The sequence below is a fragment of the Lynx rufus genome, unplaced genomic scaffold (genome assembly GCF_022079265.1).
Source record: "Lynx rufus isolate CCGP_SWC_20201006 ecotype Redwood Valley unplaced genomic scaffold, mLynRuf1.p SCAF_18, whole genome shotgun sequence".
NCBI classification, from domain to species: domain Eukaryota; kingdom Metazoa; phylum Chordata; class Mammalia; order Carnivora; family Felidae; genus Lynx; species Lynx rufus.
In genome coordinates, this window is record NW_025814832.1 from 7,194,856 (window position 1) to 7,315,480 (window position 120,625).

Here is a 120,625-nt window from a genome sequence, read left to right on the forward strand (position 1 = left end):
GGATTAGCACATCTGTTTGAATTTAACAATGATGTCAGACTCTCCGACAGAAAATGAGCCTTGTTCATGGGTCTTTACATCTAGGGCTGACTACTCACCCCTACCCCTTTTCTGGTAACCATTGCATGTTTTTGCACGTAACTTTTAGGAAGTGTCCAAGAAGACGTTTGAAGAGCATTGGTTAATCTGCTCTTTCAAGAAACTTAGGTGTCTCGTAGAGAAGAGAAGGAGAGGTGGCTAGAGGATGCTTCTCTCAAAGATTTTATTTAATGAAAAACATTTTTTTGAACGTTTATTTATTTTTGAGAAAGAGAAGAGAAAGAGAGAGTGCGAGCGAGGGAAGGACAGAGAATGGGAGACACGGAATCCAAAGCAGGCTGCAGGCTCCGAGCTGTCAGCACAGAGCCTGACCCGGGGCTCGAATCCACGAACCGTGAGATCATGACCTGAGCCAAAGGCGGGCGTTTAACCTACTGAGCTACCCAGATGCCCCTTCAAAAATTTCATTTTTTAAGATGGAAAATTTGAGCATGTGTCTTTGGTATTGTGTCTATATTTCAGAAAAGACGGGAGTGGAGGAGCTGAGTTTACTACAAATGAGGAAACCATGGAACACAACCCAGGCAATAATATATCAACCAGGATAGGCAAAGTAATGCTGCCCCCACTAAATCTCAGTAAGCTTAACGTATGCCAAGTTTATTTTCCTCCTTTACTGCATGTTCTAGTATGGGTCTGCAGGGGGTCTGCTCGTCTTGGACACTCAGAGACCCAGGTCACCAATTGATGGCCTCATTTTCACAGTCAGGGCATTTGGCAGAAAGGGATACAATGACTTACTAGCTCTTTAAGCTGATGGAAAAGTAACAAGTACTCTGCATATTTCAAGTGGGCCAGAGAAGTGTTAATCCCACCAGGTGCTGGAAAGAGCTGGAAACTTCCATGAGTGGCCTAGTACATAGTTCTATTGACTACTACTTGTCATTTCCGGTACTGGAAATAGCCACAAACTTGTATTATCTTGTACCTACTTTGGGATCTGGCGAGATGGGGTGAGGTAAAATATGAGACACTGTTAGCTCATTTCAACAAACCAGAGAGATGGGGGTTCTGGTCTCTGGCACTCAATTATTGCCGTGTAAACCTGAAAGTTCCTTTGTGTTTGGGGGGGAGGATTTGATGCTCTTCCAGCTCCAACGTCTTCTTGTTGCAGTGAGCCTGGAACTGGAATAAGAGGAGCCAAGGAAGCGAGTAAGCCCAACCAAGGCCCAAGCGCGCTACCTCAAGAAAACAGGCTTTCTAGAATTTTGGTCCGGATGCCTGTTGGGTAATGTGCTTTCAGCCAGCAGGGAGCGGTACGGAGCCAGCGGCACAGTTCTGTATTGCAATAGCGATTGGAAAATCGCTAGGGGTCACTCAACTTTGAGCGTTAGAATCATCTCGGGGAGGTTTTCAAGAATACTGGCGCCGAGCTTCCCCCTAGACGATGAAATCAGACTCTTTGGGAGTGGAGCCCCAACATCGGTATTTTTAAAGAGCTCCCCGGCTATGTGCACCGGGTAGTCTTTAATTCTTTACTACTTGGAGGCTGGATGACATCCAGTGGGTGCATTCTCACAAACAAGTTCTTGAATCGAACCCTCTCTTTCTTCTCGCAAGAGTTGTCGGGGTTACGTTTTAACGGGCCGGGGTGGGGGTGGGGGGGGGTGGCGGGGCAGGCATCAAGCTAAAGGGTCTCTAGGACATCAGCGTTTCCTAGCGCTCGGGAGGAGCTGATCTCCACGCGCAGGTGGCTGTGACTCAGGCCAGCTCGGCCCTAGGGCGCCGCTCGCCGGGCGGGGGAGGGCCGAGGTCCGCTCTCAGCGGGACCGAAGTCAGGAAAAATGGGTGGACCCAGGCGGCGAGTGGAAGGTCGAGGGAGGAGCGGAAAGAGACGACGACGCGGGCGGGCGGTCCCCGACGCGGCCCCGACTTCCGCGGCCCGGCGTCTGGGGGCGGCCTGGTCACCATGGCGGGCCTGGACCCCGGCCTGGCCATCCCCGTGTGGCTGGCCGAGGACGACCTGGGCTGCATCATCTGTCAAGGGCTGCTCGCCTGGCCCGCCACGCTGCCCTGCGGCCACAGCTTCTGCCGCGACTGCCTGAAGGACCTGTGGGCCGCCGGCAGCCCCGGCCGCCGGCGCTCCTGCCCCACCTGCCGCGAGGGCGCCGCGCAGCCGCCGCAGCTGCGGAAGAACACGCTGCTGCAGGAGCTGGCCGACAAGTACAGCCGGGCGCTGCGCGAGCTGAGGGAGGCCCCCGGCGCCGCTCCCGCCCGGGGAGCCGCCGCCGGCGCCGCGCCCGAGCCCGCGCGCCCGCCCCCGCGCCGCGCCGCCCAGCTGTCGGTAGGGAGGCGGACCCGCGCCGCCGTCGCGCCCCTCGGCCCCGCGCGCGTGCCCGCGGCCCCCCGCTCTCCCCCCTGCCCCGGCCCGCCTGCTCTCACCCTGGGCCCTCCCGCTCTCGGGGCAGTTCGGACAAGTATACGCACGCTGGGAAAAAGCCGCCTCCTGACAGCCCGGCCGCTCTAGCTACTCCTCAGCACGTTGCCACTTCTTTCCAGTCTTTCCGCAGTCTGTCTCTTTGAACATTTTTATACGGGGTAAGATATAGCCCAAGACCGGTCCGCTTAACCATTTTTTAAAAATGTACAGTTCAGTGGCGTTAGTGATATCCACAGTGATGGGCAACTATCACTTTCTGTTTCCAGAATGTCAGCACCACAAACACTCTTGCACCCCTTAAGCAGTAACTTCTCATTCCATCTCCCTGCAATTCCTGGTAACGTCTGGTCTGTTTTTTTGTCTCTATCATTTGCCTACTCTAGGTATTTCATATACGTGGGATCGTATAATATTTGTCCCCTTGTGTCTGGCTCCTTCCACTTCCCGTAGTGTTTTCAGGGTTCCTTCATGTTGTAGCGTGCACCTGAATCTTACTCCTTTTTGTGGCTGAATAATATTCCATTGCGTGTATGTACCACATTTTGTTTATACATTTGTACACGGATGGCCGTTTGGATTGTTTCTACCTTCTGATTATTGTGAGTCGTGATGCACTGAACATTGGTGTCCAAGTAACCCAGCCCTTCTTCTCCGTTCTTTTGGGTAAATACCTAGGAGTGGACTTGCGGGTTTGTACGGGAATTCTGTTGAACTTACTGAGGAACACAGCCAAACCATTTTCTACAGCAGCAACAACATTTTACATTCTATTGGCAACATCCTGATTTTTCCACATCCTTGCCAACGTTTGTTGGCAAAATAACAACATTTGTTATTTTTCATTTTATTTTTATTCCCCTCTCCCTCCTGCCACTTTGTTTTTAGTATACCTTTCCTGTTAGGCATGAAGTCCTAGTGGGATCTGCATTTCCGGAATGATTAATGATGTTGACTGATCATCTTTTCATGGGCTTATTGCTAATTTATGTATCTTCGTTGGAGAAATGTTTATTCAGGTCCTTTGACTTTTTTTTTTTTTTTTTAATTGGGTTGTCTTTGGGCGCCTGGGTGGCTCAGTCAGTTAAGTGCTGGACTCGGTTAAAGCTCACATCAAGATCTCACAGTTTGTGAGTTCAAGCCTGGGGTCGGGCTCTGTGCTTACAGCTTGGGATTCTTTTTTTCTCCCTCTTTCTCTGCCCCTCCCCTGCTCACACACACACTCTGTCTCAAAATAAATAAATAACTTAAAAAAAATTGGGTTGTCTTTTTCTTGTGGAGTGTTAGCAATTCTTTATAAATTCTGGATATTAAGCCCTTATGAGGTATATGACTTGCAAATATATTCCCCCATCTCGTGGGTTGCCTTTTTACTTTCTTGCTAATGTCCCTTGATGCACAAACGTTTTAAGTTTTGCTGATGTCCAGTGTATCTATTTCTTCTTTTGTTGTTCTTGTTTCTGGTGTCGTATCTAAATCCACCACCAAATTCTGAGTTAACGAAGATTTATCCCCGTATATTCTCCTGAGAGTTTTATGGTAATAAGGCTTGTTTTGAGGTTGCTGACCCATTTTGAGTTCGTCTTTCTATATGGCATGAGGTAGGGGTCCAACTTCATTCTGTTGCATGTGAAAATCTAGCTGTCCCAATACCATTTGTTGAAGAAAGTGTTTTTCTCCATTGAGTGAACTTGGAACCCTCATAAAAAATCAGTTGGCCATAGATGAATGGGTTTATTGCTAGACTCCTAATTCTAGTCCATTGGGGTTTTTTGGGGGGCAGGGGAATCTATCCCTATGTCAGTACCACATTGTTTTGATTAATATAGTTTTGTAATAAATTTTGAAATCAGGAAGTGTAAGTCTGTCTGACCCTGTTCTTTTTCAAGATTGTTCTGGCTCTCCCTGCAATTCCATATGAATTTGAAAATTGATGTTATCATTCTGCAAACAAGGCTGTTGGAATTTTGAGAGGGATTGTGTTGAGTATGACATCTTTAACAATATTAAGCCTTCTTCCAAAAACATGGACTGTGTTTCCATTTATTTAGGTCTTCTTAACTTTCTTTCAGTGATGCTCTGTAGTTTTCAAAAATAGAAGTTATTTCATCTCCTTGGTTAAATATATTCCTAGGTATTTTCGTCCTTTTAGGTACTGTTATACATGCAGTTGGGTTCTTAATTTCTTTTTTTGCTGCAGGGGTATAAAAACACTATTTTTTGTGTGCTGATCTTGCGCCTTTCAATGTTGCTGAATTCGTTTACTAGCTCTAGTAGCTTTCTTGTGTATTTTATTTATAAGATCTTTAGGATTTTATTTATAAGATCATGTCATGTGAGTAGAGAGCATCTTTTCTTCTTTTCCAGTTGGGATGCCTTTTGTTTCTTTTTTTTTTTTTAATGTTTGTTTATTTTTGAGAGAGAGTGAGCGAGCACACAGGCGCATGCACAGGGGAGTGGCAGAGGGAGAGGGAGACAGAGAATCCCAAGCAGGCTCTGTACTGTCAGCTCACAGCTAGACATGGGGCTCAACCTCAAGAACTGTGAGATCATGACCTGAGCCGAAATCAAGAGCCAGATGCTTAACCCACTGAGCCACCCAGGCACCCGATAGATGCCTTTTATTTCTTGTCTAATTGCTCCGGCTAAAATTCCCAGTACAATGTCAGATAGCAGAGGTGCAATCAAGCATGCTTGTTTTGTTCCTGCTCTTAGAGCCTTAGTCCTGCTCTTAGTCTTTCACCATTGAGTGTGATGTTAGTTGTGGATTTCTCATAAATTCCCTTTATTATGTTGAGGAATTTCCTTTCTATTCCTGGTTTTCTGAGTGTTTTAATCATGAAAGGGTGTTGGATTTTGTCAAATGCCTTGTCTGCATCAAATGAAAAGATTATGTGGTTTTTATCCCTTCATTCTATTAATGTATAACACACTGGTTGTTTTTCTTAAGTTGTACCACTTTGCACTCCTGGGGTAAATTCCACTTGATCGTGGTGTATTATCCTTTTAATACGCCACTGGACTTAGTTTGCTAGTATTTTGTTAAGGGCTATTGGTCTGTGATTTTCTTGTGATGTGTTTGTCTAGCTTTGGCAACAGGGTCATGCTGGCCTCACTGAGGAGTTAGGAAGCGTTCCTTCCTCTTCTATGTTTTGGAAGACTTTGAGGACTCTTGTTAATTCTTCTTTAAGCATTTGGTAGAATTCACCAGTGAAGCCATCTGGTCCTAGATTTTTCTTTGTTGGGATTTTGATTACTGATTCAATCTCTTTATTTGTTATACCTCTGTTGACATTTTTCTGTTTATTTTTAAGTCAGTTTAGGTAATTTGTGTTTCTAGGAGTTTATCCATTTCATGTAAGTTATCTAATTTGTTGGCATAATAAGTTCATAATATTCCCTTGAATTTTATTCTGTAAGGTCAGTAGTAATGTCTCCACTTTGCTTTCTTTCTGATTTTGGTCATTTATGTTTCCTCTTTCTTTTTCTTTATCAGTCTAGCTAAAGATTAGTCAGTTTGTTGATTTTTTTCAAAGAACCAACTTTTGTTTCATTCATATCTCTATTGGTTTTACATTCTCCATTTTATTTATCTCCCATAATCTTTATTATTTCCTTCCTTCTGTTAGCTTTGGGTTTGGTTTGCCCTTTTTTCCCCCTGGTTCCTCAAGGTATAAATAAATGTAAGTGATTGATTTGAGATCCTTCTTCTTCTTTTTTTTTTTTTTTTAATTTTTTTTTCAACGTTTATTTATTTTTGGGACAGAGAGAGACAGCGCATGAACGGGGGAGGGGCAGAGAGAGAGGGAGACACAGAATCGGAAACAGGCTCCAGGCTCTGAGCCATCAGCCCAGAGCCTGACGCGGGGCTCGAACTCACGGACCGCGAGATCATGACCTGGCTGAAGTCGGACGCTTAACCGACTGCGCCACCCAGGCGCCCCTCCTTCTTCTTTTTTAATGCAGGAATTTACAGTTATAAATTTCCCTCTGAGCCTTTTCCAGAGTTCTGACATAATTGGTTTTGACAGTGTCTGTTCTGTGATGTTTCTATGTGGAGGGAACACAAGGTATATTTATATTTATATTTATATTTGTATTTATATTTATATTTATATTTATATTTATATTTATATTTATATTTATATTTATATTTATATTTATATTTATTTTATATGTTTACTTATATGTTTACTTATATGTTTATTTATTTTGAGAGAAAGCACGTGAGTGGAGAGGGACAGAGAGAGAGGGAGAGAGAATACCAAGCAGGCTCTGTGCTGTCAGTGCAGAGTCTGACGTGGGGCTCAATCTCATGACCATGAGATCATGACCTGAGCTGAAGTAAAGAATTGGACACTTAACTGACTGAGCCACCCAGGTGCCCCAGAGGGATGTCAGGCTTCTTGGAGATGCAGAAGGTCCTGGGTTAATTTCAGATTTTGAGGTTCCAACATGATTTAAAAAAGAAAAGTATCAGAACAAAGTTATAAAAACTGGTTTATTGACAGTTGGATGATGAACACTGTGTATTTCTGTGACTTGACATAGGACCCCTTGTGGAGGGAATGCAATTCCAGACTTCATCCTTTGAAGTCTGAGCCCATCCTGCCTCTGATGAGGGCCCCCAGGTCTTGAGGTTGTTCCAGAATGTTGGCTGCAGAACTTACTTCCACTCCCAGCCAGGCCGCTGAGCAAATCAAGGTCTTTAAGTGGGGTTGTTTAGCGCTCTAGTTTGAATGTTGCCTTAAATGTATAGGGCGTATGGGGTGCCTGGGTGGCTCAGTGAGTTAAGCGTCTCACTTCGGCTCAAATCATGATATCACGGTTCGTGGGTTCAATCCCCGCGTCGGGCTCTGCACTGACAGCTTGGAGCCTGGAGCCTGCTTCAGATTCTATGTCTCCCTCTCTCTCTGCCCCTCCCTTGCTTGTGCTCTGTCTCTCTCTCTCTCAAAAGTAAATAAACATTAAAAATTTTTAAAAATGTACAGGACATCAATAACCAAACAAAAGGAGCTTACATCTATGCATCACTTGAAAGTTTCCTCAATCCCTGCACAATGATCAGTTAGGTTGAGTCTCTGCACTGTTTAAGAGGAGAAGGAGGAAGGGTCACTTTTACTTTGAAAGGAGTGGTAAGGACACAGGATGATTCTGGTGACACTGGACCTTAAACCTCTCTAGTTTGATTCCTTCCACTGCCCCTGTCACCTTGCTGGCTGCACCCACCCTGCCAAATCTCCAGGCTCTCCATTTCCTCTCTGACCTCCTCTGCAGAATGACCCCTCTCGTCCCTTCACGCTTCACTCTCACCACCCCCCACCCCACTCCTGTGGATGGTCTCTGTTTCCCTGTTATGGCCACCAAATGATCAGTAGGCACGCAAAAGGTCTAGGAAGTGTATCTCCTTGTCCTCTGGACATCTACGTCACTTACTTGCCTGCTTCCTTTATCCGGTGTTTACAACTTCCCTGTCTGGAGCTGCTTCCCAGGTCCAGCTTTGTGTTCTTCTTTGTTCTTTTAAAGGCGGCGGCACAGAAGAGCATCACAGAAGCTGGGCATGAGCTGGAAGAGTTGGTGGAACAGCTTGTAGACCTTGTCAGGAGTCTTCAGAGTCAGACACACCTCCCGGAGCCCGGACCAGACAATGAAGGGAGCAACCAGAGCTTGGTAGGCACCCAGCCAGGAGGGGGAAAGTGTGTGCCGGGGGCGGGGCTAGGGACAGCTTCCAATTGGAGCAACATGAACGTGTTTGGAAGTTGAAGGATGCAGTAAGTCTTCATCTGTTACCATTTTCCTACTGTCAAACATGTTTGAGCAGAAGCGTGGAATGCTGGAGGCAAGGCGGGGGAGCTTCTGGTGGGTCAGGTTCCATCCTTAGCCCTGTACCTAACCAGCTCTGAGATCCCCAGTGACCTCTGTGCAAATCCTGCAGATAGTGTCGTCCTCATCTTCACTGACCTTTCAGCAGCCTTTGGCCACACCTTCATTCCTGAAGCTTCCTCAGCTTCTAGGACAGGATTGTTCTGACCTTCTGTTTTTCTCTGGCTGGCGTCTTCTCCGTCTGTCTTGCAGACTCACTCTCTTTTCCTCTCCTCAGCAATGAAGTGCCCAGATTCCTCAAGGCTGACTTGTACATCGCTTTTTCTTCCCCCTGCATGGTCTTTCCCACACCATGGCTTTAATTACCACCCTGTGAACACCCTAGCTCCAGCCTGGACCTTTCTCTGAGCTATGGTCTGGTATCTTCCTTCTCACCTTTTCCTCTTGGTATCTCAAAGGTACACTGTACTTAAAGTGCCCCAAACTGGGGTGCCTGGGTGGCTCAGTTGGTTAAGCACAGCACAGAGCCTGCTTCAGATCCTCTGTCCGCTTCTCTCTCTCTGCCCCTCCCCGCTTCAAAAATAAATAAATAAACTTATAAAAAAATGTCCCAAACTGTTTCCATCTCAATGACTGGGCCTGTTATATCCTTCTAAGTGCACAAGCCAGAAACCTGGGAATCCTGTCACCCCTTCCCTCACCAGCCTAAACATCCCTAGAATCTGTTGACTACTCTTGAGCTTTCTGGAGACATCTCTGATCAAAGCCTCTGATCATTTCTTGCCTGGATTGCCACAATAATTAATTACTCCACTCTGTTCACACTGGTCTGCTCTCCTCATGGTCCTCTCAAACACAAATCTGATTTACAACATCTCCAGCGCCATCTGTTTGTGGGGGATTAAGACTCAAATCCCAGCAGTCCTCACAGAACCAACAGGGCCCTGTGGGACTCCTGCCCTTGTCTGCCTCTCCTGTCTCCTTCCATCTGGGTCCCCTCACCCTCCTCACCCTGGGGCTCTTCAAGCTGTAGCCACCGTGGCCCACATCAGTACCCCCAGGGTGTCGTGCTTCTTCCCACCAGCAGGGTGCGCTCCATGGAATATTCTTCTTTCATCCTGCCACCTAGGTAATGCCTGTTCATCCTTCAGACCTAGCTAGATCATCACTTTCCGGGAGAAACCTTCACTGATTTCCTCGAACAAGTCTCCCTATTAGAGAGGCCCTTATGACTTCATTTGTAACAGTTATCACAAGTTGGAACTTGATAATGATTGGTGCCATAATTTATTGCTGTTTGTTCTCCCTCTTCCCCTACCCTGGACTCTAAGCTTCATTAGGGTAGAGACCTTGATGGCTTTTGTTCTTTTGTTCACTCTTGTATCCCCAGGCCTACCACAGTGCGGGACACATAGTTAGGTGTTCAACAAATGCTCATTGAAGGAGTGAATATACAGGTCTTCAGGGATGCAAGGTGTTGGGGGGAGAAAAGCCTGAGGGTCTGACTTTCCCCCTTGGCATTGCTGCTGGCTTGTATTCTGACCTTGGGCAAAAAGAGCTCTGGTATAAAAAAGCGCTCAAGTAGGGGCGCCTGGGTGGCTCAGTTGGTTAAGCGTCTGACTTCGGCTCAGGTCATGATCTCGTGGTTCATGGGCTCAAGCCCTTCATTGGACTCTATGTTGACAGCCCGGAGCCTGGAGCCTGCTTCGGATTCTGTGTCTCCCTCTTTCTCTGCCACTCCCCTGCTAATGCTCTGTCTCTGTCTCTGTCTCTCTCTCTCTGTCTCTCTCTCAAAAAAATAAATAAACATTAAAAAAAAGTGCTCAAGTGATGGGAAAATGCAGGTCGATAAAATTCACTGTGGCAATTTAGTTCACCTCCATGAGGTGTAACTGTAACTTCTTTTTGTATTTATTATTATTATTTTTTTTAATTTTATTTTTTACATTTACATCCAAATTAGCATATAGTGCAACAATGATTTCAGGAGTAGATTCCTTAATGCCCCCTACCCATTTAGCCCATCCCCCCTCCCACAACCCCTCCTGTAACCCTCAGTTTGTTCTCCATATTTATGAGTCTCTTCTGTTTTGTCCCCCTCCCTGTTTTTATATTATTTTCGATTTCTTTCCCTTATGTTCATCTGTTCTATGTCTTAAAGGCCTCATATGAGTGATGTAACTTCTTTTTTTAAATGGGAATAGCAAACCCACCTTGGAAGGTTGTTTTAAAAATTAGAAGTAAGCTGTGGAAAGTACTCAGTCCATTGGGCTGCTACTTTATGAGTGGTAAGAAGAGTGGGATATGCAAATAGGATATGCAAAGTTGGGAAGGAAAGTCAGGGACCAAAGGTGGGAAGGTGGGAGCAAATGGGAGGCTGTGTTGGGGAATGACAGGTTAAAGACAATCAGGGAGCATAGGTTAGAGGCCCGAGAGAGCTGGGAGGACCTGGATGGCGGCAACATGTCTATGCTGGCTCTTGAGAAGAGAGATGATATAATGGTAGCCTCTTGGAGAAGATTATTCTGGCCTCTGAAGCTTATCTTGGTGACTATCTGTATTATTTATTTTGTAAAGCCCCTATAGGATGGGCTTACAAATTTTAATACTTTTTTTGGTATTACTTAAGAAATCCATGTTTATTGTAGAAAATACTAGAAAATACGCAAGCAGTTTATTTTTTATTTAAAAAAGTTTTTTTTTCAACGTTTATTTATTTTTGGGACAGAGAGAGACAGAGCATGAACGGGGGAGGGGCAGAGAGAGAGGGAGACACAGAATCGGAAACAGGCTCCAGGCTCTGAGCCATCAGCCCAGAGCCTGACGCGGGGCTCAAACTCACGGAACGTGAGATTGTGACCTGGCTGAAGTCGGACGCTTAACCGACTGCGCCACCCAGGCGCCCCTACACAAGCAGTTTAAAGAAAGCAAATGAGGGGCGCCTGGGTGGCTCAGTCGATTAAGCGTCCGACTTCTGCTCAGGTCATGATCTCGTGGTTCGTGAGTTTGAGTCCCGTGTCAGGGTCTGTGCTGATGGCTCAGAGCCTAGAGCCTGTTTCAGATTCTATTTCTCCCTCTCTGTTTGCTTCTCCCCTATTCTTGCTCTCTCTCTCTCTCTCTCTCTCTCTCTCAAAAATAAATAAACATTAAAAAAATTTTTTTAAAACAAAGAAAATGAACATCACCCATAACCCCACCACCCAGAAATAACCACTCTTTAATATTTTTGCTGCCCTTTGTATTCTTCCAGATTCCTTTCAAGGCATGTGGTTTGAGGGCCTAATTATGTTTTTAAAAATTTGTGAGGGGGCACATAGAGAATTAGAGATGTCAGAATCAGAATATGCTATTTGATGCATACCTTAAGAGACTTGAATTAATTAATTTATTTTGGATGATTCATCAATAGTCTTTCCTTGGTTTCTTCAAAGCTCGTGACTCCCCACACACCCGAGAGAAAACTGCGAGACATTCTGCATGACTTAGAAGAAATCCGGGAAAAATTACGGGAAAACTTGACATGGAAAGAGGCCCTTGAAGAACAACCACAGGGTAAGGTGATTTTATTTTGTGGAGTATTAAATATGGAAGTTGGGGGAAATGACAGAGTGTTCCAGGGCTTTGTTTTTGGGGGATAGGATCCCAGAGCCCAGCTGTGTTATTCCTGTGGTGCTGTAAATGAGGAAAGAGTGGGCTGAGGTGTTTTTGTGGCTGGATATGTTTTTTGGATATGACTGGCGGTATGATGTAACACAGGCCTTTAAAAAATAGAAACTCATTTTCTGAGACCTATACATCCAGAACCTAGACCTGATTTTGCTAGCTTACTGCTCATCTGTGTTATCTACCTGAGGAGATTCAGAAATAGGCTGTTTTTTTGGGAGTCCGGGTGGGTCAGTCGTTTGAGTGACCAACTCTTGGTTTCAGCTCAGGTCATGCTGTCGCGCTCTGTCTCCCTCTCTCTCTGCCCCTCCTCTACTTGTGCTGTTTCTGTCTCTCTCAAAATAAATAAATAAACTTTTTTAAAAAATTAAAAAAAGGAAATAAGCTGCTTTTTATGTTTAACTATTAAATATCTTTGATAACAAAGCATACGATTTTGTAAATCGTCCTTGATAAGTTCTATTAACATATCATCTCTGGTGAGCGTGCTAATAATAAACAGTAAAAGCATAGAAAGGAACCTTTCTGTTTGACTTTGTACATTCTCTGTTGTAACCCTAGTCATGACTGAAGAACTGTTAGTTCACGCCTGTCCCTTAGACATTAGCTCTGGGCTCCCTCTCTTCTGCCTCCTGGTCTGGCCACTGCCAGCTTTATATGCTTTAGGGACATGTCTCTTATAACGACTTTTATATTCAAATGATCTTGCTCTGCTTAAAAAGTTATTTAAAAAAATTAAAAAAAATTTTTTTTAATGTTTATTTATTTTTGAGAGACAGAGAGAGAGCGTGAGTGGGGGAGGGGCCGAGAGAGAGAGAAAGACCCAGAATCTGAAGAGGCTCCAGGCTCTGAGCTGTGAGCACAGAGCCGGATGCGGGGCTCGAACTCACAAGCCTTGAGATCATGACGTGAGCTGAAGTCAGACGCTTAACCGACTGAGCCACCCAGGTGTCCCTAAAAAAATTTTTTTTAATGTTTATTTATTTTTATTTAAATTTTTTTTCAACGTTTATTTATTTTTGGGACAGAGAGAGACAGAGCATGAACGGGGGAGGGGCAGAGAGAGAGGGAGACACAGAATCGGAAACAGGCTCCAGGCTCCGAGCCATCAGCCCAGAGCCTGACGCGGGGCTGGAACTCCCGGACCGCGAGATCGTGACCTGGCTGAAGTCGGACGCTTAACCGACTGCGCCACCCAGGCACCCCAAATGTTTATTTATTTTTGAGAGAGAGAGAGCATAAGTGGGTGAGGGGCAGAGAGAGAGGGAGACACATAATCTGAAGCAGGCTCCAGGCTCTGAGCTGTCAGCACAGGGCCCAATGTGGGGCTTGAACCCACAAACCACGAGATCATGACCTGAGCCAAAGTCGGAAGCTTAACCTACCGAGCTACCCAGGCGCTCCAGAAAGTTATTTTGTATTTAGGTGGAGAAACATGATCCCTTGGGAGAAGTTTCTCAAGGGAACCAGTTAGAGCACACTTTATTAGTTGCTCCAAAAATTATCTGAGAAATAAGTGTCCTCTTGGCTCCTGTGCACCCCTAAGTTTAGATTAGGTTCCTTAATGATCTTATTTACTTACATAAATTTAAAATCAGAATTTTAGTAGTACCTGGCTGGCTCAGTCGGTGGAGCATGTGACTCGCTCTTCGGGTTGTGAGTTCAAAGCCCATGTTGGGTGTAGAGATTACTTAAAAATAAAATCTTAAAGTAATTAATTAAAATGTTTAAATTTTGGTGTCAAATTTAAAATTTTTAATTCAGCAATCAAAACAATATAAAAGCACACAGTGAAGGTCTGTTTCCCACCCTTGCCCAATTTGCCGATTGCAGTTTCAGTTAACTGCTTGTAGTAGTTTCTTGAGTGCCCATTCAGAATTTACTTACACAAAGTAACATTTTAAAGCACTTATGGCATTCGGTGGGGAGGTCATGGATATTCTGGGTGTCAGAGTGATGCCCTGAAACTGTATTAGCTAATTTATTTGATACATATGCATCTAACCCTTCCCATGTGCCTGGTACTATGCTTGGTGCTTGGAACATGAAGATGAACAAGGTCTCTACCAGTGTTAGAAATAAGTCCAACATCCCAATCAATGGAGGGACACGGAAACTCGGAGCATGGTGAAGCCAGGCTTTAATCAATGTTCTTGCAAGAGCAGGTGTCTGATGGACAGGCACACTCAGGGCAGTTACAGCAGACAATGTATCTCCTGACGTGCAGGTCCCTTCCCTGATTCCTCAGCACTCATTGGCTGAGTACTACAGAGGTTACAGCCTTACCCGGATGGCGCCTATGCCAATGTCAGGCAAAAAGTAGTCTGATTGGAACAAATGTACATTCCCTGAGGTGACGCAGAGACTTTCAGTCCCTCCTCCCTTTGTTCTTTGGTGCATGCTCATTGCAAAGCCTGCGAAAATAAGCCCATGAGATGGAGAGGGGAAGAAGAACCAGGACGTGAAGTGTCTAAGGGTTTGGGACTCCATGGTGTGTGTGTGGGGGGGGGGGGGTGTGGGGAGGGAGGTCATACATATTTCCAATAGGTTGTAAACCTATTTTAATGAGACAGCACAGCTTTTATTTGGTGTTTCTGAAAATGAATCATCTCCCTTACTTCTCACACCAGCAAGGAGCTTAAATCTTACCAGGGAAACAGGCAGTAAAAAAAACTCACCGTGAGAACATGGGGCTGAACATAAGGATGTGGGAAACATGGGGTGCCTGGGTGGCTCAGTCGGTTAAGCATCCAACTTCAGCTCAGGTCATGATCTCACAGTCTGTGAGTTTGAGCCTGGCGTCAGACTCTGTGCTGACAGCTCAGAGACTAGAGCCTGCTTCTGATTCTGTGTCTCTCTTTCTCTCTGCCCCTCCCCTGCTTGTGCTCTGTCTCTCTCTCTCTCAAAAATAAATAAACATTGAAAAAAGATTTTTTTTAATGATTTGGGAAACAAAGGTAACTTACAGCCCACTGACAAGTCCTTGAAACAAGCATAGTGACCTTCCTCTGGGAGTTCAGCTGCCTCCATGCTGACACTTTGCTAGGGGCAAAAGGCAGTCTTAGCTTAACATTATCCCAACCCTCCAGGAGCTTATAAGTCTACTTTAACATATGGGACATTTAACATTCCTTTGGAAACCTCCTTTATCTCTGTCCCCCCAATTATATGTTAGCAGTCATCCTCTAAGCATAAGGAGCATAATATACATCTGAAGGGTTTCATGACTGAGGTTTTACTAGACAGTAATAAATGACTTTTTCCTAACAACAGCTAGCCCCCTCAAGGTCCTGCAAACCTTGCTTCCAAAATTCCTTAGAGACTTACTCTATCCCTAACCCCCTCCCAACTTGAAGGTATATAGTCAGCCACCCCTCACAACCCACGTACAGCTCTTTCTGCCCACGGGTCCTGTCCCCGAGCTTTAATGAAACCACCTTTTTGCACTGAAAATGTCTCAAGAATTCTTTCTTGACCGTTCGCTCTGAACTCCACCATTTCCACATCAATACCTGAGCTAGATGTCCTGTCTGATTCAAGTCTGACACTACAAAAAATCTCTGTGCCCTGATCACGATGTTTGAATAATTCTATTTGCCTTTTTTTTTTGATAAGACTTTTTCCCCTTCCCAATGTTTTGATTCCTTAGTGGAACTCCAAGAAGGTCCATCTTCCTCTGCATGCCCACTGTCTGACCACAGTCACCCTGCCCCCACGAGGACCTCCCGGTTTGCTCAGTGTAAGTATGTAGTCTGCTTAAAACTTGGCTTTGGCCTGGGGCGCCTGGGTGGCTTGGTCGGTGGAGTGTCCGACTCTGACCTGATTTTGGCTCAGGTCACAATCTCAGGGTTGTGGGATCGAGCCCCGTGTTCTGTGTTGGGCTCTGTGCCCAGAGTGGAGCCTGCTTAGGATTCTCTCTCTCTCCACCCCTCTCCCCTACTTGGGCTCTCTCCCTCTCTTTCAAAAAAGAATTAAACAACACAAAACAAAACAAAACAAAACTTGGGGGTCTGCCAGTCCACCTCCCAGCTGCTGGGCCTGTTTTTGGCTCAAAGGGGAGCTGATTACAAATTCCAGGCTAAAGTGGGGAAATAAAAGTTAAGATGGGAAGGGGGGATTGTTACTAGAACCATGATAGAAGACTGCAAATTGACGTACCAGTTTTAATGCCAGTGTAAGTAAACTTTATCACACTCAAAGATACAAAGCCTCTGGGTGGCTCAGTCGGTTGGGCGTCCGACTTCGGCTCAGGTCATGATCTCGCCATTCTGGAGTTCGAGCCCCACGTTGGGCTTTGTGCTGACAGCTCAGACCCTGGAGCCTGCTTCTGATTCTGTGTCTCCTCCTCTCTCTCTGCCCCTTCCCAAATCACACTTTGTCTCTTTCTCTCTCTCTTTCTCAAAAATAAATAAACTTAAAGAAAAAAAAAAGCTACAAAGCTATATTTTGCTCTTAGGGTGAGAGCTAATCATATCCTTGTTCTTTTCCTCAGGGGCCGTCAGTCCGACCTTTGACCTTCGGAGCCACTGCTGTAGTCTGGAGGTGTCCGAGGACTGCCGGGTGGTGACTGTATCTCGCTGCCCGCAGACCCATCTCTGGAGCCACGAGAGGTTTGTGACCTGCCAGGTCTTATGTTCCCAGGCCTTTTCTTCAGGGCAGCAGTACTGGGAAGTAGACACTCAGCACTGCAACAACTGGGCAGTTGGGGTGGCCTCCTGGGGGATGAGGCGCAACCAGACCCTGGGAAGGACCGAAGACTCCTGGTGTGTAGAGTGGAAGGGGACTGGCCAGCTCTCTGCATGGCACATGGTCAAGGAAACCATCCTGGGCTCTGACAGACCTAAGGTGGTGGGCATCTGGCTGGACCTGGAAGAGGGCAAACTTGCCTTCTATTCGGTGGCCAATCAGGAGACACTTCTGTACCAGTGCCCCGTCTCTGCCTCCTCCCCTCTGCACCCTGCCTTCTGGCTGTATGGCTTAAATCCTGGAAACGCTCTGACTATAAGGCCAGTAAAGGTGTAAAGGTTCCCTGGGTCTTAAAACATGGTGATCTCCCGGTTTCTCCCTCTGATTTCAAGCAGCTGGCCACTTCCCAAAGATCCCACTTCCAGAGCTAATGGGTGAGCAGAAGAGGGCTAACTGTAGGCTTGGGACATTGAAACTGCACATTCCCCAGAAAGCATTGACCCTTGACTGGCTCCTGGGAGGTAACTCCTAAGCCCTTGGGATATCCTGCCTGATAAGAGTGTCTGTTTACCTGAGGGCCTCGGGCCAGGAGCTATCACCTTGACCTCTGGAGGGGCTGGAGACTCTGCCTGGGTGCCTGACCCCAGTAAAAGCCCTGGGCTCCAAGGCTGGGGTGAGCTTCCCTTTGTACATTGCCACACACTGTCGCTAACTGTCACTAGGAGAATTAACCTCGTCCTTGTGACTCCGCAGGGAGAGGATAGTTGATCTCTTGGCTCCTGCCCTGTGTGCTGTGCCTTTTACTACTGCTGATTTTAATCTGTATCCTTTCACTGTAATAAATTGTAACCAAGACTACAGTCACTTTGCTGAGTTCTCTGGGTGCTTCTAGTGAATCACTGAACCTGAGAGTGGTTTGAGGGACCCCCAAACTCAGGGCAGATTATTAGTTGCTGTGTAATACCATGGCCACGAATGCAGTGGTTTTAAACAACACACAGCACCTCACAGTTTCTGTGAGGAGTGAGGCACAGTTTCTGTGCCAGGAGTCAGGGCACTGTTGAGACAAGGCCTCTGCTTGGGGGTCTCACAAGCTGCAGTCAAGGTGTGACCCAGCACTGTGGTGTCATCTGAGGCTCAACTGGGGAAGGATCTCCTTCCAGACTTACATGGTGGTTGGCAATATTCAGTTCCTCTTGGGTTGTCAGACTGAGGTCCTCAGTTTCTTGCTGGCTGTTGGCTGGGGACCACCCTCAGTTCCTCACCCCTCACGTCCTCAAAGCCAACAAGGAACAGAAGATCTCCTAGCCAGATGGACTTTAAATCTTGTATAATATAATCACATACACATAATCACATACATCCTATTGCCTTTGCCTTATTCTGTTGGTTAAAAACAAGTTGCAAGTCCTGCCCACACTCGAGGGGAAGGGATTAAACAGGGCAGGAATACCAGGAGGTGGGGGGTCATAGGGGACACCTGACAGTCTGGCCAGCATAGGGTGTCATTTCATTCTTGATTTCCCCTATTTTTTTCCACGTTTATTTATTTTTGGGACAGAGAGAGACAGAGCATGAACGGGGGAGGGGCAGAGAGAGAGGGAGACACAGAATCGGAAACAGGCTCCAGGCTCCGAGCCATCAGCCCAGAGCCCGACGCGGGGCTCGAACTCACGGACCGCGAGATCGTGACCTGGCTGAAGTCGGACGCTTAACCGACTGCGCCACCCAGGCGCCCCATTGATTTCCCCTATTTTTAAAAGTCATTTTATTATATAACACAACAGATACAGAAAACCATAAAAGGGGTGCCTGGGTGGCTCAGTTGGTTAAGTGTCCTACTCTTGATTTCGGCTCAGGTCTTGATCTCACAGGTTCCTGAGTTCAAGCCCCACATTAGGCTCTGCACTGACAGTGTGCCTACTTGGGATTCTTTCTCTCTCTCTCTCTCTCTCTCTCTCTCTCTGCCCCTCACTCTCAAGGTAAATAAAAGAAAACTCCATAATACATGTGGAATATAACAAATTATTATAAACACCCTTATTAAGTACACTTTAGGTCAAGAAATAAAACCTTCCTACCCACCCCAGAAGCTCCTTCACGTGCCTTGTCCTGATCACACAGTCCTTCCTCTGCCTGAAAGGAATCTGACATTTACAGTAATCACTTCCTTAAATTTCTTTATAGTGTTAGCACCCAAATAAACATCCCTGGCCACAAGAGTCTTGCCCATTAAACAACAACAACAACAACAACAACAACAACAACAACAACAACCAGATGTGTCTTTTTCTTAACAGCTTTGTTGAGATATAATTTACATACTATAAAACTCACCTATTGAAAGTATACAAAGCGGGGTGTCTGGCTGGCTCAGTTGGAAGAGTGTGCAACTCTTGATCTTGGGGTTGTGAGTTCAAACCCCATGTTGGGTGTAGAGATTACTTAAATAAATAAATAAATAAATAAATAAATAAATAAAATAAATCTTAAAAAAAATAAAAAATAAAGTGTACAAATCAACCTTTACTGTGGAGTTGTGAAACTCTGATTGTATTTTAGCTTTAGAACATTTTCATCAGCCCCAGAAAGAACCCTCTTACCCATTAGCTGCTGATCCATCTGTCTTGTAGGTCTCTGAATCTACATATCTCCCTCTCCCTTTACTTTCCTTGTAATTCATCTGTAGGACCCCAAGCTGGACTAGCACCCATTTTGAAGATGTGGAAATTCAACTCTGCTGGACTGGGTTTAGCAGAAAGCCTCATTGCACAAACCAGCCAGGCAACCCTTGGCAGTGCATTTAAGCCCTTCTTTCTCCTGTACGATGGAAATAATAGTTATTTGCCCTTCCTTATCTTCCTCAAAGGGTTGCTGAAAAAATTAAAGTAGTAGGTGAGGAAATTAGAAAAATGCCAGGACAATGATAACCACAGCAACAATGACAGAATCATGGCAGCCTCTAATTCACCTTGGCCTCTCACATCTTGAGACTCACATTTAATTTACGTACATATCCTCGAAAACAGGGCCAAGCAAAATTCTTCTATATGTTCTATTAATTTGCTTTCTCACAAACCAGGGTTAGTGGTTTGTCCAGGGCCAGTCAGCTGACAGAACAGGGACCAGGCCGTTTCTCCCCTGTCAAGTCTCTAACCTCAACCCCTCTGATGAGGTCCTGTGCTGAGACCTGGCCTTCCAGTCTGATGGGACACAGCTAGCCCTAGGGCCACGAGGTGCTCTTTTTTTGTGGTTGGTGGTGGTGGTAATCCTCAGTATAGTGGCCTTGGGTTGTCTGAGCAAGGGACAGGGCCTCTCTCTTGGTGCCAGTTGACCATTAAAGGTCTTTCTGTTTTCACTTTCTGCATCACTCACCTTTTATCTTCTCACCCAGAGTCACTTTGATGTTTGCCCTTTAAAAGTACCAAGATTGTGGGGTGTAGCTCAAGTCATGATCTCATAGTTCATGAGTTTGAGCCCCCACATCTGGCTCTGTGCTCACAGCGGGGAGCCTGCTTTGTATCCTCTGTCTCCCTCTCTCTGCCCCAGCTCCCCCATCAAAAATAAACATTAAAAAATTTTTTTTGGGGGGGGGCGGCACCTGGGTGGCTCAGTTGGTTGAGCCTCCGACTCTTGACTTTGGCTCAGGTCATGAGCTTACGGTTCGTGAGTTTGAACCCCATGTTGGGCTCTGCACTGACAGTGTGGAGCCTGCTTGGGATTCTCTCTCTCTCCCTCTCTCTCTGTTCCTCCCCCCACTCACACTCTCTCTGACCTAAAATAAATAAACACTTAAAAAAAAAAGTAGAGAGGCACCTGGGTGACTTAGTCGGTTGAGCATCCAACTTCGGCTCAGGTCATAATCTCATGTCCCGTGAGTTCGAGCCCCACATCAGGCTCTCTGCTGACCGCTCAGAGCCTGGAGGCTGCTTTGGATTCTGTATCTTCCTCTCTCTCTGCCCCTCCCCTGCTCATACTCTGTACCCCCCTCTCTCTGTCTCTCTCTCTCACCCAAAAGTAAATAAACATTAAAAAAATTAAAAAAAAATTTTTTTTTCAACGTTTATTTATTTTTGGGACAGAGAGAGACAGAGCATGAATGGGGGAGGGGCAGAGAGAGAGGGAGACACAGAATCGGAAACAGGCTCCAGGCTCTGAGCCATCAGCCCAGAGCCTGATGCGGGGCTCGAACTCCCAGACCGGGAGATCGTGACCTGGCTGAAGTCGGACGCTTAACCGACTGCGCCACCCAGGCGCCCCTAAAAAATTTTTTTTAAGTTGAGAATAAAGGTTCGCACTCTACTTCTTTGCTTTTGTCTCAAGTTTTCTGTCAGCATAAACTTTCCAGGACACTGTGAAAAGTGGTGCCCTTCCTCAAACGAAACAAAACAAGAATCCTCCAGAATAGAAATAATGAAGCTGAAATGCCAGTGGCTGAAGGGCCTCTCACTTGGATCTATGCCACATGGGGGAAGGAATCATCCACACAGGGATCCACCTGGAAAGACTTCCTGTGGGGATGGAAAGGCTAATGGGCAGAGCACTGGGGACTCCTGTGGCAGCGTCTCACCTTCTCTGCAGGTGTTTCTCTCAAAAACTTACGTTTTCTTGTAGACTTGTCTCTTTTATTCTAGGGGTTAGGGAGAAGGCAGTAATGTCAGTGACAAGGGCCACCTCTATCTCTTCCTCTCTCTTCCCCTCCACTTCTCTCTCTCTCTCTCTCTCTCTCTCTCTCTCTCACACACACACACACACACACACACACACACACACACACACACTTCACCTGCTGGTGAGACACCTACTGGTGTGTCCGTTGTTGGGGTCCAGGGCTTTGGGTTCCTGGAAGAACCACCTACCAAGCAGGAAGCCGCCACCTTCTTAGGGTCACAGCAACCTCTAATACAATTATATCTATCTGTCTCTTTCTTTTCCTCCCTCAAATACTTTTTTTTCTGGAAAAGTTTAATTTGAAGACTTTATTTCCTAGCTGATTGCAGAAACAAACCACAAAATGCAACATGCTGTTCTTTGGAGGTACTTCAGGCTCTCTTGCTTTGGTCAAGGGAAAAATCCCTTCCCCAGGGGCACTTGAGGCTTTTGACAGGAAGGGAGAATCTTCCTTGGTATGTGCTTAGCTCCATCATCCCCCACTTCTGCCTGAGCCCTCAGCCCCAAACCCAAATTTATCTTCATTCGTAATTGCTCAAACCTTAATCACTGCAATGCGTATCTGGCTGGTTCAGTCAGTAAACCAGAGTGTGCAACTGACTCTTGATCTCGGGTTTGTGGGTTCGTGCCCCATGTTGGGTGTAGAGATTACTTAAAAATAAAATCTTACACACACACACACACACACACACACACACACACACCCTAATCACTGGGACGCCCGAGTGGCTCAGTTGATTAAGCCTCTAACTTTTGATTTTGGCTCAGGTCATGATCTCACCATTTGTGGGTTTGAGCCCTGCATCAGGCTCCATGCTGACAGTGTGGAGCCTGCTAGGGATTCTCCCTTTCTCTCTCTCTCTGCCCCTCCTCCATGCATCCCTGCGCACTCCCTCTCTCCTTCTCAAAACAAACATTAAAAAAACCCACCCTAATCATTACATGAGTGTTTGTCCTTCCAGAGGAGTGCAATCTTCTTTAATTATACTTAGGATTAGGCCAAAGATTTGTTTCAATTTGGGATTTGCCTTCCTAGCCAGCCATAGGCTTTCTTAGGACAGGGTTTCCCAAGCTTCAGCCTTTTATGTGCCACGATTCTTGTTACCCTTGCATTATCTCCTGCACCATTTTTTACTTAATATTTTTTCCTAAACCAACTCTCTGACCCCTCTCAGGTACATTCATTTCCAAAGGAAACCTTATAGTTGATCTTAGCCAAAAGGCCAAGAAGCGATTCAAAAGGAAACTTAAAAAGTTACGTAAATGGAAATCAGGGTCATGTGTCTTAAATAAAGGGGTAATCCTAAATATATGTTTCAAGGAAAACAAAACAAGGTGACTAGCCTGGTTCTGTCCTCTAGGGCTCTGATCCTGGGATTCGTCACTTGCTTGCGTGCTCTCTTGCAAGAGGAGATTATCACGTGTTACAGACTTCCTGAGGCTTTCATTTTGGCTTAATTAGGGTAGAAACCATAATAGAAAAGGGGAAAAACTTTCTGGCCACAGGGGTCATTGTTTCTAATGTCCCTGCACCATCTACAATGACCTCTTGTTCCACTACTTTGGGAAACCCAGTTCTAAGAGATTGGGCTAATGCGGTCTGGAAGACTATGTCTTCCTTCCCTGCCCAGTGAAATCTTTTTCACCTTTATATTTCAAAACAAATATGCCTTGGGGGAGAAAACCTTATGCCTTTGGTCAGGACACAATGTCTTGGAGTTACCATAGGATCTTTTCTTCACCACCTTCTGCACAGTTAGTCACCAAGTAGTGACATTGGATTCTGCCTTCTCAAATCATTCCAGCTCTGGCCCCTCCTTTTCCCTCGGCGTCTTCTCTGGCGCAGACTCTAATCGCTTCTCTCCCAGATTATTTTAATCCGAGCCCCTCTGTCTCTAGTCAGAACCCTCTTCCCATCTGTTCTCATTCTGCTAATTTGAGCTTCCCTGAAAACACAAATCAGAGGTTACTCCTCCATTGAAAACACCCCCAGCGCAGGGTGCCTGGGTGGTTCAGTCAGTTTAAGCGTTCGACTTCAGCTCAGGTCCTGATCTCATGGTTCATGAGCTCCAGCCCCACTTCAGGCTGTGTGCTGACAGCTCAGAGCCTGGAGCCTGCTTCGGAGTCTGAGTCTCCCTCTCCCCTGCTCACACTCTCTCTTTCTGTCTCTCAAAAATGAATAAACATAAAAATTTTTAAAAATAAATAAATAAATAAACTTAAGAAAAAGCGGACCCACTAGTACTAAGAGTGACCAGGAAGGCCACTCGGGCTAAAACCATGGTCATTTTCCTGGGAGCTCTCTGGGGATATTTGCATTTTTGCTGGGTTAAGGCATGGCGTTGCTTGGGAGATCATTTGTTAACAGTGCCCTGTAGGAAGAGCTGACGACGGGAGGAATGGGACACCATCACACGAGTCTTGTTGGTTTTGGCCAAGGAAGGAAAAGATTATGAGATGCCACCTATTTTGTGGAAGGGTTTGAAAGGTTTGGGTACCTGGAGAATGATTTGGAGGATTCTGGTGAGAAGAAAGAAGGGTGCCCAAAGATGAACTACCTGGTCCACCACTTGTCTCCCATAATAAATCAGTGATGTTCAGTACTTTGCCCCTAGCACCTAGCTCAGAGCCTCACACCTCCTGGAGACAATAACTACTTGTTAAATGACTGAATAAACATAATATCCTACATCAGTGCCTCCATGAAAGCATATTGCTATTCTTCTAAATATTTCTATTAATTTTATTTAAAAGATCTAATTATTGGGGCGCCTGGGTGGCTCAGTCGGTAAAGCATCTGACTTCGGCTCAGGTCATGATATCACAGTTTGTGAGTTCGAGTCCTGCGTCGGGCTCTGTGCTGACAGCTCAAAGCCTGGAGCCTGCTTCGGATTTTGTGTCTCCCTCTCTCTCTGCCCCTCCCCCACTCACGCTCTGTCTCTGTCTCTCGAAAATAAATAAATGTTAAAAAAATTTTTTTAAAGATCTAATTATTAAATTAACTTTGACATCGTACAAAAGATGATGGTACTAAAAATTAATTCATAATCGTTACACGTTTTCCCTTCTTTGTATTCTCAGCCAATATCTATGTTCATCCATTAGTTTTAATTACCCGGTGGACACAGGCGCATGCTTGTAAAAGTTCAAAACTACACAAATATAGAGGATAAAAGTTGCGTAAATGGATAGATCATAGTTCGTTTTTATATAGCTGTAATTCTATATGTGGTTTTAGATTTCTATTTTTTCACTTACTTTGTAAATCCTTTTCCATGTCTGTAATAGTCATTAGTTTTAATGACCCGAAAGTTCTCCAGTTTATTTATTTGTAATCTCTACACCACTGTGGAGCTTGAACTCATGACTGTGAGATCAAGAGCTCTGCCAAGTAAGCCAGCCAGGCACCCCATAATGACAGCAAAAGTGCTAATAATTTTATGTCATACTTAATTTATTCCCCTATAATTACATGTTTTCCATTTTTAAGTACTGTGTAATGTTGCTATAAATAGAATATGTGTATATATATATATATATTTCTTCTTTTGTATTATTTTCTTGAAATATATTTAATTGTGATTTCTTGGCAGAAATAAACAGATATTATACATTTACTATTCTATGGAATTTTTGGTTTTGCAGAAACAGCCTGTGGCCTAAAATTTTTTGAGAATGGTTGATATCTATAATAAGTCAGCAAAAATTTTAATGTCTTTACAGTGATCAAAAGTTATATTAAATGCACTTTTGCCTTTCAGACTTTACAATTTGAGTGGGCAGGCTAACCAATTTGCCCTTGGAAAGGTAATGCATGTCAGCAAATGAATTCCAAATTAAAAAATGCAGTGAAGGGTGATATGTGAGCGTGTGATCTGTTAGGCAATGTGATAAATGCTTTATCTAGGTTTTATTTAATTACCAAAAGAGCCCTATGAGATAGCTCCATTTTGCAGACGAGGTTTAGGTTTTTCAGAGAGGTTCTGTAACTTGTCCAATGTTGCACAGCTAATAAAGTGTTGGAGATGAAGTGTAGACTCCAGAGCCCATGCTCCTACCCATTCCATAAGGGAAATTAGACCACTTGTGGGAAGGATGGATCTGAGAGGCTTCTCAATACCAACTATCTCTTAATTGGGGGTATTTGTTTTACAATCTGTATTTGAAAGGAGCTTAAGAAAATTATGAAGTAAATTGGATGCAACTTCATCAATACATGAGGGCTTTTTTTTTTTTTAAGTATAGTTGACATACAATGTTACATTAGTTTCAGGTGTACAATATAGTGATTCCACAACTCCAAATTATGCTGTGTTAAAGATGAGGATCCTAGGTGGAAAAATTTCCTTTCCACATGGCTAACTATCAAATGCCTTTTAATAAGTAGTTGTGTGGAGTGACAGACCTTCCAGCCAAATCAAGCAAGCAGAACCCGTGTCCTCTAGAGACCTGTCCATGTGACTATGCAGAGGACATGGATGTTTGAACAATGAACCAAGAGCAAATGCATTACAAGGCAAGATAAAATATTTACTCTGTATCAATCAGGCATTGGACTTTTCCACCAGAGCAGGCTTGAGAGGAAAAGGAAGAAGTCTTCCTGGAAGCAGTGGGAGACAAAAGTGAAGAATGGATGATGGATGCTACTTTGGGTTTAACTTTAGAGAGCAAAGATAGAAGGTCTGAGATAGAAGGATGGATGCTACTTTGGGTTTAACTTTAGAGACCAAAGATAGAAGGTCTGAGGAGTGGGGCCAATTCCAGTCCAAGTTTTACTGGCCTCTTGCCTGGGACTATGTCTAACTCACCAATCAGAGGCCAGCCTCTTATTTCACCCGATGTTGGTCATCTTCTGCCCACTGGCCCAGGGTGTCCCACTGTCCTGGGATGCAGAGACAGGCTGTGTGGCAAGTTCCTCCTTTGATGGGCATAAAATCCGGATCCTGTTATCTCCTGGCAAAGGTACTGTGTTCAGACCTCCCTATGTCCCCTGCACAGTTGAGGAGGCATCAGGTTTGTCTTGTGATGGTAGAACTCCTTCCTAGCAGCATTCTGGAGGAAAATTCCATCAATGCCTTCTAGATTTCAATGTGTCCTCTTGGCTTTATCCAATATACTTAATACATAGTAATCAGTCTGCAATATCCCAACAGTAAATTCCACTGCCAGTAACGCCATCCCCTGGCTTGTGTTTCGCTGCAGTGCGTCATCACGTGGCTCTTACTTAGGCTCAGACACGTGTGCACAAGTCTCTTTCTTCAAAATTCATTTTGTTTATTCAACACTTATAAATCACTGACCATGTACCATGCACTATTCTGTTTTTCTACTATAGTAACTCATTTAATCTTCACTACAATTCCATGAGGTGTTACTACTATTTAGCAGATGAGGCACAGAGAGGTTAAGCAATTTGTTTGATGATGCACAGCTAGGAACTGGCAAAACTGAGGTTCAAACCTAGGCAGGTGGACTCCAGGGTCCCTGATCTTAACCCCTGAACTATGCTGTCTCCAGGAGACCTTCAGAGTGATCCCTGATGGATGTCTGTTAATATCATGAGAAGGACATAAAGCTCAAGGGAGGGCAAGGGAGGCATAGCCTCAGAAGTATAGCTGATCAAGAGATGTAGAGGTGTTTTAAGAAGAAACTTACATTGCCCAGGAGGCCCAGACACCCTCTCCCCAATTTAATGAGTGTTGGTCTCCGTTTGTGCCAAACCATTAATTTTTGCCTGCTGACAGTGGTTGCGGATTGCCTTCTTTCTGCGGCCCTTAAGTCTGGATTTTTAAGTAGGCTTTATTTACAAAGGAGTTTGCAGTATTAACTGTGTGATGTTCTCCTGCCAAATAAACTCTTCTTAGTCCTCTGCCTTCCAGACATTTCAACTAATAGAAATGCCAAAGCCATTGCCCAGCACACATGTACAACACCATGAAGGCCTTGTCTCTCATGCTTCTGGAGAAGGTGCACAGAATTCACATTGTAATCAGCTGGCAATGCTGTTGCAGAGCTCCTGGGGTCAAGATTCTCCACAAAGGGTTGCTTGGAGCAGGCAGTGCCCTAAAGAATTTGCCCGCCTATAAAGGGCCTTTGTCCTTTGTCATCCGATATTTGTGTAATTTATTTTTTTAAGGAAACATTTTTTTCACATGTATTATTTTATGGGATCCTCCAAACAATCCCATAAGGTAGAAGTTTGGGAAGAGATTATAGTCTTCATTTGGGAGAGAGGAAACTAAGGCACAGACAGGTGACTTGCCCAGGGTCACTCACTAAGGATGGCAGAGCCAAGGTTTAGTCTCAGCTCGACTGCCTTTGGCAAGTCGCAGTATCTCTCTGGGTCTTGCTTTTCTTACCTATAGAGTAATGGTATTGGAATAGGGGCTCTGTAAGTGTCTTTTCAACTCAACCATTGTGTAATACTGAAATTCAGAAGAAATCCTTTTCCCTGAAAGATCTGGTTATCAAGACTCCTGAATTTCACATTTCCATCTGTCTTATTTGTGTCCATCCTGGGATAGGACTTCATTATCTCCCGGTGAGCAGGGAGTGTATCTCTCCTATCTCCCTTCTTATACTATAGAGCATTTTTTTGGAAGGGCTCTCTCTCCTATGCTCCGTAGGGACATCATTATATTAAGGAGGCAGAATACTGTTGTAAGTGTAACAATGTATATGCCTAAAACCTGTGGCTTGTAACTTTTCAGTGCCCTTGATGATGATAATGATAGCTGAAATCAATACAGCAGGTACCATGAGTCAGGAGCCGTACCAGATGGTTGACGTGTATTATCTTATTCTTCAAAACCACCCGAAGACATACGTATTGTTATCATTATTGCCACATTATGGAATGGACAGATTGGAGAAGTAGAAGAATTTACTCAGGATCACATACCTGATTAGGCAATGGACTCTGGATTCAATCCCATGCAATCTGTCAGCAGCGCTTAACTGCTACACCACACCCCATGGCTTCTCCTAGGAGAAAGGGGGATTGTACTTTGCACACATTTTATTTCCTTTAAAAACTTATTATGTAATATTTAAGATAGAAAAAAAGGCACATTATGCAGATAGTGTTTCCTCATTAATTATATATATATCTGTATCTATTTATCTCTTTCTTCTGCTGCATGCCAAACACTGTCCTAGCATTTGGGATGTAGCAACAAATTTCTCCAGACAGGGTCAGGAGGGAATTAAGGCAATATTAGAAAAGTCAGTAAGAGTTCATTATCCAGTGTCATCTATTATGTCCAGCATCCAGTGTCCAGCATTATGCTCAGCAAGCGTAACTAAAATATCAGAAGACCCTTCTCAGAGGAAACCACAGAAAGCGACTTAGTTTGGTTTAGAAACTAAGTTTGACTTAGAGCAGAAGGAAGTCATTAAGTTTGGTACAAAGAAATGAATCTGTTTACAAGGACAAGGTAAAAAAAAAAAAAAAGAATGCCATTATTTAGAACTGTATTTTGTAAGCATCACAGGCAAAAAGCAGCTAGGGTGGTGGTTTTGTGTAGTGGAAAAGGCTCTATCCCAGGAGTCAGTCACCCTTTAATCAATCAAGCACTTTCTGATAAGGTGTGGATGCTACTGAAAACCAGGTAGACAGGTCGCTGCCCTCCTGGAGATTATAGTCTGGTGAGAATAATCCCGTCTTGAGTCACTGCCAGGCTCTAATGTGACCTTGGACAAATAACTTCTCCTGCCCCAATTCTGCAAAATAAATGGGGTCAGACTAGCGGATCTACTCCTCAAATTCTGAGCCCCAGGCGTATCTGCTGTCGCGGCGCCCTGGGGAAGGTGGGCTAGGCTCCCTGGCCCTGCGCCGCGGCCTGCCGGACGCCGGGGGCGCCGCGCCGGCCCTGAGAGCGTTCGCGTTCCGAAAGCGCTTGTCCCTCGCGGCGCCCCGTCGGCCCCGCCGCCGCTGCCGCCGCCGCCCGCGGAGCCGGAGGAGGCGGAGCTGGCGCTGTCCTGGCTCCCGAGCAGGGAAGCAGCAGAGGAGGCGGCGCGGCGGGCCCCGGCCGAGGCTCGGGCGGGGCGGCGGGGGAGGCTGGCAGCGGCACCGGTAGCGCGGGGAGAGGGGCGCCGTGGGCTGAGCGCTCCCGGCGAGAGGAGTCCGCTCCATGCGTGCGGGCCGAGCCCGGCCCCTGCGAGCCGCCGACATGAAGAAAGACGTGCGGATCCTGCTGGTGGGAGAACGTGAGTCCGCGCACCGGGGCCGGCCGCGGCCACCGCAGCCCCTGCCGCCCCGGGCCTGCTCGCCCCTCTCCGCGCTCTCGGGCCTCCCAGCCCCTTAGCTCTTCCCTTTCGGCAGCCCGCTGGCGGCCCTCAAGCTCTCACCTCACCCTGGGCCCTCTTAACACATCCCGACCCTGACCCCCAGTCGTCCTCTCGAGCCTTGTCTCTGTGAGTCTCTGACCGCCAGCCTCATCTCTCCGAAGGTCCTCTCCTCCTTTTCCGCTTCGAATCCTTTCCTCCTGGGCCTCAACGCGTTTCCGAGGCCGCTTGCCTTTCAGACCCTTTTCTCTTCGTGGAGAGTCCCTTGTCACTGCCGGGCAGGTGCTGAAACAGGCCGACTGACCAATTGGGATGGTGTGAACTGGCTCCCGGGGAAGCTAGGGGGAGGGGGACGCAGGACTGTTCGACTTGCGGGCAAGGTCAGGTTTCTGCCTTTTTTTTTTTCTTTTTTTCTTTTTTCTTTTTTCTTTCTCTTTTTCTTTTTCTTTCTCTTTCTCTCTTTGTCTCTTTCTTTCCTTCTTTCCTTCACGTTCGCGGTCTTCCCACCCTCTGGCATTGACTTCAAGGTAGGGAACGTTTTTAGAGATACTTGCACTTTACATTGGAATAACTTCTGTTATGCTCGCTGTTTCCTCAAAAATTTACTCTCAAGTTCAAGTTATACAAGTTACACAAGTGCTTAATGAATGAATAATTATCTGGGGAGGGTTCTTTAGTTGAGAGAATTATTCTTACCCTAAAGCCTAATTTACTCCCCTCTTTTTAAGCATTATTTATTCCGTAGCTTGATAATTATTTTATAAATAACAGGCACACAGGAAAACAGACACATGCACATACACATAAGACCCCCTAGACATTCTTAGATTTCACCCTTTTAAGATACAATAAAGGAGAAATGCCTCTGTTTACTAACTTGGGGACAGTACAACAGGGACTTCTTGATATCACTTGGCTGGTTACATGACTCATTTGGTAGGACTAAAATAAGAAAGTGGGCTGGGAGAACTGAATTGTTTGTTTGTACATTAGTTAATGCTCTGCCATTGCTGTTTTGAAGCATTCTTTTCCAGACTCCATTTCAGCCTAGAGTAGCCCCTCCAGGTCACTGTGATGCACTCCCAAGGAAGAAAGCTAACACATTTTTACCCTTCTCTGTAGTGTTCTTTGATATTCATTGAAGTCTCTGTTCACCTGCTCTGTGGAGAAGTCTTTAGAATCAGAATTTGGAAGTAAGCTTGGCCTGACACTGTTGTCTTTTGGGTTTGCAGTTGTGAATTTTAGTCTTTATTTATTATTGTATCTTAATCTGTATTTTGCATCAGTTTCCTTGACAAAGTTCAGGAAGGTGTTACTTAACATGTGATTCATAGCTGATGCATTTGGAATATGGTAGGGAAAGTGAGTAGACGAGCCACTTAAAAAGCTGATCCTTAACTGTCATAAAATCGTTTTATAGTATGGTGATTGTAATACTAATGTTCTAAAAGCAGAAATCCTATGTTTTGGTTTTAGTTTTAGGAAGCATATAATTCATCTGTGAAACATCTAAATGGAAATGCTTTATATGTGTAAGATATATTGACAGCCTTAGTGCATTTAAGTTAAAACGTTAACAGTATTACTTATTTAGAAATACACAAAAGAACTAAAAATTTGTTGAGAAAATTAAAAGCCATGTTCTGCAGATATGAAAGCAAACAGGAGAGTTGAGAAAAGTGTGCATGCAAGAGTGTTTTGATTATAGGGAGTTACCTGACCTAAGAGAAAGTCTTAGTTTTTGAGGAAGACATTTTTCTTGAAAACGTTTGTACCAAAAGCTTTAGGCCAGCTACCATATATATGATTTTTTTCACATTTAAAAATATTAGGATTATATTTATGTGAAATATGTAATTTTAGTGAGTTATATTAAAGGTTGGTATTTTGGGAGGAAAAAGTTGGAAAGATTAGTTTTCTTTTTTTTTAATTCATTTTGAGAGGGAGAGAGTGCACACGTGTGTGTACTTGTGCAACTGTGTGCACATGATTGGGGAGGGGCAGAGAGAGAATCCCAAGCAGGCTCCAAGCTGAGCAGCACACAGAGCTCAAAACCATGAACTGTGAGATCATGACCTGAGTTGAGATCAAAAGTTGATGTTCAACCGACTGAGCTGCCCAGGTGCCCCAGAAGCATTACTTTTTGAGATTTAATGTAAATATTTGTTAGCTTTAGCCTAGCTGCCCCACTTTAAATGCTAGGTAAACATAACTGTGACGAAGGCTATTTTAATACTGGTCTAACACATGAATTTATCTGGAAAACCACTTTTTTAGGTAGAAGTGGTAGTAACTTAGTTGTCATTTTAAGATGGTTAATTAAGAGAAATGGGAAAAGCAAACAAACAAACAAAATCCCCACATCATTTCTGGTATTATTGTAGAGACTGTTCCTTTGCTTTCACTTCAGTACATCTTATTGCTGTTAGCATCTGTCCCAGAACCACACAGCAGCTGCTTCATTCACTGAAGCTCCCAAATAGTTGTGAATGGTTTCAACATTCTCTTGGCTAAACCTATAATGTCCTCCGAAGGTGAAACAGATCTTTTTTTGGCCCATCCAGAATCTGGATTCTGATCCATCCAGGCTTAAGTGCTAACTGATGCTTACTGTCTGTTTAGTGCTTAGATCAAAGAAGTTAGATTGTCTATGAATTTTAAGGTAATTATTTGCAGAGAAAGCCAAAGTGTTTTAAAGATCATTTGCACCTTATCTTAATTATCGAACACAGTGAATACCATTCAGGCCATGTTAAAAGTCAGTTGCCATTCTTGAAACAAAACAAAATTTTTAAAATCATTAAAAATGCAAGCATGCAAAAACAGTTCTCAGGTTATGATTTTTCATGGTCAGATTCTTTGGCCAGAATTTGTGTTTAACGATGTTTGCGTTTAGTATGCTTAACAAATGTCCTTGTTGCGATAAAATTAGCATGAGCCTTAATACCATTTTATCTAAATCATGTAGGTACATTAAAATTACACAAGATTTAGTTTTAGCGAAGTCTTGTTTTTAAGTTGAGATATGTTTGTCTTCTGATCAAACTCATTAAGAAAGTGGAACTGTTATCCTCTTTTTGAATGAATCTGGTCAGAAGCACCTGGGTGACTCGGTTGGGCATGCGACTTCAGCTCAGGTCATGATCTCACAGCTCGTGGGTTTTTTTGTTTTCTTTTAATTTTATTTTTTATTTTTTAAGATTTACATCCAAATTAGCATATAGTGCAACAATGATTTCAGGAGTAGATTCCTTAGTGCCCCTGACCCATTTAGCCCATCCCCCCTCCCACAACCCCTCCCGTAACCCTCAGTTTGTTCTCCATGTTTATAAGTCTCTTCTGTTTTGTCCCCCTCCCTGTTTTTATATTATTTTTGTGTTCCTTCCCTTATGTTCATCTGTTTTGTCTCTTAAAGTCCTCATATGAGTGAAGCGATAGGATTTTTGTCTTTCTCGAATTTCACTTAGCATAATACCTTCCAGTTCCATCCATGTAGTTGCAAATGGCAAGATTTCATTCTTTTTGATTGTCAAGTAATAACTCCATTGTATATATATACCACTTTTTCTTCATCCATCCATCGATGGACATTTGGGCTCTTTCCATACTTTGGCTATTGTTGATAGTGCTGCTATAAACATGGGGGTGCATGTGTCCCTTTGAAACAGCACACCTGTATCCGTTGGATAAATGCCTAGTAGTGCAATTGCTGGGTGGTAGGGTAGTTCTATTTTTAGTTTTTTGAGGAACCTCCATGCTGTTTTCCAGAGTGGCTGCGCCAGCTTGCATTCCCAACAGCTCATGGTTTTGAGCCCCGCCATCAGGCTCTGTGCTGACAGCTCCGAGCCTGGAGCCTGCTTCGGATTCTGTGTCTCCCTCTCCCTCTGCCCCTCCCCTGCTCGCTTGCTGTTTCTCTCTCTCTCTCTCTCTCTCTCTCTCTCTCTTTCAAAAATAAACAAACACTAAAAAAAAAAGTTTAAATGAATCTGTCACTCTTACCCAATGTCTAACTGATTAGCTTATCATCGAAACTAGTTGAAGCCACTACAAGCTTCGATTGGCTCTGGCCTAGGCTTTTGTAATATCTCCTTAACCAGTCTCCCTCCTTCTAATTTTGTCCATTCTCTATGTAGCAGGTAATCATCTTTAAAAAAGTATCTCAGATCCTGTTACCCGTTTTTAAAATTCTTTGATGATTTCTCCTTTCACTTAGAAGAAAGTCCAGACTTCTTTATGCAGGCCTGCAGACGCCATCACAGTCTGGCCCTTGCTTCACTCTTGTAGTGCTGTCTACTGCTTTCTCTACAAGAAGGCCCTGACTCAGGCAGTTCTTGTGTGCATATTTGTTCACTTGTCTTTTGGGCTGGAAAGTAAGCTTCATGAGGGTGGTGGATTTGCCTCGTTTTATTGCTGTATACCCCGTGCCTGGAATAGGCCTGTCACAAAGTGAGCACTCAAATACAGTTGACCTTAGGTGGCTTAGTTGATAAGCGTCTGACTCTTGATTTTTGACTCAGGTCGTGATCTCATAGTTGTGAGGTTGAGCCCTGCATCGGGCTCATGTTGGGCGTGGAACCTGCTTAAGATTCTGTCTCCCTCTTCCTCTACTCCCCTACCGCATGAGTGCTCTCACTCTCAAAAAAAAAAAAAAAAAGTCAAATACAGTTGACCCTTGAACAACATGCAGTTCAAACTGTGTGGGTCCCTTTATACAGGGATTTTTTTTTTACACTATTGTAAATGTTTTTCCTTATGATTTTCTTTTTTTTTTTTTAACGTTTGTTTATTTTTGAGAGAGAGAGAGCACGCCTGCGCACGAACAGGGGAGGGGCAGAGGATCTGAAGCTGGTGCTGATGGCAGAAAGCCTGTTGCAGTTTTCAGACTCTCGAACCGTGAGCTCATGACCTGAGCCAAAGTCGGACGCTTAACCACCCAGGCACCCCCCCCCTTATGATTTTCTTAATAACATTGTCTTCTCCAGCTTACTTTATTGTAAGAATACAGTATATAATACATAAAATATGCAAAATATATGTTAATAGACTGCTTATGTCATTTGTAAGGCTTCCAGTCAACAGTAGTTATCAGTAGTTGAGTTTTGGGGGAGTCAAAAGCTATCTGAGGATTTTGAACCGCCAGGGGGGTGGAGAGTTGGTTGGCGCCCCTAACCCCACATTGTTCAGAGGTCTTCTATAGCTTTTGGAAGAATGAAGGAGTTTAGGTTAGTTCCATTTATTTAGACTTTGCTTGTTTTCCAAATCACTCTTAGTCATAAAAATTTGATTCTTGTTCGTTCGCTCTTTCTTTCATTCTTTTAATTTTAAAAAGAGACAGCACAAGCTGGGGAGAGGGGCAGAGAGAAAGGGAGAGGGAATCCCAAGCTGGCTCCATGCTTAGCATGGAGTCCAATGTGGGGCTTGATCCCACGACCCTGGGATCGTGACCTGAGCCAAAATCAAGAGTTGGACGTTTAACTGAGCGAGCCACCAAAGTGCCCCTGCTCATTCTCCTTTCTCAAATCCGGTCTGATATGTGGTTGCTGTTAGCATTTGAAGGGGCAGTGTTCATCCAGTCTCTTGTTCCAGGTTCTTAGCTTTGTTTGACCTGGGAGATTCCTGTGTTCTGGCCATAAAGTATACCAGTGACTTCTAATGATGGGGTCACGTCTATTCCATGTCTTGGCTGCCCCAGTTCTATTCCTTGCCAAAAGAAATAGAAACACCAGAGGTTGGGGCACCTGGGTGGCTCAGTTGGTAGAGTGTCCGAGTTGGCTCAGGTCATGATCTCACAGTTCATGAGTTCTAACTCCTGCATTGGGCTCTGTGCTGACAGCTCGGAGCCTAGAGCCTGCTTTGCATTCTGTGTGTGTGTCTCTCTCTCTGTTCCTCCCCTGCTCACACATTGTCTCTCTCTCAAAAATAAAGATTAAAAAAAAAAAAAAGAAAGAAAGAAAGAAAGAAACACCAGAGGTCATCTTAGTGGGACTGGGAAACAATTCTTCAGGCATAAGATAAGAGTGAAAGAAACTTCAGTAATAAGCTAGCATTTATGGTAGAAAAAACTTTCTACAATCCTTTTAAAGCCGTATTGCTTTCCATTCTGGTCTTTGTTAAATGATATTTGAAGATTAAACTCCATTTTCAGTTATACTGTGTTTAGTACCTGGATGATAGTCTGTGACCGAGCATGTTCAAGCATAGTCTACATAGTCTTTTCTGTTCAGATAGAGTCTGTTCTGTATCATTCTCACATCTGTATTAAAACTCATCTTTTTGTTCCTCTGGCACCATTTGGGCCCTAGTGTTGATATAGTTCAAAGGAGAGGGATAGACCGTAACATTGTTCTTCTGCAGCCCAGATAGTCTGATTTGATCAATGAAATTTTCCTTTGGAACAATACTCAGCTATTGCTACAAATGCCAAAGTTTCCCAGTTAAAATTCTAACTCCATAGTCACCCTCCTGCTCCCTGTATATTCTAATTTCCTAATTTAGGAAGAGTCAACAAGGCTTCTTAAGAAGCCAATAAAAATGAGGAGTAGGGCCCTTTGCCTCTTAAAGCACGGGGTGTTTGTTATCAAGAAAAATAGCCAATATGGCTCGTAGGTTGGTATTTGGAACTAGAAAGTGTTATTTCTGCTTCATGAATATTAGGAATTTGCTGTCATTTAGCAGTAGATGTTCAAAAGATGTGATGAAAAGACAAAGAAATTTTTAGCCTGGATAAATCTAGATAATTTGTTCTATAGTGATGAATTATGTTTCCCATGGATGACCTACTTAGAAGCGTGGAGTGTCAGACAGAACTGTAGCATGTTGTGTTGAACTGAATCAGAAGGCCTTCTCTCTTTGGGGATAATTGTGACCATGCCTTTTGTTCTTACAGATCACTTCAGTGTTTCTCAGGCAAAACAGGAAATAGAGACCATTAAATGGCTAGTTAACAAAGAATAATTTTTTGTCCTCCATATAATATACTTATATCAAATACATATATTATATTTTTACATGTATTTATTTATACTTAGGTATTATAAATTATGTAACAATATCATAGATTATATTTATCTTGCATATAAAATTTAATTGGTAGAGTAATTAGAGAGGTTTCTTCCTTTATGGAAATTATTTTTTGGAGCAGTTAAAAATATCTAGTGTTTATACTCCTGCCATTGTCAAAGAGCCTTTTTGATTGTAGGCTTATTTAAATAATTTTTAAGGGGCGCCTGGGTGGCTCAGTCGGTTAAGCGGCCGACTTCGGCTCAGGTCATGATCTCGCAGTCAGTGAGTTCAAGCTCCGCGTCGGGCTCTGTGCTGACAGCTCAGAGCCTGGAGCCTGTTTCAGATTCTGTGTCTCCCTCTCTCTGACCCTCCCCTGTTCATGCTCTGTCTCTCTCTGTCTCAAAAATAAATAAACGTTAAAAAAAATTTTTTTTAATAATTTTTAAAATTTAGTATTCTAAAATGTCTTCCTTGTTTTTAAGGTCCTCATTTATTTTTGCAGTTAAGATTAGCCTAAAGTTAGCGGCCTGTTGTAATTTTAAACCTGCCGATTCCCTATTTCTTTGATAGTCTTACTCAGGGTTTGGTTGTTAAGCCTTAAGGGAAGCAAAAAGCTCTAGTTTAGATTCACTGAAGCATTTCTTAACTTAATCACATCTGATCTTTTATTAAAGTAGCTATCATCTTACTGCTCTTCCAAAAGGAAACCCAAAATGATACTAATGAAAATGTGCTCATTTTCTCCTAAATTACTATAATGTGTCTCGCTCTAATTTTAAACTTTTTTTTTTTTAAAGAGGAAATCACTCTTGGATTTTTATATGAAGGAAATTCGTGTTTGATTTTTAAAAGGCCTATTATGCAATTACTTCAGAAACTAGATTCAGTTGTTGTATTGTAGTGAGTACTAAACTGCATCAGATTCTTTAATGGGTGAGGCACAATACGAATGAATAAATAAATGAAAATGCCATACTCTAAATGATAGTACCCATATAAATAACTTAAATGGAATGCTTCTTACTTTTTGGTACCACTGTCTGTATCATCAAGCATCATAAAGCTCTTTAATTGTTGCAGTGTTTACAGTGCCCTTCTCCTGCTGGGGGTGGGGGTTCCTTTTCTGTCTCTGAGGCCTGCCATGTCGGAGTAGACCTGGTGGCAGGTTTGTGTTTTGGCAGGAGCCTGCTGCTGCACGGGCAGCTGGAACTGCCTTGTTGAGCTGAGCTGTGAAGAAATCTGAATTGCCTCAGAATGTTGGGCTTTCTTTTCTGGAAATACTGCTGGGAAAAGAAGAAAGGGACGATGGCTCGGAAAAGGGGTGTTCTCCTGAGTTTTAAGCAGAAAGATGAGGAAGAATGGATGACACGTAAGGGTCATGGTGAGGGAGGGGACTTCAAAAGTAACACGGAACACCTGTTGAAGGCCTGAACTTTGCTAAGAGAGCCTAAGTGGTTGTGATTAAGGAGCAATAGTCTTTAGCTTTCTTGGAAACTAATAAGCCACTTAATGTGGGTGTTTGACTTAATTTTGATCGTTTTTGTTTAACATTTTGATCTATGGATTAAAAGTTAAGTAGATTTCTTCTGAGACTTGTCAGGGCTTTGGAGTGGGGGGATACAAGCAGATTTTTTTTTTTAATGTTTTTATTTATTTTTGAGACAGAGAGAGACAGAGCACGAGTGGGGGAGGGGCAGAGAGAGGGGGAGACACAGAATCTGAAACAGGCTCCAGGCTCCGAGCTATCAGCACAGAGCCCGACTCGGGGCTCGAACTCACAGACCGTGAGATCATGACCTGAGCTGAAGTCGGACGCTCAGCCGACTGAACCACTCAGGCGCCCCAGATACAAGCAGATTTTTAAGAAGGTAATTCTGAAAAGGGAATCTGAGGGGAATCATGGTCTTAAGGGTATTAAGGCAGGCAAATTTCTCAAGGACCAAGCAGGAGGGAGACTTGTTTTTCTCTTGGGTAACAATGAGCATCTGAGTTATTGAACATCTGATTCATTTTTCCCATTCCTTTTTTTTTTTTTAGGTTTATTTCTTTTGGGGGGTGGGGTGGGGAGAGAATTCCAAGCAGGCCCGCCGATGTGGGGCTTGATCTCTTGAATTGTGAGATCATGACCTGAGCCGAGATGAAGAGTTGGACGCTTAACCAGCTGAGCCACCCAGGTGCCCCTCATTTTTCCCATTCTTAATAAATAGTTGATCATGGATAAGAATGTAGAGATACGTAAGATGTCCCGGAGAGCCCTGCGAAAATGGAACAGTTTCTGGGAACATCTGTGCTGGCAGTAGTTGTGGGATTTTGGAGACACTAGGGAAAAAGACCCAGAAGTTCAAAGGTCACAGGAATTGTACAAGCATTGGATCTTCTAAAAGGTCTGTTGTTTTAAGTACCTGGGAGTTTTACCACTTACTAAAATAAATAACATACAGGGCCTGGTGGATGCAATTGGACTTCACAGCAGAGGCATTCTGCTATCAGGTGACAGAACTCTGCTGTATGTTGTCTTAGCTCAGACATCACCGCCCTTTGCAAGGAACTTGATTAGGGCTCTTTCCCAAATGCACTCTTGCTCTGCAGCCTCAGTTGCCAAGAGTAAAAAATAGGCAGGAGGGCCAAGTTCTAGGTTTTCTGATGCTGGAATAAAGGGCATTGGCGTGGTTCACGTTAAGCTATTTTGCCTCCATTGTGCATCATCATGTGGAGTTAGAATGGACCACTGTGGATGTTGAGATGAATACTACCCTGAGCTAGCAAACGGTTTGGCGTTTCTGGGACCCTAAACAAGGCCATAACGGAAGCAGTTATTTAAGGAGAAAAGTTACAAAATGCTCATTATAAGTCAGCAAGTTCTACAGATTTCTGGACCCCATATTGGCTTGGTCCCACTTGAGTCCCACTTTGTTCTTACAGATAGATGAATGTTCCTCACCGATCACTTACCCATACACAACTAAAATAGATAACAGATACAACTTGGGGATCTGTCTGCCATTGCTAGGGTACTGTAAGGTACATGTCATATGCACTTTTTCATCTGTTGCAGGCCAGTCTTCCAGGTGTGCTACATGATAGTTTAGATTACTCACAGAGTGTACACATTGATAGCATCTGGTCCTTTTTTCTTTCTGTTTTCTTTCTTTCTTTCGTTCTTTCTAACTGTTGAGAAAATTGAGGCCCAGAGAGAGTCAGTGACAACACAAGGTTATACTGCTAATTAGCTGATTCCCAAATCCGAAATTTCTGGCCCATTCTCATACTCCCTTAACTCCTTTAATTTAAACTGTGCTCATCATCATCGCAACAACTATCATTTGTGTATTTTATGTTTGTCAGGTATTGTCCTAAGCGTTATATATCTGTCGTCTTAATTCTCTTACCAATTCTGCTGAAGCTGTTCAGCACTATATAGAGGGACAAACTGAGGCTTGATTACTTGCCTGAGAAAACACAGCTAGTCAGTACTGGAACTAAGGTTTCAGTCCAGTCTTGTCTGATTCTGAAGCCTGTATTGTTTTCCTTTTGTTTTGGTGAAAAATTTATATCAAAGGTATAAAGAATAATATAACAAATACCCATCACTTAGCTTAATAAATAAAACATTACCAATTAGTTGAAGCCCCTTGCATTTCCTTCTCTTTCTCTCAGAAGTAACCAGCCACTCTTCCTAAATTGTAAATCTGTGCTCTTAACCGCTAAGCCATAAGCTCCATTTACTAAGAGCATTTGCTAGGAGCTAAGATTCAACAGTGAACAAGAAAGACACATTCTCTGCCCTTGTGGAATTTCCTGTGGGTGATAATGAAATATTTGTTCCTTAGTCTTTCTAGAGATACTCAGTAGCTGGTAGGAAAAGTAATGTTTTCCCCAAGGTCTAGGAAGTCCTTCAGGAGACCACTAGTGATGTGCTAGAAGGTTGCCTGTTACACAGGCACAACACTGTCTTAAGAAACATACATGTCTTAACTGATTATTCAATTTTTCCTCCTTGTGACCAAACTATAAGCTTCTTTTATGAGATTTTCAATTTTTCTGCTATATTTAGAGACTTCTGAGAAAAGTATTCTCTTCCCATCCTTCCCTGCCCACCTTCCCGTTTTTCAAGAGTGATTGAACATAGTACTTGATCCATACTTCTTTCATAGCAATTTTATCTTGTTTAATACATTTTCCATATTATCCCCATAGAGTATCTAAAATTAAGTTTTGTGCTTGGAAGGCAATCAGGTGAATACTTCTCAAATGAATTAATAGAAGGAGTCTGCACAAGTAAGATGGGTCATGTAGAAGCATAAGTTAATACTCTCTACATGATCTTTTAGGTTTTTGTTTTGTTTTGTTTTTTTGTTTGTTTATTTTCTAGTTTGGTCCAGGCCCGGGAAAATATGCCAGAGTGGAACTTGTACTCTTGGATAGTTCTGTTACAGTGTTTCTCAGTTTTTTGAGCCATCCCTACTTTTTATAAATACAAAACTGTCGTGCCCTCTTCTTTCTGACGATTGTCTGACACTGGGCGTTCTACAATTCATTTCAGTTTTGACATTAACCACCTGGGTTAGCATCAGATCCTACAAGTTAAAGGGCAAGGTCCCCAACAAGATTACCCTTACTTTAGACACCAGCTACAAGTGGGGTCCCCAGACTATCCACTCTTCTTCCTGGCTGACTACAAATTTGGGGCTTTCTACAATGCCCTTAGACTTGATAATTCACTAGAACAACTCGCAGAACTTGGGAAAGTGCTATACTCAGGGTTACACAAATGAACAGCCAGATTAAGAGGTACATAGGGCAAGGTGTTGAAGGATCCTGAGCCAAGACCATTTGTCCCTGTGGAGTCAGAGTGCACCACCTTCCTGGTTCATCAATCTGTTCACCAACTAGGAAGCTCCCCTGAGCTTTGATGTCCAGGGTTTTTATATGGGGCTTCATTATGTAGGCACAATTGATTATATCATTGACTGTGTGATTGAACTCCATCTGTGGGCTCCCTCTACCCACCGCCCCCCCACCACGCTGATAGGTTTTGGGGTGGAGCTGGAAGTTCCAACCTGCTAATCACATGGGTAGTTTTTCTGGCAACCAATCCCCATCCTCCTATCTAGGGCCTATCTAGGCCCTCCCTTCTCCCTAATGAGTCACCTCATTAGGATAACTCAAGTATGGTTGAAAGAGACTATAACAAAACACACTCCTATCACATGGGAACTTCCAAGGCGTTTTGAAGCTTTCTGCCAGGAACTGTGTGGGGATGAAGACCAGATGGATTCTTTGTTATATCATACCCTCCTTTGATATTATTTGAAATTTCAACATTAATTATTTTCTATTAAAGACAAATCGAAAAAAGTAATTTTAGAAATTTTTTTCCCCCTAGCGTTCACAGCTTTGCAGTTGTTGTTGAGCTTTGAATGGGATAGATGCTCCACGAGGTGGAACTTAATTTCCTAAATGGCAGTGCTGAAGCAGTAGCAATGCTGTTGTGCTTGGGCGAGGTGAAAGCAAGTCAAATGAAGTCAGTCTGGTCGATGTGCTAGAAGTCTTTCTCCCATTCATATAAAATTAGAAAATTCAGTTCATTATCCAAGGGTTTTCAAATATTAGATTATTGTGTTAATGTAGACACATACATGTGAAGTATGCACCTTCCATTCATAACTGTTTGATGTAGGTTAGGTGGCACGGAAGTAGTTCAGAGGGGGAAAGGGAGGTCTACAGTAGTCCTGGGATGTCTTTAAGGATGAGGCAGAATTTGAGCTGTCCTCCAGAGTTGGTTAACATTTGGAAAAGTCGAGGGGAGAGAGGGACTGATGTTTTAGATGAAGAAAACCTTGTGAGGAGGCAAGATTCATCATAGCTTGTTTGTGCTTGCACAGAGCAGAATGGCCTTATGTGAGCAAATTGTGTGTGTGGGAATAGTGAGCAATGAGGTTGGGTCGATGAAGTGAGGTTAAATTATGAATTGCATGATTTTCAAAGGCCAGCAGAAGAGTTTCGCCTCGATGTGGTAGGTAATTGAGAGTCAAGGCTTTTGATGAGCTGAGAAAATGAAAAGATGGAGTGGTATTTGTATTGTTGATAGATTTTAGTAAGAGGAGAGATTGGAGGAGGCGGGGAGAAAGTTGGGAATAGAGAGATGTTTCAGTAAGAGTCCCATAATTAGGGAAAAGTGGGAACAGAGAGGAAGGAGTGAATATTTAAAATTTCCAAGGAGGGGCGCTTGGATGGCTCAGTTGGTTAAGCTTCCAACTTCGGCTCAGGTCATGATCTCGCGGTTTGTGGGTTTGAGCCCCATGTGGGGCTCTGTGCTGACAGCTCAGAGCCTGGAGCCTGCTTTCGATTCTGTGTCTCGCTCTCTCTGCCCCTCCTCCGCTTGTACTCTGTCTCTCTCACTCTCTCAAAAATTGAATAAACATCAACAAATTTTTTGATAAAAAAATTTTCGAAGGAAGTTTTGACAGAGTTTAAGTGTTCAGTATAGAGGAAGGGTGAATCAAGGATGGCTAGTTTTTAAATTTTTGCTTTTTATCCTGATGTGAAAATCTCTTATTGGTGAAAATCTCTTAAATCTGTTGAAATATAATCTCCGTGAGGGGGTGCCTGCGTGGCTAAGTCGGTGGAGTGTCAAACTGTTAATTTCGGCTCAGGTCATGATCCCCGGGTTGTGGGATTGAGCCCTGTGTCGGGCTCTGTGCTGAGCATGGAGCCTGCTTAAGATAGATTAATTAATTAATTCATTCATTCATTCATTCTGTCTCTCTCTCTCTCTCTCTCTCTCTTCCTCTGCCCCTCTCCTTCTGCCCCTCTTCCCCGCTTGTGTTCTTTCTCTAAAAATAATAATAAATAATAAAAATTTAAAAATATATATAAAAAATAGGGATACCTAGTGCTATGATCAGTGGTATCCCTGGCACCCTGGAATAGTGCCTGGTATATGGAAGTGCTCAAGAAATATTTGTTGAAGGGATGAAAGAATGCATTTTACATGTCAGTAGGTAAATTTCAATGGCCATCTATAAATTTAGAACATGCCAATTTTTACTGCTAAAAATTATGACTGTAAAATAGTACTTGTTAACATTTTCTAGTAGCAAAAATTGTATATTTTTGTTGTAGAAAATTGGGAAAATATGTGAAAGCACAAAACACAAAAAAAGTTACATTTACTTCAAAGATAACTGCTGTTGGTGTATATATCCTTTCTGGGTTTTTTTGTTTGTTTGTTTTTGTTTTTTTTGGTGTGAGTACATATTCATTTATAAAGTGGATCATATAGTAATGCTGATTTATACCTGCATAAATGCCCTTTTTGAAAGTAAAATGGAACAATTTGAGCCTCCAGATAATGACAGTAGTGGATTATAACACGTGGAATAATGTAGGAGTCCACAAGACCGTGCTGTTACAAATCAGAAGGGAGTGTTTCCTTAAAGTAGAATGCAAAGTAATGTAGAAGGATTGGTAGAAATAGAAATAACACCATCTAGCAACCCCTGTAGCAACACAAGACAAGAATCATGAATGGCTGCTAAAACTAGGAGGCAAAAGTTTGATGAGAAACAGAATATTTTCGTGGTCTCAACGTATCTTTTCACGGGTTACTTTTTAATTACAAAGAGAAAAATAATAACCTGGCAGACACCACCTCCTCCAAGGGACGATAGTTAACATCACCAGTAATGGGACAAATTGACATCATCTCCTTTCTGCTGTGATGCACTGTGAAGTATACAGTATCATTTCTGGGGCAGTCCTGCCCAAAATGCAAAATCTGAAATTAATCATGAGATAACATTATAGAAACCCAATTGAGAGCTATTCTACAAATTAAATGGTTTGGGTTTTTCAAAAATGTCTAGATCATGAAAGATACTCTTCCAAGCTAGAGACTAAAGACACATGACAACCAAATGTTGCATTTGATCTTGGGTGTAGAAAAAGATTTTTCTTTTTTGTAAAAGATAGTAATGGAACAAATGGTGAGATGTGAATGAGGTCAACAGACTAGACAACAGCATTGTATTAGTATTAAATTAATTTCCTGATCTTGACAGTACACTGTGGTTATGATGAATAAGACAATGCACTTGTATTTAGGAAATACATCCTAAGGTGCTTACGGGTAAAGAGACATCATCACAACCTACTCTTAAATGGTTTAAAAAATATAGACAGTTGGGGGTGGGAGAGGGAGGAAACGATAATGCAAATGTGGTAAAATGTTAACATTTGGGGATTTGGGTTACAGAATAGACGTGACTCCTTTGTACTATTTTTGCAATTTTTCTGTAAGTGATACTTTCTCAAAATAAATTACAAAAAAAAAAAAAAAAGGAACCAGAGCTGTTGGATTAGTCACCAGTGAATCAGTGGATATTTTAATTAATTTACATAGTATTTGTATATGTAGTGCTTGCTGACTTTAGAGGCCATTATTCCTTTTCTGTATTGTGTGTTAACAATATTTTTTAAAACTATGTCATAATAAAGAGAAAGAACACTGGCTTAGTCATCAGAGGATGGGCTATTCTCTTAAGTCTGCAACTAATTGTTTAGTGAGACCTTGAGAAAATCACTGTTTCTGGGTCCCGGGTTCTGCACCTGCAAATGTTTGCAGGGAGCTGGATGAACTCACATGGATAACTGGATTCTAGCAGTTGTGTGATGATGGGTTCTGGACTCACTACCATGGTCGGAACTCAGGGAAATGTTGTCTCACGGTTAGCCACTTGAAAAAGGCCCAAACCTTCTCACACAAGTAAACTGAAAAGATCCTCGGACCCTCCACTCTGGCCCTCCACTAGCGCATGCAACTTGTTAGCGGCACATCCTCTGAGTTGTATGACCAGTACTCTTTTTTCCAGCCGTTCATCATTTTCCAGAGACTTGACTTGTGTTGTTAGTCACCCTTTCTTTTAGTCATTTAAAAAAGGAATGTGACTTTTCTTCGCTTTAAAATTTTCCAGTTCTTTCATATCTAGACTTTACTTTTGGAAAGTAATTTGCCATTATGGCAGAGATGAATAGGTAGGTGGACTGTTTTCCTCTAGGATCACGAAAGAGTTCAGTTGATAAGCAATTGAATGTAGATGATCAGAAATGAATGGAAAGGGAATGGAAGTAAAATTTCAGAATGAAAATTAAGATTTTTAAGTTTGTGCATTGAAAATCTTGTGAGGTTAGAAATGTAACCAGGAAGTTACTCTTGCTCTTCTAAGCCTTTCAGTATGATTCCCCAAGAAAGACAAAAATGTAAGGATACCCAAAGCAGACACTCTGGTCTTCTACTGGTGAGGATGTAAATTAGTTTTGGTTTTTTTTTAGAGGTTATTTAACAATATTTATTAAAAATAAAAGAGATTATGCATGCTAACTTGAGTTCCACTTCTAGGAATTTATCCTGTAGAAATGTTCATTGCAGCATTGTTTATAAAGGTGAAAACTTGAACAGTGTTCATTGTTAGGACACTGCATTAATAAATTATGACATATCTTACAATAGATTCTTATACAGCTGTCAAGAAATAATATAAGATTTTTTATGTTAATATAAAATGGATTTCCTGTTGCTGTTTTTAAAAATTGTGACAAAATATATAAGACGTATTATTTGATATTTTAACCATTTTTGAGAGTACACTTAAGGGGCATTAAATACATTCAGTGTTGTATAACCATCAGCACTTTCTACATCTAAAATTTTTTCATCATCCCCAGCAAAACCTCTGTATCCATTAAATAACTTTACCTTGGGGCACCTGGGTGGCTTGGTCGGTTGAGCGTCCGACTTCAGCTCAGGTCATGATCTCACGGTCTGTGAGTTTGAGCCCCGCGTCGGGCTCTGTGCTGACAGCTCATAGCCTGGAGACTGTTTTGGATCTGTGTCTCCCTCTCTCTCTGCCCCTCCCCTGTTCATGCTCTGTCTCTCTCTGTCTCAAAAATAAATAAACGTTAAAAAAAAAAAAAAAAAACTTTACCTTCACCTTTCCCCCCACCCCCAGGAGATTTTACATATTGACATGGAATATGGCCCAAGTGCATAATTAAATGATAAGGGAAGACTGTAAAATAGTATAAATACTGTGATTCTACTAGTAAATTGTGTAGGGAATTATAGTATGTTACTGTAAGTGTGGAAAAAATCTGGGAGTCTACATGTATTAAACTGGTAAAGGGGGATATTTGGGGAGATTTTAACTTTTCCATTGTATTTTGGTAATTTTTTTGTTTTAAAGGGATGTGTAACTTTTCTAAGCAAAAAACAAGAGCTGTACTTTAAGTATTGTAAAACTTGGTGATTTGGATAACTCTGATTTTGTCTAATGAATAACAGACTTTGCTGTGTGGTTGGTGAATTTGAGTTTATATAGAACCTAAACACTTTATTAAAATAATGATGTTTGTTTTCACAGCTAGAGTTGGGAAGACATCACTGATTATGTCCCTGGTCAGTGAAGAATTCCCAGAAGAGGTAAACATTTTTATCTTTTCTATATTTAAAATTTTTTAAATTTATCAAAATTGAGTTAAAATGAAATAAATTCTGCTCTTTTTTTGGATGTGTTTCCTTTCTGACAGTTATGACTTTAAAAAGGCTCATATTAGTTATACAAGACATCCCTGAAATATAGTGCAGGAGAAAGAATCAAACTAGATCTGAGCCCACCTAAGTCCTTTGTTCTTCCTTCATTTTCTATTTCTTTTTTTTTTTATTTTTATTTTTGAAGTTTATTCATTTTTGAGAGAGTGCGAGCAGGGGAGGGGCAGAGAGAGAGGGAGACACAGACTCTGAAGCAGGCTCCAGGCTCTGAGCTGTCAGCACAGAGCCCGACACGAGGCTCAAACTCACAAACTGTGAGATAAAGACCTGAGCCCAAGTCGGATGCTTAATTGAGCCACCCATGCACCCCATTTCTTTTTTCCTTCCTTCCTTCTTTCCTTCCTTCCTTCCTTCCTTCCTTCCTTTTTTTAGTTTATTTTGAGAGAGAGAGGGACAGAGAGAGAGTAAGCATGTTCGTGCACACACAAACAGGGGAGGGGCAGAAAGAGAGGGAGAGAGAATCCCAAGCAGGCTTCGTACCATCAGCACAGAGCCCAGCATGGGGCTTGAACTCACGAACCGTGAGATCATGACCTGAGCCAAAAATCAAGAGTTGGATGCTTAACTGACTGAGCCATCAGGTGCTCCTGCTTTTCCTACTCTGATCTTGGCTAGGACGTTTCTCATCTCTGTGCCTTAGTTGTCTCATCTGTAAAATGGGAACTGGAAGGGATTATTAGAGATCATCTAAGCTGTTAATCCTTTCTTAAATATAAAACAGGTGAGTATTCCTTTAGTTTGAAGTAAGGGTAAAAGGTCTGCTGGTTTCCTGCCTGCCTTCCATCTGACACTCCAGTCTTTGAGGCATTAGAACCACTAGGATTCTGACACATGTATTTGAGAATCTTTAATATTATCCATTGCATCATTTTACAGGTGAAGAAACTAATTCATTCCACCTTTACCTAAACTCAAAGGATTGTTGTGTCTCAAATGAGAATTGCTTAATAATCGTAGAGTGCCACCAAAAGTAAGGTGGTTTTATTATTACTTGCAATATATTTATTTATATTCTGGAAGTTCCAGGATGAGGGACTGCTGGCTAAGGCCTTATGTAAAGTTAGAATTTTGTTTTGGGAAATGCTATTGATGCAAATGGGGTGAACGTTATTTCTCCTTTATTCTGTGTCTTCACATAGTCGGTACTATTAGCTCCACAATTTGCATTTTTCCCTTTTTTTTTTTTTTTTACTCTTGTTTAGTTAGAAATGCATAAATTCACTGTTCAGATAGGAGTTTGATACATTATGTGGTAGTGTTCTCAGCAGCTACAAATACCACATGACCATTCATTGTTACTTTTGCTTTTTTCTGTTCTTAAGTAAGATAGCTAAATAAGTACTTAATTTGTGAAATGAAACATATTGTCATATGATTACTCAGAGTATAATACCTAAATGTTTTCTCTCATTGTTTAACTTAGTTTAGACTTGTCATTTTAGCACTGTCCTCTTGGGTGTGGATAAAGCATTTTTAATGTATTAAAAAATCATAGTCTTTCTAAAAAATGGATTCATTAAGCAAGGCCTGTGTAGCCAGTTATCTTCTAGAAGAAATGAATTTTGATCATTTATTATTTTATTTGAGAATTGCTTTGGATTAACATAGTTCCTCATTTGTATAGCATCTTAAACTTTCAACAAAATAGAATGAAAACAGCATTTTAAAAATCAAATGTTTGAAACACCAAATTAATTTATTGTTTTAGGCTGCATCAGATCTGAAGTATCCTTAATATGCATTATGCCCACACAGGTGGCATGTACATGCTTTTTTTTTTTTTTTTAATTTTTTTTTTTTAACGTTTATTTATTTTGGACAGAGAGAGAGAGCATGAACAGGGGAGGGTCAGAGAGAGAGGGAGACACAGAATCTGAAACAGGCTCCAGGCTCTGAGCTGTCAGCACAGAGCCTGACGCGGGGCTTGAACTCATGGACCGCGAGATCATGACCTGAGCCGAAGTCGGACGCTGAACCGACTGAGCCACCCAGGCGCCCCTGTACATGCTTTTTTAAAAGAAATATTTTATCACGTAGCTTTTAATATATACTTGAATCCCGGGGCATATGGGTGGCTCAGTTGGTTAAGCATCCAACTTCTGTTCAGGTCATGATCTAATGGCTCGTAAGTTCAAGTCCCGCATTGGGTTTGTGCTGACAGCTTGGAGCCTGGAGCCTACTTCTGATTCTGTGTCTCCAGTCTTTCTCTCTGCCCCTCCCCTACTTGAACTCTGTGTGTGTGTCTGTCTCTCAAAAGAATTAAAAAAAAAAAAAAATACGTGTATATACTTGACTCTGGTAAAGCACAAAAAATAAGCATTTAAAAGTGTAATAAATCTTGAAAGGGCAGGTATGGGTGAAAGGGGCTAATACAGATGAATTTACATGCTCTGTTAACAAGTTTGGTTGATAATATCCAAAGGGTTTTTTCCTTTATTTGTTTGCTAATGAAGGTTCCTCCACGGGCAGAAGAAATTACCATTCCAGCTGATGTTACCCCTGAGAGAGTTCCAACACACATCGTAGATTACTCAGGTAATATCCTCTTGTGGCTGGCGCTGTAGGGTTAATTTAATAGTCCTCCAAAAAAGTGTTCAAAGATAGGTGTTCCTTTTTCTCTAGCAGCAAATAATCATTTATGACTCTTGTCTCATTTGTATCTCCCCCCACCTCACACTCCACATAAAGCCTCCATCTTGCAGTTGTCTGTCCCAAATTTACTAAGTTGGGTTCCATAATAGTGAAAAGGAAGGAGAGAGATGGCAAATGACAAGTAGTAGTTAAATCATTACCCTCCTTGAATTGGCCTGTTTGCAGAGGTAAGTTCTAGATTAGTTTTGTTATCAGGCATGTAGAAAGAGTTCTGCATTTGAGAATTTGTTGAGTTCTAAATTCGTTCTTTAACTTATCAGCCTTTATTCCCTTCCCCAAATAATAGATAAAACAGTTGTCAGCTTGTTTACATTATATGATAATAGAAGCACATTTGTATCACTTAATAATTTAAAAATTTTCTACCCACTGGTACTTACTTTTTTTTGTTTCTTTTTTTTTTTTCTTAATGTTTGTTTATTTATTTTGAGAGTGAGAGAGAACACAAGCTGGGGAGAGGCAGAGAGAGACAGGGACAGAGGATCTCCAAAGCAGGCTCCAAGCTGTCAGCCCAGAGCCTGATATGGGGCTCAAACTCATGAACCCTGAGATCATGACCTGAGCTGAAGTCAGACACTTAAGTGAGCCACCCAGGCATCCTTAGTACTTACCTTTTTTTTTTTTTTAATGTTTATTTTTGAGAGAGAGAGAGAGAGCAGAGCATGAATTGGGGAGGGGGAGAGAGGGAAACATAGAATCTGAAGCAGCTCCAGGCTCTGAGTGATCAGCACAGAGCCCAACATGAGGCTTGAACTCATGAACTGTGAGATCACGACCTGAGCCGAAGTCAGACGCTTAACCGACTGAGCTACCCAGGTGCCTACTTACTATTTACTCTAGTACTTACTCTATTTACTCTACTACTTACTCTAGTACTTACTATTTAATCACTAAATTATTTTGCTTGCTTTAGGACTTCTTTTAAAAAAAAAAAAAAAAGGAGCAGTGCCCAGCTGACTCAGTCATTGGAGCGTGTGACTCTCTTGATCTCGAGGTTGTGAGTTCAAGCCCTATGTTGGGTGTAGAGATTACTTAAAAACTTTAAAAAAACCCATAAATAAAAAAGGGAGTCCCTTGTAATAGATGTCCCACTCTGATGGGGAATATTCATAATGTGGGAAGCTATGTGGGGTCAGGAGGTATATAGGTAATCTCTGTACCTTCCACTCAATTTTGCTACGCATTTAAAACTGCTCTAAAAATTAAAATCTGTTTGTAAGGATGGTATAACTGCACTGTGGGGTTATATGCACATCTACCATTAGACCTGTTCCAGCCAGAGATAATATGCTAGAAAGGGAATTCTGGACTCTTTATTTATTATCATGCTCCAGTTTTGCTTCTGGGGCCTGCTCCCTAGCTTGTATTGCCCAGATTCTCACCTGGCCTTCTGACCCTGTGTGTATGGACTCTTTGTCTGGGCTTCTGACTCCTCCACCTAGTCTTCTAGCTTGGGTTTCTGATCTCTTTGGCCTGACCCTTCTCAACTCTGGATCAGATGCTGGCCTAGATTTATCACACAATGCCTTCTGCTCTCGAGTGCCTGAGTTATCCTCTGCTAGACTTGTCTTTCAGTGCCAGCCAGCTTCCTTATCATAGCCCAGCTCTTTCCTTTCCCTGACTTGCCCTTGTCTTTGCCACCTCATCTGGCACTACACTGCGTAGATGACACGAGGGATGAAGGATATTGGGCGGGTGCCGTGTAGATGTTAGCTTCGTCATTCGTTTTTATGAAAATGTTTAAAATAATGGACACTTTTTGACTTTGTCATTTGTAGAAGCAGAACAGAGTGATGAACAGCTTCATCAAGAGATATCACAGGTGAGTTAAAAAAAATAGTTGCAGGTTTTTATGTGGGAAAACATCGATGATTCTGTCTTGTCTTTTTCATTCTCTCACTTAGGCTCTTTCAGTTCTTTGTTGTTACTGCTTTGAGTATGTTTTTTTGCTATAAGTCCTTAGGAATTTTTCTTCTTAGAAGCATGCTAACTTTGGGGTTTTTTTAGGTTTCAAAATTTATTCTTCCTTTAGCCCAAATATATTAGCTAGTTGGTAATTAAATGTTACCATTTACATTTGTATTATTTTAAAATGCCGTTAATTTCTTAATTTCTCTTATAGGCTAATGTCATCTGCATAGTTTATGCTGTTAACAACAAGCATTCTATTGATAAGGTATGAATGTGTGAGTTTTTTCACTATATTTAGTTAAATTTCAGTGAGGGCACTTTTAAAATTGATCCTCAAAAAAGGACTTCTGTTGTGAGTGGCACACGTAGGGCAGCTCCATTGCTCTTTGTACAGAATAGACATCAAGAGATTTCAGAAGCAAAATTTTTTGGTACCCAGGCAGCGGGTGATCATTGGTCCCGGTGCCCCAATAAAAAATAAAACTGATCCTCAGCTTAGAGATTTAGGGGTCCAAGGACAGAGTATTTTTCAGAGAAGAGCCACATCATGGTTTAGCTCTTGTTAATTTTTTTTTAGGTAACAAGTCGATGGATTCCTCTCATAAATGAAAGAACGGACAAAGACAGCAGGTATTTTTTTTTCCTCTGCAACTTGCTATATTGAAAAATTTCAAACTTGAGAGAAACGTTGCAAGAAATAGTACAGAGAACAGCTGTAAACCTTCCACTTTAAAAAAAAAATTTTTTTTTAATGTTTTTATTTATTTTGAGACAGAGACAGACAGCATGAGTAGGGGGAGGGGCAGAAAGAGAGGGAGGCACAGAATCCAAAGCAGGCTCCAGGCTCTGAGCTGTCAGCACAGAGCTGGATGCAGGGCTCGAACTCACAGACCGTGAGATCATGGCCTGAGCCAAAGTCGGACACTTAACCGACTGAGCCACCCAGGCGCCCTAGAGGTCTTTATTTAGGAATTCATACAGGGAGATTTCTTTGAAATTCTTTGGAAGATATAGGCGTGATGGGAAAAAGTAAGAGAGCACACCTTCTGTATTTTTCTGAGCAGAATGATAGTTTTGGGTATAGATGTTTTCAGTTTTAAGTGAAAATGGAAATCAAAAATTTTTCTTTCAGTATTAGTCAATTGAACATGTTATTTATGAAGCATTTGAGTATTTTTAAACATTAGGAAAATCAGATTTCTCTTTTGGTTGGACATTTTTGTGCCTTGAAACTATAAAGATGTGGTTCTAAACAGATGAACATGGTCATTGACCTTGCCTCATATATTTACAGAGGCAGACTTTGTGACTGCGATGGCATTGTGTATATGCTATGTCTTGCAGCTCTGATGGCTCCTCTTTGTTATAGCTGTAAACTCTGTTGTTTTTTTAATGCTTATTTATTTTGAGAGAGAAAAAACACACGCGAGTGTGAGCAGGGGAGAGGCAGAGAGAGAGGAGAGAGATAACGCCAAGCAGGCTCCGAGCTTTCAGCACAGAGCCAACTTGATGCTCGATCCCATGACCGTGAGATCGTGACCTGAGCGAAATCAAGAGTCGGACACTCAACTGACTGAGCCACCCAGGTGCCCCCGTAGGGGTAAACTTTGTAGTGACTTCTTAACGAGGTGAAAAAGGGAAAATGGCCCTGTGGAGCTAGTGTCCAGTGTGGTAGACTCTTGTCACTTGTGGCTGGTGGTTACAGTAATAGTACAGGTAAATAACATTGCCGTCAACACAGAAGGGTGTGTCAGAGAGGGCTGCCTTGGAGGAGCCCACGGCCTTATGCTCCTGACACTTGCTTTTCTTGCTGAACACTTGAGCTGTTTCCAGAGGCAACTCTTCAGAGGAGGCATTTTTTCTGGGATCTGTCAAGCACTGTATTGGACCACTGAATTAAAAAAAATTAGTTTTACTAGAACAGCTTCCTGAAATTCTGTGACTAGTTTTGTAGCCCTGCTGGGAAAGGAGCTTTTTTAACATTTGAAGATTGAATTGGGCTTTCTCAGGTGTGGCTGTTTTTTCCCCCTCCCTGAATCATATGAGCATACTTATTTTTCTTGTGGTTGACTTGTCCCAAGGTGATCTGTTTCTTCATTTTTGGACCTTACACTTTCCCGGTAACTTCTTTCCTGAGCCTCATACCTTAAGTTTTTGTTTGTTGCACATGTATTTTTCCTTAGGATTTCCTTGGGCTGTTGTCACAGTGGTTCTTAATCACTTAATCACTGTCACCTGAGGTACTTTCAAAGACTACATGTGCCTTTGCCCCACCCCTAGAGTTTTAGACTCTGTAGGTTTGGAGTAGGGCTTGGACATGTGTATTTTTTTTTTTCAACGTTTATTTATTTTTTGGGACAGAGAGACACAGAGCATGAACGGGGGAGGGGCAGAGAGAGAGGGAGACACAGAATCAGAAACAGGCTCCAGGCTCTGAGCCATCAGCCCAGAGCCTGACGCGGGACTGGAACTCACGGACCGCGAGATCGTGACCTGGCTGAAGTCGGACGCTTAACCGACTGCGCTACCCAGGCGCCCCATGGACATGTGTATTTTTTTTAAGCTCCATAAACTATTCTGAGCTCCCCTTCAGTTGCAAACCACTACCTTTGGAAACCTCCTGGCTGTTAGGAATCTATATTTGGGTTATATAATGGGCCAGTCCCCTTTTGCATAACCATACTAGGGGGGTAAATAAATGCTTGCAAGAATTCCTCTTGCTATTTGGAGTTCCAGCAAGATGATTTGCTTTCTTTCCAAGCTCTCTTGCAGGACGTACAAGTAACAGTTCCCTGCTAGACTCTCTTTGATAGTCCCCATTTAGATTTCTGATAGGCCTGTCAAATTTAACTTGTCTAAAACAAAATCCTTAATTCCCTGACCACTCCCTACCTCACCCCCAAATGAATCTTTTCCGTCTCAGGAGATCTACTCATTTTGTCCAGCCAAAAGCCTATGTATTTTTCCTGATTTCCTGCCTTGCCTTCCACCTCCATATCTAATCTACCAGTTGCTCCTATCAGTTCTGCTTCTAAAACATATCTCAAATCTGAATACTTTCTCTCCATCTTCACTGCTCTAATGCAAGCTTTTTAAAATCCAACCACATTTTAAAGACTTTTTATTATTGGAAAAAGCCAAACACACAAAAGTAGAATCGTCTAAAGAATCCCTCTGTATCTGTCATCCCACTTCAACAGTTATCAATTCATGACCCATCTTGTTTTGTTTATTACCCCCCCGATTGGGATCATTTTGAACAAATCATACTGTAAATATTTCAGTATGTATCTCTAAAAGACAATATATGACTCATTTTAAAATGTTGATCAGATCATGTTGTTCCCCTACTCATAATAGTGGCTCTTCAGTGGCTTCTCATTTTTAAACTTATAAAAAAATGCACACTCCTCACCACAGCTTATGTGTATGTCCTTTGTTCCTCTTTCCAACCCCATGTCACACCTCTTTCCCTTCGCTTAGTACTGTCCAGCCACTCTGCCATTTTTCTTTCTGTTTTTCTGTTCTTTGGACTCACAAGGATGTTTTTTCAATTTGAGCTCTATGCATGTGCTGTGCTTTCTTCCTGAACAGTTCTTTTCTGGCTCTTCACAGGGCACATTCCATTTCATCCTTCACTCCTTGGCTCAAATACCACCTTATCAGAGAGATTTCTCCCTGATTCCTATATAATTAGCCCCCTTCAATTACTCTGTCCCATATTCCCCTGTTCATTTTCTTCATAGCACTTATGGAATTGGAAGTATATTGTTTATTTGCTTATTGTCCATTTTCTGATTTTCGCTATTAGAATGGGCAGGGACTTTGTCTATCTTATATCCTGAATGCTTAGAATGGTACTTGGCTTTTAATAAGTACTCAGCACCTGGATGGTTCAGTTGGAAGAGCTTGTGACTCTTAATCTCAGGGTTGTAAGTTGGGTGTAGAATTTACTAAAGAAAATAAATGAACCTGAAGATTTTTGAAAAAAAAGTACTGAGTAAATACTTGTTGAATATGAACATGCTCTCTAGGGGACCAGAGCTGACTACAGTAGAAGGTTCGTGTTGGGGGGATTAAGTAAAGCTTATTAGTTAAAATGAGTTTATGTACTTTAAAATGGATATTTAAGGTCTTTTGCCTTCCTTATTGTTACAACATATCCTGTTTATTTCAGGCTGCCTTTGATACTGGTTGGGAACAAATCCGATCTGGTGGAATACAGTAGTATGGAGACCATCCTTCCCATTATGAACCAGTACACAGAAATAGAAACCTGTGTGGAGGTATGCATTACCGTTTGATTTTGAAATTTACTAGTGAATTCTCGCTAAATTGAGGTTTAAAATCAGATGTGGGAAGGTAGGGGATGGAGTAAATTACCTGCTGTTTGTGAAGTCATGTAAACCAGATAAAACAGATGACTTGGAGATGGCCGCTGTGTTCTTGTAGACATTACTGTTGTGATATCAGCAAAGAAAGATGTATTTTTCAGTTTCTTCAGGCAATCTTATTATTACTTTATATTGATTAAAAATTGTCTTTAACTCCCATAACTGCTTTCAGAGTATAAAATTTTTAACTTTCTTTTCAGTGTTCAGCAAAAAACCTGAAGAATATATCAGAGCTCTTTTATTATGCACAGAAAGCTGTTCTGCATCCTACAGGGCCTCTGTACTGCCCAGAGGAGAAGGAGGTAACCCCATCACCCCCAGGCTATGTTAGTAGGGGCTGGAACGTGTAGATGGTAACTCTAGTAGTGATGATTTTTTAGTAACTCTTAAGTCTTCTTCTGAACTGCTGAAATCTAAATTTATTGTCTCTCAAACAGTTACATTTTCTAGGTACTTCAAAGGCATTCATGTTAAATACTGTGAATAACATTCCAGATCAAATAGTATTTCAGGAGATGCCATTAAAACCAAAGAATTGGCAACAATAACAGCAGAAAGTCCAAAGATTTAAGTAATGGTCTACTTGCTTTGCTTGGATAAAGTTCACAAACTTAAAAACACATACAAACGAAAGCCTTGTGTAGTAATTTGACATAAGTACAGCATGTAATACAACTCGAATACTCCTTTTTGTTTCATAGCTAAGAAACACAGTAATATCTAAAATTTAACAATATTTGCCATAGACTTTTTTCTTTGTCTTTTTAAAAAATTGTTTTTTAATTCCAGTATAATTAACATACAATGTTGTATTAGTTTTAGGTGTACAATATAGTGATTCTACAGTTCTGTATATTACTCAGGGCTCATCATAAGTGTGCTCTTAATCCTCTGTAGCTATTTGCCATAGACTTTTTTTTTCTTTTTTCTTTTTAATTTTCTTTTTAATTTTTTTAAATTTACATCCAAATTAATTAGCATATAGTGCAACAGTGATTTCATGAGTAGATTCCTTAGTGGCCTTTACCCATTTAGCCCATCCCCCCTCCCACAACCCCTCTTGTAACCCTCAGTTTGTTCTCCGTATTTATGAGTCTTTTCTGTTTTGTTCCCCTCCCTGTTTTTATATTGTTTTTGTTTCCCTTCCCTATGTTCATCTGTTTTTGTCTCTTAAAGTCCTCATATGAGTGAAGTCATAGGATTTTTGTCTTTCCTTGACTAGTTTCACTTAGCATAATACCCTCCAGTTCCATCCACATAGTTGCAAATGGCAAGATTTCATTCTTTTTGATTGCCGAGTAGTACTCCATTGTATATGTATACCACATCTTTATCCATTCATCCGTCAATGGACGTTTGGGCTCTTTCCATACTTTGGCTATTGTTGATAGTGTTTCTATAAACACAGGGTGCATGTGTCCCTTCGAAATAGCATACCTGTCCGGGGTGCCTGGGTGGTTCAGTCGGTTGAGCAACCGACTTCAGCTCAGGTCATGATCTCACAGTTGGTGAGTTCAGACCCCACGTCTGGCTCTGTGCAGACAGCTCAGAGCCTGGAGCCTGCTTCAGATTCTGTGTCTCCCTCCCTCTCTGCCTCTCCCCCACTCATGCTCTGTCTCTCTCTGTCTCAGAAATAAATAAGCCTTAAAAAAAACAAAACAAAACAGCACACCTGTATCCCTTGGATAAATGCCTAGTAGTGCAATTGCTGGCTGGTAGGGTAGTTCTATTTTTAGTTTTTTGAGGAACCTCCATACTGTTTTCCAGAGTGGCTGCACCAGCTTACATTCCCATACCATAGACTTTTAAAATTAACTTTTATTTTTTTTAATGTTTATTTATTTTTGAGACAGAGAGAGACAGAGTGCAAGTAGGGGAGGGGCAGAGGAGAGGGAGACACAGAATCTGAAACAGGCTCCAGGCTCTGAGCTGTCAGCACAGAGCCTGATGTGTGGCTTGAACCCACGGACCGCGAGATCATGACCTGAGCCAAAGTCGGACGCTGAACCGACTGAGCCACCCAGGCGACCCTAAAATTAACTTTTATTGAGATATAACTCACATACCTTAAAATTCACCCTTTAAGTGTACAGTTTGGGGTGCCTGGGTGGCTCAGTCAGTTAAACACCTGACTCTTGATTTCGGCTCAGTCATGATCTCATGGTTGATTTCTGGGATCAATCCCTGTTTTGGGCTCTGCACTGACAGTACAGAGCCTGCTCGGGATTCTCTCTCTACCCCTTACCCCTCTTGCGTGTACTCTCTCTCTTAAAAATAAATAAATAAACATTAAAAATAAAGCATACAGATTAGTGATTGCTAGTATATTCATTCACATTTATACATCTGTCACCATTATCTAATTCCAGAACATTTCACCATCCCAAGAAGGGATGTACCCATTAGCAGTTACTACCATTCCCCCTTTCCCCAACCTTTGGCAACCACTAATCTACTTTTTATCTCTATGGATTTGCCAATTCTGGACATTTTAAATGGAATCACGCAATAGGTAGTGTTTTGAGTCTGGCTTCTTTCACTTCACGTGTTTTCAACATACATCCATGTTGTAGCGTGGATCAGTATTTCATTTCTTTTTATGGACAAATAATATTTCCTTGTATGGATATTCCACATTTTGTTTATTCATTCATCTGTTGATTAGCGTTTGGGTTGTTTCCACTTTTTGATTATAGTGGATAGAGCGGTTGTTAACATTCATACAAAAGTTTGAATACTTGTTTTCATTTCTTTTGAGTGCATATTAGCAGTGGAATTGTTAGGTTACATGGTCGGTCTGTTTAGTTTATTGAGGAATCACCAAACTGAATGGCAGGTTCCAATCTCTCCACATCTTTGCCATACCAATCCTTTTTATTTTTTTTTTAGTGGTTTGTTATAGCCACCCTAGTGGTTGTTGGCATTTTGATTTGCATTTCCCTGATGGCTAATGATGTTGAACATGTGCTTATTGGCTACTTGTATATGGAGAAATGACAAAGTCTTTTGCCCATATCTTGATTGAGTTGCCTTTTTTTTTTTTTTTTTTTTTTTTGGTGCTGCCTTTTTATTGTTGACTTTCAAGAAATCAAAAGTTGTAGATTTTTTTCCAGTAAAAGTTTATAGTATAGGTGAGTGGTTGGCTGACTTTGACCTAATTTGGCCTGCCACCAATTTTTATATAGCCTGTGAGCCAAGAATATAGATATTACACATTTTTCAATGACTGAAAAAAAAATCCAAAGGAATAATATTTTGTGATACGGAAAAATTATACAACTCTCAGATCTCCTCATTCATAAATCAGATGTTGTTGCAGCCCAGCCGCGCTCATTCCTTTATGTTTGTCCGTGACTGCTTTTGTGCTGCAAAGGCAGAGTTGAGTGGTTGCAGCGGGGCCCGGGTGTGGGTACTTGTCACTCCTCATCTGCTTGGCGGACTGCTGAGCGCACTGAACAGGTGGAACTCGATGGCCTGAGTCCCATGTGTGCCACAGTACCATAGCACTTCATTTTTTTATTGCCGGTGCATACCTATCACGCCAAAACAGGAGAAGAAACAGTTGGAGTTTTAGATGTCAAAGCAGATATGTTTTCTGAGCTCAGACCACAGTTCCAGCATCGGTTTTCGAGGGACTGTGATGAAAATGTGAAGGAAGTTTCCTGTTTTGTAACCCATCTGACTGTACACTGGAGGCCCTTCCCCTAACCTTCAATTGGGACTGGCTAATCTACAGTGTAATGACATGCTAACAGGCAGATATCAAGAAAAGAATCTGATTTTATAAACGCCTTCCAAGCAGTGAATGTGGTTGATTAAAATTACATGTTTACGGATGTGTGTCAGTATTGTCTGCATGTATCCACAAAATGATTTTTCAAAGAGGAAATATGTAAAATCTCATTACAGATCAGCATTAACAGACGAACATGTTCAGTTTTCACGATAGAGAACACTAACTTTGAACCCTAATTAAGGGAAATGTTACTCCTCCAAAAAGAATTTCATTTTTTTATTAGTAGATCTATATAGCAAATTTATACTCCATTATTATTACATTTTGAATTCTGTCAATTAAACCTTTGTGGAAATTTGATTCTCCCTTATACCTACATGATCTTCTTGATTTTGCCTGTTGGCCCCCAAAGCCTAAAACATTTGTTATGTGCCTCTTCACAGAAAAAATGCTGACCCCTGGTATTAGTAATTAATCTGAGTTATCCCTTAATCCGACCCTGATTTACTCTTCCTTAATCCTGATTTCTTGTTCCATAATTGGAATGCTTCTTTCTAATTTATTCTTAGTCCAGTATTTACTTGATTTGCTTCATAATAGTCACTAGGCACACTTGTTACAAACACCAGTTCCATTTTGATTCTGCCAGGTACCACATCCTGTGATCAAGGAAATTTGGGAAACAGTCTCATCCTGTGGAGATTTACCTGAGGCCCAGGCCCAGTGGTACATTAAATCCCCTCTCCTAGTTTGTTCTCAGTGCTTTAACTGCTACTTTTTCTCTAGGCCTATTATTAGTTCTGCTAATCTGCTAATCGCCCCTGTCCCTCCCCTGGTCCCATAAAAGTAAAACACCTACCACCATCTGTTCTTTGTTTCTCAGGTGGACCTACCTGACCTAAAATCTGTAACTTTTAGAGACTAAACCTTGTTTTAGACAAGTATAAGTTTAGTGTCTAAGCTTGTACCAGAACCTTTTATTTACACAATAATAACTTTTTTTTTTTTTTTTTAAGTAATGTCTATACCCAATGCGAGGCTCAAACTCACGATCCTGAGATTAAGGGTTGCGTGCTCTATCGACTGAGCCAGCCAGGGGCCCCCAAAATAATAAACTTTTAACGCAGATTTGAGGTGGAATCATCAAAAAAAATATTCAAAATTAAAGCCTGATTATTAATTCAAAAATAATTCCAGTGATGATGGACTCTGTATGGCCCATGGAATCCTCTACTTAGCTAATAATGAAGAAGATGTGACTTGTATAATAAATAATGTTTACTGTGTGAGGGTTTCAATTACTTATATGCAAACTGAATATTTTTATTGTAAAAAATTTTTACAGCTTTATTGAATACAATTTTTAATACCTTGTAAGCATAGTCATATTTTGGCTTATATTTTAAGGTAGTTATTATTTAAATATTGTATTGAGCAAATACCTTAGACCACTTTAGTTTCTGATGGATTTCAAATTTTAATGAAAAATGCATCATTTTATTTTTCTCCAAATTACCTTTTTTTAATGTAGCTTTTTATGATGTGAGGAAAAACAAAATAAAAAGTTACTTTTCTGTTTTTTACATCTTTCTAGGTATTGCTACTTTTTTAAACATTTAGGTTATTATGTACTTTATTAATTTTGAGTATCTAATATTAGGATCACATTTATAGAAGTTATATCTTACCATTTTAAGTAAAAACTCACCCATGATTGTAGATGTTCTAGGTATGGCTCATTTAGTATGCTTACAGAGGAAGCCCTATGAATGCTTTCTAAATTTTTTACTTAACTTTTCTCAGTTCTTTATAATCTCTTTATATCTTAGGTTTTATCTTTTTCTCATATTAAATTGCTCTCCTAAAGACCCTATTTTTTTAAATGTTTATTTATACATTTGATAGAGAGAGAGACAGAGACAGCATGAGTGGGGGAGGTGCAGAGAGAGAGGGAGACACAAAATCCAAAGCAGGCTCCAGGCTCTGAGCTGTCAGCACAGAGCCCAACGCAGGGCTCGAATTCACCAACTGTGAGATTCATGAAAGCCACCCAGCTGCCCCGTAGAGACCCTATTTAAAACAAAAAAAAAGAAGCATTGTCTATATATGCTTGGGAAGAAAACTGTTTCCTTTTTTTTTTTTTTTTTTTCTTTTTCTTTTTTAAGAGAGCGAGCGTTTGGAAGCTAGGGAGAGGGGCAGAGGGAGAGAGAGAATCTTAAGCAGGCTCTGTGCTCAGCTCGGAGCCTAATGTGGGGCTCAATCCCTCAACCTTGGGATCATGACCTGAGCCAAAATCAAAGTCAGTTGCTCAACCAACTGAGCCACCCAGGCGCTCCATCTGTTTTCTATTTTTATTTTTATTTATTTTAAAAAAATTTTTGTTTAATGTGTTTATTCGCTTTTGAGAGAGAGAGAGAGAGAATGAATATGAGTGGAGGAGGGGCAGAGAAAGAGAGAGACACAGAATCCAAAGCAGGCTCCAGGGTCTGAGCTGTCAGCACAGAACTCAACACGGGGCTCGAACCCACAGACTGTGAGATCGTGACCTGAGCTGAAGTCGGATGCTCAACCAACTGAGCCACCCAAGTGCCCCGTTTCCTATTTTTAAAAGAATTTCTTTTCTGCATTTGAGTTTGATAGCATGATCAAAACTCATCATTACTGTTTGTTCTGGATAGCATGATTGCAGTTAATAAGTACACATTTCCTCACCTTGCCATCTTCATTTCTCAGATTCAGACTGTCCATAAGAGATCTCCTTCCGGGTTAACACAACGTTTAGAGATCTTCCTGAAAGTTCCATTTTCTCAAAATTGTTGACAGCGCTTATCTTACAGCAATTATACAAATTAGAAGCCGGTGGGCCTTATTTTTAAATAGTAAAGTATTTGTTCTATCCATTATAAATCCTAAAACAAAATTAAGGAAGTTGTCAAAATATGTCTCTAGCATCATTACTTATAAAAGTTTTACAGAGTCACAAAAGGCAAGATTCTATTTTAAATGTAATTCTGGTAAGAAGAAGTTAATAAAAGCCTTTATGCTTCTAACCAGTGCTGTTTTGCCACCTGTTTGTGAATAAGTACACTTAATTCCCAACTTTGATACACACACACACACACACACACACACACACACACGTGTGACCAAAACTTTAGTCCCATTCTTCTACCAGAAGATTGGTCAAAAATCAGAAATTGGTTATACCTCAGTAAAGTTGGGGGGAAAAATCAGAAGTTGGGAAGGAAAGCCCTTATAAGTGACTTCATATTCTTTCTTTTTATTTTTTATTAAAAAATTTTTTTTAATGTTTATTTTACTTTTGAGTGAGAGAGAGAGACAGAGTGCGAGCAGGAGAGGGGCAGAGGAAGAGGGAGACACAGAATCTGAAGAAGGCTCCATGCTCTGAGCTGTCAGCAAAGAACCCAATGTGGGGCTCGAACCCATGAACCAGGAGATCATGACCTGACCTGAAGTCAGACGCTTAACCGACTGAGCCACCCACGCGCCCCAAAATTCTTTTTTTTAATTAGTATTTATTTATTTATTTATTCTGAGAGAGAGAGACAGCAGGGGAGAAGCAGAGAGAGAGATGGAGAGAGAATCCCAAGTGGGCTCCATGCTGTCAGTGCAGAGTCAGATGTGAGGCTCCATCCCACGAACCGTGACATGACCCAAGCCGAAACCAAGAGTCAGATGCTTATCTGACTGAGCCACCCAGGCACGCCAGTCAATTCAAAGTCTTTATGAAACAAAGGAGGGCATAAATAAATATTTCTTTTCTCTATGACTGGAAAAATAAATCTTCTCTAAAGATGAACTTCTTTTTTGCTTATCCTTGGAGAATTTGTGGTCATGAGGGGCAGAATTTGACCACTGTGTATATTGGTCTAAGTAAATAGTGCCTCATTTACTTAAAAAGGTTTTGAGTATAAAAGTTAATGGTTTAGGGGCGCCTGGGTGACTCAGTCGGTTGAATGTCCGACTTCGGCTCAGGTCATGATCTTGTAGTCCGTGAGTTTGAGCCCCGCGTCGGGCTCTGTGCTGACCGCTCAGAGCCTGGAGCCTGTTTTGGATTCTTTATCTCCCTCTCTCTCTGCCCCTCCCCCACTCACACTCTGTCTCCCTCTGTCTCAAAAATAAATAAACATTAAAGAAAACAATTTTTTAAAAATAAAATAAAATAAAAAATAAAAGTTAATAGTTTTGCTTCAGTTCATTTTTCATGTTGTATTTGATGTTATATGGTTGATGGTGAAAACAATCAGAACTATTTTTTTTTTTAACATTTATTTATTTTTGAGACAGAGAGAGACAGAGCATGAACGGGGGAGGGGCAGAGAGAGAGGGAGACACAGAATGGGAAGCAGGCTCCAGGCTCTGAGCCGTCAGCCCAGAGCCCGACGCGGGGCTCGAACTCACGGACCGCGAGATCGTGACCTGAATTGAAGTCGGACGCTTAACCGACTGAGCCACCCAGGCGCCCCAGTCAGAACTATTCTTAACATTGCTTATGAAATTCGTATTTTGAAATCCCAACTATTTTTTATTTCATTTAATTTTTTAAATTTTATTTATTTATTTTGAGAGAGAGAGAGAACTAGAGGGGCAGGGAGAGGGGGACAGAGGATCCAAAGCTGGTTCTGTGCTGATAGCAGAGAGCCGGATATGGGGCTCAAATTCACAAACTGAGATTTTCACCTGAGCTAAGGTGAGATGCTTAACTGACTGAACCACCCAGGCGCCCCCCAGCTATTTTTTTGTTTGTTTATTTTGAGAGAGAGGGAGAAAGAGAGTCTCAAGCAGGCTCAGTGCTGTCAGCGTGGAGCTTGATGCAGGGCTTGAACCCGTGAAATGCGAGATCATGACGTAAGCCAAAATCAGGAGCCGAACACTGTGCCTCTGAAATCCCAACTATTTTAATTAACATAATTGTTTCTTTTCTCAATGACGTTTAGATGAAACCAGCCTGTATAAAAGCCCTCACCCGTATATTTAAAATATCTGATCAAGATAATGATGGCACTCTCAATGATGCTGAACTCAACTTCTTTCAGGTAGCCCTATTCTTCAGGCATTTCTCTATCTTGGGGTGGGGGGGGTTGATGAGAAAAGCTATAAAAAAACTTACTGGCTTCAGTAATGTTATGTTGATAAACGTGTCTCTTTCACGTAAAACTCTTTCACATCAAGCTATTTAAGTCTTTACCTGAGGTATAAAGCTCTCCTATGCATAGGAATTGAGGGGACTCCTTGACATTGTCATTTCATGGTATACAGTGGGTGTATTAAAGATGATGTGAAATCTGAACTCTGAATTATTTTTTTCTTTCTTGGTTTGTATAACATGGGTACACAGAAAACTGTATAAGAAACACAATGGAAAGCGTATGGAAGGTTTCTTTCCTTCTGTGTATGATAGGTTTTAAATATATAAGGCAAGGTGGAGATTGTCCTAATTTAGGATTTGTTTCTTTTGGTTACAACTGATTTAATGTTTGGTAGATTAACGTTTTATATGGTTTGTGGTTTTAATGCTATTTTGTTTTTAAATTCATTTTTACATTTTTTGCTAGAGAATTTGTTTCAACACTCCATTAGCTCCCCAAGCTCTGGAAGATGTCAAGAATGTAGTCCGAAAACACATAAGTGACGGTGTGGCTGATAGTGGATTGACATTGAAAGGTGGGTGAATGGTATTTTTCCCCCTTTTAACCTTTTCAAACTTTGGCAGAAGGTGAAGGTCTTTATAGCATTATGTATACTTAAAGGAAATGTTAGTATTTACTGATATGCCCGAAATCTAACTTGGATACTCAGAAGAGACAGGCCATTGGTGGGGATAATCATCCTTACTGTCAGCATAAATTAGAGGTGGGGGAATTGCTTGGTTCTTAGGAATGCAGAGGTCCATCTGATGGACAGAGATTTCTGGGACAAACAAATTTATCTTAAAATTCTTACTACTTAAAGGCATCTTTTAGATAGAAATTATTTTTAGGGAAGACATTTTGTCTACCAGTCATATTTACTGAGTAGAAAATGTTCCTTGTGGAATGTATTCTGGAGCCTCAGTGAAATAAGAAACAAAATTAAAAACCATAGTTTTCCATTACAGAAATAAGTTCAAAGAGCAATAAAATGACTTCCGTTTATTTTTATCATATAACTGTGAATGTCGATGTATTCCTTAGGATTCATTTTTGGCTCTTTTATCCATTGGCATCTCTTGTTGACATGGGTGTATGTGAAATGATTCTGAAATCTGTTGTGTTTCATTCAGAGACTTGCAAACTGCATTTTGATTTGACCTTCCATATGCAAAGCTTTATGCATGTGTTCATGGATCTAACTCTTGCCATTATGAGTTACGTGCTTTTCTCCCATGTGACTTTGTACCCTTGTTCACGTCAGCCATACTTACTAATTCATTTTATTTCAGGTTTTCTTTTTTTACACACACTTTTTATCCAGAGAGGGAGACACGAAACTACTTGGACTGTGCTTCGACGATTTGGTTATGATGATGATCTGGATTTGACACCTGAATATTTATTCCCCTTGTATGTACCTTTGGTCTTCTAATTAATTTTGCTTGCCAAGTATTTTAAGTTTTATTTAGTGCACAGTTTAGGTAGGCTTTGAGCTACTCAGGACTAATTTAGATTTATAGAGAGGTTTACAGCAGGGTTTGTCAACCTTGGCACTATTGACATGTTGGACTAGACAGTTCTTTGTTATAGAGTCTGCCCTGTGCACTATAGAATATTTAGCACATCCATAGTTGCCAGTAACACCTCCTCCCCCAGTTGTGACAACTGAAAATGTCTGTTGTCTCTAGAAATTACCAAATGTTCCTCCAGGAGTGAAATCACCCCCACTTGAGAGCCCCTGATTTATAGCATGGCATAAACTTTTCCTCTTCTTCTCATGGAGAATATAAGTATCTTTTTTTTATTCATCTTACTATGGAAGGAGATCATAGGTGCTGGACAAACTTGCATTTGGAGTCAAGAGGTCAGAGTCTATTAGTTCACTTATTTTCATTGGTCCTTCTAAGTTTTATGGCCTTTTCTTAGCTCAGGGTAAAAAAAGTATTTTTCCTAAATAGCCAGCCTGTTTGTAGTTATATTCCTGTAGATGATGCTATGTGTAAGTTGCGTTTGTTAAAAAACAGACCAGTGTCACCTAAAACCGGAGACTGCCTTACCATTGGTTGCCTTTCCTGTGCCCTAGGGAGGTGGGCTTTTCAGGGAAGTGATGTCCCAAGATCTAGCCTTTTGGGTCTTTAGCCTTTCTCTCTCTTTTTTTTTTTTTTTTTTTTTTTTTTTTATTTGTCCCGGGATCTTTTGTCAAGTTTTCTGTGCCATTAACATGGGTAGATAAATTTTACAGGAGATTGCTTACTGCTTTCTTAAGCATGACAGTAAGAAAATGCCATTGCTAATGGCTTTGTGGTTCACACTAATATCTTCTCAATTTCTTTAGGCTCTTTGCCTTTCGTTCTACAGAATAGCCCTGTAAAGCCACCACTTGAATCTTTCTAGCCTTCTTACTAAACTGTCTCCTTCTGTCCTTCATACTGCTGCTAGATTAATAGATTTATAAATACAGATTTGCCCATGTCACTTCTCTTTGAGCCAGGATAAAGCTCAAGCTTCTTAACATGTTATACAAGGTCATTCATGATCTGCTGTGCTCATGCTCACTCCCTGCCTTCATTCTAGAAGTAAACACTAAGCTATTTTTAGTTCCCCAATCATCTGTTGTTTCGTACTCCAGGCTTTTGCCCAGGTAGTCTCACTTTCTGCCTCTCTCTCCCTTACTCTACTTACTAGCTTTTATCCTTCAAATCACCATTCAGGTGATGATGTCTCCCAACACAGCTGTCACCTTCCCATCCCCGGGCCAGAGATGTCCCCTCTCGTGTGGGCTCCCCTAGCATCCTTGGCTTACCCATATCCACCACTCGCCTCATTCTGTTGCAATAGTGAGGTTGTCTGTGATCTGTCTCCCACTTGAATGTGGGTTCCGTAGAGGTAGGGAGCCTGTTGTGTTTTTGTGTCCCTAGTACCTAGCTCAGTGCATTTGATTGAACTGAACTTCAGATGTTTAAAGGTCAAATCAGGCAGAAATAATTACCTCCTCACATCATTTTTAACTCATTACAATGTTGACATAAGCAACAGTTATGACTTAAAATTTGTTTATGGGAAGAACAAACCCATTACAGTGTAATCAGTGTTACTTGTAAAATTTTTATTTCAACCTGCCCTTCAGAAATTTGAGAAAACTTTGTGTTAGCTCAGAGTGAACATGATCATGGCTCTTCTGAGGATTGCCATCCCACTCCGTTGACTTACCCTGGGAAAGTCTGAATAAATGGCTTCAACAAAGATACTTTATAAATGCGATCATCCCACAAAAAGACTTGTTGCAGTTTTATATTCATTTCTTAAGTTAAATTGTAATGTTTGGTTAATGATCTATTTTACTCTTAAAATTTTTTTATTTACAGGCTAAAAATACCTCCTGATTGTACTACTGAATTAAATCATCACGCATATTTGTTTCTCCAAAGCACCTTTGACAAGCATGATTTGGTAAGCTTTTTAGCTGCAGTTTTCCATGATTTGTAATAAAATACTTTTCTGTAAATGATTTAACTCTGTTTCCTTAGCTATGGGATGCTCATGTCACATAGCCAAGAATTGCTCAAACTTGTTAAGTTAGACTAACAAAAATACTTTCTTTTATTTACTTTTATTATTTTCTCAAGATGAAAAAGTCTAGATTCTAATAGACTCATGTATAGGTTTTCTTATGTACATGAGAGGAATTTTCTTGATAAAATGTAAAATTCCATTTGTTTTTAGAAGCACAGCTTTATTAGACTGGGGGTTCTTATGTTTGGGAGTTATTCTCTTACATACCTAAACATTTTGTATACTTCCTTATGTATCTTCAGGATAGAGACTGTGCTCTGTCACCTGATGAGCTTAAAGATTTGTTTAAAGTTTTCCCTTACATACCGTGGGGGCCAGATGTGAATAACACAGTTTGTACAAATGAAAGAGGCTGGATAACCTACCAGGGATTTCTTTCCCAGTGGACGTGAGTACAGAGCTCACCTATCTCCTCTAGAGTTACAGCTCATTTAAAATTATGATGCATCACATTCATCATTTTGTAAATTTGTCAGGTCTTACGAAATGCTTCAGTCATAACTGTAAGCAGGATTTATAGTGCTGATGCAGTGTCTAAGATGAACTTTAGACGTTCTGTCAATTTATCAGGAAGGGATGTGTTTGCTTTTGGTTGATGTACAGGGAAGCAGTAATAAGTCTTACATCAAAATTGAACTAGATTGTCATACTTTTTTGATTAAGGGAACTGGAAATCTCATTGCTGTTACACAATTCTTACACTTCCAGAATATGGGGAGAGTATATTTTACTTGACAGTGAAGACTTAATTTTGAGGGTTTTTTGGTTGGTTGTTTTTAATTTTCTTAATTTTTTTAAGTGTTTATTTATTGTGAGAGAGTGCCCATGTGCATGCAAGTTGGGAAGGGGCAGAGAGGGAGGGAGAGAGAGAATCCCAAGCAGGCTCTGTACTCTCAGTGCAGAGCCCAAGTCAAAGCTCAATCCCACGAACCATGAGACCATGACCTAATCTGAACTCGAAAGCTGCATACTCAACCAATTGAGCCACCCAGGCGCCCCTTTGTTGTTTGTTTTAACGCACTTTTTTTTTTTTAAACATTTATTCATTTTTGAGAGAGAGCATGAGCTGGAAGGGGCAGAGAGAGAGGGAGACACAGAATCCAAAGCAGGCTCCAGGCTCTGAGCTGTCAGCACAGGGCCCGATGCAGGGCTCGAACTCACGAACTGTGAGATCATGACCTGAGCTGAAGTCGGACGCTTAACCAACTGAGCCACCCAGGTGCCCCTTGACGCACTTTTTAATGAGGGTTTATCTACAGTCTGTTCACAGTGTAGTTGACATTGTATGTAGGGTACTAAGGACATCCTCTGGTCATGCATGATGACGTTATTACTTTAACCTTGGTGAGACTAAGTTTCTCAACACCAGGACCTGTTCTTTTCTCACATCACAAAAAGGGCTAATTTCAAGTTATTTTTGCACCCTTTGCAAACCTCTTCGGATTTAATTATCAAATCCTCAACCAGCCAGTATTTGCAATATGCTGTGTAACTTGGGAAGCAGATAATGTAAAATATCCTTGCCCTAGATTTTACCAGCGTCTCACTGCTCATCTGTGTGTAGATACAGGAATCCCATTCTACCCCTGCCAATTTTGCGTTCCCTCCCTCTCTTCTCTGCCTTGAGAATGTCAGTGTAGGGAAACCTGTGGTTGGGCACATGGGAAATTAAAGGAGTCTGACAAAAATTATCTGGGTCTGGTGATAAGATATTTAAGCTGTTGGGTTTTGTTTTTTTTTTTCTGTAAATGTTCATTTAGGAATTTTTCTGATCTTCACCTCTTCCCTTTCCTAGGCTCACGACCTATTTAGACGTCCAGCGCTGCCTGGAGTATTTGGGCTATCTAGGCTATTCAATATTGACCGAGCAAGAGTCCCAAGCTTCAGCCATTACAGGTGCATATTTGAATACTACTCACTCCATGCTTAGAAACGTTATTTACTATTCCGGTTTCATGTGTCAAAAGAGTGAAAATAAACTCATCTTCGTTAGTCTTCCCTGTCTGCACTCTGTTTGTTCTCCCTGCCATTTGGTAATTTGAGTTGAGAGTCTAGATTTTATTGTTTATCAAAAAAGAAAGGGTAGAGGTTTTACTTCTGGTTTCCCCCTGAGGATACTCCACTGAGGAAAATCAGGGAGGGCTGTGGGCATTAAGTGTATCGTAATGTGCCAGTTTATCTTGTGTTTTAATTTTCTGTAGACATTAAAAACTGTACCTATTAACACGTAATCCTGATATTGAACTAATTGTGTAACTTGTGGTTTTGTAACCATTTTCTACATTAGTAAATCTTTCACAGACTTTGTAATTCTTGCTAAGCAGTGTGCTCCACTTAAAGAATACCATAGGAACAGATATAACAAGTTAGGGAACTGATTGTTTCGAGATTTTCTTCTTTCTTTTTCTTTTTTTAAGTTTATGTATTTTGAGAGAGAGAGAGCATGAGCAGGGAGGGGCAGAGAGAAAGGGAGACAGCGAGAATCCCAGGCAGGCTCCACGTGGCTAGTTCACCCCTCAAGATTTTCTTATTTCCTAATTGGTGGGGGGAAATGCCATATCTTACAGGAGGAAGTTCCAGCACAAGAAGACAACCAATCTTAAATCGACAGAGCAGGTACCCTTTAAAGTAGTTAACCGGGGGGCGCCTGGGTGGCTCAGTCGGTTAAGCGTCTGACTTCAGCTCAGGTCATGATCTCACAGTCTGTGAGTTCAAGCCCCATGTCAGGCTCTGTGCTGACAGCTCAGAGCCTGGAGCCTGCTTCGGATTCTGTGTCTCCCTCTCTCTCTGCCCCTCCCCTGCTCGCACTCTGTCTCTCTCTGTCTCAAAAATAAATAAAAACATTAAAAAAAAATAGTTAACCAGGGGCCCCTGGGTGGCTTAGTCAGTTAAGTGTCAGACTCTTGATTTAGGCTCAAGTCATAATCCCAGCGGTTTGTGAGTTCAAGCCCCACATCTGGTTCTCCGCTGACAGTACGGAGCCTCCTTGGGCTTCTCTCTCTCCCCCTTACTGTCTGCCCCTCCCCCACCTGTATTCCCTCTCTCTCTCTCTCTCTCTCAAAATAAATAAACTGAAAAAAAAAAAAAGTAGTTAACCAGTTAAATGTTATTTAATTCAGCACCAAAGAGCAAGGAGCTAATTGCTAGCTAGCATGAGGTTCTTTCACTTAACAAAATATTGGGGACATGTTTCTGTATTAATATGTATACTTCTATAAATCTTTAATGTTAATGCACCAAAATGTGGATGTTGTAATACTTATTTAACTAGCCCCTAATTGGAGTGTGTGTGTGTGTGGGAGTGAGTGTTGTATCATTTTCAGTTTGGGGCTACTCTAATGCCTCTGGTGAGCTTTGTTAGAGTTGAACTTTTGAGTACAGCTTAAGGAAGTCTCTTTGCCTCTGGAAGAGATTCACAGTTGCTCTGCCGTTGGAGCATTGCTTTCTGGCCTGCCTCTTTTACATATTTATACTGAGAAGGCCACTTAAGCCCAGAGTGCATATTCCTTTCCTGTTTATAGATTCAAAAGAGTGCAGATTGGAGAAAGCATCTCTTAATTTGTCATTTGTTATGACAGTCATTTATCATAGAAAAAAAATAGATGGGATATAATGTTGGCTGTATTCACTGTAATTTTCATTTGTTTTTTTGGATATCATTTTCCTTATGAACATGTACTACTTATTTTATGATGAAATAAATATCATCATAACCAACTTATCAGAAATGCATCTTTTCCACTAAGTGAAGCCCTTCTGTATTATATTTAGTGCTTTATTTCCCATACAGCTTGACTGTTGCACAGTATGTTTATTAATCATACACTTCATAAAAATGATAGATAGCAATACCATATTTTGCAGAATGTGAAATGGAGGCGTGGTGAGTCTAAGTGGTACATAATTAGGTTTTTTTTTTCTTTTCAGTAACAAGAGATAAAAAGATAGACCTTCAGAAAAAACAGACTCAAAGAAATGTGTTCAGATGTAATGTAATTGGGATGAAAAACTGTGGGAAGAGTGGAGTTCTTCAGGCTCTTCTTGGAAGAAACTTAATGGTGAGAGTTCTCAGAAAATAGAGCTTTATCCAACAAATTTTTATCCTCACGAGTTTACGTAATTTTTTCATAGCCATTAACTTTTTTAGATGATTGCTACAGATCAGCCCGTAACTTGTATGTATTAGTAAAGTGCAATCTAAGGTAACAGTAATCCTGTTGAACTGGCTTTATCTTTGTTTCATTGCTGTTAGTTATGCTTTGTTTTTGTTTTTGTTTTCCTAAGCAGTGTTTAGGTGGGGGTTAAATAAATAGAATACATCTGTGAAAGCACCTAACACAGTGCTTGGCCTGAAGTGAATGGACTGTAAATACATCAAATTGAATACTGTATCTAATTCTGGCTACTGCCCTGAGTACGGAGATGGATGTATTTCATGGTGGACCAAATTATAGTGTAAGGAGAATTGCTAGCAGGTGGCTCTGCAGTGCACTTGGCAGTGGTGTAGTTTACTTCCTTTTCAGCTCATGCTTTTACTTTGTGCAGAACAAATGCATCTTTTGAACTAAGAACTAACACCTTAAGACCTAAGAACTAAGAAACGTAAAATCAACGTCCCCTCTGTATGGATAAATAATACATAGCATAAGGAGGAACGCCCTTTTATTTGTAACACACTCACAGGTACATGCAGAGTGTGTGTTGATGAAAACTAGATACTGTAATTGCTTACTGTAAATATTGAGATTTCTGGTTGTTTTCAGAGACAGAAGAAAATTCGTGATGATCATAAATCCTACTATGCAATTAACACTGTTTATGTCTACGGACAAGAGAAATACTTGTTGGTAAGAAATTCTCTGGCACGTAAAGATTACTAATTATTAGGTGTATTTTTATATGACTTTGAAAACATAATTGGATTTAATTTAGTGGCTGTTTTTAGAACTTTTGTGATTTTTTTTTCTTTCACTTGTTTTATTCATTGGAATTAATTTTAATTCCCTTGATGTGTGTGGTGATTACATGGGTGTAGATATAAGTAAAAATCTATTTGTGTGCTAAATTGTGTATTATACACAATAGAAAGTAAAACCAACAACAAAAAATAATTTCTCTTTCCTCTTCCGCTTTTATTTAAAAAAATGTTTCTTCCTTTACTGTTGACTAGAAATCAATATGAAAACTTACTGTGGGTGCTTTTGGTAGTTTATCTATACTCTGAATCGAGTTTTATCTATTTAGCAGGGAGGAGTATAGTTACCAAATGTGTTAGTCCAAAAAAACGGATGAAAGAAGTATATGACTGAAAAGATACTATGAAATACAGTAGTAAAAGATTATATGTTCTTCTTGGATCCAGTCATATTTTGGTTGGAGTGCTGGTCCACCATTGATTAGCTGGGTGACCTCAGGCAAGTGGCTTTTTCTCTCTGAGCCTGAGTTTCTTACTAAGTTAGCTAATATGAGGAGCTCCTAACAAATAATAGGTACCAGAAAGAGTTCATTTCCTTTCTTTTTCTTTTTGGAAATTATTTATTCTGCCAGACAGATGATCACATTCAATTTTATACAGTTTTTCCTCTTTATGATAAAAGTTCTTTGTCAGTTTCTTATTAAACCTGGTTTATCTCCCATTCTTCTCCTATAAGTTTAGTTCTACTCATTGGGTACTCTGTGAATGTAGCTGGCTGTTAATTTTCCTGTTTTTATTCTTCTATTGTTCTTTGCAAATTGATATCTTTCATGTCTCTGAATACCCATGCTATAGTAGTGTTTTATTTGGAATATATTGAATTGCTTCTGACCCTGTATCTCCCCTTTCCTCTCATCAAAGATACACTCTCTTATATAACTGAATAGTACTGAATTTTACTCTAGTTAGATCATTGTCATATTATAGGTGGAATATTTCTTTAGAGGTTTTATAATAAACATTGAGAATAGGCAGTGAAGTCAAACAAAATGACCTTAAAGAGTCTTTTGCTCTGCTTTTGTTTTTGCTTTTTTTTTTTTTAATTGGTGAGGAGAAAAGGTGGTCTGTAGTCTGTTCGAAAGAGAAGAGACTTGGAATCACATCTGAGCTCAAAGTTTGGTCTGATAACTTGGTAGATGTGTTATGTTGGGCAGTTGACTTAATCTCTATAGCTTGTCTAATCTGTATAGAGAATGTGTGTAAAGGGCCTTCCTGGCACACATTGGTCACTAGCTAAATGTTCACTTCTGTAAAACCTTAATTACCATTTTCAGTCCACAAAATCAGAAGCCAGTTATTTATCTACACTTCCCACCTCTAAAAATAGCCTGAAAAGTTATGCTTAACTAGTACTTTCTTATTTGGAAGTCAAGCAGTAATAACACATGACTTGAAGTAAACATTGTTATGATATTAATGTTTATTATCTTTCTCTTTTTACAAGTTGCATGATATCTCAGAATCGGAATTTCTAACTGAGGCTGAGATCATTTGTGATGTTGTGTGCCTGGTGTATGACGTCAGTAACCCCAAATCCTTTGAATACTGTGCTAGGATTTTTAAGGTTTGTTGTTCTTTTGGTCGATAATGTAGTTTAACTTTATATGGAGTTAAATGGAATTGTAATGTGATGTTTTTCTAACCAGGGAGATGCAAGAAAATCACTTGCGGGGCTTTTAAAAATACGTAGATTTGTGTCCTATCCCTACAGGTTCTGGTTTCATTTTGAGGTGGTACAGTCTGAGACACATGTATTATAAAATTTTTTTTCCACATGTGCCTCTGATGGGCATTCCTACTTAAGAACCTCTGCATTAGGGGCGCCTGGTTGGCTCAGTCGGTTGGGCGTCCGACTTCGGCGCAGGTCACGATCTCACGGGTTGTGAGTTCGGGCCCCGCGTCGGACTCTGTGCCGACAGCTCAGAGCCTGGAGCCTGCTTCAGATTCTGTGTTTCCCTCTCTCTCTGCCCCCTTACCCACTCATGCTCTGTCTCTCTGTCTCTTTTAAGGATAAATAAAACATTTGAGAAAAAAAAAAAAAGAACCTTTGCATTAATGGAAGGTCTTCTTGGCTGTTAGGAATATGCAAGGAGGGATGCCTGGCTGGCTAAGTCGATAGAGCATGCAACTCTTGATCTCAGTGTTGTGAGTTTGAGCCCCATGTTGAGTGTAGAGATTACTTAAAAATGAAATCTTAAAAAAAAAAAAAAAAGAAATGCACATGGGTTTTATATATATATATATATATATACATATATATATATATATATATATAACGTCCTGAGAAACGCACTCACGTTATATATATATATATATGTATATATATATATATATACATAGTGAGTTATACCAATAGTAATAATAGAGCAAGGGGAATAACCAGAGGCTTGAAAAGTCCTCAGTCACTTTGAGATTATCACAAAGATGCAATAGGAGTAAAAAATATATGTGTAAAGGAATTTATTCTAGCATTGTTTTTAATAAAAAAAAGAAAATTAGAGGGGCGCCTGGGTGGCTCAGTGGGTTAAGCTTCTGATTTCCGCTCAGGTCATGATCTCACGTTTCGTGAGTTTGAGCCCTGTGTAGGGCTCTGTGCTGACAGCTCAGAGCCTGGAGCCTGGAGCCTGGAGCCTGCTTCGGATTCTGTGTCTCCCTCTCTCTCTGTTCCTCCCCTACTCGCAATCTGTCTCTCTGTCTCTCTCTCAAAAATAAGTAAACATTACAAAAACAAACCAGTGGGGCACCTGGGTGGTTCAGTCAGTTGAGTGTCTGACCAGCTCAGGTCATTATCTGTCGGTTCATGAGTTCGAGCCCTGTGTTGGGACTCTGTGCTGACAGCTCAGAGCCTGGAGCCTGCTTCGGATTCTGTGCCTCCCCTTCTCTCTGCCCCTCCCATGCTCATGCTCTGTCTCTCCCTGTCTCTCAGTAATAAATAAACGTTAAAAAAAAATTTTTTTTTAAAACCTAGAAATAATCCAGATGTCTAACAATAAAGGGTGGTTTACCAAATTAAGATAAAATAACAGAGCAGAATATTAAGCAGCTATTGAAAATAATGATTTTGAATTCTGAAAACATGGAAGAGTCAGTGTTATATATATTTTTAATTGCTTTTTTTTTTTTTTTAATGTTTTTACTTATTTTTGAGAGAGAGAGACAGAGTGTGAGCTCGGGAGGGGCAGAGAGAGAGAGGCAGACATAGTATCCAAAGCAGGTTCCAGACTCTAAGCTGTCAACACAGAGCCCAACCTGGGGCTCTAACTCAACGAACCACGAGATCATGACCTGAGCGGAAGTCAGATGCTTAACCTTAATACTGAGCCACCAGGCACCCCTCAGTGTTGTGTTTTTAAATGACTATGTCCAACATAACTTGCAGCTACAGAAAAGTTTATAAATGCATGTGCTTAAGGACTAGCAGTACATAAAAAATGAAAATAGTGAAAAAATAATCAAACTGTGAAGCAGAAATGTATGAAATGAAAATAGTGTGCTTTAGGATAGAGGAATTTAGATGGATTTCTCATTTCAAAATATGGTATCTTTTTCATAAAATATATATTTTTTCAAATTGTAGTGAATCTGAAGAATCATTATAGGTTTGTATTATTACCAGTGTTAAGAGAATTGGCCCTGGTCTTATTACGAGACTGCTCTAGACCACTGCCAATCATTGCCTCTTAGTTTACTTTCTCTTTGAAGCTGTGCTTTGCCTAGGCAGAGATAATTTTTAGTACACATTTAATTAAATTTAGTGATTTTTTAAATTTGTCATCAGCCTTTGATTTTTTATTCCATAGCAACACTTCATGGACAGCAGAATACCTTGCTTAATCGTAGCTGCAAAGTCAGACCTGCATGAAGTTAAACAAGACTATAGTATTTCACCTGCTGATTTCTGCAGGAAACACAAAATGCCTCCACCACAAGCCTTCACTTGCAATACTGCTGATGCACCCAGTAAAGATATCTTCGTTAAATTGACAACAATGGCCATGTACCCGTAAGTACTTGCTCTGCCATCATTTTCATGTTGCATGGTTCATAATAACATTGCATGCCATTATTAGCCATGAAGGCAAAACTTTTGTCGCATAGAAGTTGTTCAGCAACAGAAAGAGACTTTGTTCTGAGAAGGTACAAATTTGAATAAATGCGAGTTTGGTTTGGGTACCATAATAAAATTACATAAACAGTGCTTCTGACATTATTTGTATATTTTTAAGCAGGCTGTAACTATCTTAATAGGATAGTACAATAAAACTCAGCCCCAATCCCAGCGTTAAAAAAATAAGGTCTTACTGCATTAAAATGGGGTTGGCATCATGTTGCTTTATGCTTTTAGGACATTTCCATATGAACATTTCCATATGAATTTATATTAAATTATAGATATGTTTGAGTTCAGACTATAATGTCTTTTTTAAGTGCTGTAAAAAGTAGTTGTGATTGGAATTCCTGCTATATAAATGTTTTACATTAAGTGTTAATGAGCCATGAATTTTATGTACATTTATTGTATATCTATACATGCATATGCATAAGCACATAACTGTGGACATCTTCATAGCTTACTAACTGCCTTAGAAGTGCATGGTTCTTAATGGCATTCTCCTCAAGTACTGTGTGTGTATAATTCTGTTGTGTAACAAGATAGTTTTTCAGGCAGTGCGTTTCTCAGGACGTTAGCTTAATCTATTTATTATTAATTTAGTCTCTAAATAATTTTCTTATGAAAACTAGGATATAAAATAGAGTAATAATCAAACATGGCTATAAACTGAAGTCTTGCAGAAGGTGTTAATTTGTGCAGATTTTTCGAGTCAGAGTCAACTTAACTGCTATTCTGTTAACTAATACGTTTTTAAAAAGGCAGCAAACCCTTGAAATTCTATTTGTATTGGAAGACAAGTCATTCCTATTACTATAAGATAAACAAAGCCTTATTTATGTTTTACCTTTGCTTTAAAACTCTCGTGTATGTTATCTACAGAGAGGATCATTACAGAGACAGACTCTCCCGAGACACGGGCAACCCTGATAGGATAGAGAATTTGAGAAAAATCTGGGTCTTTCTAAAAACTGCTTTGTAAGTTACTTTTTCTTTATGGCTTCTATGGGATTTTGTTGACATTTTCTTATAGATGACCAGATCTCCTTTCTTGCCAGAATTAACATTAATAATTATCCAGAAACGCACTGCTTGGTCCGGCTTATTGCCTAACTGTATATTACAGTGGTGTTTTTTATATTTTGTTTTGTTTTACTATGTAAATGCGCTATATTAATCTTGTAGATAGCTGTGACAGTGTTTTCAGAGCTGCATCTTTAAAACATTTTCCTGCAATTTGTGTGCGTGTGTATGTGTGTGTATATGATAAATGTACATACAGGGACACTTGCTTAGATGGTGACTCCCAAACTACTTCTCATGAAGCATCTCCCTGTTGCTAAGCATACTTTGCATCTCTCCTTTTTGGTGGGTGGAGCCTGTGTATGTTGAAGAGTCAAATTATAAAATAACAGACGGATTCCAGTATGACAGCTGGCAGCAACTTAGTAGCTTTGAAATGTTCATCATTGCAAGTCAGGTTTTTGAAAGGAATGTCTTGAGTCTGTAAGAGTTTTTTTAAAAAAATTAATTCTTGTTTTTCTTCATGTTGGGAATTAGGCATTGTTGGGATGCTGCTAATCTCCACAACCATGCCACCGTGCCATGTGGTCTCATCAGATCTCACAAGCTCAGCCAAGTCAGATTGGGCCAGTCCTTTGACTGAGAAGCCTTTAAAAAAAAATGTTCAGGTGTTACAGGAAGTGATGGCATTGATTCATCAGGTGGCACTCTTCTGAGCAGGTTCTGCGCCAGTGCCTCTACAGGGTGGTGTGATGGCTTTGTGTGTCTGAGTGGCTCTGACCACCGAGCGGTCATTGAAGACCCCCTACTTTGGTGGTTAGGACGGAGGTGAAATAGGTTGCCCCATGTGCCTGTACCAACTAGTATCACTCCACTCAACCAGAAAGGAGCCAGAAAGTCTCCCTAAATTTCATCTCTAAAATCAATCGGACTCATTGTTGATTTTTACAACCTGAACCCGGAGTTTCATACTGTCATACTCAGCTGCTGTGTTTTAGTAGCAGATGAAATCAACCCTATATTTTGTTCAAGTGGAAATTTATGAAGCACTTTGGTTTCCTTTGGGAGCCAAGGTGCTTGATGAATTAAAGACGATGTTGTTCATATCTCCTCAGGGTTGAATATACTCGTCTTTTGACTCTTTTGTGTATTTGTCGCTCTTCTCCTTCCTGGTTTTCAGGCATGTGTGTATGCTGAGGGAGGAGGAGGAGAAGGGAATGGTTATTTAAATGCTAGCAAACTGTCTTTTCGGTGGGTGCTATGGCTTACTCGGTTTTTCTTTTTATTAATTTACATGAGGGTGCCATCTATTGCTGTGCATATTTATTCCACTAAAACTCTTGTAATAATAATTCCATCCCCCCTCCAAAAAAAGCCAAAAGTGTTAGCTGATTTTCCTTAGATTTTCTCTAGGGAGGGAGGAGGGAGCTATTGCTGTTTATTATATTTTTGGTAAACGTGGAATTCTGCACAACTTTAGCATGCCCCACACTGTCCTTTTCCTTAGTGTTGCTTATGCCTAAATCTTTTTTTTTTTTAAGTTGGCACACCCTGACTTGTGCCATATTTGTAAGTAAGAACTCAACTCCTGTCCTTCTGTGTGTTTTCGCAGCCATGCCCGGTTACGCTGTATGTGCACCTGCAACAGGTGTACATTTTGCATCTGTCAGAACTTCCTCAACTCAGACTTGCTGCAATCTGTAAAGAACAAAATCTTCACTGCAGTTCTTAACAGGTTCTTAACTTTATTTACTGGGTACCAGGCATTCTGTTAAAATACAAAAGAAAAAAAGTTGATAACTATTTATTATACATCTACTCACTACAAAGACAACAAGCCAACTGATGCCCAACTAACTTCCACTAAAATACTTACTGTGGTGACAGTGTTTTTAGGGGACTGACAAGATTTTGAATTTCTTTTTCATGAAGGAAGTTAAAGTATTTTTCATATTAGAGGATAATATGTATAGGGAGATTACAATCTTTTGGTTGAGAGTTGTAGAATTAGATTAGGATTTTTGTGGTAAGGAGCAGACCCGTTGTTCCCAAATGTTATGCATGTTACGCTCAACTAATATAACTTAATTAAAACCATAGTAATGAAAACAGTATCTTGGGTTTAAAAAAAAATTCTCTATTATAAGTACTGGAATGTTTATTTGAAAGAGCATGGCTTCTGGAAATGAGGATAATAGCCAACTTTAAGGATTCAAAGGAATATCATGGGAAAGAAAAAAGGATCGGTAGAACTAGTTTTTGAGGTCTTTATAATTGAGCCCAAAGCATGAAGTATGCCTAGAAAGTAATGTGCTTTTTCAAAAGGAAAGAAAAACAAAAATATAAGATACAGACATTCCTTTAGAGTGATGAACTTGGAAGGTATATTCTTATTCTGGTTATGCCTCCATTGTTCAGATTGACATTTTGTGAACACTTAAGAGCCTGTGTACTTTGTATCTACTGTAAAGTTTTGTGTCTGAAGATGAATGAGTGTTCTGAAATTGACATTCAGCTGTTATCAGGAGCTGGGCTTGATTAAGACAGATGATGAAGCTAAACAGATTTTGGTTAGAAATGGGTCCATTCTTTGGTTTAGCACTGGACTCTCAACAAAGGCTAGGCTCTGATGGTACCGAATGAGTAGGATAGGTTGTGTCCACTAGCAAAAATAGTAGATGTGCCTATGAAACAATGAGACTGTATTTTATGTGAGTCAGAAACTGATCTTGAAGGCATTCTAAAAAGAGTTTCGATGATATTTTGAGCACTAGCAGCTCTGGAATAAGAATGCAGCCATCTCAGGTGACTGCTTTGAAGGGACCGCCACACTAATTTGGTGGTAAAGTTCTGCCTCTGTCCTTCGAATGGCTTCTTGTAAAGTAATGACACAGATTCTCTCATGGAGACTGAGAAAATACAAGGCTAGTTCAAACCAAACAACATTCAGGAGCTCCGGTGTTAGAAATGGTAGAGTTGGAAGAGATTCCAGAATTCATCTGGCCTAACCTCCCATTAGAATGCCTTCCTGAAAGCCTTCCCATGGAGAGTACTGCTTATCTGCTGGTGGCTTTCCTCATTGGAGAGGGTTTTTGCTTTTGCTTTTGCCTTTGCTTTTTAATTTTATTTTTTAACTAAAATGATTTCCCTATAACTTTCTCTCCTTTAGTTTTAGTTCTGCCCTTTAGAACAACATACGACTATTCTCCCTCTTCAACATAACAATCCTTCAGACATTTGAAGACGGCCATCATGTCTCCCCTAATTTTCTCTTCTCCAGGTAGAACATCCCCATTTCTTTCAGCCTTTTCTTAAATTAGATGGTTTAGTGACCTCGTCAGTCCTGGTTGTTCTCATCTGAAAGCCTTTAGGTTTCCAGAGTTCCTCTTAAAAGAGGTGCCACTGAGGATGGAGAGCAGTGCCTCAGGTGTGACGGGGCAAGTCCAGAACAGTGGGCAGGCCTGTTCCACAGTTAAGACAGCACCTGCCCGCTGCATGAGTTAACTTTTTTAGCAGCCCCATCCCATTGTTGATGCATATTAATCTTGGGGTTAATGGAAATCAGATTTTTTAAATATGAAGTACTGTTAAGGCAGTGTCCCCTCCTCTCTAATTGTGTATTTGACATTTTTAGTTGACTCTCTGAATCTAAACACAGATACGTATGTATCTCTATTAAATGTCATATTCTTCTTTTTGATCCATTTGTTCTAGCTCAGTCATTTCAAACATTATTTTTGTCATTTGTCCCATTATATATCTCTCTCGGCATTGTGTTATTTGCAAATTCGGTAGATATGTCTTATCTTTCAAGTTACTGATAAAAAATAATGTTGAATACCCGGAGCTTGGAGAGAGAGAGAGAGAGAGAGGGCGCCGAAGCCAGCAAGCCCAAAAGTATTCCACTGGAGAACTCTTTTGCCAGTGACACGGATTTAAAATTCTTGGGGAAAGACTGTTCCGTAAATTAAAAATATTTTATTATCCAGTCTACATTTTCTCTTATTATCTTACAAGAGATTTCACTGAGGGCTTTTTTGGAGTCAGTATGTAACTTCCACCACATGCCTCTGATCTACCAATGTAGTCATTTTACCTGAATAGGAAGTGACATCTATTTGGTGTCTTATTCTTGTTGAACCCGCCTTAGCTCCTAATGATTGCTAATCACAAACCATCTATTTTATTTATTCTGGAAGATCTTGAGTGTCCATAATTGCAGATTGATACATTGTCCGCACCTTTAGTGACAATTTTATTGTTGGGTTGATTTAGTCAGTTTCCAGATGAAATAGGTTGGGTGTATATTAATGGATGAGCTTGTTTATAGTAAATTACTCTGTACAATGATCTTTGAAGAGAAATCAGTACATTTTGTCCTATCTACTTACAAACTAGAAGTAACTTAATGGTAATGTCAGCATACATCACTGACAACTAGTAACCAAGAATGGAATAAATGAAAAAGATAAAGAGGAAAACCAGTGTACCTTTCAGAGAACTCCTTCCTGGTTCCTGGAATTTTATGGAAGTGCAGTGGACATTTAGGGCTTCTGAACTGAAGTTTCTCCTAGTTTACAAAAGGGTGTAGGTAAGGTAGGTGGGGGTAGAGGCCCAAAACTTAAGTGCCTAAGGGTCTGGACAGGCAATGTGAACGAACGAAGGTGACCAAGTAAAAGAAGTAAGAGCCGCGGGGACTGTGACAGGCCCTGGCGAAAAGAGGCAGCCACAACCCAGCTCGGGCTGTTTGTTGTTGTCCGGGCTGGGTGTGCCAGGTCTTCTGATTCTGTGAGACCCTAGAAATCAGGGTTTTTATGTGAAATTTCCTGCTGGTCAAATAATGGCAATTAAATTTGAATCTTGGAAAGTACTAATCAGAACAAAGCGTGCTTACAGGCCACCAGCTTGTAACGTCAGTCTTAAGCTGTGGCCAGGCAAGAGAAAGAAAAACGTACACCTGAGGAATGAAAATATCTCTTTCCCTCCCCCCTCACCACATCCTATTCCTTTTTCACCAAGAATCTGAACACGTGATGGGGTCACCTTTCTCTCCCATCTCTCAGGTCGTGGCAACCTTTGGTGGTTGGTCACAATTGGTTCATCGTGCTAGATCTATCTTAAAGTTATAAAAGCAGAAGGAGGATTGACTAATTGGGTAAAAGTCATCTAAGAGTTTTTCACTGTAGTTCAGGAGGAGTGTCACTCAACCCTGAGCCTTAAGTCTTTGGTTTCAGAGATCTGCCACATCTCGTGTTTGGTTTAGAACTGTAAGAGAGTAGTTTTGAAATTTTTATTCAAGCAACAAGTTTCACTAAATGTTCATTAAACTCTGGTACATACATGTTGGTCTCAAATTAATGCCTTGTTTTAGTGTGCTTGTAAACATGTTGCTTGCTGAAACAAGTCACTTCTAGAAATAGTCCATGTTTGAAGCCACATTCTGCCTTCACCTGCCCCTGTCCCTGTGATTTATTCAAATACTTAAATACCTGCTTTAAACAGAATCCTCTGCGAGCTTGGGCAAAATATAAAGATGAAGATAGGGACCTGCCTTTAAGTAAATATTATGTTATTAAAATTTTTTCCTTAAAGCTTGGTTATGTTTTCAGTAACCTTAGCCCCTCATACCATAAAAGGAAGTGCTATGTAACCTCATCATGAGAGGCTTTATTAAGCCTAACCATTTGTATTCAGGCTCTTCCCACAGATTCATTTCTGAAATTATCCATATTTTCCCTAGCTGTCTTTGGCCAGTAAATATTGTCTCCCCTTTTTTTGAGCTTATTTACTGACACTGCATTATTTTAAGTAGAAAGTAGTAAGAATTTTTTTCTTTTTAACGTAATCGAATATATATATATATTTTTCAAGATGTGAGAAAAGTGTTAAACAAACTATGTGTCTGATATATAACTTTGTTCTTTGATAACTATGGTCTCAGCCTTCTGACCTGGATAGGTTTATGTTTTTCTTTAGAAGAATTTCTGAATAACGGGATTATTTGCATTTAAATACATTTGGAAGACGACTAACATGTGGTCAGATGATTTTAATCTTTGGCAGTGCTTTCATTTCAAATATTGGTACTGGGATAAATATACCTTCTGATTATATTTTAATTTTTAAAGACCTTTTTAACCTGAAAGTGTTAAAATGAGTATGTAGGAGTGAGCTGGATTGTTGGTTTGAACTACCCAGGATTTTAGTTATTACGTATTTATTATTCTGACTTCAGAAGACTCCTACTTTGCATGAGGATGTTACTATACTGTAGTGTGCTGTGAACTTTAATTTGTCCTTTCTTTTAGGTGTTCAATTTGTCTGTCTGTGTCACTTAGTCATTTTTTGAACTTCTCTCAATCCCTGTCCCAGCTAGAATTCTGAATGTAATCCTCCCACTTCTCCCAGCTTATAATGTAATCAAAATTGTTTATTTTATAATTTATTATTTTGGTGCAATTTTCTTTGATACAATTTTGGTTTTAGGATTCTTTCATCCCATTTTATTATTTGAATTAGCCACATAAATTATTTGTTCATGTTACTTCTTAAGTTTAGTAGCAGCATTATACTTTAGCGACCAAGTACATAGTTCACAGTGAGTATTTGAGTAATGATGCATTTTTAAAATTGGGTATATGTGGCATTTATTTTAAGCCATTTGTTAATGACATTTGCCCATATTGCTTTAATAATCACCTAAGTTGCTCCTTAATGTTAGAGAGGTTCTGTTGGGAATGTAAGAGTGCTTAGGATATTATGTTACAGTAAGATGTTGTATACAAGAAAGTCTGTCCTATTTGAGCTTCATATGAAACCTCGGTGTCCCCCTGTATCAAGGTCCTAAAAGGCTTTTCTTTTAATTAGGATACATAGTATTATGTTTAAAATTATACAGGAGCTTCTGTTACAGATTCTCATTAAGGAAGCCACTGCTTGTACATTTAAAATTTTTTTGCCATATTGTTAGAATATTAAAGGACGCCACAAGGTGGAGTTTGCCTATTCTGATCTTTAAGTGTCAGTAGTTAACATGTAGATATTATGTGTTTCCCATGTATCTACGATCATCTATAAATTTTGGTTCTTCTAATGCTTGGTGAAGCATTTCTTGACATTGATGCACACTTATGTCCTTTTCTAAAGTATGTTAGGCATGCTCAGTTAACAGCTTTCTTATGATTTGTGTTGCAGTTCATCTTTGTTGGATACTATATTTTGACTTCTTAACCTATTTTGAGAAATATATTAAAAGATTTCATGCCTACTAGTTAGAAGAATTGTCATTGTTAAAATTGTTATTAAGAGTAATGGCATTATTATTAGGAATGAATGTAAAAAATACTTCACTAGGCAAAACAAACAAACAAAACAGTAAGAGGAGTAAAAGCAGAGAGGCCCAGAAGACTTTAAGAAGAAAGTGAAATATTTTATTTATTTATTTATTTTTAATGTTTATGTTTGAGAGAGAGAGCGAGTGAGCATGGGGGAGGGACAGAGAGAGGGGGGGACACCGAATCTGAAGTAGGCTCCAGGCTCTGAGCCCTCAGCACAGAGCCCGACGCAGGGCTCGAACTCATGGACCGCAAGATCGTGACCTGAGCTGACGTTGGATGCTTAGCTGACTGAACCAGCCAGGCGCCCCAAGAGTGAAATATTTAAAAACAGAACACTTAACTATAGTTTTGGTGACCTCGGTACAGTTTTCAATTTGAGATATGTTTTTGCAACTAGGAAAAAGCTATATGTGATATCTCTGAGCCCTAGTAACTAGGTTACACACAGTATAGTTAAATATGCTGTTTCAAAGTATTAACTTCAAAATTCATACTTGAGTTATGTAAGTGGATAGAATTATGAAATTAAAAGTACATTAATATTACTGCATTTTTTAAAAAAAATTTTTTTTTAACGTTTATTTATTTTTGAGACAGAGAGAGACACAGCATGAACGGGGGAGGGGCAGAGAGAGAGGGAGACACAGAATCGGAAGCAGGCTCCAGGCTCTGAGCCATCACCCCAGAGCCCGACGCGGGGCTCGAACTCGCGGACCGCGAGATCGCGACCTGAGCTGAAGTCGGACGCTTAACCGACTGAGCCACCCTGGCGCCCCAATATTACTGCATTTGTACACCTCTGAGTTGGGTTTGGAAAGGATCAGACGGTGAGATGAGAAAAACAGAAGCTAGGAAATCCACACTTATTTCTGAAAAGCTGTATGGGAGTGCTGAGAAGTACTTGGCTGGAACTGCTCTTCCTGCAGATCTCCTAGTGCTACTGCTCTTGACTGTGTGCTACTGAACTTTTCCTTCCACCTCATAATAGCCTGCAATCCCAGGCAAGGTTAATTGATACCTTGACCTTTCTGAATTCTCCCCTTTCCTTAAAGTCTAATTTTTGCAGGCTTTAACTCTTTGCAGTAGAGTTTTTATGCCCCAGATGTAAAGTTCCATGACACATTATAAAAAACAATATTAAAAGTACCCTATTTGGGAATAGCTAGAATGGGTTTAATTCCATTCAGCCCTTTAGAGTTTGATTGTTTTGTTCCTAAATATTGCAGCTGATAACATTCCCTTTATGATTGGTTAAATACATTGAACCAATAAAGATTTCACCTCATGTTCTTATATATGCAGTAAATTGCAGAGTGAATCAAAAGTATCTTGTATGCCTTCTTTAAGGCATTCTGTGCAAAGATACATAGGAATTTTGGTCATTCTGTTATATGCCTTATGTGATTGTTCACACAAACACCTCTTCATTTAAGTCTTTATTGCCTGACGTTTGAAACCTTTCCTCCTCTTTGTCTTATTAAGTAGCAGGGCCTGGCTGGCTTAGCCAGTGGAGTGTGTGACTCTTGATCTCAGGGCTGTGAGTTCAAGCCCACAATGGGTGTGGAGCCTACATAAAAAAAAAAGAAAAAAAGAAAAAGTAGCACTTGTCATCTGATTGACATATGGGCCCTCAGCACTTCTAAGCAGAAAGCCAGCATCCAATATGCAGGAATTTTCCACCTAAGAGCTTAGAAGCTCTGACAAGCTTCAAATGATTAACTAAGTTATATTCTAGTATTTAGTAATGATTTCTTATATTCTAAAAAGAGATACTGCTGAACTAAATTATTCCACGCAGAGAAGGAAAATGTGATTCTGGTACATCAGTAGGTATTTTTAAAAAGAATCTTTATACACACAAATGCACACTCATTTTTGACCCTGTAATACTCATTTTTGGGAAGTCTGTCTTAAGGAAACCACTAAATATGGAGAAAAATCTTACATGGAAGGATATCGATCACTTCATAGTGGAGGTGGCCACCCATAGGAATGGAGTATAATAAAGCTGCCTAAAATGATGTTTCTGGAATTATGAAAAAGTCCTTATATAAAGGATGTAAAAGTATATAAATTATACATATTGTATTTGCAGCAATGTAAGAAGCACACAGAAAAAAATCTAAAAGGAAGTACCCTAAATTTTAATCAGTTGCTTCAAGTGATGGGACTCTAGGTGATTTTTTTCTTCCTTCTTTTATTTTCCTCGTATCTTATCATGAACATATATTGTATTTTGACAGTAAAAAAAATAATAAACTTTAAAAAGAAAGAAAAAGTATGCCATAAGATATTATAATTTATTCTAAGATGATATTTTAGGTGAGTCATTTTGAAAGGATTACACTTTTGAATTGTGGAAGGATTATTTTTGCTTGAGTTTAGAAATGAAGTAGGAAACAAGTCTCTGAAACCGTTACTCCGTTTCTGCTTGAGACCTGAAATGACAAATGTGGCCCAGTGCTGATACTCTGGAATACAGTTCAGATCTTCACACTGTTTTCTAGTCAGGTGTTGTCAGTCAGCTAATCAATGACAAATGTGCCATCCGGTATAAATGCTTTCTCCTAGATGGAGAGCCTGCTTAGGGCAGCTGTTAAAAGCACATGCTAAAGGCATAAAATGGGTGTCTAAGTAGCTTTTCATGTCTAAAAGTGTCTTAAATAACCACTATAACGTTATGGAGTCATTGAAGCATATTTTATGAGTTAATAGTTGCCTTAAGTTTTAAACTAGCTGTATCTAGAGTATGTATCTATATTATTTGTCATACAGGAGTATGAACTGCTGTTCTGCCTGTTGGAGGCTATACTATAGTTGGGGGAAAATAATAATCACTATAATTACTATCTGACATGCAAAAGTAAACCAAGCAGTAAAGTCAGAATATATTATGTCATGAATGGTAGGGAATACTTTCTTAAAATACAAAAAAAGGAGCTGTGTGAAAACAGATTCCATACTTGAAAAAATGTTTATGAGAAATCATTGTGACTGATTTTAATGTGATGGCAGCTAGCTTTAATACTAACCCCTCTCTTGCCCAAGTTAAAAAATGAATGTAAACATTTTTTTTTAATCCTCCATCAGTAAAGATGAATAAAAAATCACAGAGAGCCCAAAGCTGAAGCAGAAGCTCTAATGCACTTGTAGCCAGTGTTCTCACTTTAAATTCTGTGCATCTCTAATTGATTTGGAATTATGCACTTTGAAACTCTCATCGTAGGTCTGTTACAGTCTATGAGTTTGGGATGTTGGACCTGATTTTTTACAGATGCATGTTTGCAGTTGTTGGTAGTCTGCAATTAGAAGCCTCAGTAAATTTCATGACTAATAGCTGTTAGCCTCATTTTGAATGAATACTTACGGTCACCACATAACTGTCAGATACTGCTTTTGGTATTGGTTTCAAGGGCTTCCCTTAGTGTTTCGGGTCAACCAAGACCAGCCTCTAAGGGATATATAGATACTGTATATAACCGCCTTAGGTTTCCTTGCCTGGTACGTGAGTGTTTTTAAAAAGTACACATAGATAGGTGTTTTTTTTAAGTTGGGCAATTTGTTACAGGATATATTTATTTAAATATAGAAAGCATGAGATGCATCCTATCATGGTGGCGACTCAATTTGTGTGTGCGATGTTTAATTGAGAGATGTTATTTTCAGTCCCCCACTTTTGTGAGCTCTGCTGTGAACTGCAAATTGTGTGCATGTGTATATAAAAGGTTAAGAGCCCGGGTAGCTGAGTGGGGTGCCATGCTGTTAGCAGACGACGAAGGCAGTATTACTCACCAGGTGCACGCCGTCAGCTCTGTAGAAGATTCCATCTTCATGGAGTCATCTCATGGTCCACTTTTTCTTGAAGCCAGGTAACATTTCCCCCAACCAGCGGGTTGGCCTTGGTGGAGTTTTTCCAACTGGAAAAACTGAAACCGAAGAATTTTCTTCCCCTAACTTAAAATAAATAATTAAGCATTGCCTGTTGGAAGAACTAACTCACAAGGTGGAATGAACCTGTGTTACCACTTTGCTTTGTAAAATAATACTTATGTCAGGAGTGATTTTTATTTTTATTTTTTAGGAACTGGGGAGGATAAGAAATGGGAGTGCTGTGTGTTGTGTTGCCATGGTGATAAGCATGGAGCACTCTGGCTTGTATTACAGACTGTTTCTAGAGATGCGCAGGTTGCATTTTGTGGTCACTAATCTGATTGTCACCCTTCAACTATTGCTGAGGCAAAGTAGTTTTGTACAGTTGATATTCTTGGCTCTTAACTCTTTTGCATATGTCAGTGTCTTGGTCTTTTAATGATGTCTGACTTTTGCTTCAAATCTGTTTGTTTCACTTAGTTGTAAAATAACCTAAACTAGACAGCCTCTCTAAACTCCTAATTCTCTAAATTTTCTGTATCTCCTCAATTGTGTTCAGTTAACTCAAAGTTCAGTGATACTTGAATAAAATATTCCAGCCTTTGCTTTAAAGCTTTATCCTCTCTATGGTAAGCTGTCATACTTGAGACTCTTGACGGTGCTTAGCAGTGTTATTAACTGAGCATGCTCACAAACTCAGTTTGTGGTACAGGCTGTCCCTGTTCTTGTCATGCACAATATGGCTTCTTTTACGTCATTTACCTTTCAGTCCATCTTGTTTCATTATGTCCTTTGGTTGGTACCATTGTCACTGCCTGTCTAATAATCAGGGTTGTTTTTGTTTGTTGTTGTTTTTTTAAATTTTCTTTCTTTAATCAGCAGTAACCAGATTAATGTGAGCTGGTAAACCTTCCCCATCCCCTTTGGGATTTTTTTGGTAAATTTTTATGGGGCTCAGTGTTCCCAAAGTTGATTTTAAGCAATGCTCTTAGAAAAGTATTGTCACTTGTCGCTTAACTGCTTACAAGATAGCTTTCAATTCCCGGGGACAGGAGATTGTATATTAAGTCCCATGAAATTGACTCTCAAAATTGTGAGATCTCAGTTTTACCTCTCATTTTGAAGGACTGTGGTGGTATTAAAAACTGGTAGGTTGATTTGTCTATGTTCTCCATTTCCCATGTGAAGAAAACACACAATTTTAGATGTTTATTACTCCCAGATAATAGCTAGTTGTTAAAGACATTTGTCTTTATTAATGTCTACATTATATCGTAAGATAATGATGATATAAACAATGTACATGTGGCTACATGGATAAATGATTTTGGTAAGCATTACTGTATGCAATTAGCCTGACAAGTGTGCTAATACTTCCCTAAAAGTAGACTGTTCATATAATTGGTATTTTCATACTAATCATGTTTTGAACATTAATTATATTTTCTAACTACAGGCACGTGACACAAGCTGACCTCAAGAGCTCCACGTTTTGGCTTCGAGCAAGTTTTGGTGCTACTGTTTTTGCAGTTTTGGGTTTTGCAATGTACAGAGCATTGTTGAAACAGCGATGATTAAAAAAAAAAAATACTGGCCCCACCAAAAACAAATACTTTTATGTATTTATGTATGCTTTAAATTCTGCTAGAAATATTGAGATATTTATACATGCAGAGTTACTTTATTAATATTTGTAATTCATGCATAAGAGTATTTTAATGATAGTTATAACTGCAGTATTGACTAGCATTGGGAAGAAACAGCTTAACAGCCAAACTAAAATGGCTAAATTTCAGAGGCCAAAAGGGAATATTTTGTAAATAATGTACATATTCAGGCAAGATATGGTCTCCCACACTGAATTCTAGAAATGATGTTTCTAGACATTTCTACATGGTATTGTTAGTGTTCAGTTGGCTCATTCTCCTAGGTCTAAGCTCAGAGATTGTATTTACTCATGGATTACTTATTTATTTCACATTTTACTCAGAATGATCCCTCTGGGCTCTTCAAAGAACACGAGGCACAATTGGCCATTTTCTCTCCATTTTTAAAAACAGATGAGTCATGTCAGCTTACACTTCTCCTTCAGCCACTCATGGTAGGTCAGCCTTGAAGCCATCGTGCAGTCTAGAAAATTGCATAGCTGAGTGTTGAAGTGCTTCTTTAAGGAAGGAGTGAGTTCCTGGCAATTAGCAGAGGCGTTGCCTATATGATTATGTTGCTTCCTTTGTCTGTATGTTGAATTTTATAGCCCTTTCAATCAAATGAGAAAAAAAGATTTGTATATTATCAATGTTTTTAGTTTAAATAAACAGTCACCATTCCTACTATGGAATTTCTTCCCAAAGTGTGTACATCATTCTCTAGTGGCTGTGTCTGTTCTAGTGTCTTAACAATAGCTGCATGTGTCATACCGTTCTCCATCCGGCTAGGATAACCTAGAAGCAGCACTTTTGTAAATGGCAAAGTAAATCTAATGAATATAACTCTCATGATAAACCTATTTTTTTCCATCATCGAACTTTTCAAGTATTTAAATAAATAACTGCTGTGTACCGTGATCTTGAGTTTTTTTGTCTTCTGGAGTAAATATTTTGCACAGATGTGAACGCAGTCCTCTGGTTTCTATCTTTCTCACCTTGAAAATTATTTTTTGTTCAAGAAGATAATAGTCGTGAGGAAAGAAGACAAGTATGACTTGTATTATATGAGAGGAAGTCTATCTTAAAGTTGTGGGCAAATCTATTCTCTGAGAAGGCCAGTTGTTTTCTCCTGCACGTACCTAACTAACGTGGTTTCTCCTGTGACTTACATGTTTATCTGCTCCTCTAACATGGGTTTTTTTCCTCTTTGCTGTTGTGATGAACATTTTCTCTAAATATCACACTCCCGGGAGTGCCTGGGTGGCTCAGTCGGTTGAGCCTCTGACTTCAGCTCAGGTCATGATGTCACAGTTCGTGAGTTCAAGCCCCACATCGGGCTCTGTGCTGACAGCTCGGAGCCTGGAGCCTGCTTCAGTTTCTGTGTCTCCCTCTCTGTCTGCCCCTCCCCTGCCCCTGCTTGTGCCCTATCTCTCTCTCTGTCTCTCAATAAACATCACACTCCCTGAGCAGCTGGTAACAGCAGAAATTACTAGCTATACACTTGTAAGATAATATGTGCCATACTTAGCTACATACTTCCCTTTCCCCTCCCCACCCTCCCACTCCCCATTTCCACTCAAAATGTGAGGAAAGAAGGGGCGCCTGGGTGGCTCAGTCATCTGAGCTCCAACTCTTGATTTCAGCTCAAGTCATGATCTCATGGTTCGTGAGTTTAGGCCCTGAGTCAGGCTCCGTGCTGACTGTGTGGAGCCTGCTTGGGATTTCTCTCTCCCTCTCTCTGTCCCTCCCTGGCTTGCTCTTGCGCACACGTGCGCTCGCTCTCTCTCTCTCTCTCTCTCTCTCTCTCTCTCTCTCTGTCTCCCTCCCTCCCCCCCCTCAAAAAATGAACATTAAAAATTTAAAAAAAATTTTTGAGGAAAGGAAAAATTAAGCAAAAATCTGGTGACTCCTCATTTTCAGAAGTCTCCTATTTACCAAATACATTTTCATCAGTTACACGGCTTCCAGAGACCATTCTTTGCTTCCAAGTTCTTCCCTGTTCAGACTGAAATATTATTTTAAAGGGATACGCCTTATGGATTGATGTGTTTGTGAGAAACAGAGGAAAGAACGTGGTTTGCCAAGACGTGAGAAGTGACGTTGATATATTTAGGCTTTTCTCTCTTAATCTTTCTCGTTTGAAGCTTAAGTGTCTGATTGACAAGGAGGCTGGCGGCCACCCCTCTCCCCTGTTGTTGCCACGTCTCCCGCTCGGAGCCTCCAGCCTCCCAGTACTGTCAGCCAGTCCAGGTGGGGCAGATGTGCACGGCAGTGCCCCCTGCTTTCTCCTCCGGAACAACAGGCTCACGCACGCATTTCCTCCATTTCACGTTCACTCTAGAGACTAGTAAATGTGGGGAAGTATGTGAATAGATCTAGTAATAGGCTTCTTCTGGCTTTCGTGATTTACTCTCAGAGGACGGGAGCTATAAGAGCACTAAGGGAAAATGAGGAAAATAGGAACTTGAGGATTCAAAGACTACCTTCCTTTCACTTTGCACCAACTGCATTGTCTCCTAAACGGACAGCTCAGGCTGCTTGCTGCAATAGTTTAATGAGTAGTGAGGCAGTCGTGTGAAGAAACATCACTGTGAAGGTTTGTAGCCTTACTTAGCACATCAAGGGTCTGCTGCTTCGTTTTTTTATTTTTATTTTTGATGTTTATTCATTTTTGAGAGACGCAGCGTGAGCGGGGGAGGGGCAGAGAGAGAGGGAGACACAGAAGCCGAAGCAGGCTCCAGGCTCTGAGTTGCCAGCACAGAACCTGACATGGGGCTCGAACTCATGAGCCACAAGATTGTGACCTGAGCTGAAGTTGGACGCTCAACTGACTGAGCCACCCCGGCGCTTCTTGGGTCTGTTGCTTTTGCCATTCATGTCTTTCTCTTGCACATTTGACCAAAAAACGATTCGTGTCCCACATTGTTGGAGCTCATAAGTGCTACAGTAGGAGTGAGTTCTGATGTTAGGAGTTTGGGGGACACATATTGGCCTGTGAAAGAAGTAGGAAGGCTGCGGAGATCTGTGCATATCAATACATCACCCGTCAGGGGAAGGCACCAAAGAGGAGACCCGCTGATGAGCCAGTCCTGAATGAAATGAGAATTTTTCTGACCTGAGGGAAGGCACCTGAATAAAGAAGAGCAGGGGGAAAAGAGGTGAGTGCTCAAACCCAGGGTAGAGCATCAATCTTTCCTGAATAGGCCCTGTGAACGCAACTGGTCTTAGCTTTGGTGCCCCTTTTGTCTGAGTTGTACTAGCAAAAAGCAATATAAAAGTGTCTTTAGAACATATGTGCAAGTCTTAAAACTGAGTATGTGACCTAGTTGTCATTAACACATTTATTTGCCATTATCCTTCAAATTTTAATAGTCCATGTGTTTTTAAGAAGCTGACGGGGGAAGGGGCGCCTGGGTGGCGCAGTCGGTTAAGCGTCCGACTTCAGCCAGGTCACGATCTCGCGGTCCGTGAGTTCGAGCCCCGCGTCGGGCTCTGGGCTGATGGCTCGGAGCCTGGAGCCTGTTTCCGATTCTGTGTCTCCCTCTCTCTCTGCCCCTCCCCCGTTCATGCTCTGTCTCTCTCTGTCCCAAAAATAAATAAAAAACGTTGAAAAAAAAAAATTAAAAAAAAAAAAAAAAGCTGACGGGGGACTAGATACTTCTTGCGAAATAGGACATCAAGATACTAAATTTATTTAATGTTTATGGCATGACAGTGCTCCAGGCAGGTAGCCTCACTGTTCCAGAAACCCTGATCCCCAGATTTTGCAGCCCCAGTAACCCACTTGTTAAAACCTCTAAGCTTTTAAGTAATTCTTGTCTTTTTAACTCCGTTTATCAAAAGTCCGTCAGAAGGAACGTCTGTTAACCTGTTTGAGCCTCGGCTCTATGGAAGTCTCGACCTGTGAGCATCACAGTTAACAAATCTTACGTTTCTTTAGTGCATCCCAAGTTCAGAAACTCCCAGGGCACACACAGACTATTCAGACCATTTTCCCCCAGTTATTTTTGGCTCAGAAAGTATGGACATGTTTATCAGAAAGCAAGATTTTGACATCGGGAAACACTTCCTAACTTCATAGCCCCTTTCTGGTTCCTGGATGTATTTTCCAATGATACTGTTTTGCTCTGTAGATTTTCTCATCTTCTTTTAGACAGTGGCAGAAGTCAGGGAGATCGAGGGGCTGTCATTCATTCTGGGTTTGAAAGCCGTATGTTGGATGCACACTCCCAGGAGGGCACTGCCAGCATTATCTCTGTCCATTGAAAACTCCAAATTCCACATGATCATTTTTTGCTTTTTCAGGATTTCCCTATTCATGGTTTACATTTAAATCCTTTATAATCGAATAACCCTTGGAAGTTTGATTAGAATGATGTGGGTATACATGTTATAGTATAACTTATGGGTCACAAACTTTTTCCATCAGGGGCCAGATGGAACATGTTTGAGACTTCTGCTGCTCCTGTGCTCTGTCATAGCAAGAAAGCAGCCATAGACAAAACAAATGAGCATGACTGCATTCTAATAAAACTTGATAGGCACTGAAATTGGAATTTCATATCATTTTCATTTGTCAACAAATATTTTTTTTTAACTTTTTTTTTTTTCAATGTTTATTTATTTTTGGGACAGAGAGAGACAGAGCATGAACGGGGGAGGGGCAGAGAGAGAAGGAGACACAGAATCGGAAACAGGCTCCAGGCTCTGAGCCATCAGCCCAGAGCCTGACGCGGGGCTCGAACTCACGGACTGCGAGATCGTGACCTGGTTGAAGTCGGACGCTTAACCGACTGCGCCACCCAGGTGCCCCTGTCAACAAATATTTTTAATTTTTTTAATTACATAAGCATGTGGACCTTCTCTTAGTTCAAGGGCTATACAAAAACAGGCTGCGGGCCAGATTTGACCGACACCTTGTAACTGATGCAAGTGTAGTAGTAAGTGCATGGCAGCTTTTACCAGTAGTTAAAAAAAATTTACCTGATTGTTTGGGAATTCGAAAAGGTATAGTAGGAGGAAGAACTTCAGAGTATTGTAGGAGGTGTTTGATTTGTTTCACTTTTGCTCATGATGATGTTCAGAACGCGGTGCTCCGGCTGAGCTGGGGCTCATCTTGGAGGGCAGTGTGGCCTGGGAAGGTAAAGACAACTTCAGTTTCCCTTCCTCTGAGCGCTCCCCCGGAGCCGTTCCTTTGGTACTTTATCCGTGTTGGTTTTCCTTTGTGAAGTTGTGTAATCAGCACGCCTGCAAGGTAAAAGAATCCCACAAGTGTGTGTGGTTTGAACTCTAGTTTTCTGGGGGATCTTGTGCACATGACAGCATGATAATGCTTTTCATTTCTTTAGATGTTGAAGTGAAAATTTCAGAGGTAAAATAGACCAAGATATCATCTGTTCAACTCTGTACTTTTATAGAATAAACTGAGCACAGAAAGTAGAAGCGACTCATTCAGAGCCACACCGTTAGTCTGTGCTTGAGCTACGACTGGAATGCAGGTGTCCAGACTCCCAGTTCAGTGCTCTTTCCATAGCAGGAGCCAGCCCTAGACGACTTGATTTTTTAGCTTCAGTAAGTTTGCAGTATGTTCGGTTTTAAAAAACAGACCTAAAAAGAAAGAAAAAAAAAAAAACAGTTTTGACATTTCTATTACTAAGAAGGGTTAAAGATGGCAAAGCGAATTTTTTGGAAGACTTTCAGTTCCTCTGAGGCATTTTGCCTTCACGTCTGGTAGCTGTCACCAGGTAATTGATGGTGTCTATTTACAGGAGCGCAGGCTTGGTGGTTAGGTTTATTTCAGGGATAGATAACTGAGGGAAGTAGGGCTGTAGCTTTTTTTTTTTTTAATTAAAAAATTTTTTTTTAGTTTATATTGAGAGCATTTGAGCCGGAGAGAGGCAGAGAACGAATCCCAAGCAGGCTCCGTGCTGCCAGCACAGAGAGCCCGACACGGGGTTTGATCTCACAAACTGTGAGATCGTGACCTGAAGCAAAATCGAGAATTGGATGCTCAGCCAACTGAGCCACTTAGGTGCCCCTTTATTTTTTTATTTTAAGGATGCTCCACACCCAGTGTGGAGCTTGGACTCAACCACCCTGAGATTAAGAGTTACATGCTCTACCCACTGAACCGGCCAGGCGCCCCTGTAGCCACTCTTTTAAAAGCACTGTGTATGATTTTGGGGGCGCCTGGGTGGCGCAGTCGGTTAAGCGTCCGACTTCAGCCAGGTCACAATCTCGCGGTCCATGGGTTCGAGCCCCGCGTCAGGCTCTGGGCTGATGGCTCAGAGCCTGGAGCCTGTTTCCGATTCTGTGTCTCCCTCTCTCTCTGCCCCTCCCCCTTCATGCTCTGTCTCTCTCTGTCCCAAAAATAAATAAAAAACGTTGAAAAAAAAATTAAAAAAAAAAAATAAAAGCACTGTGTATGATTTTTGTTTAATATTCTTAAACTGCTAATTTTGAAAAAATATTCTCTCTTTTTTTATTTATGAGTAGAAAAGTACCTTGGAACTGAGGCTCTACTAGAGGGGAAAACTCCTTGAATCGTGTTTTGTCACTGACTTAACTCTTTTTATCTCCGCTTCTCTAACCTCCCTCTCCAGCCTCCTGCACCCTGGCCACTTCTGGGTACCACCTCGACCCTAAGCGGCTCGGTGGGTCTTCACACATCTGCCCTCGCAGATCTCTTACTTTCCCTCCAGATTCTCCAAGTGTGGTCACAGTGCTCGGGGACTTGGAAGGAATAGGGTTCAGGCCCCACCCCAGACCTACTGACTCAGAAACTTGGGGGTTGGGGTTCAGCAAAGTGCGTGCTCACAGCCCCCCACCCTGGGACTCTGGTGCATGCTGCGGTTTGGGAACCCCTGCACTGGACACCGGGGGACAAAGTAGTTCGGTACTCAGTCTTGGCCTTCAAAAGGGGATAATGTTCATCTCAGATAACTGAGATGACAGGGGTTACAATTATTTTCCAACAGAGTGATTAAATTGTGCATGCGTGTTTAAAAAGTTAGCAAACTCTAATGTCTTTCCTCTCCTCTCGTGATAAAACTCAAACCTTAAGGTGGTTGACAGGGTCCTGCAGACCTGGCCCAGACCTTATTTGTCCCCAGACTTGCACTCTCACCTCTCACTACTACACTCTACACTCTAGTCAAAGAGATCTTTCAGTTCTAACAACACCCACTGTCTGTTGGGCTCTTTGCAGATGCTTCCTCCAAAACCCTTGTCCTCCCAGCTCCAAATCCTGTAGGTCTCGGGAGGGTCAAGGCCAGGCCACCAGTATCCAGGAGCTTAGTCTTCATCACCCATTTCATTGCCCTGCTTGCAGCATGGCTCCCCTGCCCTCACCTGTATTTTGTCCAGAGAGTCTCTTCTAACCTCTCTAGAGGCTCCATTAAAGGGTTTAAACAGGTATTAGGCAGGTCTTGGCAAATTGCCCCTTCCCCTGTCACTGAGGAACTGAACTCAGAGTAGCTGACCCATCTGTGTCTTACTGGTCGTGCACGGAGTCCCAGATATTTGCCCTGCTTGCTGTGTCCCTTGCCTACTCTCAGAGTACCCAGGGAGATATATGTCTGTCTCTTGTGTCTAACTTCATTTTCTTGATTTAAACCCTTTCGTGAGAAGCAGCTTTACTCAGTGACTGCCACCCTTGTGGAGACACTGACTAGCAGCTCTAGAAACTAAATGATCTCTTAGTGGTATTGGGAATTCACTGCGTGCGGGAGTATAAAAGCATGACCTTAAGAGGTAAGGCCTTGATTTTGAATCTCAACTTTGCCACTTACATTGCGCAAAGTACTTGAATTTTCCCGTTCTGTTTCCCTCTCCATAAAATGTTAGGATTGTTGTGCACATTCACTGAGATCTGTCCCTGGTTGTTTCACCTCCCTCTTTCCCCAGGTGAGTAAGAGAGCTGCTGTCCCCACAGCACACACCATTGGGCGGCAAGGCTCTGGTCCTCCCACACGTGAGCAGAGCTGAACCATTGCATCTGGGAGAGCAGGAGAGGCCTGGGCGACAGCCAGTTTGTGTGTGTGCATATCTGAGAAATGTCTTGATTAGGATGTCTGAAGGACTGGACCCAATAAAATGTCCCTTGACCCCCTGTTGCCTTGGCAGGTGGCACAAATAGCTGAATTTCCTATCTTTCTGGCTACCTTCTCTTTTTCAGTCTCACTTGGCTGCTTGACCTCTGCTGAACTTCTAGAGCCGTTGGTGCGCTCCAAGGTTCTGTCCTGAGTTTTCTTACCCTATCTATACCCTGCCTCTAGGTGATCTCACTGAGTTCCTTGAACTGTATTTTTCTTAACTTTTTATTTCAAAATAATTGGAGACATCTTTATAAGTTACAAAAATAATAACAGAGTTTGCCTGTTCTGGACATTTCCTATAAGCAGAGCCGTCTAATATGTAGTCTTTTGTGACTGGCTTTTTTCATGTAGCATAATGTTTTCAAGGTTCGTCCACACTGCATTGTGACACCAGTTACTTCATTCCCCTTTTTTTGACTGAGTGATAACTCATTGTATGGATGTACCACATTTTGTTTATATTATCTGTTGAAACATTCAGATTGTTTTTACTTTTTTTTAACAGTTTTAATTTTTTACTTTATTTTTTTTAAGTAAACTCTACGCCCAGTATGGTGCTTGAACGCAACAACCCCGAGATCAAGAAGTGTATGCTCTGACCGTCAGCCATGCACCCCTTTATTTTTTGACTAGTATGAATAATGCTCCCATGAACATTTGTGTACGGGTTTTTGGGAGGAGGTATGTTTTCACACTTCACTCGGGCATGTACCTGGGAGTGGAATTGCTGGGCCATCTGTAACTCCGTTTGAGTATTTTCCAAAGTGGCTGCACCATTTTACATTCACCCCTGCAATATATGAGGGTTCCAGTTTCTATGTATCCTCGCCAACGCTTGTTATGTGTTTTTAATTGTAAACGTTCTAGTGAGTGTAAAGTGGCATCTCATTGTAATATTGACTAATACTAATCTTGCCCAGAATAGTTATTACTGTGATACTTGCTACATTTTCTACTTCTATCATTTATTCCATGCTTTTTTAATTGGAATTGTGCTATAAGGAAAAACCATGCCATTTCCTCCATTTATTTACTCAGTTATTTATGTGCATCAGTATGGACTTGTGGATGTTTATTTTATGGGTCATAACCCATTACTTTATTTATTTATTTATTTATTTATTTATTTATTTATTATAAGTTTGTTTATTTTGAGAGAAAGGAGATGAGCTGGGGAGGGACGGAAAGGGGGACAGAGCATCCAAAGCAGGCTCTGTGCTGACAGCAGAGAGTCTGATCCGGGGCTCAAACTCACGAACCATGAGATCATGAACCATGAGTTCAGGCCCCACCTCAGACCTGAAGTCGGACACTCAACCGACTGAGCCACCCATGCGGCCCTATCAGTGTTTATTTTGTTGCTCATCTGTTATCCCAGATTTGGGCATCAGGAGTGCCTTCATCTTGGTTCACGGATCCTTTCAACATGTACCCATGGTCTTCTTTGTGCTCCTTACTTTCTGGCTTCATAAAATGTTCCAGGCAGCTTTTGCACTTCTTTGCTCCCTTGGCATCCTTCTGTACTTAGCCCCGGTCCTAGCCCTGACACCAAAAATTTCTCCAAGGAACCTTGGTTCCTTTTACTGGAGATGTGGTTAGAAACCAAGATCTGGCACTAGGTGTAGCTCATTGCTGCTAGCAACTCCTTGACTTTAAGTTGAATCCTCCAAAGACCCCCACATTGGTATTATCATCCCTAACCTCATTCCAGAAATCCACACTCCTATTCCCAGTTTCCTGCCTTTTGTTTCCTCTTGGATATCTAAGGCACTTTCAGCAGAGCCCTTGATATCTAGCACTAACTGCCCCTTTCCCAGTTTCCCCATTTTAGCAGACTACACCATCATCTATGTAGTTGCCCAATGTAGAAATCTTGAAGTTCTCCTCTGCTCTCCACCACCCATGTGGTCCATCAACAAGTCCTGTTGACTCTACTTTCAAAACCCGTATCTGTCCACTTCCTTGATCCACTACTGTCCCCTAAGTCTGGGCCACACGACTTTCCACCTGGACTAAATGCAAGTGACCTTCTAACAGTTGGTTTCCTACTTTGATTCTTTCCTTCTCAAATCCATTCTCTTTACAGCAGCCAGATTGCCATGACCATGCTTAAATTCTCTCAGTGTCTTCTTGGCACATTTTAATAAAATCATATTCCTTGCCTGCCTTCTAACCTACCTGACCTGCTCCTTGCCTGCTTCCCTGACCTTACTCTGTTTCTAGACTTTGCACCTGCTTGAGCCTCTGCCCTGGCTGTTCCCTACTCAGAATGCTTTTCTCTGATTTTTGCAAAGCTGCCTCATTCTTGTCATTCACATCTCAGTTTAAATATCACCTCCCCAGAGAGGAACCCTTCCAGACCATCTACTCCAAAAACGCTCACAGAAACATCACCCTGAATTCTTAGCATCTCACCGCCTGTGGGTTTTTTTCCTCATGTGTATCCCTTCGTATGTTGAATGTCCCCACCCCCTGCTTGCTTGTAAGCTTTGTGAGAGTGTGGCCTTGTCTGTCTGTCTTTCTTTCCTTCTTTCTTTCTTTCCTTCTTTCTTTCTTTCTTTCTTTCTTTCTTTCTTTCTTTCTTTCTTTTGAGGTATAATTGGTAATATTAATTTCAGGTGTACAACATAATGATTCACTATTTGTTTATATTGTGAAAAGGTCATCATAATATGTTGTTCCTATCTGTCACCGTACAGGTACAAAACTTTTTTTCTTGTAATGAAGACTTTTAAGATCTACTCTTAGCAGCTTTCAAATACGCAATAAGGTATTATTAAGTAGAGTCACCATGCTGTACATTACATCCCTGTGACTTATTTTATAACTGAAAGTTTGTACCTTTTGACTTCCTTCATCCAATTTGCCCATCACACCCCAACCCCTCCCTGGCAACCAATCTTTTCTCTATATTTATGAGCTTAGTTTTTGTTTGCTTGTTTTTTAGATTCCACGTATAAGTGAGATCATACAATATTTGTCTTTCTCTAACTTTATTCACCTAACATAATGCCCTCAAGATTCATCCATGTTATCTCCAGTGGCACAATTTCGTTCTTTTTGGTGGCTGAATAATATTCTGGGGTGTGTGTGTGTGTGTGTGTGTGTGTGTACATCTTCTTTATCAACTCATCCATTGGACATTTAGGTTGTTTCCATATCTTGGCTATGGTAAATAATACTGCAGTGAACATGGGGGTTTTCATTTTCTTCAGATAAATACCCAGAAGTAGAATTGCTGGATCATATGGTAGTTCCATTTTTAATTCTTTGAGGAACCTCCATACTGTTTTCCATAGTGGCTATACCAATTTTTTAAAGATTTTATTTTTGGGGCGCCTGGGTGGCTCAGTCGGTTGGGCAGCCGACTTCAGCTCAGGTCATGATCTCGCGGGCTGTGGGTTTGAGCCCCGCATCAGGCTCTGTGCTGGCAGCTCAGATCCTGGAGCCTGCTTCGATTCTGTGTGTGTCTCTCTCTTTCTGCCCCTCCCCTGCTCGCTGTCTCTTCCTCAAATAATAAACATTAAAAAAATTTTTTTTGAAAGATTTTATTTTTAAGTAATCTCTACACCCAACGTGGGGCTTAAACTCACAATCCTGAGATCAAAAGTCGCAAACACCACCAACTGAGCCAGCCAGGTACCCTTGTGGCTGCACCAATTTAAATTTCCACCAACAGCGCATAATGATTTTCTTTTTTCCACATCCTTACCAGCACTTGTTACTTATTGTCTTTTTGATAATAGCTACTTTAACAGGTATGATGTGATATCTCATTGTGGGCTTTGGGTCTTTTGAGAGAAAGAGCACGCACGCATGCAAACGGGAGGGGCAGAGGGAGAGAGAATCATAAGCAGGCTCCACACCTAGCACAGAGCCCAACGCGGGGCTCAACCCAGGGCTCGATCTCACAACCGAGAGCTCATGACCTGAGCCGAAATCAAGAGTCAGATGCTTAACTGACTGAGCCACCCAGGAGCCCCTCATTGTGGTTTTCATTTGCATTTCTCTGATGATGAGTGGTATTGAACAACTTGCCTGTTGGCCATCTGTCTGTCTTTGTTGGAAAAATGTCTATTCAGATCTTCTGCCCATTTTTTAACTGGATAGTTTGGCTTTTTGCCATTGTGTTATACGAGTTCTTTATATGCTTTGGATATTAACCCCTTATCAGATACATGATTTGCAAATATTTCCTCCTATTCTGTAGGTTGTCTTTTCATTTTGTTGATGTCTTCTTTTGCTGTGCAGAAGCTTTTTATTTAGTTTGATGTATTCCCATTTTTTTTTAATGTTTATTTATTTATTTGCTCTTGTTGACTTTACTTTTGGAGTCAGATTTTAAAAATCGTTGCCATGACCAATGAGAGGATGTCTTCAATCATCACTGTATACTCAGGGCCTAGAACAATAGTTGGCAAGAGTCAGTGCTCAATAAATATGTTTTGAACGAACAAATGAACAGGCAGAAAACAAAGCAGGCTGTTGGCCTTAAAACTCTCTGGGAAGTCAGTGCAACATACTGGACTGAGTAAGGAAGTAAGAACTAAAGGGAAACCGAAATATTTCCTGCTGAGATGACCCTGACAACTGAGCTGTGGGGAGGGGCCTCAGCAGAATTAACTACACAATAGCAGGGACTCAAATACTTTGGAGCCAGTGGGAGCAGCCCTCAGAATTGGGGTCTGGGCTTTTCTAAGCAAGTCATTTGATCAACTAGGCTCCTTAGCCTGAGCTCAGCGATCTCTCAACTACTGCCACGCTTGGTTTTATCAGGAGGGGTTCCATCCTGCTTGGTCATTCATTCACTCAGAGACACGTATATGGAGGCTTCTGTGTATAAAGTGCCAGGCCAGGCGTGAGAAATAAAAATGAAAGAGTTACAGGGAGAGAAGGTGCTGGATCAGAATATTTTTATCTTTATTTTATTTTTATTTTTTTTAATGTTTATTTTCAAGAGAGACCAAGTGCGATCAGGGGAAGGGCAGAGAGAGACACACACACACACAAATCTGAAGCAGTCTTCAGGCTCCGAGGTGTCAGCACAGGGGCCCTGCATGGGGCTCAAACTCGTGAACCGCGAGATCATGACCTGCGCTGAAGTTGGATGCTTAATCGCTTAACCAACCAAGCCACCCAGGCGCCCCAGATTCTTATCTTTAAAAAGGAAATATGTAAATAAGTGTCTACTGCAGGTAGAAAAATAACTGTAGGAGATAAAATCAAGTGCAATGGAAATTCAAGCAAAGGGGAGTTTTCTCAAGTTGAGGAGTCCCCCAAAAGTTTTATGGAGGAAGTCACGTTCAACTTGACCTTGAACAACTTATACATAAAAAGTATTCAGGGGCGCCTGGGTGGCGCAGTCGGTTGAGCGTCCGACTTCAGCCAGGTCACGATCTCACGGTCCGTGAGTTCGAGCCCCGCGTCGGTCTCTGGGCTGATGGCTCGGAGCCTGGAGCCTGTTTCCGATTCTGTGTCTCCCTCTCTCTCTCTGCCCCTCCCCCATTCATGCTCTGTCTCTCTCTGTCCCAAAAATAAATACACGTTGAAAAAAAAAATTAAAAAAAAAGTATTCAGTTTCACTTGGGTTGAAGGAATCAAGTGCCTTCATGCTTCCAGGGCTAAAGATTAGCGATCACCCCTTTGAAGGACTTTCTCTGGCATGGTATATAAAAATGGAGACACTTCTATAAAAAATGTCAAAGTAGCAGCTGAATTTGAAAAATATGCTGCGTAGGGGCCGTGCCTGGGAGACTTAGTTTAATCCTCACATCAACTGTAGAATTTACTCAGAAAAAAAAAAAAAAAATTTTTTTAAAGAAAGAATTGGGGTACCTGGGTGGCTCAGTCGATTAAGTGTCCAACTTTGGCTCAGGTCGTGATCTCACAGCTCGTGTTTTCGAGCCCTGCCTTGGGCTCTGTGCTGACAGCCCAGAGCCTGGAGCCTGCTTTGGATTCTATATCTCCCTCTCTCTCTTTCCCTCTCCCACTCATGCTCTGTCTCTCAAAAATAAATAAACATTAGAAGTAATAATAATAATAAAAAAAAAAGAGAGGCATGTCACCCGCCAGAGAGAGCCTATCTTAAGTAGCCAGGTGTATGGAGATCCCAAAACTGAGGGACCTCGGAAGCCAGCCAAGGAAGTTTGTCTTTGGATGTCTCCTGGCTGGTTTCTTTGTCCCTGGAGCCACCTATCTTTAGAGCTCCCTGCTGTACTCTGCTGAGTTTATATTTATGCTAGATCAAATTTTTGAACTGATTTTCTTTTTGTGAATCATAAATTTTAGAACAGAAAATATGTGGTTCTGGAATTTGTGAGAGACAGGACTGCTGTATGTGTTGCTTTACTGGGTGCTTGCTTTAGAGAAGGAAGACACCGGCCTCTAATTGTTCACCCAACCCAATATGGTTCTTTCTGGTCGTAAGGCTGCATTCCTATAAGAATTAACCTCTACCTCCTACCTCCAAGGAACAGCTCAAGTGCTGCTTACATTGTTTTTTAAAGATCTCAAAAAAGCAAAAGGAAATCCCTAGAGTCTGACACTCCAAGCAAACCTAGGTCTGGGAGAATTGACAGACAAGGATTTAGGTGAATAGGCAACCCATTGTCCTCCTGTCTCACCTGAGGTCAGCTCACGTGTGGCAGGGGTGCTTGATGTGTCGGTATCCGCTTACTTCCTCTTTGTGTGATATTTAAGAGGTGATTACCTTACGAGGCGCCTGGGTGGCCCAGTGGGCTAAGTGTTCAACTTGATCTCAGCTCAGGTCTTGATCTTGGGGTCATGAGTTCAAGTTCTGCGCTGGGTGTGAAGCCTACTTAAAAAAACGAGGTGCTTACATTAAGGGAGTACTCAATCTGCATATCTTTCTTTACCCACTAATCGAAAAGAGTTCTTAAATTTGCAGCTAGCAGGTTGGATTCCCATTTATTCTGTAGGCAGGATGGCTCTATTTAGGGTTCCCCTTCTCAAAAAATAGAAACAGGGAAAGGCAACAAATTCTTCTGAAAAAGCATATGGGGTTATAGCAGACAAGGGTAAAATGCCTATCACAAAAGATAACCTATTTTACTCATCAATGAGCTGTGTGTCCTTTGACTTCTCAAGGTCCTGGAGAAATAGGAGTCCAGCTGGCAGTAATCTGTGGGGACCCCTACCTGTGCTTTAAGCAGTGGGTAGTTTAAAGTAGCATGCTGCCCCTCCTTGGTTAGGAAATGATTTCTGAGCCCTTGTAGGGGGCAATACAGAATAGGAAATGCTGGGCTGAAGGATGAAAGTGTCTGTGCTGGCAGGCTTCTGCCTTCAGGTTACAGTCTGGGGCCCTGCAGATGGAGGGACCCCCAAGCACTTTAACCTCTTGCCAGGACGGAAATGGAGGCGTGCCCGGAAGCCTCAAAATTTGTCAGGTCTTTGGTTTTTTTCTACACCGCCTCTCTGCCCCACACACAGAAGGAAAGAGCACCTTGGCTCCCTTACCAGCAATATGGAAGAATGGCCCCCCACTCCCCATCTCAGGATCACCCCCACCTCCAGCCCATAGGAACTCGGATGCTTGGAGAACTGCTGGCCTATGAAATCAGCGAGCCCATCCTGCCCCATCCTCTTAGAATGCAGGCAGGGCAGAGTCTTGACTGAACTAATGAATCCTTTCTTCGGGATGTGTTCTTCCAGTTTCATTTTCCTTCCCGTGTTGCCTTTATTTCTAGAATTCTGGGAGCCGTACTGATCATTGTTTCTACCCATCATTATTAAGGGAGAGATAGGGAAACATTCCCATGGTAACAGTTTCATCTCAAAATATCTGAATGCTATTAGCTGCTTTCCCCTCCAGGGAAAAGACTAGATTTTTTTTTTTTTTTTCATCTTCATCCTCAGAGTAGAGTTGACAAGTCCTGTCTATCCTGCTGGGAGGCCTACCCAGGTCAGGAGCAGAGAGGAAAGCCCAGACAACAGAATTTGTTTCCTAGCTGACCTCACTTTCTGAACAAAGTGAAAACATTTTTTAAAAAACTTAAAATTTATATGGTTCTCACATTGACCTAGGGAATTGCTGGTGGGAACACAGACGAAAATACCAACTTCTTTACTCCAGGGGAAATCATCACCTGAGAGCACCCGAGATGGGCCAGCACAGATGTGGCTCAAAGCCCCACATGCCACGCTATCTTACTGCAGAGGAACATGGTTTGAGCAAATTCAGACGTCTGTGCTGATCATCGGAGAGGCAGGGGAGAGGAAGGGACAAAAGGCACCATATTTTATATTCATGATGTACTTTATAGCCGGCAAGGGGCTTTTCGTATTGAAATAGGATGCTGAATGAGATGGGATGCATTTGTTTTAAGCATGTATATTTGTTGTCTCACAGTTTTGGTGGGTCAGACATTTGGGAGCAGTTGAGTTGGGTGGTTCCGGGTCAGGGTCTCTGATTAGGTTACAAACTGCCAGCTGGGGTCACAGTCATCTGAAGGTTTGACTAAGGCCTCAGAATCCCTTTCCAAAATGGTTCACTCACATGGCTGTTGGCGGGAGGCCTCAGTTCCTCACCACATGGTCCTTTCCCCATGGGGCTGCTTGAGGTCATGGCGGCTCCCTTCACCCGAGAGCAAGTGATCCAAGAGATAGAGAACAAGGAAGAAGCTGAGTTGTCTTTTGTGACCTAGTCTTAGAGGACACACATTGCTTCTGCCATATTCAGTTCATTAGAAGTGAGTCACGAAGTCCAGCCCACACTTAGGAATCGAGGTCCACCTCTTGAAGGAAGGAATATCAAAGACTTTGTGAACATATTTTTAAATTGCTATATCATAGTAGTTATGAAAAAGAATGAGTCAGTGCTATATGTACTGATAATGAAACAATCTCCAAGATACATATTCAGTGAAAACAGCAAGATGCAGAACATTGAGTAAGTTTGGATACCATTTGGGGTTTTTAAAAGCGATGAAGGATATATATGCAAATATACCTATATATGCTTTCATATACATAGATTATCTCTTGGGGGATATTCAGTAAACTGGCCTCAAGGAGGAGGACTGGGGACAGAGGTAGGAGAGTGATTTGCTTTCTGTACCTTTTGAATTTTATTTGTGCAAGCATTTCTCTTCAATGACAAAATAAAATTTAATTTTAAAAATTGATTAAAATAATAAAGGGGCACCTGGGTGGCTCACTTGGTTGGGCCTCTGACTCTTGGTTTCGGCTCAGGTGACAATCTCACGGTTTTATGGGTTTGAGACCCGCGTCAGGCTCTGTGCTTATAGTGCAGAGCCTGCTTGGAATTCTCTCTCTCTCCCCCTCTCTCTCTGCCCCTCCCCCACTTGTGCTATCTCTCTCTCTCTCTCTCTCAAAATAAATAAAATAAACTTTAAAAAAATGACAGAAATAGGGGCACCTGGGTGGCTCAGTCGGTTGAGTGTCCGGCTTTGGCTCAGGTCATGATCTCACGGTTGGCGGGTTCAGGCCCCACATCGGGCTCTGTGCTGACAGCTCAGAACCTGGAGCCCGCTTCGGATTCTGTCTCCCTCTCTCTCAGCCCCTCCCCCCCACCTCAAAAATAAATAAACATTAAAAAAAGATAACAGAAATAGATAACATTGTTGAAAGAACTCAGAGCAAAAGAATGACCAGCTTGAGATAGAGTTCATTTTTAAAAGCTACCAAGGTAGATGATCTGGGGGGTGTTAATGTGCTTGCTTGTTTATTTTCTTTGAAGCCAGTTTGCTTTCTTTGAAGGCATGTGTTGAGACAGGAGGCTGGAATCATGATGTTCAAGGAAAATAGACCGAGCTCTCTGAAGGAGGGCTCTTGGAACAGAACTTCCTCGAGCTCCCACACCATCTATAAACCCACCTACCTGTATTTGTATGTGGCTAATGTACTTTCTTTCCTGTTATTACACATAAACTGTCCACAAGGCAGCCCATTACTTCAGCACTGGATTCCAGCCCCTCTAATTTACTCCAGCAATTTTCTCTACCTCTTTCTCTCTCTCCCCTCCCACACCCACCCTCCTTCATCAACCATTTTTCCTCCTGGATCTCTCTATACAAATATATTGTTATCGCGGCCATCTGAAAACATTATCTTCTTGTCCTCATTCCTCTGTGCCCCTTTGTTGCTTGAAAGTTTCTCCCACATCTCCTCCTATTCTCTTTTGAAAACTTGGGATATAATTCACATACCACAAAGTTCACCTGCTTAAAGTGTGTGATTCAGTATATATATTCACAAAGTTGTAAAATATATTCACAAAATTGTAAAACTGTCACTGTGATCTGATGTCAGAACATTTCATCACCCCAAAAAGAAACCCCATACACGTTAGCAGTCACTGCCCCCCCACCCCCCTGGCAAACACTAACATACATTCTGTCGCCATGAATTTGCCTATTCTGGGTCCTTCATACAGATGGAATCGTACAATGTGTGACCTGTGTCTCTGGCTTGTTAGCATGTTTCCAAGGTATATCCATGTTACAGCACGTATAAGGATTTCATTCCTTTTTATGGCCAAATAATATTTCATTGCATGGATATCCCACATTTTGCTTATCCATTCATCAGTCGATGGATTTAGGGGTTGTTTCCACCTTTTGGTTATTACGAACAATGCTGCTACGAATATTTGTATCCAGGTTTTTGGGTGGACATATGTTTTCAGTTTTCTTGAGTATATATTTAAGAGTGGAATTGCTAGGTCATGCTTTAACTTGTGTTTAAAATTCTGAGTAACTGCCGGACTGTTTTCCAAAGCAGCTGCAACATTTTACATTCCCACCATTCTTTCCCACTGTTAACACTTGTGATTGTCCATCTCGCTTTTGTAGCCACATCCCAGTAAGTATGAAGTGGCATGTCATTGTGGTTTTTGATTTGTATTTCCCTAATGACTGATGACGCTAAGCATCTTTTCATGTGCTTATTGGTCATTTGTATGTTGTCATTAGAGACATGTCTATTCGAATCTTATGCCCATTTAAATTTTTTTCTTGCCATTTGCAACTACGTGGACGGAACTGGAGGGTATTATGCTAAGTGAAATGAGTCAGAGAGAGACAAATATCATATGACTTCACTCATATGAGGACTTTAAGAGACAAAACATGAACATAAGGGAAGGGAAACAAAAATAATATAAAAACAGGGAGGGGGACAAAGCATAAGAGACTCTTAAGTATGGAGAACAAACAGAGGGTTGCTGGAAGGTTGTGGGAGGGGGGATGGGCTAAATGGGTCAGGGGCATTAAGGAATCTACTCCTAAGATCGTTGTTGCACTATATGCTAACTAATTTGGATGTACATTAAAAAACAAATAAAATTAATAATTTTTTTCTTTTTACTAAGCTATAAGTGTTACATATTCTGAATGCTACTCCTTTATCACATATATGATTTTCAAGTGTTTTCTCCCATTTTATGAGTTGTCTTTTCATTTTCTTGATTTTCTTTGAAGCATTTAAGCTTTTTTTTAATTTTTTTAAATGTTTTTATTTATTTTTGAGACAGAGAGAGACAGAGCATGAGCAGGGAAGGGGCAGAGAGAGAGGGAGACCCAGAATCTGAAGCAGGCTCCAGGCTCTGAGCTGTCAGCACAGAGCCCGACACGGGGCTCGAACTCACAGACTGTGAGATCATGACCTGAGATGAAGTCAGATGCTTAACCAACTGAGCCACCCAGGCGCCCCCCGCATTTAAGTTTTTTTTTTTTTAAGTTTTTATTTATTTATTTGGAGGGGGAGAGAGAGAGCATGAGCAGGGGAGGGGCAGAATCCCAAGCAGTCTCCTCATTATCAGTGCAGAGCCCAGCGCAGGGTTCGATCCCATGAACCATGAGATCATGACCTGAGCTGAAATCAGGAGTTAGATGCTCAACTGACTGAGTCACCCAGGTGCCCCATAAGTTTCCGTTTTTAAGTAGTCTCAACACCCAACATGGGGCTCAAACTCATGACTCTGAGATCAAGAGTCACATGTTGTACTGATTGAGCCAGCCAGGTGCCCCTAAAATTGTTCTCTTAATTTCATTTTCAGATTATTCACTGCTAGTATATAGACATGCAATTGATTTTTATATATTTACCTTATATCCTACAACTGAGCTCTAATAGTTGTGTGTATGTGTGTCTGTCTGTCTGTATTCCTTAAGCTCTTCTCTACATAAGATCATGTCATCTGTGTATAGAGATAGTTCTACTTCTTCCTTTTCAGCCTAGGTTCCTTCTATTTATTTTTCTTTCTTAATTGCCCTGGCTAGAACCACTGTACAATATTAAATAAAAGTGATGAGCAGACATCTTTGTCTTATTCCTGGCCTTGGGGGGAAAATATTCCATCTTTTCAGCATTAAGTAAGTTATTAGCTGCAGGTTCTTTATAGATGCCCTTTATCGGATTGAATAAATACACTTCTATTCTTTGTTGAGTGTTTTCATTATGAAAGATTGTTGGGTTTTGTCAAATCCCTTTTCTTATCTATTGAATAATATTTTGGGTTTTATCCTTTATTCTGTTAATATGATGTTGACATCATTTTTTTTTAAGTTTGAGACAGAGGCATGGGGAGGGGCAGAGAGAGAGGGAGACGGAATCCCAAGCAGGCTCCATGCTGTCAGCACAAAGCCTCCTGCTGTCAGCAGGCCTCCATCCCACAAACCATGAGATCCATGACCTAAGCTGACATCAGGAGTTGGACACTCAACCAACTGAGCCACCCAAGCACCCCTTACCTTGATTTTTGTAGGTTGAACCAATATTGCAATTCTGGGATAAATCCTACTTACTTAACATGGTGGGATTTGTATATAAAAAGGACTTTAGGTTGGCTTCAGTTTGCTAGTATTTTGTTGAGGGTGTTTGTATCTATAAGATAAGGCCGATTGATCTGTAGTTTTCTTGTGATATTTTTGTCTGGCTTGGGTACCAGAGTATTACTGGCCTCACAGAATAATTTGGGAAGTGTTCCATCCTCTACTATTTTTTGGAACAGTTTGTGAAAGAGTGGTTTTCCTATTTTGTCTTGAATCCACTCTAATCAGGCTTTTTGCCTGCCCTATTGTGCCGAAACTGCTCTTGTCAAGATTTCCAATGACCTCCACATCGCCAATTCGATGGTCCGTTCTCAGCCATCATCTTAAACTCATCAGCATCATTTGATACATTTTCTTCTTGAAATACTCTCTTTTCTTGACTTCCGTACTTCCGTGGTTTTCTTTCTGTATCATTGACCACTCTTTGTGAATCTCCTTTGCTAGATTCTCCTCCTTTATCAGATCTTTTAATAAAGGGACCACAGGCCTTGACATTTTTCTCTGTCTTTTCTCAGACTTTTGGTGATTTCATCTGCTCTCCTGAATTTAAACACCAATTATGTGCTGAAGACTCCCAAATTTGGAGCCTATATCTGTCTCTGGATTTATATGTCTCCTGCCTAGTAGACATCTTAATGGGGATTTTGAATGTACATCTCAAACTTATCACGTCCAAAACAAAACTTTTGATTTGTCCCATGAAAACCTGCTGTCCCACCATCTTCCCCATCATATTCAGTGCAACTTCATCCTTCCAACTGCTCAGACCAAAAATCTTGAGTCATCCTTTTTGGCTCCTTTCTTTCTCTTACTCCCTACCCATTCCATTAGCAAATCCTGTGTGGACCACCTTCAGAATAACCAGAGTCTGAGCACTTCTCACCACCTCTGTGAATAGATTATCACCCTGGTCTTTCTCCAGCTGGGATTGTTGGAATAGGCTTCTCACTGGTCTCCCTGCTTCTCTCTTTGTTGGCATTCAGTCTATTCTCAACGTGGAAACCATGCAGGAGTTTTTGTCATGCGTAGATGTTGAGTTTTATCAGATGATTTTCTACATCTGTTGAGATGATCATTGTGCTGTTGTCTGGGTCGTTGTGTTTTGGTCTGTCAATGTGGTAAATTACATTGATTTACAAATGTTAAACCAACTTGCATTCCTTGGATTAACCCCATTTGGTCATGTGTATCCCCCTTTACATATATATTACATTTGATTTGCCGAAATTGCAAGAATGTTTGAATCTATGATCATAAAGGATATTGGTATGTCATTTTCTTTTCTTATAATTTTTTTCTGGTTTTGGTGTCCAGGTAATGCTGGCCTCATAGAATTAGTTAAAAAGTGTTCCCTCCTCTTCAGTTATCTGGAAAAAATTGTGCAGAATTGGTATTTACTTTTAACCCATCTTTTTCTTTTCTTTTTTTTTTAAGATTTTACTTTTTTTTTATTAAAAAAAATTTTTTTTTTCAACGTTTATTTATTTTTGGGACAGAGAGAGACAGAGCATGAACACGGGAGGCACAGAGAGAGAGGGAGACACAGAATCGGAAGCAGGCTCCAGGCTCTGAGCCATCAGCCCAGAGCCCGACGCGGGGCTCGAACTCACGGACCGCGAGATCGTGACCTGGCTGAAGTCGGACGCTTAACCGACTGCGCCACCCAGGCGCCCCAGATTTTACTTTTAAGTAACCTCTACATCCAACGTGGGGCTTGAACTCACAACCCCAAGATCAAGCGTTGCCTGCTCCACCGACTGAGCCAACCAGGTGCCCCTTAACCTATTTTTTATTTAAAGTAAGTTTCTTGTTGGGGCGCCTGGGTGGCTCAGTCGGTTAAGCGTCCGACTTCAGCTCAGGTCATGATCTCGCGGTCCGTGAGTTCGAGCCCCACGTCGGGCTCTGTGCTGACAGCTCGGAGCCTGGAGCCTGTTTCGGATTCTGTGTCTCCCTCTCTGCCCCTCCCGTGTTCATGCTCTGTCTCTCTCTGTCTCAAAAATAAACAAACGTTAAAAAATTTTTTTTAATAAATAAAGTTTCTTGTAGATGGCATATAGTTAAATTGTGGTGGTTGTTGTTTTATATCCAGTCTTTTTTATATCTAGTCTTTTAGTGCTTGCTTTAGGATTTATAGTGTATAGCGTTAGCTTATCTCCATCTACCTTCAAGTGATATTATACCACTTTACGCACTATATTAAAATCTGTGGACAATACAGATAAAAGAGATTAAGAGGTACAAACTTCCAGATATAAAGTAAATAAATCACAGAGAGGACAAGTACAGCACAGAGAATATAGTCAGTAAGATTGTAAAAACATCCTATGGTGACAGATGATAACTACGCATATCATGGTGAGCCATAAGTATTGTAGAGAATTGTTCAGTCATTATTTTGTATAATCACATTCTATGTTAATTATACTTCAGTACTAAGAAAAAGAAACAACAACAAACAATAAAAACTTGTAACTGTGTATTTCTGTTTCTCCTGTACTGGCCTTAGGGCTACTATTGTCGTATATCTTATTCTCAAATATGTTATATGCCCCATGATTCAGTGTTACTATTTTTGTTTTAAGAAATTCATTATCTCTGGGGCACCTGGGTGGCTCAGTCGGTTGAGCGTCCGACTTCGGCTCAGGTCACGATCTCGCGGTTTGTGAGTTCGAGCCCTGCGTTGGGCTCTGTGCCGACAGCTCAGAGCCTGGAGCCTGCTTCAGATTCTGTGTCTCCTCTCTCTGCCCATCCCCCGCTTGTGCTGTGTCTCTCTCTGTCTCTCAAAAATAAATAAATAAATATAAAAAAATTATAAAAAGAAATTCATTATCTCTTATATATATATATATATTTTTTAAGATTTTATTTAAAAAATTTTTTTTAAATTTTTTTTAACATTTATTTATTTTTGAGACAGAGAGAGACAGAGCATGAACAGGGGAGGGGCAGAGAGAGAGGGAGACACAGAATCCGAAACAGGCTCCAGGCTCTGAGCGGTCAGCACAGAGCCCGACGTGGGGCTCGAACTCACGGACCGTGAGATCATGACCTGAGCCGAAGTCGGACGCTTAACTGACTGAGCCACCCAGGCGCCCCAATTTTATTTAAAAAAATTTTTAACATTCATTTATTTTGAGAGAGAGTGCATGAGTGAGTGGGGGAGGGGTAGAGAGAGAGGGAGACAGAGGATCTGAAGCAGGTTCCACGCTCTCAGCGCAGAGCTTGATGCGGGGCTCAAACCCATGAACTGTGAGATCACGACCTGAGCCGAAATCAAGAGTTGGAAGCTCAACCGATTGAGCCACCCAGGCGCCCCTATTTATTTAAGTAATCTCTATGCCCAACGTGGGCCCTGAACTCACGATCCCGAGATCAAGAGTCGCAGGCTCTACTGACTGAGCCAGCCAGGCATCCCTCCTAAAGACATTTACATTTAAAAAAAAAAAAAAACAAAAACAAAGAAAGACACAGGGGCGCCTGGGAGGCTCAGTCGGTTACGTGTCCAACTTCGGCTCAGGTCATGACCACGAGGTGCATGAGTTCCAGCCCCGCATTAGGCTCTGTGCTGACAGCTAAGGGCCTGGAGCCAGCTTTGGAATCTGTGACTCCCTCTCTCTCTGTCTCTTTCCCACTCACACTCTGTCTCTCAAAAAATAAATACATGTTAAAAAAAATTAAAAAAAAAAAAAAAAGAGAGACACATACTTAAGTACCCATCTATTTTTTCTGGTGTTCTTTGTTCCTCTGTATAGAGCCAGATTTCTCTCTGATATCATTTTCCTTCTGCCCAAAGTTCTTCTTTCACCATTTCCTATAGTGCAGGCCTGCTGGTGGTGACTTCTTCCGGCTACGATACGTCTGGAAAGTATTTCGCTTTCATTGTTTAAAGCCATGTCACTAGGTACAGAATTCCAGGGTCACGGCACTTAAAGATCTTGCTCCGCTGCCTTCTAGCTCACGTCGTGGGTGGCGATAAACATGCTGTCATCTTATCTTGGTTTCCATGTGTCTAATGTGTCTTCCCCTCAGGCTGCTTTTATGATTTTTCTCTTTATCACGGGTTTTAATCAGTTTGATTAAGAAGTGCTTTTGTGTATTTGTCTTCATGTTTCTTGCACTTGGGGTTCATTGAAGTTCTTGCATCTGTGTGTTTACAGATTTCATCAGATCTAGAAAATTGTTGACCATTATTCCTTCCTATATATTTTTGTCCTCTCCCTCTTCTTCCTGGGACTTCAAACATACATAAACATAAGCCTATCAGGCTGCTTGATGTGGTCCCACTGCTCACTGATATTCCATTAATTTTTTTTAGTCTTTTTCTCTCTCTGTATTTCATTTTAAATAGCTCCTATTACTGTGTCTTCAAGTTCACTAATCTTTTCTTTTCCTTCTGTTAATCTTTTTCTTTAATTTTTATTTATCTATTTATTTTGAGAGAGAGAGAGAGAGAGGCAGAGAGAGAGAATCCCAAGCAGGCTCCACTCTGTCAGCACGAAGCCCGACGCGGGGGCTCAATCCCACGAACGTGAGATCATGACCTGAGCTGAAATTAAGAGCTGGACGTCACCCAGGCACCCCGTCTTCTGTTAATCTTATCCAGCGTATTGTTCATCTAGATATGCATGGGACTTTTCATTTCTGCACCTTCCATTTTGGTCTCTTTTATATCTTCAAAGCTCCCCATCTTCTACTTTGGCCTATCTTCAGGCTTCTGTCAACATAACAGCCAGAGTGAGCCTATTAAAATGTAACATCCTACTCCTTGGCTCAGAACTTTTCAGGGGCTTCTCATCTTATTCAGATAAAAAGTCATATTTTTAAAATGACTTAAAAAAAAAAAAAAACAAGTTAGAGAGGGAGGGAGCCAAACCATAAGAGACTCTTAAAAACTGAGAATAAACTGAGGGTTGATGGGGGGTGGGAGGGAGGGGAAAGTGGGTGATGGGCATCGAGGAGGGCACCTGTTGGGATGAGCACTGGGTGTTGTATGGAAACCAATTTGACAATAAATTTCATATTATAAATAAATAAATTAATTAATTAAAATAAAATGACCGACAAAGCCCTATGTGACTTACTCTGACTTCATCCATTATCTCTCTGATTTTATCTCCTCCCCTCACTCCTCTCCATCTACTCTGACATCCTTCTATTCCTGGAATATATGAGGCATGCTTCCACCCCAGGGCTTTTGCACTTGCTTTGAGCTCTGCCAGAAATGTTCATCTCCCGTATATCCACATGCTTTCTCCTTCACTTCCTTCAGGGTCTTACTCAAATGTCACCACCATTAAGATCTTCCCTTCCCCCATTTTAAAAACTGCAGTCTCTTTTCATATAGACGTTTCCTGAATCCTTGCTTTATTTTTCTCATCATCTTACACACTGCACTCTTTTATTTAATTAATTGTGCTAGTTAGTCTCAACACTGTTAGCTCTGAAAGGGCAGAATTTTCATGTGTTTCGTTCACTGCTTTACCCTCTGCTCCTAACACCGTAGTACTTGGCACATAGCAAGCACCCAGATATTTATTCAGCAAATAAATGAGAGTCTGTCAGTACAGAGGGTGGAGGAAGAGTTTAATAAAAAGGGGGAAAGGGGCCCTTGGGTGGCTCAGCCAGTTAAGCGACCCGCTTTTAAGTTCAGCTCAGGTCATGATCTCACGGTTTGTTAGTTCAAGCCCCACATCGACAGCAGGGAGCCTACTTGGGATTCTCTGTCTCTCCCTCCCTCTCTGTCCCTTCCCTGCTCATTCTCTCTCTCTCACTTTCAAAATAAATACATAAACATAAAAAAAATAAATAATAAAAGAGGGGAAATTAACACATACTACAGGGCCGTTTCTAACGTCCTTTCTCCATATCATTCAATTCTCATAACTAAGAGGCACAGGCCCTATTATAAATATAACAGAACTTCAGCTAACGGAGTTAAAATCACACCTCTCGGGACAGTTAAGTAGCAGGACTGAGACTCAAACTGGTGCCCTCTGTCAGTTGCCATGACTGAGGTTAGCGCCCAGTCAACAAAGGCCTTAAGGGCTAGGCCTTAAGCTCCTTTCAACTTTGATTTCACTTGTGACCATTTCCCCCAAAGAAGGAGCAGGGTTTCTGTTGCAGGCTTGGTACAAGCAATTCCCTGATTCTGAGTTACAGCAACCTAGGAAAACTCCAGCACGGCAGAGTGAAGACACCACCTGCGGATACCCATGAGAGCCTGGGACTTATTTTTAGCCAGAATAGGAAAAGTGCCGGATATCTTCTAGGAGAGCTGGCAGCTGGCGGGCTGCTGATACAGCTGTGTTTATGTAAGCTGGTGGCAGAGGAGAGTACGAGGGTTAGCAAGGAGGCAGGAGGTGCTGAATCCACCTGACGCTTGCTGATGCTCTGATGTCCAGTGCCTTTCGTTGGAAAGTTGCGAGTCAAACGTTACCGCTGAGGAGAGAGGGTCCCGCAGATCCTTCGGAGACTGCAGAGAACATGGGAGCCCCTGGCTCCCCCGAGTCAGCATTTGTTGAAGCGGTCCCTTACAAGATCTCTCCCCTAGTTCCTGGCCTCTTCCTGCTCTATTATCCAGGAATAAACAAGAACAGAAGTGCATTCAAATAATGCATCTATAAAGCATAGCAGTTCATCTGATTCTACCTGTACTGCTCAGATGTGCCAGGTGAAAGCAATCTCCAATACCTCATCCTACAGAAGTTGTCAAATAGCAGGCTCCCGTTTTCTCATGGGGGCAGCAGAACAAAGCTCTTTTTTTAAAGACATTTTTAAATATTTGTTTAGTTTTGAGAGAGAGGGTGAGCAGGGGAAGGGCAGAGAGAGAGGGGGACGTAATATCCGAAGCAGGATCCGTGTTGACAGCAGAGAGCCTGATGCAGGGCTCGAACTCACGAACCACGAGATAGTGACCTGAGCTGAAGTCAGACGCTTAACCAAGTGAACCACCCAGACGCTCCAGAACAAAGCTCTTAAAGGAGTCATCTGTGGGCTCTTCTTAAGAATCAAGGTCGAAACGGGGCGCCTGGGTGGCGCAGTTGGTTAAGCGTCCGACTTCAGCCAGGTCACGATCTCGCGGTCCGTGAGTTCGAGCCCCGCGTCAGGCTCTGGGCTGATGGCTCAGAGCCTGGAGCCTGTTTCCGATTCTGTGTCTCCCTCTCTCTCTGCCCCTCCCCCGTTCATGCTCTGTCTCTCTCTGTCCCAAAAATAAATAAACATTAAAAAAAAAAAAAAAAAAAAAAAGAATCAAGGTCGAAACTTTTTCTAGTAGGGATTTTGTTTTTACGTTGAGTTGAAAATTTTCAAATATAAACAAAAGCAAAGCAAATTGTGTAATGAACCCTCATGTATCCCTCATCCAGCTTTAACAGTTAACATAGCCAGCCTTGTTTCATCTGTGCCCCCACCCACTCTGAAATTATTTTTCAGTAAATCCCAGACAGCACATCATTTCATCTGAAACTATTTCAGTGTATACCTCTGAAGTATGGGTAATCTATAAAAAATAAACAACCACAATACTATCTTCACACTTCAAAAATGATGAATAATTTCTTAAAATCAAATATACAGGGTTAGAGTTCCCAAATCATCTAAACAAGCTTCCCCCCACCCCCTCACTTTGTTTAAATCAGTATCTCAAAAAAGGTTCATCTCTTTCCTCTCTTCTTGGCAATTTATTGCTGAAGAAAGCAGGTCATTTTTCCTATAGAGCTTTCCACAGTCTGGATTTTTCTGATCGCATTCCCCATGGTGCTGTTCAACATATTCCTCTATAAATTTATTAATTTGTTAGCTGTCAATTTGGTTCCTGTAAATTGGTGGTTAGGTCCAGAGATTTGACGAGGCTCAGGTTCAGTTCCGTGGCAAAAAATGTATCATAGGTTGCGGTGCCCGGCTGGCTCAGTCGGCAGAGCATGTGACTCTTGATCTCAGGGTCATGGGTTTAAGCTCCGCATTGGGTGTAGAGATTCCTTTAAAGAATACCTCAAGGTCATGCTGTGTACTTGTGTCGGAAGCAGCAAACGTCTGGGGTTTGCGTGTGTGTGTGTGTGTGTGTGTGTGTGTGAGATTGTTAGCAGCCTGGAATCATTTCCTCGACCCCATTAATTGATGCC

General features: G+C 41.2%; 2 protein-coding genes and 1 non-coding gene across 8 annotated transcripts; all 3 read left to right on the top strand.

Moving 5' to 3' along the window:
• Positions 1-1,945: 1,945 nt before the first annotated feature.
• Positions 1,946-18,227, top strand: RNF135 (ring finger protein 135). Its single transcript, XM_047081193.1, has 5 exons — positions 1,946-2,383; positions 8,003-8,146; positions 11,731-11,851; positions 15,612-15,701; positions 16,455-18,227. The coding sequence occupies exons 1-5, from the start codon at positions 2,009-2,011 to the stop codon at positions 16,982-16,984; spliced, it is 1,260 nt and encodes a 419-aa protein (XP_046937149.1). The 5' UTR covers positions 1,946-2,008; the 3' UTR covers positions 16,985-18,227.
• An 11,165-nt stretch (positions 18,228-29,392) lies between these two features.
• Positions 29,393-92,515, top strand: RHOT1 (ras homolog family member T1). 6 transcript variants are annotated; one of them, XM_047080780.1, is made up of 21 exons: positions 29,393-29,527; positions 47,029-47,087; positions 49,670-49,751; positions 51,647-51,690; positions 51,991-52,044; positions 52,357-52,409; positions 55,957-56,065; positions 56,374-56,475; positions 64,868-64,966; positions 65,486-65,594; positions 66,352-66,472; positions 68,428-68,512; positions 68,878-69,023; positions 70,431-70,531; positions 72,563-72,693; positions 73,399-73,482; positions 75,055-75,174; positions 77,411-77,613; positions 78,604-78,699; positions 80,357-80,479; positions 91,408-92,515. In XM_047080780.1, the coding sequence occupies exons 1-21, from the start codon at positions 29,452-29,454 to the stop codon at positions 91,523-91,525; spliced, it is 2,115 nt and encodes a 704-aa protein (XP_046936736.1). In that variant the 5' UTR covers positions 29,393-29,451; the 3' UTR covers positions 91,526-92,515. The 6 variants fall into 6 exon arrangements, with proteins under 6 accessions (XP_046936736.1, XP_046936741.1, XP_046936739.1 ...); XM_047080785.1 differs by having other exon boundaries at positions 47,033-47,087; XM_047080782.1 differs by lacking the exon at positions 29,393-29,527 and adding an exon at positions 29,591-29,734.
• Positions 52,116-52,249, top strand: LOC124513654 (U11 spliceosomal RNA). The gene has a single exon (XR_006962482.1). It is a non-coding gene; the product is annotated as a U11 spliceosomal RNA (small nuclear RNA).
• Positions 92,516-120,625: the final 28,110 nt, after the last annotated feature.

Excerpts from the sequence above, each read along its gene's own strand:
- RNF135 (XM_047081193.1), top strand. The coding sequence starts at position 2,009 with ATGGCGGGCCTGGACCCCGGCCTGGCCATCCCCGTGTGGCTGGCCGAG. Across the intron at positions 2,384-8,002 it reads GCCGCGCCGCCCAGCTGTCG|GCGGCGGCACAGAAGAGCAT; the intron begins GTAGGGAGGCGG and ends GTTCTTTTAAAG. Across the intron at positions 11,852-15,611 it reads CCTTGAAGAACAACCACAGG|TGGAACTCCAAGAAGGTCCA; the intron begins GTAAGGTGATTT and ends TTGATTCCTTAG.
- RHOT1 (XM_047080780.1), top strand. The coding sequence starts at position 29,452 with ATGCGTGCGGGCCGAGCCCGGCCCCTGCGAGCCGCCGACATGAAGAAA. Across the intron at positions 56,476-64,867 it reads ACTGCCCAGAGGAGAAGGAG|ATGAAACCAGCCTGTATAAA; the intron begins GTAACCCCATCA and ends AATGACGTTTAG. Across the intron at positions 75,175-77,410 it reads ACTGTGCTAGGATTTTTAAG|CAACACTTCATGGACAGCAG; the intron begins GTTTGTTGTTCT and ends TTTATTCCATAG.